At 38.0% G+C, this 112,805-nt stretch overlaps 3 protein-coding genes across 4 annotated transcripts; all 3 read right to left on the bottom strand.

The window, feature by feature from the left end:
* Positions 1 to 1,269: 1,269 nt before the first annotated feature.
* LOC101168885 (zinc-binding protein A33) lies at positions 1,270 to 9,175 on the bottom strand. Its single transcript, XM_011483317.3, has 8 exons — positions 8,926 to 9,175; positions 8,308 to 8,519; positions 6,400 to 6,445; positions 6,186 to 6,281; positions 5,537 to 5,761; positions 5,360 to 5,382; positions 5,160 to 5,281; positions 1,270 to 2,987 (listed from the first exon to the last, which is right to left on the bottom strand). Exons 1-8 carry the CDS (start codon positions 9,106 to 9,108, stop codon positions 2,458 to 2,460), a joined length of 1,437 nt encoding a protein of 478 aa, XP_011481619.1. The 5' UTR covers positions 9,109 to 9,175; the 3' UTR covers positions 1,270 to 2,457.
* A 1,736-nt stretch (positions 9,176 to 10,911) lies between these two features.
* frem2 (FRAS1 related extracellular matrix protein 2) lies at positions 10,912 to 77,634 on the bottom strand. The gene is made up of 24 exons (XM_004076299.4): positions 72,137 to 77,634; positions 69,667 to 69,756; positions 55,732 to 55,878; positions 44,909 to 45,139; positions 39,305 to 39,430; positions 38,189 to 38,440; positions 27,014 to 27,163; positions 26,687 to 26,896; positions 25,433 to 25,630; positions 24,972 to 25,136; positions 24,553 to 24,735; positions 23,127 to 23,257; positions 22,844 to 23,002; positions 21,939 to 22,242; positions 18,934 to 19,065; positions 18,300 to 18,631; positions 16,429 to 16,621; positions 16,222 to 16,347; positions 15,995 to 16,119; positions 15,772 to 15,906; positions 15,559 to 15,685; positions 14,114 to 14,301; positions 13,649 to 13,795; positions 10,912 to 13,487 (listed from the first exon to the last, which is right to left on the bottom strand). Exons 1-24 carry the CDS (start codon positions 77,112 to 77,114, stop codon positions 12,942 to 12,944), a joined length of 9,375 nt encoding a protein of 3,124 aa, XP_004076347.2. The 5' UTR covers positions 77,115 to 77,634; the 3' UTR covers positions 10,912 to 12,941.
* A 12,231-nt stretch (positions 77,635 to 89,865) lies between these two features.
* ufm1 (ubiquitin fold modifier 1) lies at positions 89,866 to 98,523 on the bottom strand. 2 transcript variants are annotated; one of them, XM_023962653.1, is made up of 6 exons: positions 98,302 to 98,523; positions 98,141 to 98,197; positions 96,164 to 96,221; positions 94,411 to 94,450; positions 92,868 to 92,900; positions 89,866 to 90,525 (listed from the first exon to the last, which is right to left on the bottom strand). In XM_023962653.1, coding segments are annotated over exons 1-6 (264 nt in total). In that variant the 5' UTR covers positions 98,304 to 98,523; the 3' UTR covers positions 89,866 to 90,451. The 2 variants fall into 2 exon arrangements, with proteins under 2 accessions (XP_023818421.1, XP_020564450.1); XM_020708791.2 differs by lacking the exon at positions 89,866 to 90,525 and adding an exon at positions 90,533 to 90,937 and having other exon boundaries at positions 98,302 to 98,421.
* Between the last annotated feature and the right edge of the window lie 14,282 nt (positions 98,524 to 112,805).

Here is a 112,805-nt window from a genome sequence, read left to right as displayed (position 1 = left end):
GTAGAGCGTTTAGCCACCAAGCCCCTGTCTTATGGAATAAACTCCCAGCTCATGTAAGAGAGGCTGACACAGTTTTTACATTCAAAGCTAGACTGAAAACATTCCTCTTTGGACAGGCTTATTGTCAGACTAGTTAGTATTCAGAGATTATTTAACTTAATGTTAATTTGTTTAAATTAAACTTAATAACAATAACTATTTATTTTAAAAGGCTGCTAGAAGTTGAAGCTGGGGTAACTATGGTGCACTGGGGTTCTGTCCTCTTTCCTTTTTTACTTCTACCCTTCCTCTCCTCTATTCTTGATCATAATTCATCATTTAGTTCTCCATGCCTCTGTTTGGTACAGTGTGATTCATGTATTGTCCCTCTTTTCCTCTCCCCTCCTGGGGAGTGGGAGTGCTTCCAGATTCCAGTTGTTTCATCCGTGCTCCAGTTCCTGACCGAGTACCTCGTCTCTGCTCCTGCTCCTACACCTGGCTGTGGTTCCTGTCTCCGGCTCGACTCGCGCCTTTGACTGTCCCCACAACCACGGCTGGATGAAGCTCGTCTGCTGGACTTTTATATATGTAGTTGTAGATTTAGATAAGTTAATTCTTCTCTAAGAGTTCTGGTAAATCGCCTGTCCGTCCTGGGGGAGGATCCCTCCTTCATGTGGGCACCCCTGAGGTTTCTTCGTTTTTTCCGGAATCCGTTTTTTTTGGGAGTTTTTCCTTACCGCGAAGGGGGGTCTAAGGGCAGGGATGCCAGTATAGTTTAGTCAGTTTGTTAGTTCATTTTAGTATTTTTCTATAGAACTCTTTGTATTCGTGATCCTTTTATTTCATGTTTTACTTCGAAGCCCATCGAGACGACTATTGTTGTGATTTTGGGCTATACAAATTAAATTGAATTGAATTGAATGATGTAAAAAGCCTACTCAGATCAGGTTGTTTAATATGTTACCGTGGTTACCAAATTAATGTTTTAAACTTGCAACATTCCAATTTCCCAGAAGAGGATCACTAAATATTTAACGTTCTAATTTAATTTTACAAATCATCTTTGTTGAAAATCATAGTTATGTGCAATTTTAAGATGGTTAGCCGTCTATACAGCTAGTCATTAAGGCCAGAGCTAAAGAAAGAGGCTAGAAAAAGTCCTTTCTGAGTCACTGTTGAAGCTGGAGGAGGTGCAAAACTGTTTTCTCACCTCATCCTTAAATGTTCTTGGTTTGAAGACAAAATCCACTTCACTGTAGTGCTACAGGATCTAAATGAGATGACAAATGCTAGTGAAATAGCATTTAATATATTCAAATGAATATTTTGACATAGAAAAAAAACAGTACAATCACAAAAAGGAAATATTTTTCCTGTCTTTTAATTTGCCTGAAGAGAACAAACTACAGAAAGCAAATTTATACGACTGAGCAAAAAAAACAAAAAGATAAAGCAAGATGTTGTGAAACGAACAGCCTTTCACGGAACTAAAAAAAAAAAACTAAACAAAGGCAAGTTCCTGCTTTAAGCAAACATCAGTTATAAGATTTTCAAACTTTGATCACATCTTTATGCTCAGAAGAGAAACAGATCAATAAAAACAATTCAACTAAAATTGATAAATCTACAATTCAAGTAAAAAATTCTAATGAATTAAAATAAAATCATAGCCAGAAGCAGAATAGACCCAATGTACAGTTTTACAACTGTATTCATCATCAAGTTAATGGAGTGAATATTTACATAACTGGAATGTTTTAAAATAAAAAAAATAAAAAATAAAATAAAAAATAATTTGTGATCTAGGTGTTTAAAGTCGCCTTTCTGCCTCATTCCCTCGCCAGAAGGAAAATAAATTCACAATAAACATGGACACAGGTTTTCTGTGTCACAAAAATAGGCAAAACGTGACTAACCTCCAAAAATCGGAACACTTTAGGACAGCAGCATTTTCAACTGAAGTATTTACTTCTTGAAAAACTGAATTTTTTTTGTCATTTGTAATAAAAGTCTGACTATTTTTCCGTAAAGTTTGATCAGTGTCCGGTAAAACAACTTGATAAAAATCCAAAGCTGACACACACAAAAACCAAAAACAGTAGGTAATCCTCTAATCCTGTAGAATGTCGCCTAATAAATAAATATATGATGACAAGAGTCTCTGAGGCATTTGCAACCCTGTTGAAAATAATCTAGTCAGCAGAGCCCCTCTCAAACCCCCTCTGCCACAGTAATTCGGGTTAGAAACCTACAGTGTGTGTCGCAGTTCAAATAAAGCAGAGCTTCCTGCAGGGCGAAGAGCCATCCCATGTGGTGAATGATTCTCTGCGCACCACATTCTTCTAAACACAGGACCCGCAAAAAACAGTGCAACATGCGTGAGTGAAAGATCCCCATCCCGTTGAGGAGACTGACCAGTACTAAAGGCCAATGGGCAGATTCTTTTGCAGCTTTAAAAGCCACACATGGCGACTCCGCTCAATAATAGTGGCAAATCTGGAGTCTGCTCCCTGGATCGTTCTTCCCTGGGCTGAAGAAAGGATAGACGGGCTCATCAAAGCAGGTGTCAAACATGTATAGTCTCTTCATAGTCACAGCGTCATAGAAACTGAGACGACCGTTGTCGTAATCCAGGTACACGCCAACGCGAGGGGAGTTCCAGTAGTCGGCAACAGGAATGCGCCCGTCCTCGCCATTGGCGTACAGCCGATCCTGCAAACAGAGGCTCCAATACCCCGCAGAAGGAGTGAGGCAGACAAAGCCTTTTCTGTTGCTGCACTCAGTGGTGACCCCCAGGTACCACACGCCTTTGTCCTTCACATCCACCTCCCAGTAGTGCTGGCCACTGGCATACTGGGCTGTGGCGAGGACCCCGCAGAAGCGAGTGAAGCGGCCAGGCAGGTCCGGTTCTTGGCTTCGAATGCGGTCCTCCTCCACTTTGGTGTCAAAGTCTGAGATGAGCAGGTTAGGGTGAGCGGTGTCTGGGTCCAAAGTGAGGTTCTGAGGCACTACAGGGAGCACAAAGGGATGGATTAGTTCTTGTCAAGGTTTTCTCTGAAAACACAAGACAGCCTCGTACGATCTCTTGCAAAGAGCACTGAAACAGAGAACCAACAGTTTTGCGGATGCCTGTTGCCTTGGTTACAGACAAGAATAATGAATCTAAGCGAACCAAGGTCAGTAGTAAACAATGCACTCATTTAAAACGTCTTGCTGCAGACATGGGAGTGTTGGTTCACTGTTCCTGCTCATAAGTTTGTCTCCCAAACTCCCTCTCCTTCCTCCAGAAAGTATGTGGAGAAGAAAGAAAAATCCCAACACGGCAACCTTCAATGTGTAGGTCAACACAGTTCAAACGGCACTCCTAAAAAAGCAGTTAGGATGATAATACAGAAAATAAAGTATATACATCCAACAATTCTGATTCCCAAAGACAAAAAAAAGATCAGTCATAAAGCAAACAAACCAAATGTGCTTTAAGTTATAATGCTGAATATTTAAAATGTGGTGCTGTTTAAAAAAAAAACCCAGCATAAACAAATTAGATCTAAAGCTTTCAAGACCCACTTAGATCATCTTTTGATCTATTTTCAAAGTGCTCCCAGTGGTCTTTTAGTTATGAATAAGATGTTTTTAGCCAAAATCAAATAACCTGAGTCATTTTCTAGGACATAGTTTCTGCAGAGCAGCAGTAGTTCATTGCAAATTCACCTGAGTTGTGGGCAGGACCGTTAGCACAGAGCGCCCTGCCCCCCTTGCCTTATTTGTTCCTGAGAGCTCTCTGTTTACACACTCTCCTGCTAGTAGTGATGGGAAAGACTGGCTCTTTTGAACAGCTGGGAGTTTATTCATTTAATTCTGGAAGTAATCACAGGGAAGGACTGATGGGATGAGATCTGGATATAATCAATAATTGACTTTGAATTATTTTTGAAATATCAATTATAGCTTCATTTGACATGTGAGGACAAGATGTTAAAGTCTGATATGGATTCATTCAGCATATACAGTGTGTATGTATGAGGAGTGTGTTTGTGTACTTTGAATTATGTTATTAATGCAACGGATAAATCAGGGGTCTGTAACCTCTAAAAGAACCATTTGGTCCAGTTTCTTACTGACAAAACCGAGTGAGAGCCGCAAAATCTCACCTCCCTTTTTATAAAAATACACTTTTGGCAGCCATTAGGACATATATTTAGAAAATGTACCTTTACATTTTTATCAATATTTAAAACATAAAAGTGTTTTTTTCAATAGGTTATAAAAACATTTTTTATGTATTTTAATTTAACAGTAGCAGATTAAAGTTCCTTTCAAAATATAATGTGTCCAAAAAGATCCTCCTAGAGCAGTGAATGTACTTGCACTTTTTATTATGCAATTCTGTCATTTAAGAACTTTGCTTCTGAAAAGAAACCATAGATACTGCTGTGCAGCAGAAGGTAAGAACATAAACTTAATCTAATAATAAACAGTTCTGACAATAGATTGAATTATCATCCGACATGTGTACATTTTGGAGGATTGATAAAACACATAATATGTCTTAATTTAGTGTCATGCCAGGAGAGGTTAAAAACAAGTTTATTTTACTATTATAAGATCACCTCATTAAAAAAACTAAAATGAAAAAATGTAACTAATAAATCCATTATTGAAACACAATGAGAAACAAATCTGGCTACTTTGAAGATTCATGAAAAAGCTTCAGTTGAAACGGGTCAACACAAGAACATTTTTAAAAAACAGAACAACATGACTACAACTCCGGAACGACGACTGAGCGCCCCCCCTCCCCTATTCGTCTGCGACTGGATGCATCAGAATGGAGCAGAGCAGGGAGCTTGAGGCCCACCCAGCGTATTTTCTACAGAACAAATATGGTATATTTTTCAAACTGCATCTTTTTCCCTCTGCACCTGATTCAATATAATTTGAACAGAGAAATATTCAGGAATACAGTTTTAAGCTTAATTTTCTTGATGCGGGTCCTCCATCAACAGAAAAATACGACAAGAACGTGTTAATAAGACCAAAACTCACTTTTATTGGAATGGGTCAAAGCTAGTTTGATCCATGTTTAAGTCAGATTTTATAGAAAAATCCAAGGCAGCTCACTTGCATTTTGTTTAGCGAGGCCTCAAACACTACAACCAAAAAACAGACTAAAAACTTACTGGTGTGCAGCACGTGCATCATTTTCTTCCACATGATCAGCTGGAAGGGGCCCGAGAAGTCTGTAAATTCAGTTGGACACATAATTGGCTCCAGATCTATGTATGTCTTGTAATGAACCAATCTGCAGACAGAAAGAAGCTTTATAAGTACGGCCCTTTCTCGAAACTTTATGAGAAGTTTAAACATGGAAGGAACTTACTCATTGAATACATCAGCCAGGCTCTAAGGGAGAAAAAAGTTGAGAAGTTACACAATGTAACAGGGAGTTTTGGTTAATTCAGGAAGTCGTTAATAAATCTAAAAAAAACATGAACTGTCCTCCTTTTAAATCTTGATAAAGTGGATTAAATGCTCCACCTTCTCCTGTTGGACTGACCTCAAAGCTGGTGTTGCCACTAACGTGTCTGTGGATGTCAGCTATGGCCTTGTCTGCAGCGGCTGCCTCCTCCTCTGCAAATTTCAGGTTCTCGTCGATTACAGCTACAGCAGCAACTTCCTCGGCATCCAAGCTCTCCAGCAGGGAGTCTCTCTCATCCAGTAAGAACTGCACTAACGCACCAACGTCCGCCTCGATCTTCTCCTTGAGTCTCTGTTTTTTCATCTAGCAGACAAAAAGTTGTGGAGGATTAGAACATTTTCAAACTCTAAATATCTACAGATCAGAAAACTCAGAATGTTTAATACTTTTACAAATACATATACAATTAAAAAAAAACTGCTTTTCTAAACAGAACAGCCTTAGTTATCTGCAAATATGAATAAACTAACAGGTTTGCCAGAACCGGATGTACCAAACAAAACGAGGGCAAAAGTAGCTGTAGCTTTAAATGTAGAAGAAAAGGCTGTAATCCCTGGATTATTATTGGAATATAGATTAAAAAGAAGAGTCTAACCAACTTGTTTGCAAAGTACAGTTTTGGCTACTCTTAAAACAGTTTTCTTCATACACGTCCTTGGATTTTACACTATAAAAACTAAAAAACTAAAATCTGGCACAGAATGAGCCGTGCGTGACATTTACATACCCGCACGTCATTTTTGGTGCGCTCATCTGTGGTTTTGACTTTGATACATTGAGTCTTCTGCCAGGTGAACTCCATCAGCCTCAGTTTCAACTCCATCTGTAACCAGAGAAATGTCAACACCGTATCATGTCAGCAAGGCAAATGGGTTGAGCTACGCGGGAGTTTTTTTAAATTTAGAAATATCTTAAGGATCACTAAGATGTCCTTGTTTTACCTTCATGTCGTTCATAATCTCTGGCACTGGTGCTACTTTATGATGCCTGGAAGAGAAGTGCCACACAGCAGTTTGTTTTAACATAAAAACATTGATTGTTTTTCTTCAAAATCAGTTTTTACATTTGTTTTCATTCAGCAAAGGTTTTTTTTGATAATCACAAAAATATAATTTATTTTATTAAAAAACAAAGATATATATATATATGAATGACAAATTTAAACAGCCATAAAATAAATGAATTACAGAAATACTTACAAAATCACCTACCACTGATATGAGTTAAGAGACCCAGAAGAAAAATATTGTTGTCACACTAACATTCCTCAAAACATAAAAAAGAAAAAAAGAAAATAGACAATGGATGCCTCACAAAAACACCCCTGTTTCTCACAAAAAAAATACCTTTAAATATGATTCCCTTAAAAAAAGTTAAAAACCTTTCAAAGAATAGGGTATGCATTAGTAAATCCAGTAAGATGCAAGTATTTTCTTTAACTTGTGCTTATGAAGAACTAAACTGTAGTTTTAATCAATTGTTTATCAGCACCGGTTGAACCTCAGGGGCAAATGTTCCCATTATGAAGGCTACTCCCTTAGAAATCCAGACAACCTTGAATGCAGCGACCAAAAATGTACTGAAGAGGAAGCTGATAAGACAGGAATGCAACAAAAAACTCTGCAAGGAGTGAAATTGTACCTTCACATTAACCATATTAGACACTGTTTATGTGCCCTGTCTTCTTCTGGATTTAATAAATGAGTTCAAATCTGTATTTGCATATCATCGCTGCTACTGTAGCTTACAACACTTTAGTTGTGATTTTGTCAGAAGCTGTTGGAGCTTGTAACAATTTTCCTGATTTAAACCGCAGCACTAAAAGGCTTTCTGCCGTGGGAACAGAAACACAAAAAATGTAAGAATTTGTGGACAAATTGGCAGAACTCAACGTTACTGGTATCACAAGATTCTGTTGTTTGAGGCAACTCAACTTTATGAATTGATCTTGTTAGGAGAAGTTCCTCTGCTTATCTGAGTAGTTTCAGAACAGAATCCTGTAATAACAGTGACCTGGATGGGTGGGAATCTGCACAAGCGGCGACATTAAAGGTAAAGTAAACCTCATGATCTGAACCACTGACAAAGCTAGAAAAAAGATTAGATCATGCAAAACAGCATAACGTACCAAAAAAAAGAAACAAAGAACAAATAAAGCAGTGTCTTCAGATATATATACACGCTGAAAGTAAATGAAACTGTGCAAGACCTAATGGTGATATTTAAGCCTGATCATCTTTTGTTCTACTGTAAAAGCGTTTCCAGAGCTCTTTTAATCATTAATATGGGGTTTTAAGGCAAAATCAAAAAAACGGTATAGTTTTCTAAGACATAGTTTCTGAAAGGCAGCAGTAGTTCATTAGAAATTCGCCTCCAAGTTGTGGGCTAGAATGTTTGCGTGGAGTAAGCACCCCCCACTTCCCATCATCCCTCCGTTCACATGCTCACAACCCCAGCCTGACATTAGGGGTCCAACAAAAATGATGAGCAATACTGGAGCTATCCAGCTGTGAAATTTTGAGTCAGATGCAAGCTCGGATGAGAAAAAAAAGATGACGAAATGGATCTATGCGTCTACAAATAGATGCATCAGAATGAAACGGAGCGGGGACCTTGTGGCTTGCAGACCTACAAGGTTTTTACAAACATCTGCCCCTGCCTCACACCGATTTGAATAAAGAAATACTCGGAAATGCAATTTTAAGATTACATTACATGTCCTCCATAGTCAGAAAATTTCTTGAGAAAGTGTCAAAAACACAATTTTCTTTGGAGTGGGTCTTTAAAAGTTTAAAACGCTGCCTCCTCAAATTATATGTTCGACATCTACTTATAATATTTTAACCAACCTGTGTGCTCTGGATTCCCTGCAGACGACACAGATGGGTCTCTTATCCGTTTGGCAGTAGAGTTTCAGCTCCTCGCCGTGCTGTTCGCACTTCCCGTCAGCCTTGACGGGCTTAGACGGGGTGGGACTAGACCCCAGGCACTCCAAATCATCCAGTTTAGCCACCAGGTTCTGCACCAGGTAGTTTTTAGTAAAAGTCCTCTTGCTGAACACCTGTGTGTGAGAACACAGATGGAAAAACGGAAACAAATAATGAGTTTGAAGGAAGGAAGTATTAACAATGACAATGAATAACGGTCCTCGTATTTATGTAGAACCGTGATAACAACAGTTACTGACAAGTTAGCTTCCGTTAGCTAGGCAGCTATCATAGCAACTAAACACGAGCACAAGGCTGTTTTTAGGAAGTAGCTGCCAACCTACTGGTTTCTTTTAGCTACTAGTAATAATACCAAGAAGTGTAGTGTAAATTGTGTTTTAATGGGGTTTTATTCACTAACCGGCGACGGAGATGTCAGGCTCGACCACACGGATTTATTATCATGCTACTAGAATAGTAGGATCACGCAACTTTTGCGGAAAAAGACTCCAAAATGCGCATCCCTTCTATCGAACTTACCGTCCGGCATTGAGGACACTGATACCCGTAATCTCCGCCATTTTCGTCCCAATGCAAACAGATGCAAAATCTGCAGAAATTATGTCCGCATTTCAATATCACAGGATCCTTAAAGACTTCCAGACAAATGGGACAAGTGAGCTCTTTTTTCAAATCCTCTCCAGCGGCTGCAGCGGTCGCCATGTTTACAAACGAAATGCAGCGGTATGTCAACACTGCTACCGCTGGGCGAAGTGAAGGAAGAGGGCTGAGGAACGTGATGACGTACCTCTTACGTCATTTCCATTTTTGACCAATGAGAATTAGCTGTTGAACTGTTACCTGTTAGTCCTAAAGCAATGACAAACATTAACATGTTAATTAACATATTATTTGAACCATGTAAAAACGTAAATTTGCGGGATTCAAGCAAAGGACAGCTTGACTTGGCCACACTTTTAAGATGTGATACCATAACTTTTTATATAAAACATTTGATATGGGTAATTTCCTATTGGTGATTTTTGCCCCCCTCAGCTCAAGTGTTGTATTTGCTGTCCTAAAAATAAATGCCATCAAACGCTTGACAGGTAATAACGTAACATTTGTAAAAATATAAAACAGTTCTTTCTAAAAGCCTATGCCATGCTGTTATTTTTAAATAAAACAAACAAAACCAAAGTAAAATTTCACGACATCATACCAAAGAGGAAGCAAGCAAACTGATGTTATATTTAATAAAATTTGGAGTATGGGTCATTGTTAAACTGATGAAAGTGGTGGAACATTTCTTAATCACACAAAATTTAAAACTTAGTATCATTTGGAGTTTACATGAATATTCTAGTTATTGAGGCAATTTCTCCAAATTTAACCCAATTGATTAAAGCATATACATTTCTTGATTTGACATCAACTCACATCCTTGTTTGTTGATAATGTCTGTTTCTATGAAGACTCTAAAAACTGTGTCCTAACATTAAGTCCAGATGATAGCCCATAAACTTACTACAGTACTATGATGTCTGTTTCTAAGCTGTAACCCTTGTGCTATCCTAGGCACTTTACCATTGGGAGTTGGGTCATCTAGACCCACTAGACAGTGCTCTGAACCTTTTTTCTTTAATGATTTGTGATCTTCACTGGTGTCCATGGATTACATGAAATCTTTCCACCTTTATCCACCTTTGTCATGGTGGGGAGAACACATCAATGTAAGGGTGGGGTCATCTAAGACAGCACAAGGGTTGATGTGCAGTAATATTTTCTTAGAGCATCCCTGACATCTAAACTATTGTCTCTACCTATTAGAAGAAAAGCTCTGTCCCCAATTTTTTTTATACTTGTAATATTAGATCTTTTTTTTTTCATTTCCCCTTCTGCCAAAAATGAAAGAAGGATCCATTTCAAAACAATAAAAAATTTATCCATGTAAAGAATTTCTGCATTTAAGGTTCAACATTCAAGATAATGTATGGCAAATATGTAGAAATGACAGTGAAACGTAAAAGCATCTGTTTTATGATTGCAATTTTGTAAAAAAAAAATAAAAAAAAATGGGAAGACTTGTATAGATGGCTGTCAACAAAAAATACAGTTCCATTATTTACATCCTCTAATATTCAATATCGCATCATGCGCCTGTAGCGCATAAGTCTGAGGTTAAAGTCATAATTTTCTATGCCCTTTTTTTTTGGTCCATGGCCCTAATCCTCTTCCGTAAATATGATTGTATTGACAAAGAAAAGAAAATTCAGTTTTTGTTCAACAACTTAGTTATTTTTGCTCCATTTTTAATCCCAAATGTCGATTTTTGAAAGTTAGACCCAATTTTTTGTTTTTTACAAATGGGAAGTAAAAACAAACAAATTAAAATTAGATTAAAAGTTCTCTGTTCATGCAAAGTAAATATTTTCCTAAATATATATATAAATTAACAGCAAATGACAAGAAAACATTATTTATTTCAAAACATATTAATAAAAACTACAATATAAAATGCACACAGTGTGTATATAAAGTTTTATTGTGCTGAAAATTTTATATAAATGGGGATAACTGGCTATGAAGTATACATTACATTGCATAGCTTGTAGTGGCATGTGATGTGAGACGCAAAAATGACAAAATTCATCGGTGCTACAAAACCAAAAGATGGCTTCGTTTCAGTTCCGCTGACATTTATACAATCAAAACGTGACCGATCCCTCAAGTGGTTTCAACTCATCATCGGTTTAACTTAATAAATATATGAAAATAGTTATGATCAAAACTAACAGCACAATGGTAAAAGAAGCATTTAGAAATACTGATTGAAACAGTGTCAGAAGAGTAAAACATACCCATTTAAAGGAAAATTATATTCTATCACTCACAAGATAACATTATATCAAGTGGATCAAATTTGATTTTCTTCACAGGTGATTGGTAAACAGATCTTGTATCCCTATTGTTCATCTAAACACATAAGTCACTGAAGTGGTGCACAACACTAGTGACTGGAAAAGCCTAAAAGAACACAATTTGAGAAAACCTGCTGGATGTGAAGAAAGACGTATTCAACAAAAAAGGTGATTATGAAGGACATTTTCCCCCCACATAGTCAACAATAAGATTGTGTTACAATACACTCACCTTTCTTTCAATGTTATAATAACCTTCGAGAAGGGTTGCAACAATATCTCAAACAGTGTTTTTCTTCATCAAGTAACATTAATGCCTGTCTAGTTCTAAGAAATACCAGAAACATCTGTGGATCAACGATATTGAGAATGAATATTACAGAAAGTCCAGTAACACTTAAAACAAAGTAAAACAATGAAAACTAAAGAGCTATGGGAGGGAAAAAAATCAGTGTATGCTATAAATAATCATTATGACTGAGAAGCAAAACATTTAAACAGAGTGTGGTCGACATGGGAACCAAAAATGAAAAATAAAGCTTAACGGTGAACTGCTTAGCTGGTGAAAGAAAGAACTGGCCATTTGTTTTGATGTGCTGATAGATGCACTTGACTTCACAGATGAGAAAATATTCTTCGCAAAAAGTAGTACATTTGAAGTTTATTTACTTTAGTATAAGTTTAGCAAGAATACCATAGACCATGTATGTGTAGTGTAGGGAGTGTACCAACTGAATACTTCTACAGACTAAATTTGAACAGTTTAACTATAGATAGTGTGTAAAAAGTAAACTTCAGGTATACTGCCACATTTTCAGTGAGTGTACTAGCAGTACACCTAAATAGGCTACTTTTTGCGAAGGGTATTTGTGCTATATTCTTTATTATTATATTACAATTATTATTATTATTATTTATTTTACTTTGTTTTTTACTATTTCAAGTTTCTGAAAATCGAAATAGGCTTTTTTACCCAAATTTAATTACTTTAAGGCACACTTCACCCCAGAATGAACAACAAAATAATATTTAGCAAAAAAAAAAAGGGGGAAAACTTAGGGGGGAAAAAATATGAAATTTTTTTTTTTATTAATCAAAGAATGAGAGTAGAAAATTACATTAAGCTCTGTTAGGCCGGGCATGTTTCTAAAGGTAGCAAAGATATTGTCTAAAGCAGTTCTAGAAATACATTGCAGACAGCAAGAACAATCTGTTGTGGCTGGACACACTGTTTTTCAAACTACTACTAATAAGAAAGGTAAAAGTGTTCTTATTGAGGTGAAGTGTCCCTTTAAGTTTAAGCATGAACTTTCTCTAGCTTCTTTTGGCAAATATAGTAGCCTGAAATAAAATGGTTTCTTCAGGCACTTTCACTCCCTAAAGTAAGTAGGAAACAAAAGGAATGTACTGCTAATGGCATCATGGCTAATTAAAAAAAAATAAAAAATTAAAATAAACTAAAGGGTAGTTAAAAGTGTTGCACTTAAAATATGTCATGTTACAACAATCCCATTGAAATGGGACATTAATCAACATATTTTTAAGTATTGATTTATTCAATGCAGGTAAAAAGACCCCCGTTTTGCCAAAAAAGGCTGTCCCGTGTGTTCATCTGTCCATCTATGCGTTCACAGCTCAGACCTCTGAGCTGTTGTGACAGTCCTGCATCCTCACCACAAGCATAGGCTCCGTGCTGACAGATCCCTTTACCACCTTTTGCACCCCTCCCCTTCCCCCTTCCTTCCAATCTTTCTGTTTGGATCTCAGTATGAGTGTGATGATGACAATGATGAGGACAGTTAGCAGCACCCCGACCAGACCCCCCACCACAGTCAGCAGACCCTCCTCTGTGTCATCCGCATTCAGCTCGTCAGGTTCTAACCCACCAGCAAAGAGTTCGTCTGACACCCTGGATTTCCTCTTGGTGCGGTCCAAAAAGATGTGCATGATGTTGGTGCCCCGGCTATTGTCTATGCCAATATCTTCAGCGACTGCAGGGATTGCATCTCCAGCTGACCTTCTTTTGCGAGGAGCTTCTGGCCTGGCTGACAAAGCTCGGCTGTCGGTTGTGGAAACGAAGGAGTGGTACTCCAGGCTCCGCTTCCCGATGCCCCTGCTGACAGCATCTTTTGAGCGAACTGTATAAATGGTATGTATGTACCATTCACGACCTGCAGCAACCTGAAGAGAAAACAAAGACTAATTGGAAATATAAAGCATTTTTTATAACTTTACAGTGAAATTGAAACGTAATTTGCACTGAAATGTAACTAATCATGCATTATACCTTAAACAGGGTAAAAGTACTCTTTAAAGGTGAGTAATTTGTGAGCTACACAAACCTGGAACATGGCAGATGAATCTAATCTAAAGCCATCTGAACCAGGTTGTCTGACAAGAGACAGAGCGGATGGATCGTCCACCGCCAGCACAGCATTAAAACCGATTTCACCAAATACAAGAGCCTGAGTTTCTGGCTGAGCCTTATCCTAAAAAGGGGAAGAAAAGAAAGACAGTGAAAAAACATTCTCCCCACTTTATGGAATTTAATTGTTCAGAGTCCGGCAGGCAAGCTCCCAGAGCACCACCAGTGACAGGGACAGGGACATCCACATTACCTGCACCAGCACCACCACCACCTGAGGAGCAGCGACCGGAGCCATGTAAAGGCCCTCCTGGTGGATCGTTCGTGGTTGCTGTGGTGCCCCTTTTTCGTGGTGTGCATTGTGCATGTTCTGTGTGGAAGCTGCCGGCTCAAACCCATGCTGGAGCACTACCTGTGGCTGCTTGCATTTTATTATACTCACAAGGATCTTAAACCTATAAAGCAGTGATGGGGAGTCAGCCAGGCATCCAAATTCAAAATTGGTTGGGTTATACTTGGGCACATATCCATCAGCACCGGTGCACAGGAACACCTTTTCTATGCTGCAGAAGAATGAATCTCCCAGATTCTGCACAGGATCCACCATGACACGACCATATATCGTATCGCCTGAAAAGGTGAAAAAGGCATTAACACTTCCATTCGCCCATGCATTTTTAATAAATCTCCTGTTCATCTGTTCATGGTGTATGGCTAAGTTCTCCCTTGACATCCTGGTGGGTCATCACAGACAGGCTGAGGTTATCAGAGACCATAAAAGAGACTTCAACCATAACCTAATAACCCATTTGTATTTTTAAAATGCTGCATGTTTATACAGTATTTTTATCTTATGTAGGTCATGTTGCCAAATCATGCCAAAATTTAAATCTTTTGATCAATTTTAGAAAGTGTTCCCAGTGGTCTTTTAATTATTACTATGCAATTTTTAGACAAAATTTACAAAAAATTGTGTCATTTTCTAGAATAGTTTCAGCAGAGTGGGAGTATTTCATTAGAAATTCACCTCTGAGTTGTGGGTGAGACCGTTGGCGCTGAGTAAGCCCACCTCTACTTCGCTTCATACATCTGATTACACTTTCTCCCACTAGCTTACAGCCCCTCACAACCCCAACCAATGAGTTATATCACTAGAGGAGACATGCCCGCTTGAGAAGCGTGGCCTCCGGTGGCGGAGCGCGACGCAATCTTGGTGAGGTCGTCGCCACCCAAATGACAATGCTTTCTATTGCCTTTAGTGGCATCTAAGTAGCTTTTATAATATATATATATATATATATATATATATAATATATTATATACATAATTTATATAGATACCCGCACAATGAACTGGCATTTTGCAAAAAATGTGTTCACATGCATACACTGCAGCAGTGACTTGACCTCACCAAGATGGCGGTGCTCTCCTCCCATGAGGAATCACGTGATGTCTCCTCTGGCGATTTAATTCATTGACCCCAACCTAACATTAGCGGTGCAACAACTGCCATATAGGTTGGCTAGTAAAGAAAACACTAATATAATCCCTGGAGATGGAAGAAATTGCCTTACAGCTGGTTAGTTTATATTCATGTTATATTAGTTATGTAGTGAAAGGTCAGAAGGTCAGCGCAATAGTTTTGTATAATATTTTCGAAATCTAGACATAGAGCAACTCAATAAAATATTTTAATTTGATTCTCTAGCTTTACATTTTCTTATTTATTTATTTACTGGACAACATTATAAAATAAGTAGGAAGCAGTAAGACAAAAACAAAAAAAGATTTGCAAAATTATATAATAATTTTACTGGCAAAATAATAAGCAGCAAAATGTTGACAGTGGGAAAAAAAACAGTACAATTGTAGAAAACAACATCTCACCCTCAGAAAAGGCTACATCACTCTCTTGACCAAAGTTTGTGGATCCATCAGAAAGCCACAGGCTCCTCTTGGACAAAAGGAACATCTGAGTGTTCAAACTGAATTCCACTGCAACTGGGTCACTCACCTAATGAAGAATACAGGCAAAGAAAGAGACACAATATTTGCTTTTCCTTAAGAAGAACCTCATCCATGCAACTCCTACCGCCTCACCTGCTGGAACCTAATGTTGAGGTCAAAGGAGATGGGTTCTCTGGGACTGCAGATGGGGGGGACAGAATACTCTATAGTCTGAGCTGTAGTACACGGGATCAGCTTTACTGTGTATGTCCCAGAATAGTCTCTCACCTGTGTGGAACACAAAACAAAAGCGTAAATTAAATTAGCGTCTGTAACGATGGGTTTTGTATCCAAGAAAATCTTCTTGTATTCTCACAGCAAAGTCAGAGATGAAGATCCATTGCTGCACAGGTTGGTTGTAGGTCGGCTCACTCCTGACCAATGTGAGGTTAATGGTTAAGCCAGGGTTGTCCACACTCATCACCATGGACAGCGAGGACACTAAAAGTTAGGAAGTAATGTTAAAATTGAAATAAAAGATGTTTTTTTTATTAAATTCTTTCGGGATTGAACAAAACAAAATAAGACATCTGTCTCCCTTACCAGATCTTTTGATTCGACCTGGGGAGTGAGACTGAACAAACAGACCCCTAAAATGAGCCTTGGTGCGGAAGTTTACCACCAAACGTCCCTGCTTGTTGATGCGCATGCTTGTGGGAAACAAAGAACCTAAAAGAAGGACACCTGCCATTGTCTTTTTTCTTTTTTTGCTACATGAATCACAGTAATCTTTCTGAAGTGACACATTACCCTGTAGTTCTGCTTGTGGGGGACTGCCAATACCGTCTTTCCAGAGAATGGCAGTATCATAAACAAAGGTGAGACGCAGCTCAGATTGCAGATCAAAGTGCTGCCATCCGCCGGTACCCACTGGTGAGTGGAACACGTATGACACATAAAGGGGCACACGCAGGGTCACGTACGACTGAACCAGGTTCAGAACCTGCAAGGAGTGAAGACATGAAGAAATGCAAAAAAATGCAAGAAGTTACACGCAGATGTCCTGGCTCACGTATTTGGTTAGGCTAATGTTGTGTTCAGATATTATTTACAGAATGTAAAACTTGAAAAAGATCCTATGTATGGAAAAATCTGTAACATTTTTTTTTCATTGTTAGAAAGAGTGATGGCATCTTAAAAAGCTGTAGCTAACAGTGGAGAAGATGAACTCAGTGTTCTCCCCCACAGGATGAGTGAACTCTACTCCCACTCAGTTGGGCCAAAACCCTGAAAATCTTGTAAAAGTTAACAGAAAAGTATGGGTTTCTATAAGTTTAGTAGACTTAATGTTTTCATCAAGCATTATTCATTTAAATAAAAAGTAAAAAAAAAAGTCTAACTGTTGAATAAAATAATATGATGACAACATTGTAAAGTTTTTTACATTTTTTTCCGTTTTCTTTATTTGCACCGAGTTCCAAATAGTTCTACTAGGCAACAGCTAGGTGGAGCTGTTCACCAACATGTTTTTAGATACCTTTGTGAGACCAATGTAAATTATAATCTATCTAGATACAATTTATTAAATTTGTCAATCGAGTTTTCAAATTAGATCTATTACACTTTACATAGCTTTTTAAAAATTAAATGAGGGGTCAAAGGAAATGAAAAAAATGGTAAAATGATGCAGTAATAAACAATTTTAGATTCAATTAACCTCCATCTGACAAGAATTTTTCAGTTTCTCTTCTTACCCTAATATTTCTATTGTAATAATAATATTTAATATTTTATTTTTTTATACATAAGGTGTAAGGTGACAAAAAAAGTCTAAACAAATGTCAAGCATTAAGTTAACAATAATATTAATGTAGAAAAGCCTAAATAAGCCAAAAGCAGAGAAGTCTTTGGTTTTTTTTTTACAAGGTAAAAAAAAAAATCATAGCAACATAATTAGTCAGAGTTTGTAACATCATGGACCGTGGTAGAAATGCAAGGCAGCAGATAATGACTGCAATGTGTGCAAGTATTTCTTTTTTGTTTTTTTTTGTTTATCTACCAATGATTTTCTTTTTGTGCATTTTTCAGCAAAAATAAGCCAATATATTAAGAGATGGAGGAATGAAAAAAAAGCAGCAGGAAAAGAAAGAAAGTAATGTGGTTCAAATTCCCAATGCAAGACACTTGCAGCATCAGCTGCAATAATGCAACAGCAGAAGAAGAATAGCAGTTTGTGAGGATCTTAGTCATAGTTGGTCATAATGCTTCAGTTTCCAGGGACTATATGACTCCTGCAGTTGCAGAAATATTTAAAATGGTATTGGTGTGGGCATCTAAGACTCCATTTAAAGTGACTTTCCTTTCACTGCATTTCATGGCTTTCAAGTAAATCCCAGCTTTTATGCTGACTAGTTGAGGGTAGAAATACAGCCAGTCTGACTGGAAATACTTAACATCCGTGTGTGTGTTAAGCATAAACTACACGCTAAATGCTGTCCATCCCAAGCTAATAGTGGACAAACAGAGAGTGAATGGGACATAAAACAGGGATGGTGCCGCTCTGTCTGTGTGAACTCCCTGAAATAGCTGTAAACAAACACACAATAGTACACTCTGGCAAACACAGCTCTGTTTTGACAAAGTCAAACAGTCTGAGTGGAATTCTAAAGATTCACACACACCTGTCCATCTGTCCCGATGGTCCCGCCACAGTCAGTGAGCAGCTCAGACATGTGGAAGTAGCTGGAAAACTCCCACAGACAGGCTTCCAGGTTGAGGTTCCTGTAAAAACGCAGAGTGCTGTTGCCCCTCAGAGCACTGCTGAACTGATAGGGCGCCGAATCTCCCATGCTCTCAGGGTTGCGAGTTGAAGCAGTGATGAAGCCGTGACCTGTGGTGACCTCGCTGAAATCAAGCAAGTTGGAGCAGCGGTGGTTTCCAACGCGGGTTCCATCAGGACTGAGAGTCAGGTCAAAATTCACCAGAGGCCGAGTGGAGATTACAGGAAGCATACCTGCGAGGCAGAGAGACCGCACGGGCAACGATTTTAACACATAGAGACAAGAAGATTCAGGGAAAAAACCCAGCCATATAAAAACAGAAAGAAGTGGGCAAAAATTCATTAAAAGTTAAACAAAACTTAGAAGAAACAACAAGACGAGAATGTTAAAAGGGTCTGTGCTTTGGATTTTCTGAGGCAGGGTTTGATTCATTCTGACTTCCAGCCTCCTGAGGATGTGAGACGGGAATATTAGGCACACTAAATCAAATTTTCCCTCATGTGTGAAATGAGGCCTACCTCCATCTCCAACCTACCATCGATGTGAGGCATAGTGACAGTCACTTTGATGAGGTTGGGGTGCTTCGGGTCGTCTGCTCCAGTGTAGCGCAATTTGGCAGAGAAAGGTTCAGCACCAACAGTTCCCATCTTCCGTGGTTGACACATGCCTTTTTGAGACAGAACGCACAGATTTGACAATAAATGAGATATAATACTAGTGTTTCTTCATTCCTACAAAAGAGGTGATAACAATTTTACCTTCTGTACAACAGGATGTTTTTCCACATAATGAGTGCAGTTGGGAATTCCATATGGAATTCCTTCAGACCACCCAGTGAGAGCAAGTCTGAACTTGTTGAATTCAGGATGTGTAGGTGGAATGAGAGCAGCATAAATGATTGCATAGCAACAGCAAAAAAGAAAGTTTTCATTTTTTTTTCCATTTTGAGAAGTGAGTGATAGTTTTGACCTGTTGTCAGAGCACAGCTTGTAGCCGCGGTGGATTATAGCTTATTCTCAGGCTACTGATAGAAGTAAAAATGATGCACTTTCTGTTTTCCAAATCTTTTAAAATATGATGCATGTTTCTACATTAAAAGGTACCTAAAGGAAGTACAACCCTTTAGCTACAAAAGTGGTCTAAATAATGTGAACCGATTAGGATTTTTATTTATTTATGCATACTGATGTAACCCAGAACACCATCTATTACTCCAAGCAAAAATCTTATAAATATTTTTTTTCATAAGCCCTGTAGTAGAACCTAATTAGAGAAGGAAGACATAAAGATTAGAATGATTCATTTTGGATGTTTGCTGGGCAAAACATGACTTTAAATGTCTTTCCAAAGCAGCCAATCACTTGAAATGAAAGTGTAAAAATGTAGAGATTAATTAATTTATTTGAGCAGCACAATTGTGGGAGGGATTCTGGACTCTCATCATTTTGGAAAAAGTAGCACAAACAAGAAGATTTCTAAACATATCACCATTGTCTGAGTTTTTTACTTCACAAAAAGTCCATAAGGAGCAAGATATGTCAATATTTACTGTTTTACAAAGAAGCAAACGCCAATATTTGAACATTAAATATGTTAAGGATGTGATGGGAAAACATTTAAACCACAATCATGTTCCAAAACAGATTTTTAACATTCATTTTTGAAGGATTTTTGCAGAAACTGTAAAAAGAAATGCAGATATGCAAAGCTGCTTTGTGCCTGAGTTTGATTTTTAACTTGTCATAACTTGCTCTATAAAGCAAGGCACCTATTCAAACATCTGTATTGGAAAAATACAGTATTCCCCCTCATATTTGTGGGGGTTAAGGACCAGAGACACCCGGGAATACGCAGAACTCCTGAATACAGAGAACCACCCCCCACCCCCATGGCTGAAGAATGTCCGTTACCGATCCTTACTCTTCAAAAACCCTTTTATAAAAAGAACGTTGGACTATTGCCCAACATAATAGTTTGTTTTTTGTTCAAAGCAATAGAGTGTACTGTGGCATACTTTATAACACATATTAGGAGTGTCACTCTGTCTCTCTGTGCCTTGAAAACAGGAGCCAGTGCTTCCTCCTTCATCAGTTAAGTGCTACAGTGCATCTTCCTCCAGTAGAGACCAGTTTCATCCATCATTCATTCAACGGATGAACGGGATCAACGTATCAGGATATTTTCCAGCTGCTTCAGGAGTCAGCTGATAACATTTCTCTATGCAGGGGCACAAACTTTTTGCGATGAACTGGATGAATCACGTGAGTGGAAAAAGAATGTGCAAACATGTGAAACCGCGAATATTGAAATTCGAATAAGTGGGGAACACTGTATATCTTTTTCACTTTTTTTCATTTAGATTTTCTAAGCTATGGTCATTTTAGCTCTGGAGTCCACCTTATTGTTCACACTTTAAAATGAGGGTCCCTTTATTAATGTTAATTAATGTCATTTTAAGCATTAATTATCTATAAAACAAAGTCCTGCCAGTGCATTAATTTGCAGTAATAACTGTATTGTTGTAGTCATAAGTGTATTATTTTTAATGCGTTAGCAAAAAGTAATGGATTACAGAGGTGGCGGCTAGATAACTCAGTTGGTTGAGAGCAGGACTGGTAGATGGGAAGTCAAAGCACGATTCAAGGCGCGATAAGTTTCATCCAGTGTGGGTCCTTGAGCATGACCCATTGCGTTACTGCCTAACTATGTGGCTACAAGTGGGCCCAAGTGTGGGTCTCTCTGTGCCGGTCCCCAGCCTGGATAAAATACAGGATTGTGCCAGGTGTGAAAATCTCTGACAAACCACCTGTGCAAATCAGTGAAAGCTGATTCACTGTGGTGCCCCCTAAAGGGATATGCAGAAAGGTGAACAGCTTCATGAATCACAAAGTCATAATAAAAAATGTCCCTATACAAGTGATTAGCATTATGTATGCATCAACATGCTTGTTAACTACTGCATTGAATAATACACTAAGTAATGCAAAGTAACAAATAAAAGTGGCTGTTAACACTTTATTTAGTAGCTAATTATTGCTTAATTGTGCTTATGTTAACAGTAAGAAAGGAACCCTTTTTCATTTTACTCAACCGACCACATTTGGATTTATGTCCTCTAAATATTTATTTTTCGCAAATGATCTAAGGAAATGTTAACTTTACCTTGAATTAGCAGGACAGCAAAACTGTTCATTTTTCCAAGAAAGCCATGTTAATATGGCCTTTCTGCTTACCAGTAGGTAAATGCAGCATGTATTTTTGGATCTACTGTATGTGGATCTCACAGCGTGAAGAAAGTCTCAAGATCCCACACATGCACTTCAGTTGATTATTACACACAATTCTCCTGGTCTGTGTTTTGTCAGGCAATGCTTGCACATACATTGGCCATTTGGACTTTTTTTAAATGACATTTTTCATGTTAAAAATAAAACCTTAAATGTAAAGTCTGAGTATTTATTACGTTTTTTTCTGCATCCCTAAAAACCCAAATTGTCACACTTTGAGTCTCATTTACTTTCCAGAACATTTAGTCCTCACCTTCCTCCATGCTTATGACGGCAATAGGGCTGCTGAGCTCTAAGCCCTCATCCCCATCAGAATTAACAGCTCTGGCAGCACACTGGACCCTGGAGCCCGCCTGGAAGTAAACTGAGTCCAGTGTGATTATCTTGGAGGAAGTAAAGAACGTGTCAAAGTCCACCTCCCTCATGGGACTGGTGACGCCATCGGGACCAGCTGGGGCACTGATGAGCCAGCGGTAGCGGGTCAAGGTGTTATTGATGTGCTCGCTGACACAGATAGAACCTGTCTTGTCGTAGTCTGGATATTTTGTGTTGCACGCCTGGAGGAGTGAAAGAGAACACAGCAGGAGTGGGTGGGGAAAGCATGGACAGCAGGGAGATTGGAAAGATACTGCAAATGTCAGAGGACAGATGGTGACATGGAGTGAGAATTAAACCAAGAACATGACAACTAAGATAGTACAGATATTTTTGTGAGCTATATCCCCAAAATTAGTCATCTTTTTTATAATCAGCAGATAACACGAGCTATTAAACCTCTTGACATTGAGCATTCTGGAACAGCATTCATGACTTGTATGGGAACTATCTCCTCAGCGAGCCTCCCACACGGCTGACCACACTGCACCAAAAACAAAAAAACACATATCTTCTGCAGTCTCTTACCATTCGTATGTCTTATAAACAGAAAAAAAACACAAATACAGTTTGAGCAGTCATGTCAGGAGCTGATAACACCTTGTGAACATCCATGAGTTTGAATGAGAGAAAGTGTCTCTCTTGAGCTATAAAGACTAATTAGATTCTGCTGCCTGAAAAAAAACGGACTGATACAATGAACGTATGTCACTGAGACAGTTCGTTAACCGCTATGTTCAGTGCATGGAACTCTAGGGCTCGCTAGATCATGGTATGACTCACTGTGACACAGATGACTGGATATCCGGCTGGTGGCTGCAGGTTGTGTGGTGTCCGAGCAACATCATCGTAATGAAGCAACGACACAACATGAGGCAACGATGGGAAGGTGACATCAGCCATGCTGTTGGACTCCTCAATGTACACTATTACTTTAGTCATCTGTTTGAAAGAAAAACTGATGAAAATTACTGACTGCTGGATAGTGAGATGACACACATATCAAAAACTTAATTAAAAAGATGATCTGGTTGACTATACAATTGCTCTTTTGGACATATCTGACCTCTGTTTCAGCCACCATGTTGTCATCAGGCTTAAGATGGAGGGTGAAGGCTTCCCTCATTTCCCTCACTCCATCAAACAGCACCTCCACCTGCACGACATGCTGCTTATCCCCTTGTCTGAATTCAATGTCTGGAAAAACACAGACAAAGAAGTTGATTTATAAGCAACTCATTATACTATGAACCAAAAAGTGCCATCAAATTACAGCTATAAATGCAAGCCAAATGGTTGAATTTATCTTTGCGTGGATGACACTTATACAACATGGGAAATAGGTACCATTAGGACAAAATTTATTGCTGCAGTCAAGTTTACACTCAGAAAATAAAAAGCTGAAATAGATTACAGAGTGATTTCTTGAGGTATCAGCCCACGAGGCACTTCCCGTCTGAAGCATTGTAGGTTTCTATTTGTATGATAACCAAAGGTGGCACGTCTATTTGCAAAGCGTTCTACGGAGTTTTGCATAAGTTACATGCAGTTCAAAGGTGTTTATAAACACAATGGGAGTTTCATCTCTATACAATTTAAAACTGGTGTAAATGTGTGACTTGAAATGGTCTAAGATGGACATTAAAGTACAGGAGTTCACTTTTCTGAAAGCTGGAAAGATAAAAAGAGCAGGAAAACTTAAATGACCTTTTTAAAGCAAAAGGATATCAGAAACCAAGACCTTTTTTTTACGGGAAAAAAAAAAATCTCTTTGGCCAAATTTATGACTTTCAGAGAATAGTTGTTTTTGTTATACAGCCCCACTCCGATCAGCTTTTAATCTATTTTAAAAGCGTACCCAGTGGTCTTTTTATGATTATGCCTTTTTACCCCAAATAAAAAAAAACAACCTGTTGCATGTTAGGACATCGTTTCTGGAGGTCATTAAAAGTTAAAAGTTTGCCTCTGAGTTGTGGGCAGGACTGGTGGTGGAGTAAGCCCATCACCTTCCCATCTTCCATCTGTGTACGTGCTTACAGCCCCTCAAACCCCCAACCTAACATTATCAGTACAGTTTTGAGTCAGATGCCAGATCAGATGAGCAGAACAAAGATCGATATATTTGTCTGCAAGTGGAAGCATCAGAATGGAACAGATCAGGGAGCTTGTGATTTGCCGTAGTAACATTTTCATCACACCTACAAAAGTTTTCCGACTGCATTTTTCATCTGCTCCTGATTCACAACAATTTCAATAAAGAAATCATCAGAAATGCAATTTTGACCTAAATTGTCTTTGCCCTCCATTGTGAGAAAAATGCCACAAGAACATGTTGAAAACACCAAAAACATGGTTTTCATTGGAGTGGGTCTTCAACCCTTTATTTTTAACTAATGTGAAATTTAATGATACAATTCTATCAACCTTTTTGCTAATTTGCTAGATTTTCCAATAATCTGAGCAGAACCTGGAATGCCATCTGCCAGCTTTACCTTGAGACACGGGGTAGTAATCCTCTCCCGAGACAGCAGATCCGTCTTTGGTGTGAACACGAACCACGGACACTTTTGAAGTGTCACCCATTCGTACCACAGGGACCCTAACAATTGCAACAGCTCCAGCTTCCTTTGGTTCACTTACGCTGAACTTGGTTTCTAGAAAACGAATGATGGGTTCTACAGGTAGAAAGAGAAGACAGCAGGACAAAACGCACATTACCAGAGAGCAGGCAGAACATTTTAATATTCACTCTGGGAGACGTCATGAATTAAAGAACATGTCCTCAGGTTCCTAAACCCGTGAGTTTCAGATACCTCTGCATGAATTATTCAAACACTAACTGCATTTTGTGTTTGTTTTTAAACAAATACATGTATATTTCCCTCCATCACCCCTCTTTCGTCTCACTCACTGTCTGCCGTGTCTTTTATTTTCACTAGAGTTTCATTCGGAGCCCCCACTGATGCTCCAAACTGTGAGCTGCTCCTCGGGCTCCCCAAAACCAGCCGCAGCTCCTCTCCTTCCTCATAGAGCGTGTCGTCCACCAATGTCAGAACACATGGTTTCTCCACCTCGCCTAAGAAGTGAAAAGAGATGGCAATGTGTGAAATAAAAAGGAAAAAACTAAAACTAATTTTTGCATAGAAATTCTTATATTATAAAAAGTTGTTTAAACTCATTAAAGTCATTGTTAATTAACAATGTAAATAGAAACATGAAGGGTGTCAAAAGAAATAAAATGTGTTTTTTGGGCACAAAAATGTCTGACAAGAACCTGAAATTTCCTGCTGGAGCCATTCATTTAACAAAAAGGTGTGAAAACTAAAATGAGTGACAAACAAGTGTGATGCACAAGTGTGATCACAAAAGTACCTGGTAGGAAACTGATGACAGATGCGTCCGTGTTGGGCCGCTCATCAAAGTCAGAGGCGACCTGAGCAGAGCCCTGACGGGTGTAACAGCGCACAGAGGACTTGTGCCGGATGTCTCCGCTGCGATACACCATTGCTGTGATGAGGCCGTCGCTCTCCTCTCCTGTGTAAAGAGGTTTGCGGAACTGGACCTTTGGTACTGTTGGCCAAAAAAAGTTATAATTATAATTATTAGGAATATTGTGATAATTAAAAGCAGAGCTTTTGAAGGAGAACTGTAAAGAGCATTGGAGTTTGTAGATGTACTAATTAGTACTTTTCTATTTTCAAGTGCAAATATTATTATTTAATATCAACACAAAAACATACAGCTCACGACAATTCAAAATAGCAAAACAAAAGGTTAAAAGGCAACTTTGCAGTTAAAAATTAAAATTCCAGAAACCAACACATAATTAAAAAAAAACTAAAAAAAAATAGTAAAAAAAAAAAAAAAGCGAAATTGTTTTGGAAAACAAAAGTTGTTCAAAAAAATCCAAATCAAATGTTAAAAAAATGAAACAAAATAAGAATCAAGAAAAAGGTAGGAATTATGGGCCATCACTGATTGGATGATGACATTGGTTTATAATTGGAAGTTTTTGGAATGGCAGTATCTTCTGATAGACAATATTTCATTAATCTAATGCCCACAGGCTCTTAAAATTTTGGTATTTGCTAAATCAAGCCTTTACCCACCTGATTATTCAAGGCTTAAACTCCATCTTCTAATCAGTGATGTCTCATAATCCCATTTTTTATTTTGTTTAAATCTTTTTTTAATTTTATATTGTTGATCCTGTTGTTAAGTTTTATGAAATGCTTTTTATTTTATTTTTTAGTTTCTGACGATTTTTTTATTTGACAAAAGAAAAGAAAAAAAATATATATATATATATATATACAAAAACATTTTCTATATACATATGTGTATATATATACACACATCATCTCAGTTTCTGGACTTTACAGAAAGCTGGAATGTTCTCTTTTGTGTCCTACACCTGAATTTTTATGGAATTCAATCCCTTCTGACAGCTATTTAAATGTTTTTTTTTTCATGTGTGTTTGTTTTCATCCCTTGGAATGAATAACCCTGGTGATGTAAATTGATAGGTGACTGATTGGTGGTTGAGCTGAGTTGTTATCATTCTTTTTTCTTATCACATGCAGTGACAAAGATGTGAAAACTTTGTGTTGAAGCGTTTTCTCTTACAGTCTGACACTGAGTCATTGATGAAGACTGTTGCCTTTCCAGGTTCTCCCAGGATACCATTGAGTGGCAGTCGCAGGACTAACTCAAATCTTTCAGTCCCCTCCAGCTCTGGCTGTCCAAGGTCGTCCAGAATGAACACCCTGAACGTCTGCATGCTGACACCCGGGGCAAAGTCTAAGTTGTGACTCAAGCCCACATAGTCAGAACCAGCTGGGGAGGACAAACAATGAGAAGAAATTTTGGAAGAAACAAATATGCTTGGGGGCACTAAAATGCATTTTGAGGATGAATTGTAAATATGATTCTGATTTAGAAACAAAAACATACCTTCTGCAGAGGCAGGCTCTGTTTTGCGAGAGTGGACCGTCACAGTACCAGCCTTGGACAGATCAGTTCCTGTCCTCCACACTTTGACTTCCACGTATCCATCACTCTCGTCTGCATAATACTCTGCCTCTCCAAAGTAAAACACAGGAGCTGAGAAACAAAATAACAAGGTAAATCAATTGGATGAATCGAACATGGCTATAAGTCAGGTCAAGGGTCATGCCTTAGGACACAGTAACTGTGGTGCCAAGGAGTTGAACCTCCAGCCAAACATATAATAACATGAAGCATCTATAAAGCCAGAAGTCTTAATATCGCAGTGCATTTTTCTGAAAAAAACTGTAGGGAAGCGCCACCTTTTCTGCTCTTTTAGTCGGCCAAACTGTAAGGCTTTGTTTCTTTCAAAAAAACTGTTTTGCTCACTTACAGTTTTTCTCAGTCGCTTTAGTACAATTCTTAGATCAGAATTGAAGTTTGCAAATACGTGTGTGCATTTCTCAAAACAATTTGTACAAACAGCAAAACACTATGGATTTCTTGCAAAAGCTTGTAACTTGCTCAAAATCTTTAGTTCATCTCTCAAAACTAAGTCTTTATGTCATTGAACATGTCAGTGCCATCAGAATGTCAAGTCCTTGTGTCATTGTCTACGAACAAGACAGTCAAATGACTTAGTCATGTTGTCAATATAACTGTGTACTTTAGAGGGAGGTTCTGATGTAAACTATGGCTAAAGTTTTGATGACAATTATTGTAAAATGGAAGTTACACCTTTTTTGTTTGATTGCAAGAGACTGGACAAGAATCACATTTACACTTTTATTGTTCATATTGTAATTTGTTGACAGACCATGTCATACCAACATAGAAAAAACCCACTGCCAACAGTAACACAAAGGGAAAAAAGATAGGACAATATTCTGTCCAACAGTACAGGCAGTGCAGTAGGAATTGGTGTGGTCTTCCTACACCTCTTGTCGGTCTTGTATGTTAGGCCACAAATTCTCATCCACATCACAGCGAATATCCTCTCTTGCAATGCAGCGAAATATGTTTGTCACATTATGACAACTTGGTCAACCATTTTGCAGTTAATGACTTATACGATGAACTAATGACTAGGTGTTTTGAGGAGTAAGACTATTGCACAGTGAACTATATAATACATTTTGATCAACATGACATAAACAATTGATAATGTAGCAAAGAGCAGAGAATTGTACATAATCATTTGCATGGATGTACCAAAAGCAATTGCAACTTGTTCAAAGAAGTGAGAAACGGCTTATATGATGTGCACAAGTGACATCATGATGTGAAGATTGAACAAATAGTTTTGGGAATTTCATTCTGATCTGAGAATTGTACTAAACCGACTAAGAAAAACTGTAAATGTACACTCTCCAAACCAAACAAAGAGGCTAAGATAAGTCGCATAAATTGTGTACAGAAGAAATAAGCACTTCTAACAAACAGCACTAGTTAGTTCAGATGGAAGCCGCTTTCGGTGTGTTTCTGTGTGTCTCTCTCTCTGAATGTTGAGCAGCATGGCAGGAAAATCACCTAGAGGCTTGTTTGAACAGGGATTGCTTTCTGAGGCAGTAAATTGAAGGCGGTTGTATATTCGACTGGTTCTAAAAAGCCCCCTGTCAACACCCCCCCCAAAAAATAAAAACTTTCGAAATCTTTTCTTTTTGAAGCTTTTTCTTTCTCTGGTGTGTTGCCAAAAATAGCACTGACTTTCAACGTTGAAGATAAAAACAAAATCTCAACAGTCCAAAGATATATCTGTCTACAAACTTTTATTTCACCTATCATAAACACACACATACCCTTTCAGTCCCTCTGTACTGTCTGTTTTCCAGACAGTGATAAGTCTTTCAATATCAGCCACCTCTCTTTTTTTTTTTTTGGTTTTTCTACTGCCTGCGGCGTTCACTTAGCAGTTCGTTGCTGCGGGCCATCTTTCTGATGCACTGCAGGATCTCAGCCGCTTCATCCTGGATGGTGGGTCTGTTCATCTTTTAATCTCCTGCCCTCAGAGGAGGAAGCACGAGCAAGGACCACCCGGCGTCCTTCAAAGAGCAAACTGCTTTGCTCATTTAAAACATCCTTATTATTAACACTGTTGTCAGTAGTAGTATTAGTAAGAGGGAAGTAGCAGTAGTATGTTTGCATGTAGAACTCTGAAATGAACCGTTGCTTCAATTCGCCTTTTTTTGGACGATGGCAATAAAGTCTAAAGTGAATCACATGCTGTTGTGCGTTTACTAGGGATATAACGATTCACTTTTACTTCGGTTCACTTCAAACCACAATTTCTGGGTAACGGTTTTTTTTCGGTTTGTGTATTACAAAACAAAATAGCCTACGTAAAAACCAAAAATATCCTTTTTTAATTTGCTAATAAGTAGGTAACAATGAAGAAAAAACTTTCAGTTGGCTTGGTGTAATGTATTAAAAGAATAAATACAAAATCCTTTATAAATTTAACACAAAAATAATTTGACACTTTGAACAAAAACATACTGGTATGCAGCAGGGATGCGATTATTCACTTTCGCCACAATTTCGGTTTAATGGTTTTACACAATTTGGTTTTTGATGATGAATTGTGGCATTTCAATATCCACTGGCAGTATTAGGCGATATCAGTATCATTCTCATGCTCAATTTGCTTTTTTCCTACTCTTCTTCTTCCTTACCCTCCTACACACAATGGAAATTTAGGACTGGATACACACACGCGCAAAAAAGAAAAACAGATGCGTAGGCAGGATAAACACATTGTGGTTGCTAATGACAGCTGACCTAATGCATTAGTAAACATGTGCAGTCCTTACAGGTATATTTATTATAACGAACCACAGTTGTGGGTTTCAGACATGTTATCCAGAATGGTTTTGCATGAAAAACCTCCCATCCATGTAAAAAAAAATTCCTATTCTTGATTGCAAATAGGCACATCTACATTCACACTTGGCTTATTTGCGGCTGACTTGATGGCACATGAGGCAGCTTAGTGATGAGTAATGAATGAGAAGTGCATCCTCTTTGCCCACTGGGGTCCTGCCTCTGCTTTAGCACTTTGGATGTGAGTGTGAGGGCTGGGGAGGGTGTAAAAACAAATTGTGATAATTACTACTGCGTGGGTGTCTATAAGCATTTGTGTCAACCACAACCTTAAGTACAGTTTTTCAGAGCGTTCTCAGCTGTTCTCTGGAGTGGGACTCTTACTGTTGAAAGGAAAATTGCCTCAAGTGAGCATGAAAACACAAATTTGAAACGCATGGGTCAAAGGTAGGGAAACGATTTTAAGGCTTTCAGTTCAATCAAGAAGGAGAATTCACAGTAAAAAAATACACAAGATATGTGTTTAATTTGCAAAAAAAAAAGGAGGTAAAAAAAACAAATAGCTCAAAAGTTCAAAATCTAAAGAGATAGATAGATAGATAGATAGATAGATAGATAGATAGATAGATAGATAGATAGATAGATAGATAAGATAGATAGATAGATAGATAGATAGATAGATAGATAGATAGATAGATAGATAGATAGATAGATAGATAGATAGATAGATAGATAGATAGATAGATAGATAGATAGATAGATAGATAGATAGATAGATAGATAGATAGATAGATAGATAGATAGATAGATAGATAGATAGATAGATAGATAGATAGATAGATAGATAGATAGATAGATAGATAGATAGATAGATAGATAGATAGATAGATAGATAGATAGATAGATAGATAGATAGATAGATAGATAGATAGATAGATAGATAGATAGATAGATAGATAGATAGATAGATAGATAGATAGATAGATAGATAGATAGATAGATAGATAGATAGATAGATAGATAGATAGATAGATAGATAGATAGATAGATAGATAGATAGATAGATAGATAGATAGATAGATAGATAGATAGATATGTACCGTATTTTCCGGACTATAAGTCGCACCAGCCCAAAAATGCATTTTAAAGTAGAAAAAAACACAGATAAGTCGCACTGGACTATAAGTCGCATTTTGACAGGAAATGTATTTGACAAAATCTGTGACCAAGAACTAATAACTTTCACAACCTCATATGACACAATCATAGCAGACTGTTTATCTCATAATTTCACAGTAATTCTTTCTCATACTTATGAATTTATTCCTTTCATGAAGCATCATTGGCCAACTAATACTCTGTTTTCATCCTGTATTTGTAGAAACAGTTGTCATTTTATTGCATTTCTGAATCTATGAAATCATTGGAAAATAGAATATTATGTTGTTAGCCTTCAAGATCTTACTGTAAAAAAAGTTTGCTGATTCTCTGAGTCACTTAACATACTCTTAATACTTAACATACTTCATACATCAAATTGACCCAGGAACATCATCTCTGTTCCTCACAAATGAACATAACAGGAGGGTTAACAATGTATTTATTTCAATTTATTTCTAATATAAGTCGCTGCGGAGTATAAGTCGCACCCCTTGCCAAACTATGAAAAAAGGGCGACTTATAGTCCGGAAAATACGGTATATGTATTTAAATGTTTTTTTGCATATGGAATTTAAATTTGGGTTTCATTTCACATTATAATGTTATTTTTCTAAAGTTTCTTTTTCAAATAGTAATTTATTTTCCTTTAAAATTTTCAAAACTTAAAATATGAGTGAAAAATGATTTGTCATTGTTCACAGATTTTTTTTTGAGTATGTAACTTATAAATAAACACTATGCTATGCATTCAGAAACATGTTTTTCTTATTTAACAGGAAAAAAAAAACAATATTATTTTTCCGGACAAAAAATAAAAGGATTTGGTTACATCTCAGTGCTTGATTATTCAACTTCATTGTCCCCCTATCCATCCAGGGTGCAAAAAGATGGCAACTATCACTTTGAGTCAAATCATGTAGCCAGCAGAGCACCATGCAGGCTGACAGATAAAATAGTAGGTCAAGCAGACATCTTTAAACCTTTTTTTATCCAAGAGGAAGATTGTCTGGGATGGAAGCAAAAGCTGCGGGTAGTTAAGATAGAAAGGGTAAGACAAAGTGCTTTGACTTGGGGCAAAGAATATTAAGGCTTTGGAGAGCACAAGCAGTGACACTTAATAGTCAGAAAGAGCTTTTCTCCCCTTCACTTTGATAGAGTTTAAAGCCTGTATGGGTAGGGAAAATCTCATAAACATTCGTCTTGATGCTGCAAAACAGGATATGGAAAAAAAAACACAATCAAAAATTCGCCCCAACAACTTCAAGTTTTAAGGGTTGATTATTTCTGTCTTGACACATTTGTTTTATCACAAATGGAGTCAATCTGACCTATACGCTACCACTTTTAAATTGAATTGCTTGGTCTTTTATTTTTCATTAATTTTCTATACCGTTTTTCCCTTTCGGGGTCACGGGGCTGCGGGAGCCTATCCCAGCCAATAGCTTGGTCTTATTTATCTAATCTCCAGCTTGGTTTTGGTTCCCTCTAAATAAAAAGTCTAAGCGTTGATATAAAAAATGAAAGACCTACTAAACAGGAATATTGGAAGTCATCTAAGGTAAAGGTACAAGCCTAGACACTTAAATTCATTAAAACACATAAAATTAGACATGCTTGGATGATTTAAATAGTTTACTGTATGATCATCTTCAGAGGCTATTAATATCATTGATGTAGTGTAGTATAACAATGGATGCATTTTTCTGATTTTAAATCTAAAATATTATGAATCTTAAGCTCATAGAGGCTCACAATATAAATTGTGGGTTTAACATGTTTTCTACTTGGTGCAGATAGGGTACTTGGCCAAATGTAAATACAAACAGAGTTTTGAAAATATTCAATTCAACTCACTGTTGCACTCAATGAATATATTATCCATTTTCCATCTTCGCTTTGCCTTGATAGAATCTCCCACAGTTCTGGAGCACATTCTACCTATGACATTTCAGATATTTTTATTTTTTAAGATGCTAACAATACCTTTCAAGACAGCCGGACATGTTGCTGTCAGTGTGTTTCCCCAGCTGTCTCTGCCTCTCTCTTTCAATGTTTTGCTGTGGGTGTGACAGCCTGTCTTTTCGGTGACAGGTCGGACATCATCGATATAACCCTCCAATTAAGTCTGCATCATCTCTTTTATGGATTTCATGACACTAATAATAAGATGGTAATTTGCTATGAGGTTGTTAACACAGTTAAGTCTTGTTACTGCCAGAATTGTTCAAATCATGTTGCATCTGTTCAGCTCTAACATCATCTTTTTTTTGTTAGCTGCTTTCCAGGAATCATGTCATCCCATATGAAGCCATCGACTTATATTCACCTCCGCTCTATAGATCATATCATATTACTCCATCTTTGCATCAATAAATCCGACTAAAATGTCAAAGTTGAATCTTAGCTTGAAGCCTGAAAATAGTTCTATTGATGCAACTTCTGTCACTCGCTGTTTTGACTGCAAGGACACACACATCCATGTTCTCAGCAAATACTAAAAAGGATGTTCTTGTTACCTCTTTAACTGTGCAAAGTCCAATCTTTTGAAGAATTGACAGAAAATTTACATATTTTTGAAACACATTTTTTGAAACGAACGAGATATAGATACCATCAATTATGATACTTTGGGGGATTTGGTAAGTTTTTGCGCAGAACAATGTTAGTTTAAGAAGCAAATATATTGACATGAGTGTTAAAAAAAGCACCTTATTTATCCACTGTCTAAAATTTGATCCGCACATTTTGAACTTGGTGTAACTCTATTATGACGACTTAATTATTGTAAAGGCTGCCTGTGCTGCATACATCAGGACAGTAACTTCCTGCACCACACCCCACATATCATTTCTCACTTTACATTGTGCACACACCTTTAGATGTCTTTTTTTTTTTAAATATAACGCGTAAAAAAACACACTTTTGTTTGGTTTAAAAATACAATTTATGAACAAATATTTTACACTTTATTTCAATCTATTTTCATTGTTCAATGTTGTGTTTTTTAAAGTTTTAAAGTTGTTGAAGGGACCATTGTTACTGCTGCCATCAAGTCAGGCCTGACACAAGAAAGCATGCCAGTCAGCAGAGGCCTTATATTCAGCAGGCAGCTAATTGGACTGAACCATTGCCCGGGGGAGAAAAACTCTTTTTGCATTGAATATTGCTTTGCTGTAGCTTCTATTTGATGTTCATTAGCTTAATTCATTTGGTACGTTAATTTACCATAGAATGGACATTAACTTTGTTTTTTCGCCGTATTTTTTTTTAGCTTGTCCGAGTCTTTTTCAGTTCCCCCTTGTGTGTCTAGTTGGTCTGATGAGCCACTATATAGGTTCCCTTGTGTTTCTAGTTAGCCAGATCAGTTTAAGTAAGTTTGTTTGTCTGTTCAGTTGGTTAAGTTGTCCTCCTCTGTTAAATTTAAAGTTTCAGTTATTTTTTTACTTTAACCTCTTTAAGCCAAAGAGAGAAACTGGCAATCACCCAGAGGAGCATGGAACGATCAATGCTGGGTGTTACGAGGAGAGATAAGGTCAGGAACGAAGACTTAAGATCAAGAACAGGGGGAAAGGATGTCATCGAGAAAGTGATTGAAGCCAAAGGCAAGTGGGCAGGACATGTAGCCCGAATGAAGAACCACGAATGGGCTAAGAAAACAACAGAATGGACTCCGTGGGACAGGAAGAGAGGAAGGGGAACACCGAAGAAAAGATGGAGAGATGACATCGAGCAGAAGGCAGGCAGCACGTGGACCCAGAGTGCCCAAAACCGTAAGATGACCAGCAGTGGCGTGACAGGCTTCTGCTGCTGCTGCTGCTGCTGCTGCTGCTGCTGCTGCTGATGATGATTAACCTCTTTAAGGGCCCATTTTTGTCCATTTAGATGTTTTTGAAAAATAAATGTAAATTAAAAAAAAAAGAATTTGTCCTTGCCTTGTACTTGGCTTATACTGTTTGGTCTAGCACAATTAGCAACACAGTTTGCATTGTTTCAATACAATAAGTAGTCATTTTAAAATGAATACTAAAAGATTTAGTATTTTTACTGGTAAAGTTAGGAAAATTAGCAAAACCATTCCTGCCAAAATGTGTTTTTGAGGTGTCATGGAATTTTGAAATGAGCAGGAAAACCCTTTTACTGCCCCTAGTGGAATGTTGATGCACTGCAGGACAGAAAACATGAGCATATAGGTTTTAAGAAAAGTTTTGATCATTCTAATGTGATAGTGGTCTCACGAATGCATGTATCAAATACAGTTTATTTAATTCCTCGAAAGGGAGTGGGAAGAAGCAAACTTTTATAGTCCCGTCTTCATTTCAAGTTTTTTCTTTTTTACTTTCACTTTTCATTCCACTTTATTTTAACCATTAAAATAAATTAACTTACATCTCATTCTATCAAAAATTTAACCCAAGAAAGAAAGCACTGACCTTTCCACAAGACAATGTCAAATAACATTCTGCAAGAGTTAATAAAGGATCTCTGAAATGTCTACAGCCCAGATCTATCATCCCTTGAGAGCATTTGACCAATTTTGTTGAGTTATTGTGCATACGTTGTGTTGTACATTTTATCTATTTATTTGCAATTATAAGTTAAAAAAAAAGGTGCATAATGCATGTAAAAACATCCCTCTGCTGCAATTGGAGCAGACAGTACTGTGTAAACTACAAGACAGATCCAATACCACAACTTGTCAGCAAAATAAATGGTAAATATCAGTAAAGGTCAACCATATAAACAATTCTTGATAACATGTCACAAGTTTGTGCAACCCACTTGTGACAAACAGGCTTTAAAACCCTTCTGGAAAGCTGACAGAGAGAGACCCAAAAATGATGTGAAGCTTTAACAGATCAAGGGTCCAACAACCTTTGAAAAGCTCCCCAAAAACAAAACCCCCAAACCGTAGAGCACCTGAATTTCCCCACTTTTCAAATGATCAATTTTGCAGCAACATAAATATCTTTTATTGGATTTTTTTTATGTCTTTTCAAATTTGTCAAAACCAGTGTGAGGAAAAAGGATACAGAATTTTTCTTGTCTCTGCCGAAATATGTCCATAATGTTTTTCTTCTTTTCGGTATAGATTTCTGCATAATGTGACATCTAAATATAGACACTCACTGAACACAGGCTATTACAAGTAATGAGGTCTGTTTCTAGTGAATAACAATGAAATGGAAATAAAATAAATGATTGATACACCGTGTACGCTGTCTGCATTTCGCCTGCTTGTTCTGCATTTGAAAAATGTATGACGTGCTGTTTTTTTTACGTGCAAAACAAATAAAGATAAAAACAGCTTGACCTTTACTGTCCTAAATTTCAGATTTGAATATGCTCAGCACAGAAATGGTATAAGTTTGTCGGAACAAAGTTTAGAGTTAATCCATGCAGACGAGTGAACTACGAAGGAGGACACCTGCAGATTTAAATAGGTATTTCCCAACAGGATCACAAAGATTATTCTTCTACCCATATGTAATATGTTATGAGAATAAAGTTATAATTTTAAAAGCTATAAATTGCAAATTTTCAAAATTAAAATGATACATTTAAGAGGCAAATGGTGGGGCAGTGGTTAGCGTTCTTGCCTCACAGCAAGAAGGCCCCCAGTTCAAGACCCGGCAGGGGGGGGCCCGAACCAGAACATTAATGAGGGACCTTTCAGTGTGGCATTTCCATGTTCTCCATGCGTGGGTTTTCTCCGGGGACTCCGGCTTCCTCCCACCGTCCAAAAACATGCTTCATTGGTTAATCTAAATTGTTCCTAGGTGTGAATGTGGGTGTGTGATTGTGGACACTGCGACCCTGCGAAAAAACTGGCGACTTGTCCAGGGTGGCCGGGATAGACTCCGGCAGCCCGGTGACCCCTAAAGGGCATAAATGTTAACGACAGGGAGAAGATTCTCCTTCTTTTGTGTAGTTACTGTTTATTATCGCTCGTCCGACATCTACAATAGGAAGAGGCTCGGTGGACGAGGTCAGATAATAATGTGTCCTTCGTGATTATGTATACAATGGTTTATACTTCTGTGTTTGAAGCGGACGCCACTGACGCGTCACTACTAAATCCAAGTCACAGTGCTGCGTTGCTTCGTTGGTACGATTCAGCGTGGACTGTCAGTTCGTGATCAATGAACATCCGATTTGTGCATAGAGTTCACGACTGGACTTAAAACTTGCATAGTGACCAAGATCATGGGTGTTCTGGATGAAGCCTGAAGACCTGGTCTGCACCACTGACTGTTGACTGGGAAGGAGCCTGTGCACATCAGAGATGGGCGCAAAACCTTCACAGAGCATCCTTAACGTACAGTATTTCTAAAAGGAATGAGACCATCTGTCAATGGTTGAAGAGCATGGATTTAAAGACATGATTGAGTGCTACCACCTAAATCACTTTTGCAAACTAATGGAGGAAAAATTATTGTTGAATATTTTACTGTTCACTAATTGCAAAAGTAAAACACATCTTCATAAAAAAAAATTTTGTTTACTATTTCTATGGGAAGTTTAGACAATGATTTAGTGCAGGCATCAGGAACCCTATAGCTTGTGAGCCAATGATGTCTTTTTTATGTGCTAACATATAGCTTATCTGGGACCTAGAACGTTTTATCATATATAAGGTGAAATTTAAATTCATGAACTATACATGTAAAATTTTAATTTCTGTGAATGCACCATATGCCAAGCATTAGCAGTACCATACATGACGCGAACGCTATCACCTTTTGTAAAAAAAACAACAACAAAAAAAAAGCACATCACCTCATGTAAACAATAAACGTTGACTAATCGACTAATCAAAAAATAGTTATTTACTAATTGACATATGTATTTTTTATGGTGGCCCTAATACTCTGTCGCATCAAACAGTCCCTTTCAGAACAACAGAATATGGAAAAATTCTATTATATAAGCAGCTTAACCTTGGTCATGTGCGAGGTGTGCACATAAGCAGAAGCAAAGTTTAGGACAAAAAAGGGGATTGGGAGTTTGATTTAAGCATAAAAAGTGAATTTGGTTTCAAGACTTTTCCAAAGGTATAAATAACACCTAACAAAAAGGCAGTGCCATAAGATGTGTAAAGGGGATCTGGACTCTAAGTTAGGAAAAACAAATCAATGAAAGCTTATCATTTGCAGGTCTTACCATCATCCAAATCTTCGACAATGTTGACTTTAGTTGTTGTGTAGTGTTTTCCCAGACGACCTCCGACAGGCATAGACAGAGTCAGGTTAAAACTCTCTTCTCCTTCATATAGAGAGTCGTCGATGATCACGACGCGGCACAGCTTTTCCCTCTCCCCCCTGTCAAAACGAAGGAGGCTGCTGTGCTCCTCTGGACGCGAGATGTAGTCAGAATAGGAAAGAACAGTGGTGGGGATGGTTCCTTTAGCAGAACCTTTAAAGGAATAAAGGAAAAGAAAGAGTTGGAAAAAAATGAAAAGATAAAAATCAAAAAATATCCAAAAACGTTAAAGACCTGCTCGGATGAAAATTTTGTTGTTAGTGTTTTAATATGTTCATGTGGCCTTTTTCTGATGGAGGACAAATATAAAGGAAATAATGCTTACAATTGCATTTTTGAGTATTTCTTTATTTAAATTGTTGTGAATCAGGAGTAGACAAAAGAATACAGTTGGAAAAAGGTTGTAGTTGTGATGTCACAAATAGAATGGGCGGGACACTAGCTCCCTGCTCCGCTCAGTTCCAATGCCTCTACTGGTATGACTAGAATCATGTACATCTTCCTTTCCTCATCTGAGCCAGCATTTGCCTCAAACTATATGGCTGAATAGCTCCAATGTTGCTCGACATTTTTGTTGCACCGGTAATATTAGGTTAGGGTTGTGAGGGACTTTAAACAAGCAGGAGAGCTTGTAAACAGAGCACTCAGTTAGGGTGACTGGGAGAGGGGTGGGGTCCTCAACAGTCCCACCCACAAACTGTCTTCCAGAGATGAAATTTCTTTTTTTTTTTGGCTAAAAATGGTAAAACTATAACTTTAAATCTAATTACAATGGAGTCTGCCAAGATCTTGTGCACCACTTCTAGCAGATGTTCACCAGGTAGGGATTTGAAAACTGAAAAATACCTTTTAAGCCACCTTTTCTTAATATTTAATATCAATTATTGTGGTCATTTTGCACAATAACAGGAGCAAATTGTTATTACCAACTTTGTCAACAGTCTTTCTTGGTCTACAGTAAAAATATCTGAATTTATGCAAGTGTGGCTCCAGAGGAGCAAAATGATTCATCCATACCTTGCTGTGTGTGGCATATCACCATAAGCTCCTCGCTGACGTCTCCACTGCGGTGCACTGGGATGAATAACTCGCCAACGTCTTCCTCCACCAAGTGGACTTGTTCAGGGAAGAATACGCTCGACTCTGATTGGAGGAGAAAGAAGTGGAGGCAATGCTTTACTCTATGAATTTGAAAAAAAGTCAAAGAGTTTTGGACCTTATAGGATGGATGGGTTCATTATTGAGCAGAAATATAGGACTGTATTTTTATCTATTGAGGAGGTGATTTTGAAGCTTTCTCGTTCATATTTAAAAATAAAACTCTATGTCACACTTTCTGGTCTTATTTGACTGGAGGTGTTCTTCAGGAAGTTATTTTTTGTCATGCTGTGTGGCAGACAATAACACTCCCAGGTCTCTTATTTCATTACACAGGGGAGCTCACCAGAGACTTTCACTTATCTGTTCTACACAGATGGGTCAACCACTCACTTATTTCCCTCCTTCTCTTCTCGTTGTTTCTTGACAGCAGCTTTTGAATTAAAAGAAACTGCAATTAGGAACTTTTAAGGAAATAATTTATTATTATGCAATTTGCAATTACCAATTTGGGTTGGGATTAAATAGAAAAATATCAACAAAGTGAACTGGGTGTTACTTCAGGTTTTCTGTTTTTGTATGTTCACATTTCTTCCTAAAGGCCATGTCACACAGCCACTTCGTTCATTTTGTGCATTTTCCACATATGAAATTAGGTATTTGATACGTGCATGGTATGAATTATTATAAAGTAGTGTTTCTTGCGTTTGTCATTCGTCGATGTGTTCAGATATCCGTCGATGGTTTAGCTCGAAGGCTTTTTACGTTATTTTGGTTTTGAACTGTTTACATTTTTTTTTCTGTTGAGACTTACGCAGGTTAGACATAGTTTACATCATTTATACGCAATTATTATGTTAATCTTAAGGAATTGTGCATCATTTTTGGGAGATGCAAGGCTTTCCACGACTGTTTCACGTATGTCTAATGGACTTTTGACACATGTATCACCGATGTACAACATTTATATGCCGTAGGCGGAGCATTTATCGCATTCAAATTACATAAACGATGCACAAAACACTAATGAAACACATATAAACAGTGCAGTAATCACATACGGTTCATGCTCTACATTGATTTACATGATTTATTTGTACTTCTTCCGTGGTTTTAACGTGGTTCATTCGTAATATATCTGTGAAAAGACCCCAAATTTTTTTACTTTCTCCACGTATATTCAACTTTCATCTGCACAATATCTGCAAAATTCATGTAGCAGCTGTGTGACATGGCTTTAAGACAAATGCTCTGTGCACGGTGCACATTTAGGAATTGAATCTCTTTGCCCACAATATTTTCAATTTAAGGCAGCATGAAAATTCTCCACAAAATGGCTCATAATTATAGGAGATAACGCATAAAAAAGAGGTGATCACCTGCAAAGACTCTTTGAGAAAATAACTTTAACATGTAGTATAGGTCAATCTCACAAAACAGCAGGAGTTCACACTATTTTTTTGCTCTTGAAACAACACTCCTCGAATGGCTCTCCTTTCACTCAATCTTCTGTCCTTTCCATCAATTCACCTTTTTGCCACAACCTACTATCTGTGGTTCCCCAGGGGGCGAGAAGCAGACAGGCGGGATGAGGGCTGATGGCGGTGGGGTCTTTTGAGATGTTGATGGGGGATTCGAGGTTCAGAGAAGGATGCAGCTCCTTCTTACCCATTCTGTGCCCAAACACACTCCTGCACACTGATCTCCTGCTCTCTCTCTGCACAATCCTGCACACTTCATCTAACACGCTTCACATCTCATTCCCACCATTTCTGCTCTGCTACCACTTATTCCACTGAAGGTTTTTGAAAGCAAACTTTTCTTTCGCATGGGTCAAGCGCAACACCTTTAAACATTCAGGAAGAAAGGGAAATAGTGCATACTTCAAAGAGGGAATGTTGACGAGGGAAATACAAGGATATGATCTGAATTTTGTTTGGCAAAAAGAAAACAAAGTTTGTTATTTTTCCTCCTAGCCACTCTCAATTATTAATATTTACATTCATAATCCATTGAAAAATGGTTTTATGTTTGAAACCTGCATGTTAAACATTTTCAAACTGTTTTTTTAGGGATTATGGTATAATAAAGGTGAAATATTTATTTAACAAAAAAATATTCCAGTAAAAAAAAGCTGATTCACCATCACAGTAACAAAGACAAAGCTGTTTTTTATTAAAGCATCATGCTCTAACTGCTCATGGCCTTTCGGTTTGGACAGAAAACATATTAGGGATAAAAATGTTGTTTTTTATATTGATGGAATGACCTTGATGCTAACTGTGATGCAGTAACAGCTTTACTGACGTATGGGGTCACTGCCCGAGGGATGCCAAGAAAGATCTATAGGCTGCTCTGGGAATAAGATGCTTCTGGAAGCATAAAGCTAAACAGCAGGTTGTCACCACTGTCTTTAGTCAGCACTGTGCTCAGATAGAGTCATAAACTTCTGTAAGTGGAAAGCTTACAGGCCACAGCAAATACTTTGGATTTATTTATTTTAGCGTCTATCTGAAAAAAGGAAGACAGAACAGCCGTAGGTGTTTACACAGACATCACAATTGAAATTCCAGTGACATCAGCGCAAGTTTTCACTACTTTAGGTTAAAGTTCAACAGTCCAGCCTCTCTCTCTAAAGTTAATATGAACCAGGATGATTTGTCTTCTAGGGTGGAAATGTTCAGCTGAGCTAAAGAGCCGCATAAATCCAGTTTTCACCATTAGATACAGTACAGCTTATGCCACAGGCACAGCTTAAGCCTACTAGCCCATTAGAGTACAGACTGGCACGTCTCTGTCACATTAGACTGTCCCTGGAGATGACAGAAAACAAACCAGTCCCTGCCCTCCGCACACATCATAATTACCCCACAGGGGAGTCTGGAAAATGAAGCAGGAGAATCCTGAAAGAGATGGAGCATGGAGAAAAAATGAAAAAAAAGACAGGGACGAGAGCCACTGTTGCTGTCGATCTCTGATTATTTACAAGAATCATTGAAGTGGGAGGTGATGCAAAGAAAAACTAAATGTAAAAGCTGCAGAAAGCTATCTCTAACCTTGATGGAACAAGGGCAGCATGCTTGTGGGATTTCTCAATGACACATTATTATTATTTCAGATCTCAGAAAAAGACAACAAAACCTTGGAATGTAGCAACGTTTAAATAAGACGAAAACGGGGAAATGCAGCGTTAGAAGAAAAATGCTTCCATTGATGGACATGGCTAGCTTTGTGAAAAGGTAAATAAAAAGGTATTTAATTCTCTGTATACTTATATAGCGCTTTTCTACCCTCTTTCGAAGGCCCAATGCGCTTTACAGCCACAGTGGCTCCGCTGCCGAACACTGGCGCCAACCTACCACCAGAAGCAAGGTGGGGTTCAGTGTCTTGCCCCAGGGACACTTCGACTCATGGGCGTGCAAGGCGAGTATTGAACCTGCATTCTTACGATCATGGGTCGACCGCCCTAACGCTGCACCACGGCAGCCATTTAAAAACACAGTCATTTAAAAACAGGATCTGTGACAGAACTTTTCACTTTTTCCCCCAATAATTCCTTTTCATGTTTTAAATGCCTAATTTAAAATGATTGAAATTGTACTTCCATGCAAAATGACATGTCTAAATAAGGTTTAAAAAAAGGAGCAGATCAGATAAAATGTAATTTAGTTGAACAAAAAAAAAAAAAAAAACTAAATGCGGCCACAGCCTTAACAAGGACGTTTCATAATTTTCATATAAGCGGGTTTTCTGAAAATGTATAACCGATGGAGCCGGGCCACATTTTCAAATATCAAGGTTTTGCTGGGACACACACTCACAACTCTAGAAATAGCGATAAAAACAGGGTGATGCCGAAAGATTATTTTTTAAGAAAAAGAAAATTTGACAGGGAGAGGGTCTTTCATTTGCTTTGGAAACAGTGCGGTGTCTGCAAACCATGGCTCAAACTCCAGGGAAGTAAAAGACTTGTTGCTAATCTTCTCAAATTATAGTCGCTTATTTCAAAGTTGTTTCTGACAGACAATCTAAGCACAATTTCCCTCTGACTTAGAACACGACTTAAGTCATAAATGACAACTGCTACGTTGTTTCTCCAAATAAGGAAACACCCCCCTCTCAGTTTTTTTATCTTCAACTAACTTTTCTGATTTTTGAAGCCAACAATCAAACACAAAGATGGTGAAGGCAGCCTTGAGCGACTCAAATTACACTTAATTAACCTCAAAGTTGTGCTGACAATCCCATTCTTTTAAATTGTTTTGAGCATGAATCTGCAAGTTACATATTACAACTAACAATTCGCAATCGGGCTGAATGCACTGACAGCGTTTGCCCTGCTTTAGAGAAAGTGCCATACTGACAATAATAAATATAACATTGAAAATCTTTGTTTGAAATTAAAGAAATACTAGTTTCCTTTGTTTCAAATGTCTTACGTATTTCCTCTATAGTTTGTGTGTCTAAAAGTACCAACATTCTATAAGTTAAAATAAATCACAATTGTTTAGCTTTTTTCAAAGTGCGTTTCAAGAAAACAAAAAAAAAAATAAACCGTCATTTGTTTAAGTTTATTAGTATGATAAAGAAAAAGGTCATGTTTTATGATAGTCAAGTTCTTTATTTGATCAAATATGATTTTCTAATTAATACTAAATCTAATTCTATTTAAAGAAAAATTTCTTTGGTATACCAAAGGTGGTGCAAAGAATAAAATGTTCAAATTCTCAAGAACACCCAAAGTAATGTTGTTAAACTTGCTTCTTAGTCTCTAATATAGACAACATGTACAGAAGATATGAAAAATTTAAAAAAAATTGAAAAACATTTTTCCTTATTTGGAGAAACAACGTAGCAGTTGTCATTTATGACTTAAATCGTGTTCTAAGTCAGAGGGAAATTGTGCTTAGATTGTCTGTCAGAAACAACTTTCAAATGAGCGACTATCATTTGAGAAGATTAGCAACATTTAAAAGTGTTTTTAAGTTTTGTTTAATTTCTCAGGGTAACAAATGATCCAGCCGTCATCCGAAAATAATGAGCTAGTTTGTCTGTTTTCATGACAAAACGAACTGATCAAAATATTACCAGACACAGTTGATGTCGTTCTCTGAAATAACTGCAAAAGGGCAACACAAAAAATGGTCAAACAAATCCTGACTCTTGAAAATCCCAAAAATAAAGCTGGCTCTGTTGTACTTTGTTGTACTCTGTTGTAATTTATTTTATTTTAAAACAATTTTATATCGCTTTGGGTGCCTTAGACTGGTCTATCTGGTTGGCTGTTAGGAATATAAATCGTAACATCAATTTAGTCGATTAATCGTCACACCCCTAGAATGTGTTAATCTGAAGGATTAACATTCCGCAAGGATGAAGGATTTGCCCATCTCCTCACAAACCTCCAACAGCGACAGAAACTTTCAGAGGCTGTTGCTGCACAAACTTCAAACTCACTGTAAACACATGGCGCTTGTAATTGCACTCTGAATCTAGGACACAGTGAGTATTATCAGTACTGACCATCTTTAGGATCCAGGATTTCCACTGTTGCCACGACAGGGAACTCCATCACTCCCATCACTGGCTCCGATAGCAAAATCTGAAAGGTTTCTGCCTGCTCGTATTTTCCATCAGCCAGAATCCGCACACGCCACGTGGCTTTGGTCTGTCCCGGGTTGAACTGCACCTGCTTCTGCAACTTCCCTTTGAAGTCCTCGTTCTTCTTTGCACTGCCATCCTGGGTGCCAATGCCTGAGAAATACAAGGAAAAGTGAGCAAACAAGTGGGGGGAAAAAACTCAATCAAAGAATGAATAAATAACAAAAGATGAAGAAGGGAAGAAGAAGACAATGAGAGAGTGAGAGACAGACATGAAGAAGAAACATGGGAAAAAAAGGATTTTTACACCCCTTAACATTGTCTGGAGTGGTGGGAAAATTGGTGTTACATCCATTTCTTTTCACTGATCACTTGCAGAGCCCCAGGAATGTGTGAAACAAATTTGTGATTGCAGCTTTTAAATAAGCACATTCTACCCTGTTAAGATGGATTTGCTATAACCGACATTTCTCAAGGGCTAGATCCACACTTTTCCCTTTTTGTTTGCTTAAATTTCATCCTTTTTTTTTCAAACATTCATTATTTCATTTTAAGGTCTTTTCATGTCACTCTCCTCATGCTAAATGATATATTCTGTTCAAAGGCACAAAGTTTGCATGATGAAGTAACTAGAATTATGATTTTCATGACACTCATTCTGCGTTGCATTAGAACAAGGAACATGCAGTTGTGCCAAACAGCTTGTGTGTGTTCATAGAAGGGATTTGTATTTTTGGTTTTCAAATATCCTGCACAAACAGAGAAAACAGAAGGCAGCTAACATATGCAGATGGGATCGTATGCACTCGGTCTTCAACACACACTCTGAGCATTGTATGCACAATGTAATCTGAAAATAAACTGCAGCAAAGACGGCAATGGCGCCTTTTTTTGCGCGTTCATGATTCTGTGAGGACCTTCAGTGATTATCTTCATTTGCACAAACCATTTTGATTTAATGACTTTGGAATAAAGCTCTGTTCTTTCAATGTTCACACCGTGCCAAGCAAAAACTTGGCACCGAATTTCAACTTTGGATGATTTTCAGCGACAGCAAAGCAACCTGGAATTTAGAAGACAATCGTTTTTTACGGTCACAATTACAATATGGTGCTTTTTTTTACATCTCATCTTTAAATGTACAGCTTTGAATTTTTATGTTAAACAGGAAAAAGTAAAGCTCAATCACATGAGGTGCTAGAGCTGCTTTAGTGATGGTGACTGAGGCAGGAATCATGGATGAAGAGGCTGCTGAACTTAGACTTGCTATTTTGAGTGCATTGAAGGTGTGACAGGCTCAGATACATGTTACACTTGCTGAGTTAGTAAATTCATAATGGACACAAAGATGATGTTAGAGCATCTGACTCATCATGAGGGCTGTGCAGTGAATGTAGCTTTTTACCTAAATCCTAACAGCAATGCTTTTGCTTTCTCACCAATGAAGAGAATTCAGAATACATTTTCATCAGAGTGTGAGGAAACATGTCAAAAAATAACATTTAAACTTTTTTACTTAACACACAACATGTAGACCTGCAGTGACATACAGTAAGTTTAGAATGAAAAAGAACTAGGAGCTAATTTTGCTTATTTATTCATAGAAAATTCTATTAAATTTAATTAGCAATGGATAATGTGTAAATCTGTAAAATAGTATAACTTTATCAAAAACAATTCTTTATGTGAACAAATGGGTTGAAAAACTTTGGCCATTAGAGGATTTAGAGAAGAATTACTAGGGCATATATCATTGGGGAAAATCCCCATAACACATTCATTTAAGATAGAATATTCCAAAAGACACTATGACATATTAATACACACTGCACAAGTAATAATGTTGCACCTAGTTTAAATTTATTCGTTTGTTACATTAAAAGCAAGCACGCAAGTCCCTGAAGCCCTCAACCTTTAGTATTTCTCAGCATAGCTCTAATGTAACATAAGAAAACTACTTCTCTGGGGGATGTTGAAAGCTTTTCCTGTGAAAGTAGAGGCTACACTAATGGAGGTTCACTCATTACAACCCTGGGTTTGCTTGTTCCTTCACTTAGTGGTCTTACTTGTTTAACCTGGGTCATGTTTTGTGAAAAAAATGTCTGACTGGTACAAAACAAGACAAAATATTAAAATAAGATTAAAATACTAATACAAGATAATCTTCAAATATTAACTTAGTTAACTAAGTAAAAATCAAGCAGCATCCAACTTTTTAAAGGAGAGTGATTGCTGGCTTTAATATGGTGCATCACAACCAAATGAATTATTGTAGGGATGAACAAAATTCTATGGCCGACATTCAGTAAGGTTGCACTATGAGTGATCTTCAAGCTTTTAGTTACATTAACTGGGTATTTAATCTAATTTATTTTGATTATTTCTTTGTTCATATTGAAAAATGCTGTTCAAAAAAGACCTTATTTGCTATGAAATTAATACACATTGGGCAGGTGACAAGCTCCCTGCTCCGCTCCATTCTCATGCATCCACTTGCAGACAACTAGATCCATGTACGTCTTTGTTTCGTCGTCCGAGATGGAATCTGGATCAGAACTGTACGACTGGATAGCTTCAATATTGCTCGTCATTTTTCTTGCACCTGTAATGTTAGGTTGGGGGAGTGAAGGGCTGTAAGCTAGTGGAAGAGTGTAAATGGATGGTTCAGTTATTGATGACAGGAAAGGGGGGAAGGGTTGCTCTACACCAACAGCCCCACCCACAACTCAGATCTGAATTTCTAGAGAACTCCTGCCCCTCTGCAGAAACTATGTCCTCAAAAATGATACAGGTTTTATATTTCAGCTAAAAAGTGCTTAAGTAAGGGTTAATGGCCTTCGAAGTGTGCGGTTACTACTTTTTAACGCACTTCGCGTCGGACGGTTGCTTCCGCGAAGTGCGTTAAAAAGTAGTAACCGCACACTTCGAAGGCCATTAACCCACTTATACCATGGTCACTTACAAAAGCAATACATATTAACCAGGCTTTAGTCCTTAATTCTTGTTTTTTTTTTTCCGATTTGTATCACTTTTATCATAAACAGCGTACTATATGTACGCCGCATCACGTAACATATAGTCCGCGTCGCGCAGCACCACCGCTGCAGTCAAGATTCGGCGATATATATATGCTGATCGTCCCGATGGGTTGAATAAAGCATCAAGTCAGAGGGAAAGTTAATCGCTTACCGCTTGTTTTTGCCCAGATGATGAAGCAAAAGGTTGTTTTACAGAAGCCGGCGCAGTGATACAAATCATTTAAGCTAGCCGACCGGAACTTCTTTTTTCACCGTGCGGTTATCAGGTTTTAACGCATACCCAGCAGCCAATCAGAATCGAGTATTCACCCGGACCATGGTATAATCATTTTTTTTTTTTTTTTTTTTTTTTTTTTTTAACTTGTCCTGTCCAACAGCTAGGCAAACAGATGAGAGCTGAGGGCCTCTTGTGTTGGACATATTTTATTTTAACAAGAGGGGTTATTCATCTTCAGACAAACCAAAGGTATGTCTGAATAAACCCCTTTTGTAATTGAGGCCAAAATTTATTAATTTCAATCATGTTTGAAAATCTTTGGTGTTGGACCGGACGGAAAAGGAAAGAGGGGAAGAAGAGAGAGGGACGTTAGAGAGAGGGGGGGGGTAGGAGGGTGATAATAGGAGGGGAAGGGGGGTAAGACCATGAAGCAGCATAGAGCAGACAGGTTTACTGGTTGTTTATCGTTACGGTACGGTTCAAATGTAGTACAAAAAGGGCGGGGCCTGTTCACACACACTCAAATATTATCAACACACCTGCTAGCCGCAAAAATGTCCACATGTCAACATGCACACAAAACAGATAGTGTTCACGAACGCATACCTATGCCTTTAAACCAACTAGTGTGAAATCTTTCATTCATTCAATCATGCAAACTATTAGTGCAAAGGTGAGCTAACACCTGTGCTCAGGTGAGTGTTTATGTTCTTCTAAAATGGATGGTGGAATGTGAAAAGGAGGAGGAGCGCCCAGCCACCCCCACACCCATACCCCCGCCGCAGCAGCAGCGGCAGCCGGAGCCCCCCCAACGCCACACGGGAACAGGCAGGGAACAACCGCCCCCCGGGCGACCAAGACCGCCACCCAGGCCAGGGCCAGCAGGACCGCCGCGAGGCCCCCAGAGCCAGAGAGCAGGGAGGCGCAGAGGGAAAGAGAGCGCCGCCCCAGCCCAGCCAGGAAAGCAGCCCCCCGCCGCGCCGGAAGAGCCCAACGCAGGGCCCCACCGGAGAGGGACGCCCACAGCCCCAGACGAGCACCCCACCACCACCCAGGAGTTCCGGGCATCCCCCCGCCCCGACCCCAGGTACGAGCCAGGACCCCCCAAGGGAGACCCGCTCCGCACTCCAGGCAGCCACCCACCCGGCCCACGGTTGGTCCAGGTAGGAGCAAGGCAGGGGCCCGCCGCCCCCGCCCAGGAGGGGGGAACCCCGGGGAAAAAAGGGCGGCCCACAAGGGATGTTATAAATATGGCCCGACCAGGCTCGGCCATGTTGGAAGTTTGGCGGGGCCCAGCGCCCAGGGGCAAGGACCAGGACCCACCCCCCAGGGACACGAACACCCCCGGCTCAGGTGTAATATGAACCCCCCCACCGTGCGGAGAGAGCACCGCCGGGCCCAGGGAGCCGGCACCCAAGGGACACGGCCGCCATCGCCAAGGGGCCCGCACCCCCCACCAGGGAAGGGGTAGGGGACAGATGGACCCAGGTCCCACCTTCCTTGTAAAATGTGTGTGCGTGTATGGGTGTTTGAGAGGGTGTTTGTGTGCATGTGTGTGTGTTTATGTTTGAATGTATATATTGAAGGGGGAGGGGTGTGTGTACTAAGGGGGGTGCAGTTAAAATTGGCGAGTAGGGCACTAAGGGGACATCTCCTGATTACTCACAGTGATGTCCCCTCACCCTCCACACCAAGGGGCCCTAAATGTCTAAGGTGCGGTTAAAATTGGCGGGTAGGGTGCCAGGAGGACATCTGCTGCTTGCTTGCAGTGATGTCCAAGCACCCCCCCTACCAAGGACCCTACATGTCTAAGGTGCAAATAAAACCGAAAGAGGGGGGGCCCACTCCATACGGCAACCATAGGAGGGGGGCCACTCCCAAGTAGCCCCCCCCCCAAGGCGCATCGCAGGCTAGACCCCCCACCCCCTCACCCTAATATGAGGTTATATAAGGAAGGGGGTAAGTTGGGGACAGCTGGTAGACTGTCCGCCGGTGGTCAAACAGCCGTCCCCCAGCCCACCCCCAGCAAAGGGGCCAGGGCCACCCAGCCCAGGGGCCCACCCCCGGAGGCGCCGACACCCCAGGCCCGGCACCACCCACCCCACACAGAGAGAGAGGAGCCAGAAAGCGTCGCCCCCCCCCGGAGCAAGCCCAGGCCCCCACCCCCAGACGCCGGCCCTAGAAGAGCTCTGGTCAGGCCTCGACGGGACCGAGGAGGCCAACCGGCCGAGGCAACCACTGATTGCCTCAGCGGAGACCCCGACCCGCTAGCCCCCCCGACCCGTACTAATAATGGGCCCCCCCTCCCCCCCAGAACGCCCCCCCACAGGACAGGACAGGACCATGGTATAATCATAATTAAACGACCAATGAGAATGTTTTTACAACAGGTCAAAAGATGGGGTGGATATTTAATGCATGAACATAATTAATAAATCACCTGGAAATGTAAGCAGGTATTCATTCAGTTGTTTCTCAGATTATTTATTTACTAAATTGTAAGAATTTCATTTTGTACCTGTAATGCCTCCTACATAATCCCATTAAATTAAAAAAAATAAATTAACAAATGGACAGAGATTAACCGCAGCGCAGAACAACTAAAAGACATAGGAGAAAATAATAAAAAATAAAACAAAAGACTTAGTTTTTCTCACACCTATACCACCTATAAGGAGTATAGGTGGTGTAGGTGTGAGACAAAAGATATAAAGTGTTGGACTGAAGCTCCTGCAGAGACCGAAAAGGCGGTAATGAAGCAGGAAGAAGGGCACAGTCTTAAATGAGTAAAAACAGGTGAGGTGAAAAAGGTCTTTGCCGGAGCGAGATGAGGTGAGGAAAGAGTGCAGGTGACAGCCAGAGGAGAGGAGACAGATTAAGTGGGCAGACAAATCAGAGGGTTGGGTGTTGGAGGGTGGGGGTAAAGTGAAGAAAGTGACAGAACTCTATTTGCAGGTGAGGTTCGAGGACACTCAACCCTTGAAGAATGAGAGCTTTATTGATATTTGAGGTGCACAGAGATTGTTAAAGACAACTAGTTTTAAAGAGTTCTTTGTCAGGAGCAAAAGCTGCAGCAGTGGAAGAGAGTAGTGTAATCCAGAAGATTTTTTTCCACTGTGCTCTGAGTAACACCTGCTTTGTGAGGGCTTCTTTAAACCTTTGCTTCTTTGTCTGTGTTTCCCCCCTGACTGATCCCACTGCTGCAGCTGTCCTGCTGTGATGGACTATAAGTAAAGGCTCTTCTTAAGTGTTACCTGCCACAGCACAAGCTTTCGTCAGATAACCCCTGCAACAGCGGCAGCAGTCCTTTGGCTTTTCCATCCCTGACACACTCCCTGCTTCATCTGCAGTAATCTATCCATCTGCCTGCACACATTTCAGAACCTTTTTTTTTCTTTTTCTTTTTTTTTACCATTTTTTGTTTTCTTGTGATAGTGATCTTTGTAGATACTCATTTGCATTCTTCATTTGCAAACTACAGAAAAAAGGTTATTGGTTGATTTATCAAGTGATGATTTGAAGATGTGAAGTTATAGCATTACAAAAATATATCAAGAGGTGAATTCAATACTGATCCATTTCCAAAACAACATCATTTAAGTTTAACTAAAAGTTTATCCCATTTATATTTATGATACTGGGATTTAGTCAAATTTTCTTTTTTTATATACCGGTATATATATATATATATATATATATATATTTCTCTATTTCTGAAATGAATTCTCAATTAGTCAGTTGGAAAAATTTTGACAATAAATCTATGAAAATAGATAAATTAATTAGCTTAAAGACCCATTCCAATGAAAACCATGTTTTTGTTGTTCATAATTTGTTCTTGTGACATTTTTCTTACAATAGAGGACATATATAAAGAAAATTACGATTTAAACTGCATTTCTATGTATTGCTTTTTATAAATTGTTGTGAATCAAAAGCAGATGAAAAAAAGCCATTTAAAACAGCTTTTAGTTGTTCTTAAAATCTACAAACTACAGCCATAAGCACTCGACTCTGCTCTATTCCGATGCATCCACTTGTTGACCTATAATCCATATTTCTTCATTTCTGCCTTCAATCTGGCTCAGAAATGTAAAGCTGCAATATCTGTCACAATTTTTTTTAATGGTAGGTTGAGATTGTGAAGGGGCTACAAGTCAGTGGAAGGGAGTGTAAACAAAGGGACATTGGGAAATGAGAGAACGCTCACCCTGAGACAAGAGTAGGCTACCGCCCACATCTCGGAGGTGAATTTCTAATGGACTGTTGAGAAAATTGCCATTTTGTTTAGCTCCAGGTAAAAATCAGTCACCGTTTTAAATGACATATTAAAATCTAATGTTGTAAAATGTCTTCTTAATCTTTGGGTGAAAACTGCCCTTAGTTTTTTATAGTAAAATTAAAATAAGATAAATAAACATGGTGGAAGTTAACAACACACCTTCCAATTGAGATTTTTGTATAACAAAAGCACAAATCATGGACTGGGGTTAATTTTAAAATGTCAACACATATCCCTCCATCTTCGATCTTATTGCACCAAGTAACATCACACCGTGAAATTCACACAAAGTAGATGTGCATGTTCAGAGAAATCCAAGTGCACACACATGAATTGCATGAAGAGATTAGTCAGAACACATCATGTCCTATGCACTAAACACATAGACACAAAAACCTTCCAAGATGAATCAGACACATAAATCACCAGCACACAGACAAGTACATAAATCCAAGATAAACTGCTGCACTGTCATGTCTGCACCTGATTAACTGGGATCAGGTCGATGGTGAGAGGTGGGACAGAGCCATGGCTGCTAACAGCGGCTGCTTCTCCCTAAGCAAAGCAGCTGGAGCATGACAAAGTCAGCGAGGCAAGAGAGGCATTCAGGGCTGACACTCTCATCATCCTTTAAACCTTCCGGCTTTCACAAACACTCAGACATAAGCACAAAAACATGCTGCGCTGTTTTCTCCAACACCTAATCGCCAACATCTGCTGGGCTGAAAGCTTAGCGGTGAGAATGGCATTGCCATCCGCGCAAGTGACGGGATTGGAGAGTAAAGCAAAAGGCAGCAGCACATTTTCAGCTTTGGCATTTTACCCATAATAAGCTCTAAAGTGTCCAGTCACAGTTGTCAGCACTGGCACAAATTACATTTATTTTCCTGTGTTCTTTGATGATTGAATCTTGGGTGCAGTGAAGACAGCGACCTTCAATAAGCCCTCAGAAAAAAGCAGATGATTCTGAAAAATGTTTCCTCAGGCTTGTAAGTTACTTTAGGCAATTTCAGCAGAGAGACTTTATGTGTCACATGTACACGCTTTAGTTGGTCATTTTTTAATAAAACAGGATAATCCAAATCACCCTAGATGCACATGACATAATTTGATGTATCTCGGTATGGTTATTAAAAAGCCTTTCACAGCACTGAGTCTGCACTTTTAAAGGTTTTTAATGACTTGCTCTCAAGAACTGACTGATGATTCTGCCATTTAAGTTCTTTCAGATTTGACTGCTGCCTTTGACACAGTGAATTGAAAAAATATGTGTGTGTGCGGGGGGGGGGGGGGGGGGGGGTGGGGACTTTGGTTTGAATCATCCAGGATTTTTCTTTTTTGCAATTATGAGAAAATTGCCATGATGGATCTGAAGTCCATGATGAACGATGTACAGTCATTATGCTTGAGATGCATGTAAATTACATTATGCAATTAAGTTCTCATCATATGTGGATTTTGCGAAGGTAAAGAAACAAATTTCCCACGTGTGGGATCAATAAAGTAATTCTGATTCTGATTCTGATTTTTTCAGAAGAAGAAGGCTTATTTAGCCTTTTAAAAGTTCTAAAGAGCCACTCTGATGAAAATTGTGTTTTTGATATGTTGTATATATATTCTTGTTGCATTTCTTTTTGAACATAAAGGACATCCTGTATATAAAGAAAGTTAAGCCTAAACTTGTATTTGTGAGTTTTTCTTTTCAAATCATTGTAAAACAGGAGCAGACGAAAAAATGCTGTTTGAAAAATGGCCTATTTGTGTCGTAGAAAATATGCTAAGCGAGCCATAAGCTCCCTGCTCTGCTCCATTTTGAAGCATCGACTTGCAGACAAATAAATCAATTTACGTCTTCATTTTCCTCTTTAGAGATGGCATCTGGCTAAAACTCTAGGCTGGATAGCCCCAATATTGTTCACCATTTGTGAGGGACTATAAGCTAGTGGAAGAACATATGAACAGAATGCGCTTGGCAGTGAGAAAGGGAAGGGGGGGCTGGGGTTTCTCCGTATCAACGGTCCCGTCCACAAATCAGAGGTGAATTTCTATTAAACTACCATCGCTCCGTAGAAACTATGTACTAGAAAATGACACAAGTGTATTGATTTTGGCTAGAAAAATGGCACGATCACTGGGAACACTTTGAAAATAAATTAAAAGATGATCAGAGTGGGACTTTAAACTTGACACAGCTTTATATTATCTATCTGAACTGATGTTATACAATTAAAAAGCAGTTTTGCATTAAACGCCCATGCATAATTAGAATAAAAGAAAAAAATAAGGATATTTAGAGAAGGTCAATAATTTTTTGAAAAAGATTTATGTGCACATTTGTTCACAGATAAAGTCAATCAATTTTAATTACAGTCCACAGAAAATACTTTGTGCAACACTGATTTTCTTGACGTGATTCTGTCAAAATTTGAGGCGTTTTGTTTTTAAGTTAGGATTTATTTGAGGTGAACTGAACAAATGTGCAAATTACAGCTTATCTTTATCTTTTTGTGCTTTTGGACGTTTTTATGCAGATTTTTTTTTTTATGTCAGTAACTACAGATAAAAACATTTCTTTAAAGGCTCGTAGCTGCCAAATTCTTACTTTAATTATAAATGGATTATAAAATTTGAAGACAAAAATATAATTGCGTTTTTTTTTTCCTAAAATGGAAATCATCATTTGCACGCGTGAAAATATATAACATTGTTAGACAGAACTGAAAAATGACTTCATTGAATAACAGTTAATTCAGTCAAAAAAATACATTTGTTCAACCAAATTAGCAGATTTTATGTCAAAGAAAATCCCATTTATTTTATTAAGTTAACTGAATTATTATGAAAATCTTTGAAAATTTGCAAAGAAACAGTTAAGCTTGAACTACTTTGAAATGAGGCATGGAAACCATGTGAAGTCAATCACAGTTTGGGAGTTATTAACAACATTTATGGTAGTAAAAAAATCTAAATCTTTTTTTTTTGTTGGTATGTTAAGCTGCTTTTTTTCTTTATTTTGTTTTTTCTGTTCAGCATTGCTCTTTGTTTAATATTCACACCTGTCCAGTGTCATCACATCACCTGCTGCTCCTTCAGTGTATTTCCCCTGAGTGGTTTCAGTTGTTACCTGGCAGACCTTTCTGCCACCTTGTGTTATTGTTGTTGCCTCCTAGTTCTGTCCAAGAAGTGAGACGGGAACACACAAACTAACCAATGAAAGACGTCTCTCCGAGGTAGCCTCTGCGTCTGAGCACCACATCCAGGTGTTTGTCCTCCTCATCCACCACATAGTACTCTTTCTCCAGAGAGATCCAGGCCCAGTCCAGACGGAACTGCTGATCCTTAAGCTTGTTTCCGCCTGAAATTTCAATAAAAAGCAGAAAAACAAAAACCACGTTGGTCATTAAAAAAGGTTTCACACAAAAACTTGCATGTCCCAGTGGTTCAGTTGTAGCTGGAAAATGACACAGGGGAATAATGTGTGAAGCAAAAGGTTCACAGAAAACTGGATGAAGATGAAGCCTTTTAATTATTGACAGCATGCGGGCCAAATGTTCACAGCACGTTTGCCTTCAGAATATTTTATAAAGAAGCAAAAAGGTTTGTTATGCTTGCATGTAAGTCCTTGTTAGTCTGCTCTGTGATCAGTTGAGGTGGATTGTGTTCTCTTTCCTTCCGCTCTTCAAGTGGTGTCAGCTATGCCAACCAGCTAGTGTTACTAACCAGATATTATATTTTTTCCAAAGCTAAGCTTACAAAACACCTCAATAGTTAATAAGCTGTTAAAAATGATGTTTTGAAAATGATGCTTTGGGTGTACACAATACCCTCAGGGGTGAAAGTGTGTGGTAGTAAATATATCACAGAAGAAACACGTCCAAAACTAACTAAACAAAAATTGTGTTGTTTTCTTGTCTGGCCAAGCAAAGATGAACTGCACCACATTCATGTAAGCTTTAAAAACCTAAACTTGATTTTTTATTTTAGAAACCTCCATTGGGATCAATTTCACACATTTTAAAAATGTAATGATGCCCCTTTAAAAGCTTCAAACTGTGTGTTTTTGCATTTTTATCATCAAGTAGGGGCTACATCCAGAAGAGGGGCTGCTGTGTTGTTCAAATGGACCACTGTGCAACAAACAGGAGTATAGTTTTTGTCACTAATCCCTAATAAAGAGTAAAGATGATACCCATCCATCTTCAAATGTAGCGCACCACACAGCGGGACTCTCTGTCAGGAGGAAACTAACATGGTTTGCAGACATGGTGCTAAAATGCAGCAAAGGTGAAAAGTTCAGCACTTTCCAGCTTGGCAAACATAGCTATAACATGCTGAGGTGAGGACACAGCTAATATAATCAGAGCTGCTCTATTCTCCAGAAAGCCTGCAGGCTAAGTTCAGGCTTCACTTAACAAGCAAAAATACTAAATGCACACATTTCCAATTCCACTCTGTCTGCAACTTTGACTTTCAGTCCAGCTCTCACACAGTAAAGGCTGCAAAAAAATGCCTGAAAACCTTATTGTGGGTGCTTTTTAGCATTTACACGTTTTTGCGTGACCTCTCAGTGAACAGACAACAGGGATCTGAAACAGTAGGCTTTACAGTGTCTCATCCTCCAGTCCTATAAAAGGATAAAAGCCCTCTCACATGAGCTGACCAGACAAAAAAGGAGCTTTGAAATTATGGTCAACAGAGCTAAATACACTTCGCTCCCCCTTCAAGGACTTTAACAACAGAAGTCAGCACACAGGCATTGTTTTTTTATCTTGACAAAATAAAAGGATCATTACTTCTGTCTAACATTTTCAAGGAACAGTGTTTTCTGAGAAAACCATGCAGGGAGAAACTTTTGGATGCTTCAGTGCTGACATTTTAATGTTGGTTTGTCATAAAGGATATACTTTACACGCTAATCTCTAAGAGCTGAGCTGTCAGATAGGATTACTTTAGAACTAAAAAGCCTCAATATCAGAAGACGTGTGACCTAACTGCATAGTAATGTGTTGAGATTTCTTGCTGTGAAGAAGCTGCGAGACTAAAGACTAAACTGCTTCTTAAGTGTAAAACTGGAAAATTTTTCTCTTTCTTTATTGCAGATGCTTTCTTCTAAAAGTAAATAGGGAAATTCTTTGTTTTACTCAAGAAAGAAAGTTTCATCTTTGGTTGATTTTTACTTCAGCAAAATTTGCACAATTTCTAAAGGAAAGAAAACAAACACAAAATGTGCACAACTTTATGCTGCTTTCAAACTGCACTCTTGAGAGTGAATATAACTGGATGGAAATATTACATTTAAAACATGCGTTTTATTTAACCCTGAGATTTTCTCTTTTTTTCAACTTAAAAAAAAACATTGAATGATTTTCCCTTTTCCAGCTTTCATTTGAATTTCTGTGCGTTTTTTTTCTTTGCAAATTCAGTCCTAATTTTGTAAAAAACATAATTAGCCCTTTAATCACTAAAGAAACAGGTTCAAATTTGAGCTTACCCACTTCACACTTAGTCACAAAGACCAGGTTAAGCAGAATTAAATTCTGTGGTAATATAAACCAAAATAAGAAGTCCACGCAGGTCTTAAGAGGTTTATAACAGAGCAGCATTCCCTGTGTTTATGTTTTTTCAACTATGGTTCTACTACTAATTCTAGTGGATTCTAAAGAAGAGAAAAACAGCCTTGCACTGAACACTACGGTAGTGAAGTGTTAACGCAATCAACTTAAATCTGTCACAGAGAAAAGTGGCTTTGTGCTGTTATCCAACCCTTTACATTAGTAATGTGTTGGATATCGGTGCAAAGCCGCTAAAAAAAGCTGCTTTTTTCTGCATTAGAATCAGCTGTTTTTTCTCGTTGATGGTGTAAATGGTCAAAGATTTACGATATGTCAAAAGGCACGAGTTACTTAGGTGTCGCTGGTGACATCTCTGGTGTTAAAGGGTTACACGCCTTTAGAAATACATCCTTATTTTTAGCTTCTTCAAACTCAAAGCTCACAATCCTAATCGTCTTTGGTCCACTTGCACATTTTGTTCACTTCACCTTTTTTCACACTGGCTAAACTGCACCAAGGCTCACTTGCAAGTAACTTGAAGCAAAGTTCAATTGGACCAAGTGAGAGTGACATCCCCCACAGAAAATGACTTACTTCAAAATAAAGTCAATTCAGTCGCCACTTTTTCGCTATTTGGACACCGCCATGTTGGAGCAAGATAACATCAGTAAGCAGTGTTTGGTTCAAGTCGGGCTGAGTCATTGTTTCTATGGGAACCACTCTAGCCAATCCAGGATGGGCTTGTTGGAATTCCACATCCCTGTCACTTGAAAATGGCCTTGGGAGAATCTGTTCATCCAACATTTCAAACGTTTGTCGTGAGACCACATACTAATATTGATGCATCTGATTGCACAACTAAATAACCAATATAGAAAAAAAATCAGGACAAAAATTAGGATTAACAAGAATTTTTTTTAAAAGGGTAGCAGAGCAAGACTGGTTATTATGACAAATATAATAACCGAGTAATAGCTATGTATTTCTCAGTAGTTTGTGGGATTTTGGCTTCTTGGAGCCAGTGGGTACTTCCTGTTTGGTTTGCGGGGGGTGGGGGGGGTGGGGGTGGGGGGGTCACTCAGTCCCGTTCTCATATCAGTCGATAGCTCAAATAAACTGACCCACCTGCAAAAATAACATGGACTAGCCAAGTAAAAAACTCATCCAACCCTCTCCCTTGGGATGAATGGTTTCCAGTTTGCGGAAATTATCCATTAACATTTTTTTTCAGCAAACAGCTTTTGATTTAGTTTGACAAAAGAAAGCAATGTTCTTTTCTAAATTCCATTTTGAAAGGCCTTAAGAGAGAATCTTTGGTATCAGATGCTATTGATAAACACTGAAATGAAAAGAGACAAACCAATGTCACTACTGCACCTTTTTCCCACCGAACATCATCTTTTTTTTCCTTCTTCAAATCGGGTCTCACAATGACCTACACCTTTTATTCTTCATTCAAAGGTTTTTCTATAAAGACACTGAAATTCTAAGCAAAAAAAGGCAGTCTTTGCCTGAACAAGAATAATCTAATGAGACATCAAAACAAAAGACTTGCAAGTCTTTTGTTTTGATGCAGGTCTGAGTGTTACAGCATTGGTACCTCATTCATCTGACCCTAATAACTTTAAGAGACCTTTCTCATTATCAACGTCTAGAAGAGATTATTACTGTCTCATGTCTGCATTGTTAAATAATATCCCAATAGAACCTTTTTTTTTTTAGCTCGGAGGGCAGAACCTTTAGTCCAATCTTATTCCAATCTTGGAATAATGATTCTCTAGCCCTCATCAGTATTTTGTTAGTCTTCAGACAATTTCAAAAAGTCTTACATTTCTGCTCAGTAGGATAGAATACAAATAAGACAGAAAGGCAAGATTTTGTGCCTAAGTTATTAACCCTATCATAACAAAACTAAGCATGTTTGAATTTTTTTTCTTGCCTCAAGGAGTGCTTTTACAAAATGTATCTTTGATTGTGATCAAATAGTATTTCATCTGTTTGTGCAGAGAATGAACTGTAAAAGCAATCATTTTTATATTTCTGAATTGAATGTGTTTTAACACATGTAAAAGCAGAAAAGACAGAAGTAAAAAAAACATGTTGAAGAGATAAATAACATGAAATCTGTACAAATTCAAATAATTAAGCATTAAAAAAAGAGTAAAACTGCTCTTTGCTTCCCCACAAAAAAGGAAGAAAAAGGAGACACAGAGAGTCAAGACCCCATTTCACAGTTGAATGTCTGATTGGACCCGCGGTGCCATGCTGCAGTCCTTGAGGGGCCACTCTTCTGCTTTTGTTTTCCCTAAAATCTCAGCTAATTATCTTGATTGGATCGGGTCTGTTCTGGCAATAAGAAACTTTCCATTCCATATTCTGCACATATGTGCCTGTATATTAGTCCAGCCACTTGATTGTGGCACCCCATGTATGCTTTCCCTGCTATCATCTCACACCCTGCAGTTATGTGCTGGACCTCTTAAGTCTACACCTTGGGTCTTTTCTGGTGTGGTAGATCTGAGCCTCTATGGCTCTGGTGCTCAGGGGTTGTTCCTGAGCTGCCAGGATGAGCGCTTCAGTGCTGTCCTGTAGGCCAGCCCTTTCTAGCCATTGGTAGGACTTCTTAATATCAACCACTTCAGTTATGGTCCGGTGGTACATCCCATGCAGGGGTCTGTCCTTCTCTGAGGATATGTCCTCCAGGAAAGCATCCTCTGCTCTCCATTGCCTGAGACATTCACTGAGCACACTGTCAGTTTGGGCTTTGAGTTTAATGTATTCATGCATCTTGGATGTTTCATCCTGGATAGTGGCTTCCACGCTCACAATTCCTCTGCCACCTTCCTTACGGCTAGCATACAGTCTCATGGTGGTGGATTTGGGATGGAACCCTCCATGCATGGTGAGGAGCTTCTTGACATCCGTGGTCTGTATCTCTTTCTTTGGCCATCGTATTATTCCGTATCTGATAACTGGCAGTGTGTAACTGTTCATTGTCTGGGTCTTGTTCTTGAGTTCTTGTTATTGTTATTGAGCTGGCTTCCCAGGACTTGCCTTACTTGTTGGAGGTATTTGGCTGTTGCAGCTTTCCTTGTTGCCTGTTCCAGGTTGCCGTTTGCCCGTGGAATTCCAAGGTACTTGTAACTGTCCGGAATGTCTGCTATTGTTCCTTCTCGGAGTGAGATCCCTCCTGTGTGGACTGTACCTTGCCTCTCTTTGTCACCACCCAACTGCATTTCTCTATCTAGTCCATATCTATCTATCTATCTATCTATCTATCTATCTATCTATCTATCTATCTATCTATCTATCTATCTATCTATCTATCTATCTATCTATCTATCTATCTATCTATCTATCTATCTATCTATCTATCTATCTATCTATCTATCTATCTATCTATCTATCTATCTATCTATCTATCTATCTATCTATCTATCTATCTATCTATCTATCTATCTATCTATCTATCTATCTATCTATCTATCTATCTATAACTATATCATATTTTCAAATTAACAGCCTGTGCAAGCACTTAACAAGCTCTATCTCCAGCTAGGTTTGCATATAAGTGAGCTCCGCACTACACAGAGCCTACATATTTTGTTAGGTTTTCAGTTTGTAGTTTTGCCATAATACCATAAAAAAATAAAACTGCCCGGAAAAAAAATCTGTTTCGCTTTCATAGCTTATCAAATGTTACCAGCTTGCAAAGAAAAAAATCTGCCAGAGACAGAGATCTCAGAATTGTCACATCAAATGTTTAGTGCAGATCCCCTGAAATTGCATTTTTTATGGCTCTGCAGTAAACACAAAGAGCAAAAGCAGCAGTGCATACATAAAGGTGAACTATCAGGCACAGATATGGAGTGAGCGTGTGAAACCGGTGTCAAATGTTGTGTGATTGCAGGCGTGTGTTACAGTGCCAACATCCCTGCTTGTGCTGTTTTTGATAACGAAATGTTAGATCTTAAACTGAAACAGTTTGAAAAGAAACAGATGAAAACAGTTGTGTTTGTTTTTATTTTTTCAACTATGAGGATTAACATAAAGTGACACTCCTCCCAGAACAGCAAAGCTGTTCCTGCACAGCATTTTCTCCTGCTGCAGCTAGAGTGGTGTGGTCTTCTCCCTCATGCCTCCATCTGTCTTTGGTTCTCCTTTGTGTTTGAATCCCCAGATTCCAGTGGCAAACAAACGGATTTATGCAGCCAACCATCTCAATGATCTCTCCCAGAGAAAACTCCAGAAAAACAAATTACTTTGATTTGCCCTCCACCAAAACAGGCCATTTTAGCTTCAACAGGAATCCAGAAAATCAACCACTTGGCAGAAATGGTTCAAACTATTTTTTTTTTTTTTTTGCAGCTTCAAATCATGTTACCTTATTTTGACTGAAGTGTTCTGGCTACTCTGCTGAGAGCTTTAAAAAATGGAGAAGGAATTAATGAATGAATAGTAAAATCCAATGAATGCATGTTGCTTGTTTGTTTCTCCTTTTTTTTTCTTAAGGCATTTAGGTTGACATTTCACCGGAAGAAAAGTTATCAGTGCACCAAAACGGAATTTTTCCTGACATTAATACCTTAAACTTCATCATTTCCTCGCCTGCATCCTGTAGCCACAAGGCACGGCTGTGCTGCAGAAACACCTGAAGCAACATTGCACATGAAACCATAAGAAAGTGACAGCTGGGGTTCTCTCCTTTGAAGTTTTTGAGTTGCACCTAATATCCTGAGGTTTTTCAATGATTCCTGCAAAGACAGATATTTCTGACCCTGGGCATAGCTGAAGGCAAGAACGCTCTGGGACAGAGAAGCAGCCTCCATGTGTTTGTGTGTACTTGTGTGAGACACTCTACATCTGTGAGCACATTTGCCTTTATCTGTGCCGAAGCGGCAGCATGCACAGTATGTGTGAATGCTGATCGACAACCAAAAGCATTTTCTGTCCTGTAGGAGGTAGAACTTCAGCAGGGATGTCATTTCTAGCTTCTCACTGTGCCTTCTATACAATATTTTAAAGGTACGTGAGCGCAATACAGCTTGGGACATTTTGGGACATCTCATTTTTCAGTTCTCCTCTCTGCTTGCAGTTTGTTAGATGATGTGTCCAGTTTCTGCCACAAAGCACCCATTTCAACTTGAATTATTTCAAGGCCGGATGTGGTCATGGGGAAGCAAATGCGGTGACCCCCCCCCCCCCCCCCCCCCAAAAAAAAAAAAAAAAAAATTCAGAAAAGAAATAAAAAACAAACAGAAAAGCAACAGCAACAAAAAATTCTCAAAAGCTGAAATATAAGACAAAAAAATGTAAAGATGGATGGGCAGACAGATGAACAAATAGACAGACAAAAAAAGAAAAAAAAGGAAAAATGCAGCCTCAACAGGGCACAAACCTGTGTCCTGTGCCCGTCCCAAGCCCAATAAACACTTACAAGTCATATTAAAAAGATTAAAGAAGAAGATAGATAGATAGAAATATTTTGGTGACAGGATGGTTTTCTAAGCATTTAAGGGCTAGGAAGCATATGACACCCCAAATTCTCAGCACACCCAAACTTGGCCCCTCCCCACGATTTTCTACCTGCACCCATTGACTGTAAAAACAATCGACGGCTAAACCCCTTGTTTCCAAATTGGAAGGAGCATTGCTTTGTGATACAGGCGCCGCCATGTTGAAACCAGTCAACTGAGATTAGCCGATTGCTCGGAGTCAACGTATCCATGGCAACTACTGTTGCCACTGTCACAGATACGTTGACTCAGAGCGACTCGGACCAAACAATGTCGACTGGTTTCGCCCTTATCAGAAGGCAATAGTGAGGGATTTGACCTAATTTTGCAAAGCTGGAGGTAAGGGATTCTCTATGGGTGACATCACACCTACTCATCCATTGTTATTACTGTCAATGCCTGCACCCCATAGTGGGGCTGGCTAAATCTGGACTTGACTTATTTACACAGCATCTACATTTAAGCCAATAGTTTGAAAGTAGTGGCTTTGAAGCAGCAGAAAAAGGAGCTTTTATCCACTGTGTACTTTGAAGATGAAGATGTGGTCTGAGTAAAGACTGTACATGAGGTGTGCTTTGAAGTGCAGAACCTTCATAAATAAATCTAAATAAAAAGCAGATTAAAGGAAATTGCTATGGTGAGAATGATTTTTTTGGGTAAACTTAGTTTTGTTTCATCATTGAATATACATTTTACATAAGAAGATGAGGTTATAAATTAGAAGGAAAACAGGGTAATGGACTAGATGATATAAAAATAAAAAACAGATTTGATACCAATAGTTGGGTGCAGTGTATTCACAATGTCAAAAATGTAAATCCTAACATTTGATTTCATTGCTTTCCTAAGATCAGAAGGTTCTTTGGTCATACTCCAATGTTCACATTTCACACATCATCTGTCAAGCTCGGGGAATACCGAATCGAAGGGGGTTCGCTCCTTCACTCAAGGTAAGGACCAAATGTGTATAATAGAGAGCATTGCAGATTGTATAGCATCTTACAAATGAGAGATCCATCAGCACTCTGACAAATTGATAACGGAAGGCAGCAAAACCTGAAACTGTTAACTGGGAGTGAGTCGATTCCTGTCATAATAAACCACCACACTGAAATTAATGAGATAGCAACCTTAAGGCTGAATCTCAAGAGGATAAAGGATACAGATTGACTGCCAGACAGACAAAAATAACACTAAAGGACAAACTATAGTATGAACGCAGATGTTGCACATTGTAGGGAAATGAATAAATCACAAAGAACAAAGATCTCAAACTGACAGGAAGGCGATGAAGAGGATGAAAATGGGAGAGCTGTGACTTAAGAGAAGTGAGTGATAGTCAAGTCTTCACTCTATAAAGACAAAGGGAATTTGCTCCTCAAGCCAGGGAAGAAGTAAATTTTTTGCTGAATTCAACTATGTAAAATTTCATCTGTGCTCAATGTTTTACAGAAAATGTTAGATTCCCCTGAGACATGTCCTTCAAAGGATGTGACCTAAAACCTGAAATATCTGCTGACTTTGATCATTGCTTGAGTCTTAATTCTTTTTCTTTTTGGTTTGTTTTATTTGCAGGTTGGCATTGACGCCTCCCAGATTGACCCCACCCCCTTTGAATCTGTCACAGCTACCTGAACTTATACATTTGCGTCTTTTTTTAAGGTATGGTGGCCCTGAAGTGCAAATTCATTAACAAAATACTCATAAAAATGACAATAAAAAAAACAAAACACATGTTTAAAAAACAGCAATATATTTCAGAAAACAAAACAAAATATCAGAAATCCAAAAAACATTTCGGAAAACAAAAGTAATTTCCAGAAATCTAAATAAAATGTTAAAAAACAAAACACAATGAGAAACCACAAAAGGTTGGTACTATGGGACATCGCTGAGGGATGATTGTATCCAACATCGCTTCATTCCAAAATACTTTCAGTTGAAATGATGTACAAATGTCCTCCCCAATCAGCGATATCCCATTACAGTTTTTCATTGTATTTTGTTTTTTAACATCTCGTTTTGGTTTTTGAAAATTGCTTTCTCTTTCTGAAATGCTTTTTCTTTTTTATAGTCCAGCCACAAAACACCCTCCTTTAAAGTTTCTAAAAAAATATTTACATGGTTAAAATGATTCAGGGGGGTCAGCCAGGTGCAGAGGAGGCCCCCCTACAGGGGCCCATCCGACACCGGGAGGCATAGGCGAGCCCAGTGTCAGGACCCCCAGGCCACATGACAAGCGTGCTCCGCCGTACAGAGCAGCAGCCATTGGGGTCACCGGGCGCTGGACACCAAGCGCCCGGTGGGACCGGGATGAGGCCAGGTCCCAGAGGGCCCAGGAGCAGCCCACCACCCAGCCGGAGCCTCGTCACCGCAGGCCAGCCCTGGTGTCCGACCCAAGTAGCCCAAAGATTACGACGCAACCACAGCGCCACCCCTACCTCCCCCCACACAACACTACCCTATACAGCCCCCTCACCCAACACGTTCCTCAACCCCTCCTCGCCAGACCCTAGAATCTTGGGCCTACATGAATCAAGGTGTCTAATATGCGAGTAAAAGTGGAGGGCCGGTGCCGACGTTGCCCCAAAGAGAGTTACTCCCGGCCAGCCCCGCCAGCATATCTCACCCGTCCGATTCCCAGGGCCCTATGTGTATGTTTGCAAAATTTTTTGGGTGGGAGCGGGAAGGAGCAGGCTGATGGGCACAACGGGGGAAGAAGGCTCCCCCTGAGCGACTGGCCCCCAGCCAGCCGCAGTACGCACCTCACCTCCCAGGGCGACTGGGAAACCAGAGGGAGTCCAGCCAGCCGCAAATAGAAACCGGGACAGCGCCAGCGCAGAGAGACAGTCAGCAAGGAAGGGGCCCAGCGACGCACCTGAGGGGCAGAAGGTCCAGCACCTCCACTCATACCCCTGACCTTTCTAAGGGACTAGCACTACGCCCCCGCTCCCCCTCCCAGGGCCTCCCCCCCCAGAAAAAATAAGAAGAAAGAGAAAATAAATAAATAAATAAAATAAGTTAATTAATACAAATAATAATAATAATTAAAAAATAGGTAAAATAATTAAGTAAAGTGAGAATAAATAAATTAAGCCCTTTGCCCAGAGAAACCCAAAAATAAATGCAATAAATTAACTCCTGTATCCCTCTGCTGTGGATGCATCTTTGACCCCGGGGGCCAGGCCCCCTAATCCTTCCCCAGCCCACCGGACCAGCCAGAACCCAGCTCAACCCATCACCATCCCACCCCTACTAGCTGATGTGACTAATCAGCTGGGACCAGGGAGAGTCTGAAGTCGACAGATAATGTGTAGAGGAAGTGGACTTTATCTCTAAACTAATATGGTCTGACGTGAGGTTTCTGTAGTGATTAATGTTAGATTATTTTTAAATTTCCAGTTTAGGAGGATAGTTTTCTTTGCAATACATATAGCGGTGAGAACCATGTGTGCCTTGTTGGATTCTATGTTAATGTTACTTAGGTCACCTTGTAAACAGAGTTTGGGACAGAGTTTTTTTTCTTATCAAGAAAGATATGGATAGATTATGAATCAGGTGTAATGAGAATTTGCGGAAAAACAGGATAAAAATAAGTTAATGAGGAAGCTTGACTCGTGTGTGTTTGTGAGCACGAATTACTACTGCTGCTACTGCTTTAACAATTAGGTATTCATATTTACAGTGGGAAGAGCAGGAACTAAAAAAAATAAAATAAAATAAAAAAAATTAAAAAAATGGTCCGCTGCTACACAATAAAGATCAGCTGAGTTAGTTAGTTACTTAGTTTTAAATTACTTTTCACTTCTTTTTCTCAATTAACTTCCTTTAAATATTAATAAAAAAATAGCTAAAGCTTAATGTCACATCGTCTGTCCAAAAGGCGCAGCTTGAGCTAAACCAGCCATGTAAAAATTATGACTTTCAAATAAAAAATCAAAATGACAGAGTTAAAGCAACTACTGATTTGCTCTTTATTATTCCGGGAAATAAGTATTTCAGTGAAATACATGGAAGCACAGATTTTAGAAAAGCCTGAAGAAATCCAATTTTTATGTAAAACTCAATGTCATTATGAACATTAAAATGCAGCTGATCAGTGTCTGCTGGAAATACCTCAAAATAAAATGTACAATGTAAAATGTAAAATGTTACCTGTTGTTGCAGTAGATGCAGAGATCATGGACACAGATTAATATATACCGTATATGGTTTGAATTAAGAAATACATTTAATTTGCCAAATCCATGAATGTTCTAAAAGTTATAGGAGTTAAATTACTTTCTTTTCTTTTTTGTGTTTCAAATTTAAAGACCTCTTTTTTTACATAACAGTTTTTGTTATCACTTCAAATAATCGCCAAAATCTTTAAGCAATTTCATTATGAATAGTTTCCAGTCATTTCTCAATCTCCGCTGCAGTTTGTATTGTTCATTGCCATGTGTTTCTGATGATCCCAAAGCCAAACAAAAGCCTGAGAAAGATACTGCGCTTCAGCCAATTTGAGTTAAATATAGAGACCCCGGCTGGTCTTAACCTGTTAGAAAAGGTTCCTTCTGACGCTCTTTCCTTGCAGATGAGCCTGTAATAGGGCCGCATAATTACCAGTGGCTCCCTCAGAGGTCTGCCCAGCCCCAACGCTCAGGGCTCTCATTACTGCAGATGCTGCCTGGGGTCCTAAATATCAAACATCTCCTTCTGCTGGAGGCTTGGCCACCCTTTCGCCTGCAGCAATCCCTCAGTGCTTATATTCCTCGTGTATGTGGGGAATTGTTGGCATAAATGTGCACCACTTTTACATAGGCTTTAACTGTGGTTTTCATCAAAAAGAAAATAAAAATCAAGAATATTAATGTAATATAGTTATTTACTTCTTCTAAAATGGAAACTTGTGATACACATTTGGTACTTTTTTCAACAACTGCAAGTCTATTTATCAATTCATCTTCTACTCCATTTAATCCCTTTCGGGATCACGGGGCTGCTGGAGCCTATCCCGGCCACTTGCTGGCGAAGGCAGGGGACACCCTGGACGGTTCGCCAGTCTGTCGCAGGGCCACAATCACACACATGGACAATTTAGAGTAACCAATTAACATATAAATAATGTTTCTGGGCGGTGGAGAACATGCAAACTCCACACAGAAAGGTCCCACATTGGTGTTCTGTTTCTTGCTAGGCAAGAGCACTAACCACTGCGCTACCATGATGCAACCCAACTGCAAATATATATATATATATATATATATATATATATATATATATATATATATATATATATATATATATATATATATATATATATATATATATACATACATACATACATACATATATAAGATGCCATCACCTCTAATCTGTCCCTCAGTCCAACCCTAACACCAGACTGACAAGTAGTCATCATTTAATTAGCTCGAGTAAAATTACTGTCTCAGTTCAGAGATGCATTCCACTTAAAAACAGGAATGCATTAGCAGAGCTGGGCTGACATATAAGCTCTGTGAAAGTCTTGACTGCTGCATTACAGAATTTAGCGTTAATGCAATCTGACAGGTCCTGCTGTCACATTTACATACGTTACAGGTCATCTCGTTTATTCTTTGAACCGTAAAAAAAATGCTGTGTGTTATTATTGCAATCAGGAAGGCTGTTTTCCTTTTTTTTGTTTTTTGTTTTGCATGAGGTAGACATCTTATCCTTTCCCAAGTAAATGAATCCAACATAGCATTATTTGCAGCCAAGATTTATGGAAAATAGACCTGCACATTTCTCAGAATACATGCCTTTCATCACAAGAGCTTTGAGTGACAGATCATTTCATGTTTAAATCCCAAATGGAAAAATAAAAAATCTGTGCAAAATACTCAATTACACTTCACTGATCTGTTTATTAAACCTGCTTGGTGTAATTTACATAATTAATATCCTTTTGAGCTGGAAAGAAGTGGCTGACATCTGACTTTCAAGTCTATTAAGTTTACAAAAAACTGAATTGTCTGAGCCACAGTGACAACATTACAAACATTAGATGTGGAAACATGAGACTTAGCAAATGTGAGAAGGGTTTTAGCTCACCTTTATCCTCGACAGAGAAATAGAAGACATCAGATGTTGCGTTTTCTTCATTCCGCAATACATAGCAGATGTGCAGGTCATCAATGTCGGCTGTAAAACAAATATAACTTTAGTTTTTCATCTGCTAACTTAAAATCATGCAATATATTGGAAACAATACAAATTAGATGGAATGCATACAAAACTAAGACAAAAAGACCGTTTTATAAAAATCGAATTTTTCACATTCATTCATTGAAGAAGACAAATGCCGGCCATTTTGACTGCTTTCTGAAGTCAATGCGAAGTCAGGCATGATGACAAGTTAAAACAAACTGGTGGATGCGTTTTAAATTGTATGCAGGACAGATTTGTCCTTGTCAGGATTTGCATTTGGGGATTTAAAAACCCTTCATGTGACGTTTCATGCTCACTACAGAAATAGCCTCAAAGAAACTTTGAAGTTGTATTACTGCTTTATGGCTTGTTCAAACACTCCTCTCTGTCAAATAGCTTTTCAAAGATGGAAGCTGTCCCACTTCAACCACAGTAGCAGCATGTCCCTACTACAATACACTCTCTCCTTGCTATCAGCACTCAGTTTGAACAATTTTTCACCAGAAAAAAACCCTTCTGTAATCCATCAGACAACCCAAGTCATTTTTGCTACATTCAGAGTTAACAAAAACACTTAATAAAAATTAATGAAATGTTGGGAGCAACAACTGTTCATGTCATCAGTCTCAAAAAACAGGTGATGATGGTTCTTTAAATGACAGACGGGGCAGGAATGTTAAACACAGGATTGTAGTACACATCTGTTTCCCTAACATCTTTGGATTACAGGCTTGTGCTTGTTTTTTTTTAACCCTTTTTTTAAAAACATTCTCAGCCAACATCGATTACAGTTCTGGACAAAAAAAATCATCAACAGTGTGAGAGGGCTTGGCCTCTGCAAACCACCTCCTTGAATAATAGATGTCACAAGAAGGAAGTTCATAAAAGTATAAAGCCTTGACTCCTGGCTGGGACTTTATTCTCATGCTACATGTGGCCTTCTGCTACTGCACTTTCCCTGATTATTGCCCCTCTATTTCTGTCATAAAGTGTTTTTTTCCTGGGTGTTTTCTGTATTCAGAAAGATTTTTGTAGGTGTTGTAGGTGGAAGGACCTGGTCTGTGGCACAGACTCGAACTGGAAGACCTTCAAAATATAAAGCCAAAACTGTGAATGGAGGGCACAATGTTCATTCAATATTTAAAGAGAAGGCCTCCTGGGATGTGCCCTGGAAACAGGACGAGTAAATAAAGAGAAAAGGGTTGTCTTTTTCACCTGACTGAGTCCTCTGACGAGCCTGTTTGCTCCTTCTGACTCAACCTCCAAAGAGTCTTTCCTCAATGTTTTCTCAAGTCAACTACCCCCTCCACTTCCCATGCAGTCTCTTCCCCCTTTCCTGCACTCGCTTGCCTCTCCTTCCTTCAGCACTCTTGTCTCATCTTTGCCCTTTTTTTGTTTCAAAGGCTGGAGTCGAGCAGTGACTGTCAGAAGTGTCTACCTCCCGCAGGCTTAAGAGCTATTTCTCACTCCAACTCCTCAGCCCATGTCTGTGCTTACACCAAGCTGGTGCACAAGAAGGTGAATTTCCTTACTTGTTGCTTTAATTGCCTCAGCGTGATGATTACTTCGCTTTAAGCCACAATCAGAGGCATTTAAGTCTCAATTCTCCCTGCTGTATCAGTAAGCATAACAGGCACTCCTTCAACAATGTGTTGAAATTCATAAATAGTGGGCAAAGCTTTCCTTTTTATGTTGATAATCAAGTCTGTTAGACCTTTTTTTCAAGGTCTTACTTTCCTCCATAAATTTTTCAGGCAACATTATTGTCTTAACCTTAGAATGTTCCACAACTTGAATGTCACTTCAACCTTTTCACACAATCCTCAACCTTTGTTTCGCTTCATTTAACAAGAGCTTGGTACTGAACATCAGATGGGAACATTTCCTCTGAGATGCCGAACGATCAATTATTTATCTTTAATGTCTACAAAACATCAGCCTCAGACTTTGGATGAGTATTTATAATTTGATATGTTAGGTACATCTAAATCAGAGCCTTATACTACCTACTGAAATTCCCAGGCATGTGCCTCTTACTGTATATAGCAGAAAAGGTATGATTTCAAAAGAACCTTAGTGTGAACATTTGATTGCAACTTACTGGTTTTCTGTATCAAATCACACTTGAAAGAAATGTAATTATTAGATCACAGAAAGTGTAATTAAAAACTATCAGAATGGTGTTTTGCAGCTCTGATAGGACCATTTATTTTCTATGTATAATGCCGTAATTAGCCGATTTGACAAATATTGCTTCAAATTGTCCAAATTTGTTTAAGAAACCTAGGCTGATTAAAAGAATGAAATAGTAAGTTTGATATTAGAATGTAGATAACACATTTAAAGTTTAGTGAAGGGTTTGTTTTCATCTTACCTTGACTAAATGTGTCCACAGAGTTGTTTCCATGCCCCAGATTAACAACATATCCATGTTTGGGTTGAGTAGTGATGTGGAAAAGCAGTGACGCCGGTCTGCTATCTCTGTCTTCTGCCCTCAGTACTTTGGGACTGATGGGTAATCCCAGGTGACCTGTGGTCAAAATCTTTAGCGTGAGCGCACCTTTGTTCACCACAATCTGGGGGACCCCATTATCGACAGCTACAATAGTGATCTTCATCGTTTGAGGGCGTCTGGTCTCATAAACTGTGTCAGGGAAAACAAAGAAGTCTGTGTGTGTGCCATCGGTGATGGTGAAGGAAATAGAGTCCTCTGATGATTCAGTTCCATCGTGTTTGTAGCTGATGAGATTCTCATTAAGGTCTTGTTTGGTGAAGCTGGCGACAGGTGTTGATTTGTTGAACAGAAGTTTGCCATGAATTGGCAGTTGGGTGACGGTAAATCTGATCATCTTCTCGTTTGTGTCCTGGTCTTCAGCATTCAGCTCGAATGGTGTGATCAACTTAAGTTGTCCTTCCGTCACAACTAGACTTTTTATGGTCAAGACGGGTTTCTTGTTATCAACATCAACTATAGAGATTCTAAAGGTTCTGAAAACCGGGTTGTAGCCATCGGTGACTTCAAACTCAAAACTATCCATTTTGACCTCATCGTCTGAAGTGTGGACGTAAAAAATCTTACTTCCAGCCAATTGGAGCTGGGAAAACAACACAATGGGCATCCCAGGAGTATCCGTGCACTCCAGATGGCCTCTAACAGGGGCCCGAGTGACAGTGAAGACCAAGTTCTCATCCGGACTGTTGATGTCAGAGGTGCTGAGAAGGTCTGTGGTCAAAGTCACTCTACCACCTTCTTTCAGAGAGACACCTTTACTAACCACATCAGGAAAAACCATGTCAATGCTTCCAACAGTGATGTAAAAGTAACGATCAATGAGTGAATTGATGCCATCGGTCACATCAAATTTGATGAGGTCTCGAATCCCCTCTTGTCCGTTGTGTGTGTAAAGCACAAGACCAGCATCGATTTCAGCTTGTGTGAAATTCATGCCGAGTGTGACATTCTCCAGAGACCCAGATGAGGTTTTTCTTTGAAGGTGACCTTGACTTGGCCCAAAACGAACGATAAATGACAGTGTGCTGTCATCTGAATCTAAATCAGTTGCTTTCAGCACTTTGTTGTTAATCTCTTTTGTTTCTCCAATGTTTACTTCAAGGCCATCATTGATAGACATCCTAGGGGTCTCATCATCCACTGGAATGATCATAACCATGGCTGTTTTCTGCACAGAGTACTTTCCATCTGTCAGAATGACTTCAAAACTATCTTCACTTACCTCTGAGTCATCGTGTTCATAAATAATACTTGAGGCTTCTTTGATCTGTTCTAAAGTGAAATTAGTCACTAGAACTGAGCCTGTGGATAGCTGGTTTAAAATTGTGCCATGTTTGGGAGGTTTGGAAATTATAAATACAAGTTCTTCAGATGGAACGTCAACATCAGCTCCATTTAAAATTGGTGTGTCTATGACAATGTTCATCCCCTCCATTAAGACGATTTCCCTCAAGTAAATCTCTGGTTTTTCATCATTTGCAGGGATAATAACAATTGGGAAGATGTGATTTTCAGAAAAGTTTATGCCATCTGTGCACCTTAGCGTGAACCTATCCTCCACAGGCTCTACTCCTTTGTGAATGCTTTGCACATAGTAAATACTCCCATCCCTGATGTCTCTGATGGTAAAAGCACTGATGGCTGTTCCTGACCTTGACTTTTCTGAGCCTGGGGCAGGAGATATATTTTCCAGGTAACCTGCAGTGGGCTGAACAATGATGGTGCAAAGGATATCATCTGATGGGGTGTCCTTATCTTCAGCATTCACATGTTCTGGGCTGATGGCATATTTCTCTCCTTCAATGACACTGAATTGTATTCCAATCCCGACCTGGGGGGCCTGATTATCTACAGGAAGAATAGTGACTCGAACATGGACTCCGCTGACTTTATTGCCACCTACAGTCCAATCATCAGACATGTCTGTTAGGGTCAAATTGAATCCATCTTGCAGGATGTTGAGACCTATCTCCCCACTAGTGTGTGCATATACAACCACCCCATTAATAACGTCAGCTTGGGTAAATCTAGTGGCAGGCAATCCTTTGACCAATATTTCACCCAAGGATGGAGGATCTTCCACAATGAACGTCAGCTGGAGGTCATCTGTGTCATCGTCATGTCCTTGAATCACATCAGTTGTGATTTCTGTGGCACCATTTTCCAGCACATCTATTCGAGAGCCGACGGTTCCCGCGGGTAGGGTGACTATTGGAGTTTCATCATCAACTGGCTTTACGTGAACTTTGACTGTCACAGTTACCACATGAATCCCGTCACTGACATCCAACAGAAATCCATCATTCACTGTCTCCTCTCCATTATGCATGTACGATATCTTTCCATTTGAGATATCTGCAAGTCTGAAAGCTCCTTTTTTATCCAAGTCTGAAAATGCAAACTGAATATGGCCGTGCTTAGGGGGCTGGCTCAGAGTAAAGGTTATTTCCTCACTTTTTGTATCAAGGTCTACAGCATCCAGTTCTGCTTGGGTGATTATATGCATCCCTCGTTCAAACACACCAAAGCCAGTGTTTGTAATCTGGGGGGGCTTGTTGTTGACAGGCTGCAGGTAGATGGTAAAGGCGCCTTCAGCGCTGTTTCCAGCTGTGTCTTCAACTGTGTAACGGAATTGCACAACATGGGCTGTGATTCCCAACTCAACATCTGGGGGGGCATAGGATAGCTTATGGTGGTTGACTTGAGCTTGTGTGAATTCTGTCACTTTAATGTCAGGGTTGTCCGTCAAAACCAAAGAACCAAACGTAATGGGGTTATTTTCATCCGTATCCATTGGGGGCTGGATAACCGTGTATTTGAGGTCACGGTCCTCAGAGTCCAAATCGGTGTAGCGCAACACTTCTTTGCTAAAGTGGGTGACCTTGTACTCCTCGACAGTCATCTGCAGGGTGGTACCAGGGAATAACTCAGGGGGTACATCATCAACCGGTAAGACTCGGATAATGAATGAGTTTTCGCCTGATAGGTTAGGGGGGTCGTTGTCATCCTGAACAGTGAACACAAACTGATCTGTGACCGTGCCGGAGCTGTGAGGCCCTGTGTGTCTGTAAAACAGCTTTCCATCTATGATGTCTTTCTGAAGCCACTCTGACACCTCCTTCTCATACACCTCATCTTCTGTATTGAATTTCCACGAAGATGGGTCTTCTGGGGCATCCGACTGTCGTAGCAGCACTGTGCCAATTGTGGAAAAAGGCGGAACAATGGTGAATTTAATGGTTGAGTCCTCAGAGTCTATGTCAGCAGCACTGAGCATGTGAGGAGATAAAGGCACCATTTCATTTCTGAAGAGCACCAGACCAGTGTTGGCATTGATAATCGGTGGCTCGTCATCAGTGGGAACAATCGTGATGGGGAACAGGAATTCCACCTCATTTTTCCCATCTGTCATTTTAAAGACAATATTGTCGCTATATGTGTCGCTTCCGTCATGCTGGTACAAGACAATCCCTGTTGTAAGGTCGGCAGATGTGAAGAACTTGCTGTGTGAACCGAGAACTAAGAGGTCCCCATGCCGCAGCCCGTCCACAACTGTGATGGTGACAGCATCTAGGTTGTCCTCATCGCTGATCTCCAAGTTGTGGGAGCTAATGAGGGGCCGGGACTGCCCCTCATACAGCAGCTGGCCTGTGTTGCGAGTCACAATGGGGGCCAGTGTGTTCATCGGCTTCACAACAATCATAAAAGCAAAGGGATCTGAGACGGCTCCTTCAGTGTCAACCACCTCAAACTCAAGCTGGAAAATCCTCTCTGTGTCTGAGTCCAGAGAAGGTGGCACATACGCTATTTTCAGGTCACGCAGGTCTCTCTGGTAGAAGGATGTGATTGGGAGGTTCCTGTCATCAGTACTGACTATGTAGCCCTCCTCATAAGATAAGGAGGAGGTTATGTTGAAAATAAGCTCTTCCGGGTCTGACTCTGCATCCTCAGCGGCGAGCATGTCAGGTGTGACAGCCGTCATCACAAACTGGCTCACCTCCAACATCATCATGGAAGCAAAGCTGGGTTTAGGAGGAGTGTTTTCCTCTCCTTCCTTAATACGGACCATGAGATGAAAACACTCCTGCTTTACTAAGTTGTCCTCCTTATCATGCAGCTCTACAACCATGGGAATGTAATCCTTATTTGGAGATTTGTGGTTAAAGGTGTGCTGATAGCGGATGCCAGCTTGAGTGATCTCATCACAGTCTGTCATGGTGGAAAGTTTCCCCCCATCCAGGAGTTTTCCATATCTAGGCAGTGAGCTCTCGCTGGAAAAGAGTCCCACCTCACATTTAAAGGAGTCTCTGTCATAGGTAAACTCTAAAATCTTCTTATCAATGGGATTGCTGATCCCTTGAAGCCTCACAACGGTGAGAGGCATGTTTTTGGTGAGTAACTCCAGCTGCGTAAAAAGGACGTCAACCTCCATCATAAACGGGATGATTATGGTTTCAGTTTGTGTGTCATACCTGAGCTGCAGCCTCACTCTGTCTTTAGCTGGACTTCTGGAGCCGTAGTGAAAGTATGTCACATCTCTGGGACCGAAATCACAGGGAAACTTTTTTGGAGAGAGGTGTCCCGGTCTCTGCGAGAGCGGATCATTATCCAGGACGGTGATGCTGCACCGGTCCCCCGGCTGCGTCTGGATCACCAAATCATTTATAGGGTCGATGAAAACAGACCTCCCGAAAGGCACTCGCAATCCGTTGTTGGCCACCAAGATCGCATCTTCTGATAGCTCTGATCTGAGTGCGTAAAATAATCCGGAGCTGTCGCGCTGCGCGAGAACAATACCTGTTACGGAAAAGCACAAGAAAAGAAGTCCGCGAAGCAACATCTTCACTGACAACCTGCCGAGGTGCTGCTGGAGAAAAAAATCCCGTGTCTGCACAAGAAATGCATTAAAATAAAAATCCCAAAGTGTTGGGATGGAGCGGAACGCATGCACGGTGACTGGCGTGATCCATCTGCGCTCCGCCGGACATGCTCAGCAGAAGCAGCACGCACGAGTTTTAACTTAAGACACTCGGAAAACGCTGCATGGAAGCGCTGCCGCCCATCTCTGCATATATTGGAGGATTTTGAAGCTTTTTTTTCCCCACAGAAATGTCGCCAGTGGACAGCGATGTTGGCAGTCACAAGGAGGAGGGGATAAGAGGAGGAGATGAATTTGTTGGAGGCTGCACATCACTCACCTACTTTCTCCTGGTCTGGGTTTTCCTGAAAAAGGGAGAAAAAAGACAAAAACAATGCTATATTTGTCAACGAAAACCGTCATACCAAATGAGTTGTTCTTACATTTCACCTTTATAGGTTTTTATAAAATACTAAAAAAATAATTTACATCCAAAAAGCCGGCTTTGAAAAGGCAGTAAAAGTCTCCTCTGTGGCTCCTCTTTTGTTATGTTTGACAAAACAGTTACCAATGCAATCATTATCCTAAACACAACATTGTAGAATCAGATTTTTATGATATTTTGCCACCCCCCAACACATTGAAAGCTAAATCAGTATCCGCTGAATAATAGTGACACTTTTAAATTAAAAACTGCAGAAAGTTATTGATTTTTCTGACAAGCCGGCTGTCTGGTGGGTATTGGACCTATAAGAAGTATAGGAAAACACAATTATGTTGTAATAATACATCAATGGAAAAAGCAGCTATCAAAACTGTTGAGGCCTGAGACATTTGTTTGAGCAGAAACAAGAACAAAGCTAACGTGGAAAGAGAAAAAATAAAAAACTTGCATGTTTTTTTTTTTTGTTCCATTCATTGCTGAAGTTGGAGATGGGAACGAAAATTAAGCGTCACCCCACTTCTGGAGAAAAAAGAGGAATATACGCAGATCATTATAATTTAACAATAGTCGCCCGTTATATTCTTGTTCTTTATTCTGATTTTATTTTTCTTCCTGAGTACATACATATGAATGCTTAACTTAAGAATAGTCTGACCACAAAACACAGCACAAGAAATATACAACAAAAACTAATGATTTAAGAGACTCTGTCATTATTTCATGTGTTGTTGGTTTATGATAACTTTATTTGCTGTTTCTTGCAGACAGCCACTCTCTTAGCTGCTTATTTCTTATTCATAAATGCATTTTTCTGTGTCTTTCTTTTAGCTGTGTTTGGAGGCAGCTATGACTCAGATAAGAAAAAAAAAACTAATCTTCAGTAAAGTAAAGTAAGAAAGGCAAATTATCTGCTTATATGCTAAAACAATCCAATACCAAACGGTAAAAATGTTTGTATTTACTGTATTTCCTGCACCATAAGGCACACTTAAAAACATTTTTTTTTTCCAAAAACGACAGTTTGTTTTATAATCCAGAGCGCCGGTAGATAAATTCTGGTTGTGTTTACTGATGTCGAAGCAATTTTGAGAGGAGGTGAGCTTAGTTTCTAGGTTGGAACCCCTTTTGTCTTCAGAACTGCCTGCCTTTGTTATGGGTGGCATAGATTCAACAAAGTACTGGGAGTTTGGTCCATATTGACATGACAGCATCACCCAATTACTGCAGATTTGGCGGCTGCTCATCCATAATGCCAATCTCCCATTCCACATCCCAAAAGTTCTCTATTAGCTTGAGACCTGGTGACTGTGAAGACCATTTGAGTCCAGTGAACTCACTGTCATGTTCAAGAAACCAGTCTGAGATGATTCCAGCTTTATGACATGGTGTGTTATCCTGCTGGAAGTAGCCTTCAGAAGATGGTTACACTGTGGTCATAAAGGGATGAACATGGTCAGCAACAATACTCAAGTAGGCTGTGGCATTGTAACACTGCTCAGTTGGTACTAAGGGGCACCAAAGTGTGGCAAGAAAATATCCCCCACACCATTATACCACCACCACCAGACTGAACTGTTGATAAAAGGCAGGATGGATCCACTCTTTCATGTTGCTGACGTCAAATTCTGACCCTACCATCCGAATATCACAGCAGAAATCCAGAATCTCCAGACCAAGCAACTGTTTTCCAATCTTCAGTGTCGTCTTCTGTTGCTGTAGCCCATATGCCTCAAGGTTCGACGTGTTGTGTGTTCAGAGATGCTTTTCTGTAGACTTTGGTTGTGAGCAGTGGTTATTAGAGTTACTGTTGCTCTTCTACTAGCTTGAACCAGTCTGACCATTCACCTCTGACCTCTGGCATCAACAAGGCATTTCCGCCCACAGAACTGCCGCTCACTGGATATTTTCTCTTTTTTTTCAGACTGTTCTCTGTAAACCCTAGAGATGGTTGTGGGTGAAAGTCCAAGTGGATCAGCAGTTTCTGAAATCCTTAGAAGTCATCAGGTACCAACACCAAGCCACGTTCAGTCGCTTAAATCACCTTTCCTTTCCATTTTGATGCTTCGTTTGAACTGCAGCAGATCCCCTTGACCATGTCTACATGCTTAAATGTATTGAGTTGCTGCCATGTGATTGGCTAATTAAAAGTAAGAATATTCATCAACACTTAAAGGCCCACTGCAATGTTTTTGTTGTTTTAACACATTCTTGTGGCATTTTTTTCTCATGATGGAGGGCATATATAAAGACAATTAAGCGTAAAATTGCATTTCTGAGGTTTTTTTTATTCAAATTGTTGTGCAGATGAAAAGATGCCATTGGAAAATATTTTTAGCTGTGACGTAAAATTTTCAATCGGCGGGGCACAAGCTCCCCGCTCCGCTCCATTTCAGTGCATAGGTTTGCAGACACATTGATCCATATACGTTTTGGTTTTTATTGTCTTAGCTGGCATCTGACTAAGAACTGACTTGGATAGCTCCAATGTTGCTCACAATTTTTGTTGTAGCGGTATTGGTTGGTTGGTGGTATGAGGGTCTGTGTCTAAAGAAAGTGTTAACAAAAGAGTTATGGGATGTGTGGGCAGGCTTACTCCGCTGCAATAATTCTGGCAACAAAAACAACATAACTAACGAGGGCTAAAAACATCATAATTAAAAGACCACTGCGAATGGTCTTAGAACAGATAAAAATATTTATTGGACTGGGACTTTAAAATAGTTTGCAACAATTTGTCTATTTTATTTTTTATGTACTATGAAAAATGACATTTGAAAAGATGGTGTTTCTGCCCTTTGACTTTATTACAGCAACTTTAATCAGCATCTGTAAATCCAAATGTGCTGTTGCTTTGGTAACTGTGCCAGTCAAGTGCTTCAACAATGGCAACCATTAATAACAGACAAGTAGGTCTAAAAATCTACAACTTTATTGAAGCACTGTGGAAGCACACCCAGTATGAGCATCAGACTAATAAATCATTTTGAAAAAAAGTAATTAAGATCACCTTTATGTATTTCTTGTATTCCCTTTTATAAATTTGATATTGCTATAAAGGTAAAATGTCTTAAAACCCTGATTTAAAATGTTTTCTCACAAAGTAGACAGCCTTGACTCTTCTAAATGTTTACTCAGCCCAAGGTTTAGAAAATACTTCCTATGATTACCTTTCGTGCTTAAGTCTCCACCAGCTTCATTAAAATGCCAGATGATTACAGGATTTTAGTGCCTTTGATTTCAAAGTAAAAGGCAACCTTGGTTTTTTCCATCTGTCATTAACTTTCTTTGTACAAACACAATCTTTTTGTGCCTTCATACGACAGAAGCCACTCAGATCCATGCACGTTGGATGTGCACTGTGGGAATCCATTAAGCAGATTATACTGAATCCCAAAGTGTAAGGACAAACGGGGCGTGTGAGGCAGAACAAAGCAAGGACACAAAGATCATGATTAGTTTGACAAAATTAGAGACTCCCATGCATTTTCACCTGGAACTTCACACCACTGTGCTCCGTTCCCACAATAAATCCAGAGAAAATAGATAGGAAAGGTCAGTTCAACTGCCCCAAATACAGATATCTGATGGTGATGGTCTGTTCCAATATGACTCATTAACACTAAAAATTGCTAAAATCTGCAGCCGATTTTTATCATTTAACAGGAAAGTTTTGATGCTTCAGCCTCATATTTCTGGCACATTTACACACTGCAGAAGATGGGGTTCCTTCTGTTCAGCAGCTGTGCTGCTGTGATAAGGCAGCGCTTGGAGATTTGGTGTTTGAGTGTGAATGGCTCACTGAAAGATTCCCACTGTCAGCTAATGACAGGGTGAGGGTCAGGTTTCTGGAAAATTGTTGCATTTGCATAAAATCCTGACATCAATGCCAAAAAGTGGAGAGAGAAAAAAAAGTCACTTAATATGCTCCTGCTTTTGTAAAAACATCAGATTGAAATGGGCTAAGCGCCAAATAATAAAGAAAAAAAGTCGAAACGAATTATTCAGTCACAGAAAAACATTTTTTTACACATCAGTTATCGAGAACTTGAAAGAAGGTTAATAAAACTGGCATATTAAAGCTGCTTGAATATTCTTCACCTTTAATCACAAAATGAGTTCTTATTTAGCCTTTTTTTATTTAATTTGACCGTTTAAGGAATTCGTATTTCACTGAATCTTTGGTAGACGTAATCATAATGTATTGTTAAGCGTCCAGACAAAGCAAAGTAAACCAGGGATTGAACCACCACCTGTCCTTCCTGCTCTGCTGAGTTTTTACCGCCTCTGGGTATGAAGAGGGATAAAAAGCCTACAGTGCCGTTGAAAAAAAAAAAATCCCCAAATAACTACAAACAAAGCAAAACAGGTGATCCTTGAGCATTCTAAACCCCAACTGCAGTGTAAACATGCTATACATGCACACACACACACAGACACCATGACAAAACACTTTTACACCTTACTGTCTGGCAGGGTTTACACACACTAAGGCTGATTCTGGTACAGATCTGTTCTGATGGTTATGTAAATCATCACAAACAACTAACCAACATGCGGGTTGAGTTCATTAGAGTTAGATTTGATAAATGTATGTATGACATGTAAAATCAATATAAAATGTACTTTGTTTATAATAAAACAAACCAAAAAGATTATTTTCTAGAATTAGGTGTGTATCATTTTTTGGATATATATATTTTCGTGTGTGTGTGTGTGTGTGTACCCTTCACCATGGCTTAATAGGTAAGCAATAGTGTAAAGGGTCTTGCCCAAGGACCTGCACTGTTTGCAACCTACAACAGAACTTTCTCTGAGCTCTGGACAAGAGTGAGCAAGTAAAAACGACATAATGAATACATAACAAAGTTATCTAATAATACACAAGAGCAAAGATTCAATTTAACAATACATTAATTACCATTACATTACACATTTGTAATGATGCAGTCATTCTTTTCTTTCATATACATATCTTTTAGGTGTTGTTTTCCCTTCTTCTTGTTACAGCTTTTTTTTTACCAAGTGTATCCTCGGTCAGCGAGGAAAACTATATTCAAAAAGTAATGTCAGAAAACGTTTAACATTTTGAACAGGTTTAACACCAGCAAAGTCTCAGACAGATTTTCCATCTGCATACATCACACAGCTGCTGCACTTCTGCTTTCTGCAGTCAATCCTAATGAAAGAGGCAGGCATCCTGTCACTCTCTGCTCTGTCTTCACTATCTCCACAGTTTCTTCCCGACGGGACACACAGATGAAAGCAATTCCTGCACATGCAAAAACCACTGGTTATGTTTCTCCCACAACCTGAAATTACATTTTGCTCAGGTCAGCTGGAAATGTAAAGGGAAGTCACCTATACGTGGCAATTTGTACACAAACACTCACACAAGTGCGCACAAGGATTCACATCTGGTCTGTCTTTGTTCCCGTGTTACAGTGGTGGAAATGCAGGCATTCAGGAAGACAGGAACGTTAGCATCAGTGCTGCTCTGTAATCATCAGCACAATGACTGTGTGAGTTTACACAAAGTGCCATTCAGGTTAATGTTTACTGTCTGCAGAAGCTCCCAGTTTGTTCCTGCGTCTCCCATACTTCAGTTTCATCACAGACAACACTGTCTTTGTTTCCTTTTTGCTGTCAGATATAAAATAAAGGAATGTTATCATCAATTACAGAACACCTTTGCTAATATAGAAAATAGCTGTCATTGTTTTGGTCTTGCCTCAATCCCGAGAAGCAAGAAGAAGCCTGACTCTTATAGTAAAACAATTTTCAACCCTCTCTCTTTATCTGTTTTTTGATAAATTGCTTTTTCGTTCATGACTATCCTTTTCAAAAGTGCTTTGTTGTTGAATCACACTGCTCAGGCTTTTAGTTTGAAGACAGAAGAAAGGTGGTTTGTTTGTCCGTGAACTTTAAAGACCTGCTTCCTATTTCATGTGATTTTACAAAGGAAATGATTTTAATGTGGAGCCAGTCTGCTACAAGAGCAAAAAGCACTCAGCCTGGAAAGCAGCTTATTGGCTGCTGCAGCTGTGTGCATGAAAATATTTAGCAGTTTTGAACTGTTAAGGTCAATTCTTTAATGGATCAAAATAGGATTTTAAGAAAGTCATAAGTCTTTTTACATTTATAAAACAAAATCTTCACTGTTAAATGTTTGAGAACCATAAGGGAAAATGAAGTACAACACAGTACTTTGGTTGTTAAAATGAATTGATACAAAAAAGGGTAAACTAAATTAATTTTTGGGGTTAGTATTTGTCTCTTGAGGTATCTCTGCCTCAAGTGAAATAAACAAATTCATTTTTAATTGATCAAATGCAGCATAACTTAGTTACAGGAAAAAAGAAGCAACACTTTCTGATTTCTTTATATGCTACTGCTCTCTGGTGGTAAAAGTGAATCAGTATTCTGCAAAACCTAACTGAGCTGAAGTCATTTTAACAGGTTGGACGCCTGACACCCAACAAGGCTGTCCAGTCGATAGGGTCCCCTTAAAAAAAATAAAAATAAAAGTTATCTTTGCTAACAAATGTAGTTTAATCTCACCAGGTCAAACTTGAGCACATTATCTCATACAATGTGAAACGTTTAAAGTCAGAAAAAAATTTGAATATTAGATCAAAAATAAGGCTTTACACACAATTTTGCTTATCTTGATTTCTGTTACTAAAAAGATAAAACATATCTAACTTAAAAACATTTTATGTAACAATGATTTGCTTGTTTGCTTTTAAAAGCATAATAGTATTATTAAGATCTGACTAATGATAAGTAAAATATTGAACTAATTGAGAGCTTTCACAAAAAAAACATTGTTTAAGCTACAATTTCAATGTATTTGGGAAAGGTAATTAACTGTAGCCTACAGTTATGAACTTTAATAAAAAAAACTTTGTTTTCTCGTGATATAGTTTCATCCATTTTCTGATTCCGTTTGATCCCTCATGTGTCACACTCAGGGCCAAATGTGGCCCGCCATGTCATTTTATGAGTGCATGAAAGTTTTTAAATTTCTTAAAATAAAAAGCAAAAATTGGTGTGTATTTAGTCATTTCTAGGGGGATTTTGACTTGAAATATCGGATTGGGCAACTTTAAATTAGGACTTTTTTAAAAGGATTTATGATAGAGTAACAAGCAAAAATATGTTTTCTATGCAACTGTAATTGTCACTTTAAAAAGTTATAATAAATACCGTATTTTCCAGACTATAAGTCGCTGCTGAGTATAAGTCGCACCAGCCCAAAAATGCATTATAAAGTAGAAAAAAACACAGATAAGTCGCACTGGACTATAAGTCGCATTTTGACGGGAAATGTATTTGACAAAATCTGAGACCAAGATATAATAACTTGCACAAACTCATATGACACAACAGACTGTTTATCTCATAACTTCACAGTAATTCTTTCTCATACTTATTTATTTATTCCTTTCATCAATGGCAAATAATTCTCTGTTTTCATCCTGTATTTGTAGAAACAGTTGTAATTTTTATTGCATTTCTGAATCTATGAAATCATTGGAAAATAGAATATTATGTTGTTAGCCTTCAAGATCTTACTGTAAAAAAAGGTTTGCTGATTCTCTGAGTCACTTAACATACTCTTAACACTTAACATACCTCATACATCAAATTGACCCAGGAACATCATCTCTGTTCCTCACAAATGAACATAACAGGAGGGTTAACAATGTATTTATTTCAATTTATTTCTAATATAAGTCGCTGCGGAGTATAAGTCGCACCCCTTGCCAAACTATGAAAAAAAGGGCGACTTATAGTCCAGAAAATACGGTAAATAAATGAGTTATTTAACATTAAGGAGTAGTTACATTTATTTTTCATTACATTTAACGACATGTATAAGTTATATCTGGCCCTATGAGGACAGCCACTATGCTGATGTGGCCCTCAGTGAAAATGAGTTTGACCACCCCTGCCTTACGGGGTTACAGGGCTACCGCTGTTGGGTGAAGGCAGGGTACACCCTGGAAAGGTTGCCAGTCTGTTGCAGGGCCACTGTGGGTACCGGATGTTCTCAGGTTGCCGAATGTTCTCGGGGTCCTTCGGGGTCCTTCGACCAATGATGACGTCACACTATTTGATTGGCTGTAAGTTGCCACGACCAATGAGTTAATGTCGCTAAGTTTTTAAAAAAAAACTTTATTGACAATTGCAGTATCATACATTAACAATGACATTAACGTTAACAACAAACAATAACGATGTAATCAATATTGCCTCGAAGATCAGTCACCATTGCCAAATATAACATATTGACATAGAAAATAAAGAATAGAGGGGAAAAAAGAAACAATGAACATAACACACAAATAAATAAAAACATAAGTAAAATAAAATAAAGGAACATAGAAAAAATCTAAGTAGTTAGGGGTACTCGTGAAGTTTGTATTTCTGAACAAAACTAAGCAATTTCAAGCCATTCTTCTTTTTCATATAATGAAGTGATTGAAAGCAAAAACAGAGCTCTTTATTATATGTTATAAAAGTGGTTTGGTCTTCAAAACTTGACCTCACCAAGATGGCGGTGCTCTCCTCCCATGAGGAACCACGTGATGTCTCCTCTAGTGATATAACTCATTTGAAGGACCCTGAAGAACCCCGAGAACATCCGGCAACCCGAGAACATCCGGTACCTATACCACAACCACATGTCCATTCATATAAGGACAATTTATGAGGTATCAATTCACCTATGAAGCACGTTTTTGGACTGTTTGAGGAAGCCTGTGTGCAGAAAAAACCCACACATGCACAAGGTACACGTGTAATCTCCACACAAAGGTCCCAGCTGGGACTTGAACTGGACCCTGCTTGCTGTGAGGCAACAATGCTGCTTCACTGTTCTGAAACATTTTTTTTTAAAATTGCATTGTACTTTAAGGACCTTTAACTATTATGAGTAAACAAATTCAGAGACAACAAAGTACACAAAAAAGAAGCAATCTCACAGGGAGTTTAATTCATTTTCCACAGCAATTCTTCAGCAAAAGAAGAGAAGAGTAAAGAAGCCTTTCAGGAAAAAAATCAGGGATAACCCTTAGATCCATTCAGGCAGGAGGGTAAAAATCTACCCTGAAGCCTTTGAATTATATCTGTGCTGTGTGAGCACAGACTCACAGTACAATCAAGGCTAAACGCTGTTGCTGGATAAGTGAAAAAAAGTTTTTCCTTTTGTTTTGAACCTGCAGCTTCAAGTTGAATTTTACAAAACACTTGTGAGTTAAACGATTCATCATACTTGAACTTACACAATGAGAAAAGTCAAAAACATGTTTCACGCCTTGATAAATTTAATGAACAATTGTATCCTTTAGTGAGTCCTTTCTGTCCTTCAGTGGTTTGTTTCTTTTTAAAATTCCTTTCATATGTTCTTTTGTCCCCATTTTTGAGTTTCTGATAGTATTTACAGGAACAAATTGGTCTAAAACCAAACAATCCCCATCCCATTTTTACTAGCTTGTTTGTAAAAATATTCAAATGTATTTATTATCTTGTTTTATCAGCCAATTACAACGCAAAGCTAAAAAATAGTAGCTTTAAATCTAAACCTTAATGAATTAGTAATTGAATGGATTTGTCACAGAGCATCTGTTTTATACAGATCATTATTAATTAAGATAAGAATGTGGCATTGGGCAAAAGAATTAACAGTAAAGGGTCATTATTACTCATCAGCTCCATGGCTCCAATAGATAACATCCCTTTTGCTTCATTTTTAAAGGGAGAATTTCAAGTTGACACTTAATTTTATAGACTAAACACACTAATATCTGGACTCATTAATTCTCATATTAATCATTGTTCAATGTAAGAGCATTCAGTTTGGCTGCAGATTTTGTCAAACACATCAGATTTCCAAAAAAAGTAAAACATACTGTCTCTATATTCAAATTGATGAATAAAAATAGGTAATGATTATTAGTGTTATAGTAAATTATAATTATAGTAAATAGAGGTATTGCACTGATGAGTAGTTCTTATGTGTTTGAGATTTAAGTTAAAAATTCTGGCATAATTAAAATGATACAAGCAGTTTCTAATAAGATTGTAGAAATAAAATTACTGAATCTAAACATAATGTATATCAGATAAAATCTCCATTAAGATAAGATAACACAAGTTCCCAAATTATCTTTTTAACTAATTAAACGCCTGCAGATTTATTTCCTTTAGTTTTTTAAATATGCAGAGTTAATTTTAACACCATTAACGACTGATCAAAATTCAGAAGGTGAAACATTTTGGTGTACATGTGATAATTGAAGCCCTCCTCCTTTGGGATATCGCTTGCACAGCTTGTGCATACACAAGTGCTGCATGTTTCTGAGCGACTGATGTGTGAAGGAACAGAGAAAATTAGTGGCAGAGGTTGTCGGTGGAAGGCCATTTTTCCTCTCTGTGCTCCATTTCTTTCTCTGGCTCTTCGGCCTGAGGCTGCAGCGGTGGGCTTATCACTAAGTCTGTGAAGGATAACCAGATCTCATTTTAGATTGGCTGGTTTTAATGGAAGGCCAAGGTGCATGCTGAACATGACATTCATAAAGCAGTGGGGGCTAAGAGTTGGGGGCAAACAGAGGACCCAATGTAAAAGTCATTTAACAGAGGCTTGACTTTGTTCAACTTCTCTTTCTCACGTTAAGTTTCATGAACAGAGATCTGCCATCTTCTAACAAAAAATAGAAAAACGCACACTTTGCTGCTGTCACTAAACCACTTTTAGTGTTAAAAGCAAAATGTAGAAGATGCTAAATACAAACCCTTCAAAGTTTCTGCAGACCAACCAAGCATCTAAGTGATGTTTCATATATTTTGCAAATAAAATAAAAACTGTAAGAAAAACAAATCACTGGCTATAAAGTTAGTCTTGTGTCAAATTGTTAAAGGCTCACTCTGATCATATTTTGAAGTCTTTTAAAAGTTTAACAGTCTTTTAAATGTGATTATTCTGTTTTGACTCAAAATAAAATAAAATAAAACCTGTTGTTTTCTAGGACAGTTACTGCAGAGTGCCAATAGTTTCATTAGAAATTAGCCTCCAAGTTGAGGGCGAGGAGTAACCCCGCCCCCATTCCCCTCCCCGTTGCTGAGAGCTCGGGGCAGGGAGCCCATGGCTACGTCACAAATATCTTTTTCAAACAGCATTTTTCGTCTGTTCCTGCTTCACAAGAATTTAAATAAATACTCAGAAATACAATGTTCAGCTTTATTTTCTTTATATTTGATCTCTATTAACAGAAAAATACCACCAGAACATGTTAAAAACACCCAAAGCACAATTTTCTCCTGAGGCGGTCTTTAAACTTTTTTAAAATGTAATTATTCTTTCTGTACTAGATTAGCAGGAGTTTCTACACTGTGCTAAAAATGAAACTCTTGTGTTTTAAATAGCAAATCCATATTTTTTCAAATAAATAAATGAAGGAAAAACAGAATTCATCCTCAGAAAATTTTAATACTGCCACTTCACTTAAATGTTTGTGCTATAAAAGCAAATATGTAACACAAACATTTAAGTGTCAAATCCTGTCTTGGGGAGAAATCCTGCCGTAAAGAAGCCGTTCCTGACCAGCAGCAGATCTTCAGCCATGCACGGAGAGGCCAGATCTGTTCTCACAGTTCTCTGTGGTATCTATCCATTACAAAAGGAAATTTATGGCAAATACACCCTGCAGTGACTGATTAAAAAAATGAAGAAAAAAATCCATTCAAGATGATCCTGCTCCCTCCTTCATCCAAGTACGCATCCCAGCTCTGGGTCTTCCAGCACAAGATAAACATCTAATTATTCTCTGCTCCATTTTTTTTTATCAGGGTACAGATTTTCTTTTTTCTTAGGGAAGAAAATGAGAACCAATTCTAGAATGAATGACTGCTAACATGATATCTGAGAAAAAAAATGTTTTTTTTAATTTGTTGTTTTAGTTAGAAATAAAGACGTGAATTTAGATTGTTTTAGTATATATAAGCATCGACGCAGAAAACAGTCTGGATTTCCTAATTGCCACAACAAAAAGCTATTTATCATCCACTTGGTGACGTATTCTGCATTATGAGTAATTGTCAGGTTTACAAACTTCTATCAAGATATAAATAGTCACTATATATATATATATATTTGAAAAATTGCTGGACTTTCAGTTTTAATGTTTGACATCACATCAAAATCATGCCACATAACATGACCAGAAATGCATGTTCGTAAATAGCCCAACAGGGGGCAGCAAAGAGCTATGGTTTAGGAGACAGATGTTTCAGATGTTACTTTTATTTGATCGGGTCCAGAGCACACGTTCAGCACAGATCTATGATTTATTTGACTTAAAAGAACAAAACAAAACAACAAAAAAATGTATTTTTTTAAATGACAAACAACATTGCTGCTGCCAACAAATGCAATTATTCATGAAAGTATATTCAGCACTTTATTTTTTTAATCCATTTATATTTCATTTTTACAAAAAAGAAAAATATATAATTACACTGTGATCATAATGAAAATGAATTAACATTTACATGGTTCCAAAAGCTACTGTTGACTTTGTAATGTCAGTGAATCCACTGGGTCACATGCTGTTACCGTTATCAGTCAGCATCTTAGTATTTCTTCCAATGTTATTCTAAACTAGTGGGCTGGACTTACAATGAGGATGCATGTGGGCCTTCATTATGTCTAATGATACATGTTCTTTCGTGAGTCACTGTCAGCTGTGGGCCAAATAATAAATATGACACCCGAGGTGTTTCCCGGACCTCAAGTGTTCTACGCTTCTGCTGTGTGAGTCATTTGAACGTCAACGAGAAAAAGCAGGAGAAAAAAAAAAAAAAAAAGCATAAGTCAGTCTCCTTGTCCTCCCACTCTGTCTCTGGGAATGAGGCGCAGCTCGGAGCCGTGCTTCAGAAACACATTCCCTGCAACACAGGACAGAGCACCAAAATAAAAGATCTGCTTTTAGAAAAATAACACATGAGCCAAAACATGTCGACTTACCTGACAGTTTGTTTTTACACGAGTAAATCATAAAACAAAAAATAGCATCACAGTTTATATTTGTCAATAAATCTATGTAAAAAGTTACATTTATTTAATTACATGCAGACAGTTTTCAAGTGCTTTATTTTCCATTTTAATGATTACAACCAAAACATGATTAAAAACCCAAAATTCAATTCAGATTTAACAACATTCAATCCCTGACAGAAGTTTTCTTTGCATGAATTAGTTCAGCAAAGGTATGTTGATGATCCAGGATTGTTCTAAATGAGGCCTTCAGCTCCTCTATTTTGGTGGGTGTGGTGTCATTCACATGGTCCAGAAAAAAGACTGTAGAGCGGCACATCAAAGCATCATAAAGATGCAGCAACAAAAAAACTGATGCATTAAGAGAACTGAGCCTATTGTGGTAAAAACAGAGATACAATGCCTATAACTTTCTTTATATATATGTATGAGAAATGACTTGCACAGAAGAGTGAATTCAAATAAAAAGGGATACAATGAAATATTCAAATCCTGTATAAATAATCAAACCTAACGAATTCTAACAAAGTACGAGATCCTCTCATGCGTTGTCAGTCAGAAATCTGATAATTTGACTCGATATTAAAAAATGTGTCTTCAGGCTTTAATATTCTTTTGTCTTTTAATGAGTCAGCAAACACAGATACTGTCTCATGAATGGGAATGCTTCCAAATTTGGAATGTTTTTGAAAAGAAAATTGTTTTCAGACTCAAGTTTTAACAAACTTTTTACTGAAATGGGACAGATGGCAATCAGGATCCAAGTGGACTTTTAAAATATATTGGTAAGAAGTTTTATATTGAGCCGATATTTAGACACATTATTTAATGTATTTATTTATTTTTTATCATGTGTAAAAAGATAAAATACTTTTAGTCATTGTTGAATTACTTTTCCAAGTCGCAAAAGGGTATTTTTTAAATTATCATTTACGCAGAAAAAATTAAAAAGATTATTTATCACTTCAAAAATCAAACAAATAACTAGCTTTTTTATGAACTACAAGGCACATTGGTCAACATTCCAAACTGCCTGAAGGTTTTAGACATTTCTGAACTGCTCTCCTAAGGCTGCTTGACTTGTGTTGGGGTCTTCTTTAGCAGGCGTTCTGGTGGGTTCTGCATTACTGGCCTGCTATGTTCCCTAGATGTGACGAAGGAGGAGCTGGTGGACAGATGGCTTCACATTTGCCTCCAAAAACTCCCACAGTGGAGCTTGAGGTGACTCAGCAACAGAAAATGCCCCAGATCCTGTCAAATCCTCACCTCTGCATTTCCGCGCTAAATGATGCTCATTCCGCGTCTCTATCTTCTAAATAACTGACATGGCCCTGAAGTGGAATTTCTTTTCTCCTGACAAACAATCAACCACTTCAGTGTTGTTCTAACTGTACGGTCACGGCCCTGTAGGGTTATGGCTCATATTTTGTATTATATTTTTTTTGTATTTTAGGTAGTTACATAGATGGAATGTTTTACTTTAAACTTTATTTCATTGAAACATTAATATATTTTCCCCCTATTTTCATAGTTTTTTACATTCATGTCCCAAAATGAGCTTTTCCATAATTGTTTGGTAAAAACCAACACTCCCAGCCCAAAAAACAGTCAACGCTTCCTTTTCCAGCATTTTCCACACGTGCTAAATTTGAATTCATTAAGGGCTGATGATTTTCTGCAGCTGCTCTAAGGCGCCTACCTCAAATCCTGCAAGAGCGTTGAGGGAATCCTCAGTGTTTGCTCATTATTTTCTGCTCTCTGCAGCTTCATTTGTGATCAATAAATAATAGCATTTCTGTTGTTTGTCTGCTGTGTCCTTTACAACCCAGTAGACTAAGATGACATTTAAAAAGCCAATTCATCCCAAACACACTGAACAGAGTGGGCTAAAGAGTCAGTATGTTTGTTGTTTATTATTACGAACATTTGCATCCAAACCACATCTATTGCCTTTATGTCTTGGGATAAACATTTAGAACAAACTTTTTTTCTTCTTCTTTGGTCAGAGTTCCAATCATTCCAAAGCAATTTTAAAAATGACCTTTCATTGATTTCTTTTTAATCACAAATGAATACAATCGCAAATTTCCTTTAAATAAGAAATGATAAAAAACCATGCAAAATGTTATAAATATTAGGCCTGTAGTTAATTTTGATATTCGGCATTATTATTTAAATGCATAAAAATAAGCATTGATGTAGGGAAGGAGTGGATAATAGGATGAGAGCTTACCTGCAGTTTGAGCGGGGTTGATCCCTATTCCATCTGCAGAACAAACCATGAAAGAACCAGATGACTCAAAAAACAGACATGCACACAAACGGAAGAGAAAGGAGGAAAATAGCTAGAATACAAATGTCTCAGCACTAATAGGTGTTTCTGTGATAAGAACTATAGTTGGTAAAAAGAAAAATCAAAAACAAAAGTCAGTTTATATTGTCATTGTCAAATAACTTCAGCTGAATGTCGTATCATTTTTAGATGAAGGTTATTTTAAGTCAGTGTTAACATTTATATGAGAGTCTTCACATTTTTTCACTACATAACTTAAACAATTCTTGAAATAACTAGTATAATAGGATAATTACATAATTGTACTAACCAGAAATAGGACAATAAATCTGAATCACAGCATAATAAACAGTTTATCAGGAAGTTGTTGTTTTTTATTTTAGATTAGAAAAAAGAGGAAATGAAACCGCCACGGCTCAATTAATTCCTTTTCACTCAAAACAGCTTTTAAAAGTTACCAGAGAAGAAACGGCCGCTTTATTCTAAACATTTGACTAAAAGCACACTCTGCTGCCTTTTTGTTAAGACGACAAAGGGACTTCATTTAAAGAACTACTATTTTGTGTTACTTTAGAACAATGAGATGGAAATTTGAGCTATAAAGTGATAGAAAGTAGAAGATTGAAGCTGCCCGTCTGCTCTGTTTTACATCATTGGGCCAAATGTAAACAATGAGAGAACATGTAGGCCCCACATAACACACAGTGTTCCCTCGCTAAATGACAGTTCACCTTTTGCAGTCTAGCTGTTCTGTGGATTTTTTGGTTTTGTTTTGTTTTTTGATTGGCTGTAGACCTCGTCAATGAATCTCCTCCGAGGGAACACTGTTTTCCAGCATTACTTGATGCCATGCTGAGGCTTTCTCCTGCTTTCTAACCACCTGTTACTGCATGAACACAAAGCACAGGGATCAAATAATGAAGATTTGTTTTAAATTAAACACACAATCTGGAGTTGTTTACCAGGAGTGTTTATATACAGCTATGTTGATTTAGATGGAGTGCATTGCATTGCAGAAATCTGAGCAGATTTGATTCAACTGACTGATTTCTCCGCTGTATCAGCTAAACTCAATCAGTGAGACTTCCGATACAGAAAAGCTGAACAATCCCTGCCTTCAACTATAATTGATGACAAGTCTAATAACAGAAATAATTGTGTAGACTTTTCTATTTTTATTTTTTTATCAATCACCTCAAGAATTGACTGCAGTCTGAAGAATTGGGAACAATTAAAAGGAATGTGAAGCTTGACAACATACTATTTAAATGTAAAGATACTTTCCGGCGCAAAATAATAATAATGTTTATTTGTTATGGACGTACAAATACATTAATCTCATATTAGAAGAGCTTCTTTGGGCCAAATTGAGTTATTTTCCATCTACAGTCCTGATGAAATGTCTGCCATGCTTAGCAGTTGATGTCTTTTTTACATTCCCATCACTTGTTTGCTGGTAGAAAAGATCTTTTCTCAAACTCACCATTTGTTATAACTGCACTTGTTGCTGCTGGCACTTTGAACTGTGAAGGGAATCACAATTATTCAGATTGTCTTTCAACAATGTTCTGATTTATATTGACTCCAAGAACATCAGATGACAAGTCGATCTAATTCCTTTAGCATGAAAGCAACGGGAAAACATGAAAACTGCTAAAGACAGATTTCTGACCGTTTGGAGGAAAAGTTGAAGGTTTTCGAGCTGTTGTGCTTTCAGATTCCAAGTTGCTGACATTTATTGACAGAAAAAGGCAACAGATTGGATTTCCAGAGTTTTGTCTGCCAACTGTCACACGTGTTAAGCGCAAAAAAAAAACCAATCCCAAGGGCACTCACAAGCAGACTCACACTAGCAACACTTCTGGGAGCCCCAGGGAAACACAGACATGCTTGAAATTTGGGCTGAAAAATCCTTGAGCATGGTTACGGTACATGTCCTACTTTAGTGTTCAACAGAGGGAGGATGCGGGGCTGGTGGGATTTATAGGAGGAATGATGGATGGAGCAGTCTGCCAGCAGACAGATAAGGTTAGGAAAGAAGTGCCTGGAAGCACAGCCAGCAGACAGAAGATACAGTTCAATCAGGGAGGGGGCTCTGAATGATCCTGTCACTCAATGCTGTCATTTCACTGTTCAATCTATCCATTGGGTCGAGTCTTATGACAGTGGCATTCAATTCTTTGCAGCAAATCAGCTGATCTGAACATTAAGAAAAAAACAATTCCAATGAACATCATAATTAACTACAGCAGGACTTGTGGTTCTAGCTCCAGATTGCTTCTAAAGAGCAGAACTTCCCAATTGATCTGAAAGGAAAAGCTGCCGTTTCAGAGCTGAACCAGAAGAACATCCTGCCTGTCTCAGCAGCTGCTGGTTTTTGATATTCATTAGGGATTTTCAGGCAATACTGCTCACTCATACATTACTCTTAATAATGAATGAAGTTTTGGGTCGCAGAAATACGATGAGTGTTAGTGCCACCATGACAGACAAAAAAAAATACATTGAAATACGAGAATAAAGCTGTAAAGCTGTGAAAAAAAAGACATGATTTTACATGGGAAAGGCCATGCTTTTCAGAAAATCCTTCCCTCATCTGCATCACTTGCTGATCAAATGCATGAATGCAGCCGTTTATGGCGATGCCATCGGTTCATCATAGGAATCCATGTGCCATAATGCATTTGGACCTCTGCATCTATATCTTCCACGGCATGAGTGGCTAGAAATCCACTCCTTGTGGGTCAAGAATCTTCGTCTGAAGCGGTGCAGCTTTTCTGCAAATTCTTTTCAATGTCCTTATACTTATAATAAAACGTTGACTCACTGAAATACTAAACATTTCCTTGTGTGTGAAACCAAAGCTAAAGTAACTGCCTAGTTTCTTTCTAGTAAACAGACTTTTGACTCATAAATTTATAACTTTAATTTGAAGATTCTCAACCTATAACTTGTGAAATTATGACTTTATTCTAATTTTTTTAAACTTTTTTTTTCTCATAATTTTACAACTTTATTCTTGTAATAAAATACAACATTTTCCGATAATTTTAGGACCTTATTCTCATAAATGTGTTTATTTTTACGGCAACTCTAATACTCCGTTTTCTAGAAAATATATTATTGCTACAGAGATTTTTTTTCCGCATAACTTAAAAACATAGAAACGTTGATGTCATTCATTTATTCTGGTAAAAATCTGTCTTTTGTTTTTAAGCAAAAGTCGGAGAGATTACCTCCTCAGCGGCAAACTTCAATACTGCAGTGAATGGCGTACTTTCTGGAACACTTAATCTGGAGAAAAACAAAAAACAACATAAATAAATGTGGGGAATAACTTTAGGGAATAAGAAGTGGTTCCTTGATATTCCCTCTCCTTGCGTTTTGTCCTGAGCTTTTAATGGACTTGAGTAAAAGCAATTACTGTCCCCGGCCGGTGTCTTCGTTCTTGATTAAAAAGCACACAGTGTTCTAAACGTTTCAGCCAGTTACACTAAAAGAGCCCCCAGATGTGCAGCTGTGCAGCATTCCATTAATGCTGATTACCATACAGAGAATCGGAAGACAGAGAAAAGTGAGGGAACATTAACTTACTATTAGGAGAATATAAATCCATATGTAACTTGAATTATGTGATAAACTCAATGTACTTTTATGTTGGCTGCTTCCCCAGAGGAGAAAGTGCCAAAATAAGGAGTAAACCCCTTAAAAAATTAAAAATAAATAAAGAAATTAGTTGAAAACAGTAAAAATATGAGAACATATAGTAATACCAGGACATTTGGGTGGAAAGGTGGAGTCATGAAGTAGAGAGAAGAGCAAAACTATATTTATCAGTCACAAAAAAAGACAATGTTCAACCAAATAGATCCCAAGTGAGGCAACAATAACTATCCATTTGGCATCAGTTTCAAGACAACTGAAAATATTATATTATATTATATTTAAAGTATAATACAATAGTAAAAATAAAAAGCATCCTACATCAATTATTAGATGTTATATTTTATCAAAGTATTTTATCAAAATATCTGGCTTGGAGTCAACGTGTATTTGCAACTGTTTTTTTTAAGCAATCAAAACAAAACAAAAAACTAAAGAACACCAACAATATATATCAATCTCCCTTCTACCTACATTTAAAACCTGAGATAATTAAACTTTTGAAAGATAAAAATAAAAAAGTGAAAGGTACAATTCCATAGTTATACATCCACTAATGATAATGCAGTTATAACGGCTCTCAAACTTAAATAGATCAATTTATTTGATTTCTTCCCAGCATTAAACACAAGTGAATACTGCAATAAAAAAATGACAAAATATAGAAGAAATACATTGATTAGAATACAAAGCAGAATGAACAAAGATGTCATTTTGACAGAATAATTACTCATAGTCATAAACAGACTTTCCAAATAGTCACATTTCCACTAATACATGCAAAATGTCAATCTACTGAATGTAAGGGTGATTGGAAAAAGAGGTGAATTTCTATAATCCCATTCTGATTATTAAATCCATCTGGTTTGTACTTCTCTAAAAATCTAGCAAGTGCCAAAGAAAATAAAGGCTCTTAGACTGATGATGAATTTAAAATGAGTGCATAAACACAAGAAAGCAACAATAAAACATAGAATGCACTGATGTAGAACTCTTCCCAGACATGAAGCTAATAGATTGGCCTGAAAACAGATTAGTTGAACTTTTGATTTTTTTTTTATAACCACTGAATTTAGTCACTGGCTTTGCAGGTTATTACAAAAATCTGTGTCATAATGAACACCCCCAATAAGAGGGATTATTCTGCACTTTTGTTTTTTTGGTTATCAATTTTTAACCGTCTGCTAAATAAATTTCCAAATAAAATTGAAAGGTCAGAAGTAAACCCTACAATAAAGTATAGTACTCAAAAACCTCAATCTACATTATTTAACCGTGAACACACCTCTGAAAATAAAAATACACAAGGATAACTGTCTTATAAAGCTGAAAAGGTCAGTTATTATGGCCACATCATGTTAAACCGGTGAATTATTATCCTCGATCTTTTGCAACACATTAGATCGCCGCGCATTTTTTGCATCATCTTTATAGGCGCTTCAAAATACCGCAGATTCAAAAGGAAATGTTTGAATTCCGCCTTTATTTTAAACGGAAATTTAAATTGTGACTGGTGAGGTGGTGTCTGTCTGTGTGTGTGTTGTACTCACACTTTGTATGGCAGCCGGGGGTCCGACGTCAGCGTGATTTTAAACGTTACTTTGGACCTAACAACGAAATGAAAACAGCGCTGTTACCATTACAGTGAATATTGTTGCTTTTTAAATGTATTTGCTAAAAGAAAATCCCACTAAAGCCAGGTAAAACTAACATTTTTTGAACGAGCAAGTCCCTTCACCACCTATACCGACACCCGGAAGTCTGAAGGACCCGGACGTACACGTCATCTCTGTCAGTTTTTAGTTTTAAAATGTTTCTGTCCCTTTATTTTATTTTACACGTTTATGGTCATTTCATATATGTTTTTTTAAAGAAGAAATTTAAAAAAGAAGAAAATAAGAAACAACCCTCCGTTTTTCCAGACAGGCATCCGTATCGGTAGCAGCAATGACTGAAGTTACCGTAAAGGACAACAAAAAAGCGCACTCAAAGAACGAGTGCACAATGAATTAATTTCTTTATGGTTATTATTATTATTGTTGTTGTTACAACGTAATAATACCTGAACAATGCTTTAAACATAAGTGAAACTGAGTTAAGTTATTTTTTTGTACACTGTAAAAAAATAATACCAACCTTGGACAATCGACAGATTATGGACCCTTTTTATTTTTCCCTTACAGCATTACTTTATTATAAAAAACTAAAAATACAAAAAAATTTAAAAAAAGTAAAACAAATGCTTAATCACTTATTGAAAATTGTTAAATTGATTGCCTTTTAATGATATTACTTCACTTGCTCCAAAAATTGATAAATTGATTCAAAAATCTTTCCTAATGTAGCATAATTTTGCACATGTTTTTAACTTTTAATACTTGATGAAATTTTGCTATAAAAATTCCTGAAACAGTGTTGTCTACTTTACTGATATAGTACTATGTTTTAATCATATGAAGGACTTTTATAAGTAACATAATCTGCATATATTTTAGATGACTGATCTGCATTTGCCATGTTGATTTCTAAAATAGTTATTTTTCACGTAATACTTAAGTAATTCATCTTTGGCATGTGCTTTATCAATACCTTATGATTCTTAATTCTGTCTGATAAAACCTAGGAACCGGATATTGATAAATCATGTAATAAAATGGTTATAGTATAACGGGGTGGAATTATATAAGTTTGCTTCCTTCCACTCCCTTTCAAGCAATATTTATTAATATGTCTAATTATCTTAAGTTTGATTAGTTACTGTATGAATGTATAACTGATGATTATATTGCTTTTGTGTATAATTTCTACTTAATTGCTTGAAATAAACAATTTCAAATCAAATCAAATAATGTGTTTAAAATGTTATTTTTCAAATGACACTGCTTTTCTTTGTAGTTTTTTTTCTCTTTTTTTTCTGATGAGTGGTGGCTGGATGGCTCAGTTGGCTGCGTGTAGACCTGGCAAATGGGGAATCAGGGTTTGTTTCCCAAAACGCCATGAGCTTCATCCAGTGTGGGTCCTCTGGCAAGACCCTTAAGCCTACCTATGTAGCCATGGGGGACCCAAATCTGGATTTTGCTGTGCTGGTCACAAGCCCGGATAAAGTACAGCGTTGCGTAAGAAGGGGCATCTCAACCCATCCAAACATCTCTGCCAAACCCCCATGCACAAAACAGTGAATAATTTTTTGGTGTGGCAACCCCAGAAGGGATACACCAATAGTTTAACAATATAATTTGAGTTGGTCATCCAAATGTAGCATCTGGTTAAATCTGAATAATTTTAGGAACTAGTTCCTTTCTGATGTTATAAAGATTAAGAATCATTGATTTCAGTAAGTGAAAGAGCTCAAATACTGCTCCATGTGTTTACAAATGGAGTGTGTCTTAAGAGTTGGCACAGGACTGACAAAGACTATATGTACATTCTAAAACATCTCAATTAAACTTGTCAATTTTAACTCCTATTCTCTTGCACAGTGAAAAACTGTGAGTAACTAAGAATGAGTGGATAGATGGATAGATGAAATCCCGAGCCTGCTTTAGTTATGAATTATGAGAAGTACAGTTTAGATAAGTGGCTTTAGGAAGAAAAAAAACGTACAGAAACATGCAGTGTAATTAAAGCACGCAGAGAGGATGGTAACAGACTCATGACACAGACTCACAGTGAAGACCCACTTCTGAGATCTTAGTTGTTTAGATACCCCAGAAAAAAAATTTAAATGAGGAAGAATATTTTATGTAGAGAATCTTCAAACCCAGGAAAATAACAAGGCAGGACAGAATTCACAACCTTATGCAGTACTTTATGAGAATGTTGTCCCATGTAAAGCTGCATGTGTTTTTGTGCTTAAAGTAAAAAAACAATCCACAGCATGATTCAGGCAACAGAAAGAAGAGACACAGTTGTGACAAAGCATTCAAAAGTTATTCATCAGGTCTTTCTTTCCTTAAACATGAAAAATAGCATTAAAAAAGATTCTGTCTTTGTCCTTGATTGTGGTTTACGGGAGCTTTTTGCTTTAAAGGTTTGATACATCTTGTTGACAAAAGGTTTGAGGGCAAGTTCTGGCCAAGAAAACAGCATTATGTGAATCCCTGATGTGACAGGTTGCTAAAATTAAGCATTTAGAAAGGGCCTCAACACTCATTTTAATAGAATACCCCCTCAGTCAAAGAAAGTTCAGTCTGCCACCTCTGAGAGAAAAAGATTATTCACATGTGAAAAAGATTTAAGACATCTGCCAGTCCTCCCTGGAGTGAAGGTCCTTGCAAAGAAAAAGATTCAAGACTTTTATTTTGAATATTTAAAATGTTCCGTGCATGCATTAAAAGAAAAAAATATAAAATTTACTGGTCTCTTCTCTCCAAAACTGTGTGGGATACAATTACTTGCAAACTTTAAGCAATACTGTACAAATGTGAGGTACACAAGTAAAAAGAAGATGGAAGGGGAAAATAGGAGCAGAATCAATTTTCCAATGTAGTCATAATCACCTTCAAATACAATAATAACTGAGATGAAAACATTTTCTTCAGTTGGATAATAAAATTGTAAAACAGTAAAGGGCTTTGCTAAAATGGTTTGTTGGTAAAAGGTCCAGTGCAAAAATTTTAACTGAGAAAAATTAGACTTTTTTAAGGCAAGGCAAGGCCAGTTTATTTGTAAAGCACAAATCATACAGAAAGTAATTCAAAGTGCTTCACAAAACAGGAAAATGCATTAAAATCACATTACATAACAGTGCAAAGATTTTAAACATACAAAATATTTAAAAAATTTACTTTAAAAGAAAGGAAAGAGAAAAGTAGATGAAAAGAGGTGTCGATAAGGACCCTTCAGTTATATACACGGCTAAACAAGAATGTTTTGAGTCTGGATTTGAACCTTTAACACAGTAGAGGCCTGTTTCACAACCTCAGCTTATGCAGCTTTTAGCAGCATAAGATTTGCAGCTTTTAGCAGCATAAGATTGAAACGCTGATTCCCCTTGTTTCGTCCTGACTCTGGGCACCCGCAGGAGGCTGGTCCTTGAGATCCTCAGAGCCCAAAGTGGTTCATATGGCACCAGCATGTCAGAGATGTACTTTGGTGCAAGGCCATGGAGAGATTTGTAAACAAGCAGAGCTGCTTTAAAGTCTATTCTTTGAGCTACAGGAAGCCAGTGCAGAGACCTGAGGACAGGACTGATGTGATGGTACTTCCTGGTTCTATAGTCAGGACTCGAGCAGCAGCGTTCTGGATGTACAGTTTGTTTGGGGAAGCCAGTGAGCAGGCCGTTACAGTAATCTAACCTACTGGAGACAAATTTATGAATAATTATCTCCAGGTCTGGCTTTGACACAATTTTTTTGATTTTGGCAATGTTTTTCAGATGGTAAAATGCTGCCGATGTTACTGACTTGACATGGCTGTTAAAGTTCAGGTTCGTTGATTACCCCTAGGCTTCTGACTTGATTTGAAGCTTTTCAGAGAGTGAAGGTAACTGCTGACACTTTCTCTATGTTTCTGTGGACCAAAGACGATGACTTTAGTCTTGTCTGAGTTTAGCTGGAGAAAGTTGTTTTGTATCCACGCACTGATCTGTCGGATACAACAACTGAGTGAATCCACTGGCCAATATTCACCTGCTGTCAGTGACACATAGATCTGAGTATCGTCTGCATAGTTGTGATAAGATATGTTATTACTGCGAATTTACTGACCTGGTGGCAGCATGTAGAGGTTAAACAAAAGGGGCCCCATGATTGATCCCTGGGACCAATCCTGGGACCAATGTGTTTCTAAATACAACTAGAAACAGATTAATTCTCAGTGGTTTTTGAACTCACTGGTAAATTTGACATTCACATCAGTTGTTGAGGCTGGAATGGCCCCCACCATCATTAGTATAGTTTTCATTGTGGCGGAAGGGTGGTGTGAATGTAGCTTGAAACCTGAAAGTGAACTATGCAAAACTTGATAAAAAATGTAAAAAAGTAAATACTCCTATTGAGTAGTCAGTATTTGAGTTTTCTTTTTTTTTTGTTAAATACATTTAAATGCATCAGATTCTAACAGTAAAACCTCTCAAATGATGATGTTATTTTACCATTAAACAGCTGTAAATGGAGGCAGTCTAAGTCAGAAGCATAGACTGTCTGTCTAATGATTCCTAAGGTTTCTGATGAGATGTTTGTATTAGCTGATCAGAAGAGATATTGACATATTTTCAAGTTGTTGTGTTCTGAAGGAATATAAGATTTGTAGTTTTCCAAGATTATTTTCCATGCTTCACATCCCTGTGCTGTCACTGTGACAGATAAGACCCCTATGTGACACAACTTTTAATGTTATTTTTTTTCTTCCCTTTAGGTCTGTTCAGATTTGATTGCTACAGCTTTTTTGAGCCACATTCGATCATCTCACACTAGAGGATCTTAGATTAAAAATGTCAACTAATATTTGATATTTACAAATATTTAAAGTTGTCATCCACATATTTATAAGATGCAGAAACCTGAGAAAACTTCATTTTTGGAGGGAGCCAGATGACTTGGCATTTCTTGACATTTAGCTTTTGTATTATTGTGTTATACTTTGAATGAAAGCTTTTGAAAGATAGTGTTTTTAGAGCGGCGTGACCTTCAGCTGTGGTGAACTTTGCAGCATTGCACTGTTACGTTCTCACACAAACCACTCACGAATACACTTGCTTGATTTTCGTGACCCACTCTCCCTAATTTCTTTCAATTTTCCAAATAATACTAATCATGATTTCACATGAAAGCTAAAAAGGTTTGGGTTCATGTGTCGACATTGCAGAAGTTTTAAACAGCTGTCTTATTGAAAAGCTTCTCATTTTATTGTCTTCAAAGTAAAAGCACGGACATGAAAAAACCACGACTCCGGATGGAATGATTGATGCCATGATAAAAAAAAACCCTCTGATGCCCTCTTGAACTGTTGCTTTTTCTGCTGTACTGCTGTCAAAAGTAGATTTATCGTAATGTGTCATCTGATTAAGTATAACCACAGGAACAAGAGGTTACCAAATACGCAGGAGATGGTGACCCAAATAATACTTCATAGTTTGTTAAAATCTGAAAACAGCAGCCTCCAGAACATGAATAATTCCCTCTATTGCTATCGTTTCTGTTCCGCAGCTCAGTTACTGCTGCGGAGACAACCCTCGCAGCCTCACTGTCACATCCCCGTACAGTTGAGTTTGTTGAGTAAAAAACTCATCATCCTTTCATGAAATGGGGGTGTGGAGGTGCATGCTTAAAATGCTTTCTTTAGAGAATTTGTTACAGAAAATTTTTAATCTGTAAACACTTGTCAGCTTTGCTGGAAAAATGAGCTTTTGTGTGGGCAAAAAAGACATTTTGAAATCAAACCATCACCTCGAGGTTTGAAAATACTCAAATGTGTTGAGTTTATAATTACCCATTAGTTTCTTACTACGTTTTAAAAATGTTTCTCCAACCTCCTTGCAAGTATTGACAGTATCTGACAGTATTGTGCCAAAAAATTGTAACTTATATCAAGCAATTGCAATATTTTGATCTGAAAATCCGAATGTCCCTTTAATTTATAATGAATTATAAAATTTGAAAACCAGGGAAGTTTACACCTCAGGAGGTTGCCCCCCCGTCACTCTTCTAATGTTTACTTATTTTGCATAATCCGCTGCATACTGAGCCGTAATTAGTTGAATCAGAGACTGAGTCGAGCCTGTTTTAACATTCAAAGTGCAAGAGAAGTAAAGCGCCACTGCAGCTCTGCCAAACCATGTCCAGATGCTTCTCAAGGTAAAATTTTGTAGAAACACTCACAAAAGGTGTGTTATTGAAACTCCAATTAATATTATTGACAGATTTATTTAGATTTACAAGTCCCCAGTGGGCCTAAAGGAAGAAGGATATCTTCAGAGCTAAATGTGAACCACTGATGCATTTAGTACCGGTACCCAAATTTCTATATGATTACATCACGTCGCATCTGTTTTCTCTCTCGCACACATGAAAATTGACAACACACAATCCTGCAAATCTCTGTTAGATAGTAACCAAATTTACTGGAAATCGGTCTTTAAAAAAAAGAAAACTATAAAAAAATGTTTTATTTTCTTTATGTAAAAATGTTATATAAGTCAATGTAAAGTTTCATCTGTCAGCCCTCAACTAAAGTCAAATATGGCCCGGAAAATTTCTAAACACATTTTTTTAAACATTTGGATATTCTCCTCCTAATAGTGATTATAATTCGAACCAGAATAGAAAACCTTTTAAAACACTTATTCCAGTGCAACTTTCAGAGGGAACTATCATTTCCATCATAACACAGAACTATGTTTTTTAAGACAAAAATAATATTAAAACTTACTTTCAAAACATATTATGACATTTCACATGTAGACTTATCTATTTACTAATTTCATTTTTTTCTAACCCTCAATTTTCATTAAAAATATTTGTTCTTACATGCTACAATCTTGTTTTCTCACTATTTTCTGTTTGTCATTATTATTACAAACTGTTCAAAGCACTTAACACCACTATAATGCATTTGCAACATTTGCATTTTTTTTTCCGTCACAAAAACATAAAGTAAAGGAAATAACAGATGTAGAAAAAACTTTGATATAAAAAAAATCTTGTTTTAGTATTTTACTGTTTCTGGATGTTTTAAATAGTTTTACGAATTCAATCGTTGATTGTCCTTTGGTGTGTCTGTTTATGAGTGACTCCCACTTCACCCCCAGGGCTCCTTTGAAAAAGAGATTTTTAATCTCAATAGGACTTCCTTGGTTAGGTTAAGGTAAATAAATGAAATAAAAAAATAAATCTTTGTTTCAAAGCCATATGTTAAATTTACTCAAAATACATTATTCAAAATATGCTTTTTTTGAACTTGTAATTCTAAGTAAACGTCGTCAATTTATTAATATTTTTAAAATTTTATTGGATTTGCTTCTCTTGAGCTAACTTCTTCTGTTCTCTGCCATACAGTCCTCCACCACTTGACAACTTCATTGGATCAGCAACTTAAAACATTTGCTTTCAATCTTTAAAAATACATTTGGTGTGTGCTGAAAAGTGACTGCCGGGGACACTCTGGAGTGAAAATACATTACCTCAAAAACACATGGATTATTTTAATGTTTATGCATTTATGTGTCATTTGTCCATTATTTGGTTTAACTGAGCCTGACATTAAGAGACATAGTACAATTCATGGCTCAGGGAGAAAGTGAAAACTGTTTTTATATACAATAATAATTCATTTATAATTAAACTTTTTGTGAGTTCCTCTTAGAATAACCATTAATTGGTAAAATAACCCTTATTTGTCATGCTAAGCATAACTATAAATCTCCATGAGAATGTCATTCTTTGACATGTTGACACCCCATAGAGCATAGAGATGTCAAAGTGACATTAAGACAGAAGCACATTAAAGGGCAACAGCTAAAAGCACACAAGCCTTTATTTTAATTACACTTTTCATTCTGAAAGTATCAGATATTGCTGGGATGGAGCTTGAAGAAGAAGAAGCCTTTCTTGTCATTGTACATAATAAAATGAAATTGTTGCATCCTTGGATTGGTGATACTATAAATTCAAATCAAAATATCTACAAGGCAGTGGAAAGGATGCATTAGGACCTGAAGATGTGAAATGGAGAAATGGAAAACAGTTTGTTAATAAGAAAAAAAAGCCATGGTGATTGTTATTAAAGCAAAATGGCAAATGCAAACCACAAAATGTTATTTTAAAGATTTTAGTTTGGTGACAAAGTAAAAATTCCCAAAAAAATTCTGTCAGATTGATTCAATTTTCTCAAGACAGCAGGAGGCCAAAAGCCTTACAAAATATTCTACCTTGTGTAAACTATAAAGTAAAAGAATTGAAGTCTGTTCCTTGTAGCTCCACAGTAAATGAAAAAAAGGTAAATAAAGCTTTTTAGCTGATGCACAGTTGATAATTTATTTGACCAATTAGTTCTTTTAATATCTCTAAGAGGCTTTTTGCAAGCGTGTCACAGAATATCTGATAATAAAACTTAACGTGACTTAAACAGAAAATAATATATACTATTTTGTTAAATGCTGTAATGTTGTTTTAGAGTGCTTTTGTATAATGCATGTCTGAATTGTTTTTTCAGAAAAGGTGCATTTAGAAGCAATACTTCCTACAACACCGTGTTTAAATGTCTGCTCTTCTAACAAATAAAACATAATTGTAGGTTTGACTGCTTCACAGTCAACCTTAACAACCTGAAAATGTGGATGCTTTCTCATTTAAACCCACGCTAACTCTTCCACCATCAGTGCCACTTTTCTCTCTCAGCTTGTGCCTTCTAAAACATTTGCGTGCAACTATGATTTCAGAGGAACTCTTTGTCCTTGTTTCTGCTCATCTCGCCAAAAATTTTCATCCAATTTGCCGTTTATCATCTGTCTCTCTTTGTCCTCCCCCAAAAAAGCAAGATTGAAGGCTGTTCTCAGGGTTAAGCTGCCTTTCATCACAGAGAAGGATAATAGCTGAGGCGAGGGCCCTGCTGGTACTCCGCCCCTTCTTGTATTCTTCAAAGGTCACTCAGAATCATGCAGAATTTCACAATCGATGCAAATAGCGCCATCATGCTCAGCAGTCTCAGAGTTATTACAAAAGCAAAACATGACTGATGTGAACAGGAAAAATATTTTACCCTCTTGTTGAAAATGGAAAACAATCGTTTTGTTCTCTCCAAGGTGGATTTTTTTCTTTGCAGTGTTTCATTTTTATCTTTCTTTTTTAAAATTGTTTTTTACATAGTTTATCCTCAAAAATTGAATTTTCTTCTTGCCATTTTTTTGCATCAGGCTTCTTTTGTTTCAGTCATTAAAAGTGTTTCAATAACTTTTAGTTTCAGAAACTTTTAGTTTCAGCATTGATTTTTGATCTTATTTTTTTTTATGTATTACTCTTTAAGTATATTTTCTTTATTTCATTTAAATAGATCCTTTCATGTATTGGATTGTAGTTCGACGTTGCTGCAGAAGTATTTTTCAGATTTTGGTTGGATTATTTTTCCTTGCCTCTATCTGTAATACAAATGCTTTTTTCATTTTTTTAACCTTTCAGATTTCAGAATCCCTACCTCTCATGTTTATGCATTAAAATTGTGCAGAAAAGATACGTGTTCATCAAATGTGTTTGTGTCTTGTTTTGACTTTAGCATTTCTCACATGATGAGAGCTTAAGCAGCAATTAGAGTCCAATTATTTCATCCCGATATCCTTTAGCTTGTGTTTTTCAGATGTAGTCATGGTGTCTATATTTAGAAGAGGAAAATCTGTGCTGTGTCCAAAACACGGCATGGCTGCTGTGTCGGCGTGTGTTTGTGCTGTGAAATTGTACGCTGCATTTTGAAACCTGATGATCTGAGTAATGAACGAGGAACTGCTCAGTGGGCAGTTGTCTTGCAGGGAATGCTTTGAATCTCGCTGTATGTGGAAAAACCTGCATGAGTTTTTTCATCTAATCCATTCTAATTCAAACCAAGAATTATGTAAAAGCCTAAATGAGTCTCAATTGTAACATAGAAATGCCTTCATATTATGCTTTTTATCTCACACAGCAAAAACGGAGTCTAGAAAGTAAAAAGACTTGTATTTTAAGAAAAATTTGCGTTATACAAGAAACATTATCTTATCAAGAAAGATTTTCAATAGCAAAATAATCTTTGAGAATCTTTGAGAACAAAGGTTTTAGTGAATAGAATTGTTTCTTAAAATAATGGCAAGACCATTTTTCTCACCTCATTGACAGATTTACTTTCACCCCTTAAAGAAAATCTTTCAAATTATAAAAAAAATTGACTTATTTCTAGGGGATCTGTTTTTGCAGGGCAGATATTAAACAAAAAATAAACAAAGAAAGGATTATTTTGTTCAAAAACTAAATGAACATTTAATGGAATGGAAAGGAATTTCTTTTTTTTTAACTTAAAACCTTTAAGAAAGAATTTGGACACACCTGAAAGTAGTGTTATAGGAGCATTTCTGTGTACAGGTAAGGATAAATTACACCTACACGTTTGTGGCAGAAAAGGCTGACGCATTAAATATTTCAGTTTCTGGGCAGGTTTTGCTTGCTGGACTCTACGCTGTTATGCTGTCATGACATTGTCAGTTAAAGGCATAGGAATGCTTGGAGGAAGGGAAGCGCCTTTAAATTAAACACTAGTGTGCTATTTCACAAAGCCTAAGACAGCTGCAAATAAAGCAAATCCAAGGCTTATTTTGGATCAAATTTAGCAACGTGGGCAATTAGTAAGTATTTGTTCAAAGTAACAAACAAAACATCAATGGTTAAATGGCCAAATCAAATACCAAAAAGGCATCATAGTGGACAGTTTCATCTTATTTTAATGGTTATAAACTAAAAATATCTTGGTTGTTGGAAATAATGCGAAATTATAAAAATACCAGCACCAGATTGGACAGATAAGTTGGATACATTTGCTATAGATTAATTGTTTAGCTGAATCCGGCTTAAAGGGCAAAAGTGCTCATGGGAAATTATAGAGACTTTCCGCTGCAGAAGACCCAGGAAAAATGTTTGACTAAAATGAACAGATTTGCTTAGTAAAGAACTGAAATCTTATTGCGCAGAAGAGAGCTGAGACTGTGTGTTTTTTGTGTTGCCTCACAGTGAAGTGATGGATAAGGCTGTTAACATTTTGAAATGCCTACACTGAACATTGTGAGCAAACAGAAATGGAGAAGCGTATTACATCAGATGTGCATCAAATCCTGTGTCAAGATGTAAAAGTACAGTATTTAGTAATGTCTACAAATCAGTCCTAAGTATAAAAAAAACACATTTACACTAGTTGAGTCTTGTAGAAAAATAATGTGCAAGTCATGCACTTAGTAATGATGGTTATAATGAACGGTTTAAAGTCCATTTTTTACTCATCTATAATGTGTGTGGACCTCATTGCATCTTCCATAGAACCAGACACATTGGAACATTCTTTTGTCAAACACAATCATGAGGCCACATGTTTTTATTTTACTCCTGATTACCATCAACTTGTATTTCCGCAATGATTCTGTTGAGCTGATTGTGTTCATTTTTGCCCCCTAACTGTTGTAACCTCATCTTATAAGACCTGAACGTTGTCTGTATATACAAGTTTTTATTTTTATTTTGCGTGAAAATGTATGACACAAGGTCTCAAAATACATTGCAGTGTTGTGTATGCTACAAACTAAAATACTTTTTCTCATGACTTTTCGGTTACTTTAAGGGGAAGGTGTTCACACTGTGATTTGGGCTGTTGCCTCATCCCAAGACAACTTTCTCTTTGAATCTTGTCTGCAGTGCTTCCGTGGGAAGTTTGATTTCTCCTTGAGCTTTCATCTTCAATCCAAAGACAAAGATGATGGTGGTATTAAATTCTGTCAATGCTCGTGTTTTTCTTTTATTTTTATACCAATGCCTTTGTATATTTAATCAGCATAAACGCAATAAATGTAACAAATTCATCATTACGGCTTGATTTAACTTAAGTTTTTCTCCATACTCAGAAACATCTCTGATCCTCTCTGGCTGGTCATTCCTTCAACTCCCAATCTCAGTTTGCTTTATTCAGCTGTAGAGCTTCGATCACCTCCAGACTCCCTGCTGATTAATTCTGCCTTTCATGGTCAGCAGGCATTGACTTTCATTATTTTTTTCTCTCTTTTTTTAAAAACTATCTCATTTTGTTCTCATATTTTATACTGTACTGCCAATGTTTGAATCTTATGTCTCTTGATCATCGTCACTTGTCAAAATGACTTATTAGCTTATCTTAATTCTTTGTGGGGTTTATTATTTTAACTTGTTTGTTGTTTTCACCATAAATACTAAATAGTTTATTTTAAATGTTAAAATGGGTTCAAAATGTCTAACCATGTTGGAGCAATGATTATTATTCAAAACCTACTGTATTTTAGTAATGTAGAACTAATTTAAACCTGTCGAGCAATGTCTGTGTTTTGCTGCTACTTTATTTTGCTATTGGTGCATGTCTCGTGTCTTGTATAAAATATACTCTTCACTGGTTTGTCTATTTAAAAAATTGGTTTGGTGTTCCACTTAAAAAGTTACAGGACCAAGTCTGGTTCAAAACAATCCCAGACGAAGTCTAATCTGTAAAATAAGGGACTTTTACTGTCCCTGGATTGTGGAGAAGTCGATATGACACTTGACTTCCAAACAGCAATTTAAGTTATAGTTTGGCAGAGTGCCAGTTTATTGGTCTAATGGTGGAGTGTCTGCCCTGAAACTAAGAAAGATTGTGGGTTTGAATCTACAGTTGAATCAGATCTGCGGTTCAAAAAAGTTGTTCCCTTCTTGACCCTCAGCATTTTGGGTTGGATGACCACTAAAATGTCTCAAATTTCTCCAGTTAAGTGTATGACAACTATTGGAACTTTAACCATAAGACTCCACGGTCAAAAGAGTGCAACAACAAAGTATAGTTCTTGCCATCTGGTGTGGTTGGGCATGCTTTTTTTTAAATTTTATTTCTTTTTATTTTTGGGTCTCGCAGTTTATCTGTTGTGCTGTGGATGTGAGCATCAGCTCAAGTGTTAGATCGATAAATTGTACTGATTGTCAACGATCTATGGGCTGTAAGGAGATCTGACGATGGAACGGATGAAGGGAGCGTGGTGTGAAGTCCACATCAAACCAGTGTGGTGATAAGATGAAATGCACCAAGTGAATTCAATTTTAATTTGTTCTATGTATGTTTACAACACTTTACTCACACATCTGCTTGAGCAACCTTCTGCGGATAGTTTCCATGAATCTTTTACAGAGATTAGTTCGACATGTACTTCAAATTGAAACATTATGAGCAAACCTCTAAACACCACTAAAACCATTTTGAGACTTATTTAACCAACAAGACAGATCATGGGCTCTCTAATAATAGTCTAACCCCAACAGAAACCCATTGAACCCCTGAAATAAATTAAACAATGCAAAGCCAGTGTGTGGGGTTTGATTCCTGAACTGTTTGTGTTAATGTCGTTCTAAAATGGTTGGAAAAATAACCCTGAAAGGGTTTAGGATTTCCTGATTTTTCACTACAAATTGCAGTTCTCTCAACTGAACGACCCTGACAACTACCAAATGATATTTATCTTACTCAGTGGTTACTGCTAAATACAATTTAAAGGAGAAAATGAGTAAATAAAGTGAAGTGTGCCAATATGCCTAAAGAAAAAGGCAGCAGCGCTGATCCTGGAGCCAAGAAAAGGCAGTCTGCCACCATGTCTGTTTGGCTGTAATATAAATGAACCACGTCCTATTCTGGGCAACAGTTCTTTTACATGAGCATGTTAACTCAGTTAACAAATGTGTTAGTCTATCTTGTCCATATCTAATTTAATTTTCAATGCAGCCTTTTTTTTGTTTACTTTGGCAAAGAAATAAAAAGGAAAGTCATTCATCATGATGCGTAACCACTGAAAAAACCCAAAACACTCCCCTTAACTAAGCAAGCAGACATTTCTTTCCTGTCATGCCATAATTATAAAGCTATGTAAAATAAAAGTTTTAATATATTTGTTTTGGGGTAAACTTTCATTACTGAATTTGCTGTTGTCTTTCCAAATTTTAGCAAAGCACACCTCCTGAGTCGGGTTAATTTGTCAATTTTCTTAAACACAAAAAAAGATTGAAATCATTTAATTAATGAGGTTTTGTAAGTTTGCACAGAAATATCTGTGAAATGCATGAATCTGGCATTCAGCATTTTAGATTAGCTAAAGACAACTTTACTCATCATTTTAGTTTTGTTTTTTTTAATCGTTATTGCCTAAAGGACTTTTTCTGATTCTGTGCTTGCACATTTCCTAAAGAAAATCCAATTTACCAGTAGCAAGAATCTGTAAGAACATTTGTTCCACCTCTATAATTGCTAAGGAAAAAGACAATAATGAGCAGAGAAGAGACTAACTACACCCATTCCCTTCTCTGTATTTAAAGCCCTGTGATGCCCGTCAGATGATTATGAATTAAAAGAAAAGGGTGATGCGATGCAAGGTCTCAGGTTTGGGATGTAGAGAATGAGACATCCCTCTCGTGTTTCAAATATTAGTTTCTGTGGTTTCATGCAGAACAATAACGAATGTGTTTTGTCAGAAATCGCAGCAAAACAGGAAAACAAAAGGACTACCTA

This window comes from Oryzias latipes, chromosome 14, assembly GCF_002234675.1.
Source record: "Oryzias latipes chromosome 14, ASM223467v1".
In the NCBI taxonomy this organism is placed as follows: domain Eukaryota; kingdom Metazoa; phylum Chordata; class Actinopteri; order Beloniformes; family Adrianichthyidae; genus Oryzias; species Oryzias latipes.
This window is presented reverse-complemented; position numbering and strand designations above follow the sequence as displayed.

Bases quoted from the DNA above. Each gene is read 5' to 3' on its own strand.
- LOC101168885 (XM_011483317.3), bottom strand. From the start codon at position 9,108: ATGGCGACCGCTGCAGCCGCTGGAGAGGATTTGAAAAAAGAGCTCACT. The intron at 6,446-8,307 runs GTTGGTTAAAAT...CTTCTCTTCCAG, and splicing joins AGGGAATCCAGAGCACACAG to GCATCATAAAGTAGCACCAG. The intron at 5,762-6,185 runs GTATGTAAATGT...TTTGTCTGCTAG, and splicing joins GCACCAAAAATGACGTGCGG to ATGAAAAAACAGAGACTCAA.
- frem2 (XM_004076299.4), bottom strand. From the start codon at position 77,114: ATGTTGCTTCGCGGACTTCTTTTCTTGTGCTTTTCCGTAACAGGTATT. The intron at 38,441-39,304 runs GTATGGATGAAT...ATTCCTTTAAAG, and splicing joins GATATGCCACACACAGCAAG to GTTCTGCTAAAGGAACCATC. The intron at 23,003-23,126 runs GTCAGATATGTC...TCTTTCAAACAG, and splicing joins ACATGGTGGCTGAAACAGAG to ATGACTAAAGTAATAGTGTA.
- ufm1 (XM_020708791.2), bottom strand. The intron at 96,222-98,140 runs GTGAGTACAACA...GTTTTTCTCCAG, and splicing joins CCCCGGCTGCCATACAAAGT to ATTAAGTGTTCCAGAAAGTA. The intron at 92,901-94,410 runs GTGAGTTTGAGA...TTTGTTCTGCAG, and splicing joins AAGTGCAGTTATAACAAATG to ATGGAATAGGGATCAACCCC.